The 138,926-nt window shown below is 41.1% G+C and overlaps 14 protein-coding genes across 25 annotated transcripts in view; 10 read left to right on the top strand and 4 right to left on the bottom strand.

Annotated features, from left to right (window-relative positions):
• Positions 1–1,579, top strand: part of fam107b (family with sequence similarity 107 member B) — a 24,370-nt gene extending 22,791 nt beyond the window's left edge. For all 3 annotated transcript variants that reach the window (XM_023403969.2, XM_023403971.2, XM_023403970.2), the window contains exon 4: positions 16–1,579. In XM_023403969.2, coding sequence (XP_023259737.1) covers positions 16–135 — 120 coding nt within the window. In that variant the 3' untranslated portion in view covers positions 136–1,579. The remainder of the gene's footprint in view (positions 1–15) is intronic.
• Positions 1,580–2,756: 1,177 nt separating this feature from the next.
• On the top strand, positions 2,757–5,327 carry LOC111653315 (glycine cleavage system H protein, mitochondrial-like). Its single transcript, XM_023403847.2, has 5 exons — positions 2,757–2,929; positions 3,166–3,248; positions 3,355–3,418; positions 3,999–4,130; positions 4,753–5,327. The coding sequence occupies exons 1-5, from the start codon at positions 2,779–2,781 to the stop codon at positions 4,848–4,850; spliced, it is 528 nt and encodes a 175-aa protein (XP_023259615.1). The 5' UTR covers positions 2,757–2,778; the 3' UTR covers positions 4,851–5,327.
• A 6-nt stretch (positions 5,328–5,333) lies between these two features.
• On the bottom strand, positions 5,334–11,294 carry LOC111653326 (uncharacterized). The gene is made up of 9 exons (XM_023403868.2): positions 10,918–11,294; positions 8,990–9,662; positions 8,553–8,864; positions 8,239–8,411; positions 8,048–8,132; positions 7,699–7,931; positions 7,335–7,529; positions 7,003–7,228; positions 5,334–6,875 (listed from the first exon to the last, which is right to left on the bottom strand). Exons 1-9 carry the CDS (start codon positions 11,167–11,169, stop codon positions 6,331–6,333), a joined length of 2,694 nt encoding a protein of 897 aa, XP_023259636.1. The 5' UTR covers positions 11,170–11,294; the 3' UTR covers positions 5,334–6,330.
• Positions 11,295–19,987: 8,693 nt separating this feature from the next.
• LOC111653338 (zinc finger homeobox protein 3-like) lies at positions 19,988–37,317 on the bottom strand. The gene is made up of 11 exons (XM_087173381.1): positions 37,059–37,317; positions 32,921–34,625; positions 32,294–32,832; positions 31,932–32,145; positions 31,186–31,293; positions 30,950–31,086; positions 30,643–30,753; positions 28,905–29,067; positions 23,971–28,766; positions 23,167–23,835; positions 19,988–23,036 (listed from the first exon to the last, which is right to left on the bottom strand). The coding sequence occupies exons 2-11, from the start codon at positions 34,587–34,589 to the stop codon at positions 22,920–22,922; spliced, it is 8,523 nt and encodes a 2,840-aa protein (XP_087029507.1). The 5' UTR covers positions 34,590–34,625; positions 37,059–37,317; the 3' UTR covers positions 19,988–22,919.
• On the top strand, positions 36,542–45,574 carry gtf3c6 (general transcription factor IIIC, polypeptide 6, alpha). Of its 3 annotated transcripts, none has more exons than XM_023403882.2 (7): positions 36,542–36,681; positions 43,080–43,113; positions 43,356–43,436; positions 43,537–43,600; positions 43,988–44,032; positions 44,129–44,236; positions 44,449–45,574. In XM_023403882.2, the coding sequence occupies exons 2-7, from the start codon at positions 43,090–43,092 to the stop codon at positions 44,574–44,576; spliced, it is 450 nt and encodes a 149-aa protein (XP_023259650.1). In that variant the 5' UTR covers positions 36,542–36,681; positions 43,080–43,089; the 3' UTR covers positions 44,577–45,574. The 3 variants fall into 3 exon arrangements, with proteins under 3 accessions (XP_023259650.1, XP_023259649.1, XP_023259648.1); XM_023403880.2 differs by lacking the exon at positions 36,542–36,681 and adding an exon at positions 42,957–42,995; XM_023403881.2 differs by lacking the exon at positions 36,542–36,681 and having other exon boundaries at positions 42,948–43,113.
• A 219-nt stretch (positions 45,575–45,793) lies between these two features.
• On the top strand, positions 45,794–51,121 carry calub (calumenin b). 2 transcript variants are annotated; one of them, XM_023403878.2, is made up of 7 exons: positions 45,794–45,877; positions 47,278–47,520; positions 47,772–47,965; positions 48,124–48,290; positions 48,382–48,442; positions 48,718–48,917; positions 49,697–51,121. In XM_023403878.2, the coding sequence occupies exons 2-7, from the start codon at positions 47,300–47,302 to the stop codon at positions 49,799–49,801; spliced, it is 948 nt and encodes a 315-aa protein (XP_023259646.1). In that variant the 5' UTR covers positions 45,794–45,877; positions 47,278–47,299; the 3' UTR covers positions 49,802–51,121. The 2 variants fall into 2 exon arrangements, with proteins under 2 accessions (XP_023259646.1, XP_023259647.1); XM_023403879.2 differs by having other exon boundaries at positions 45,821–45,877; positions 47,282–47,520.
• Positions 51,122–52,175: 1,054 nt separating this feature from the next.
• LOC111653331 (uncharacterized) lies at positions 52,176–63,323 on the bottom strand. Its single transcript, XM_023403876.2, has 16 exons — positions 61,622–63,323; positions 60,756–60,882; positions 60,440–60,654; positions 58,240–58,296; positions 58,054–58,146; positions 57,839–57,925; positions 57,631–57,741; positions 57,265–57,435; positions 56,700–56,790; positions 56,497–56,603; positions 56,203–56,403; positions 55,965–56,096; positions 55,281–55,359; positions 54,998–55,188; positions 54,884–54,904; positions 52,176–53,834 (listed from the first exon to the last, which is right to left on the bottom strand). The coding sequence occupies exons 2-16, from the start codon at positions 60,844–60,846 to the stop codon at positions 52,854–52,856; spliced, it is 2,628 nt and encodes an 875-aa protein (XP_023259644.1). The 5' UTR covers positions 60,847–60,882; positions 61,622–63,323; the 3' UTR covers positions 52,176–52,853.
• A 900-nt stretch (positions 63,324–64,223) lies between these two features.
• Positions 64,224–89,108, top strand: kcp (kielin cysteine rich BMP regulator). The gene is made up of 46 exons (XM_023403944.2): positions 64,224–64,841; positions 65,715–66,247; positions 66,534–66,606; positions 67,503–67,810; positions 67,917–68,085; positions 75,148–75,221; positions 75,310–75,403; positions 76,031–76,113; positions 76,199–76,292; positions 76,375–76,454; positions 76,548–76,633; positions 76,773–76,863; positions 77,135–77,234; positions 77,410–77,495; positions 77,754–77,847; positions 77,933–78,082; positions 78,163–78,269; positions 78,339–78,432; positions 78,555–78,728; positions 78,815–78,897; positions 78,993–79,086; positions 79,913–80,095; positions 80,213–80,383; positions 80,515–80,688; positions 80,803–80,885; positions 80,992–81,082; positions 81,161–81,243; positions 81,321–81,494; positions 81,989–82,168; positions 82,279–82,543; positions 83,213–83,295; positions 83,384–83,477; positions 83,549–83,722; positions 83,812–83,894; positions 84,146–84,266; positions 84,361–84,443; positions 84,664–84,763; positions 84,876–84,961; positions 85,376–85,478; positions 85,641–85,783; positions 86,107–86,279; positions 87,052–87,163; positions 87,251–87,352; positions 87,454–87,618; positions 87,712–88,012; positions 88,403–89,108. The coding sequence occupies exons 1-46, from the start codon at positions 64,739–64,741 to the stop codon at positions 88,621–88,623; spliced, it is 6,318 nt and encodes a 2,105-aa protein (XP_023259712.1). The 5' UTR covers positions 64,224–64,738; the 3' UTR covers positions 88,624–89,108.
• Positions 68,343–74,088, top strand: LOC147819242 (uncharacterized). Its single transcript, XM_087173387.1, has 5 exons — positions 68,343–69,033; positions 69,675–70,389; positions 70,506–70,825; positions 70,950–72,121; positions 72,630–74,088. Exons 1-5 carry the CDS (start codon positions 69,025–69,027, stop codon positions 72,820–72,822), a joined length of 2,409 nt encoding a protein of 802 aa, XP_087029513.1. The 5' UTR covers positions 68,343–69,024; the 3' UTR covers positions 72,823–74,088.
• Positions 89,109–89,762: 654 nt separating the features above from the next.
• On the top strand, positions 89,763–95,755 carry LOC147819241 (uncharacterized). The gene is made up of 19 exons (XM_087173359.1): positions 89,763–89,771; positions 89,861–89,949; positions 90,066–90,183; positions 90,269–90,460; positions 90,555–90,643; positions 91,140–91,315; positions 91,462–91,600; positions 91,885–91,992; positions 92,183–92,302; positions 92,419–92,524; positions 92,718–92,841; positions 92,942–93,207; positions 93,310–93,631; positions 93,707–94,131; positions 94,215–94,472; positions 94,572–94,742; positions 94,840–94,944; positions 95,023–95,114; positions 95,201–95,755. The coding sequence occupies exons 1-19, from the start codon at positions 89,763–89,765 to the stop codon at positions 95,274–95,276; spliced, it is 2,985 nt and encodes a 994-aa protein (XP_087029485.1). The 3' UTR covers positions 95,277–95,755.
• dnaja2b (DnaJ heat shock protein family (Hsp40) member A2b) lies at positions 95,572–101,423 on the bottom strand. Its single transcript, XM_023403939.2, has 9 exons — positions 101,264–101,423; positions 99,971–100,030; positions 99,309–99,535; positions 99,133–99,213; positions 98,850–98,983; positions 98,556–98,752; positions 98,221–98,365; positions 97,426–97,553; positions 95,572–97,296 (listed from the first exon to the last, which is right to left on the bottom strand). Exons 1-9 carry the CDS (start codon positions 101,339–101,341, stop codon positions 97,108–97,110), a joined length of 1,239 nt encoding a protein of 412 aa, XP_023259707.1. The 5' UTR covers positions 101,342–101,423; the 3' UTR covers positions 95,572–97,107.
• Positions 101,424–103,680: 2,257 nt separating this feature from the next.
• Positions 103,681–118,113, top strand: ppp6r2b (protein phosphatase 6, regulatory subunit 2b). Of its 7 annotated transcripts, none has more exons than XM_087173385.1 (26): positions 103,681–103,969; positions 105,435–105,611; positions 105,750–105,907; positions 106,025–106,123; positions 106,454–106,664; positions 107,702–107,839; positions 107,931–107,996; positions 108,090–108,202; positions 108,290–108,403; positions 108,622–108,742; positions 109,385–109,546; positions 109,685–109,909; positions 110,044–110,108; positions 110,200–110,315; positions 110,447–110,532; positions 110,631–110,708; positions 110,801–110,898; positions 110,982–111,039; positions 111,418–111,539; positions 111,647–111,822; positions 111,941–112,097; positions 112,628–112,707; positions 112,823–113,033; positions 113,251–113,274; positions 114,430–114,561; positions 114,798–118,113. In XM_087173385.1, the coding sequence occupies exons 3-26, from the start codon at positions 105,780–105,782 to the stop codon at positions 114,829–114,831; spliced, it is 2,814 nt and encodes a 937-aa protein (XP_087029511.1). In that variant the 5' UTR covers positions 103,681–103,969; positions 105,435–105,611; positions 105,750–105,779; the 3' UTR covers positions 114,832–118,113. The 7 variants fall into 7 exon arrangements, 6 of the variants coding, with proteins under 6 accessions (XP_087029511.1, XP_087029508.1, XP_087029509.1 ...); XM_087173382.1 differs by having other exon boundaries at positions 109,685–109,918; XM_087173383.1 differs by having other exon boundaries at positions 105,747–105,907; positions 109,685–109,918.
• A 756-nt stretch (positions 118,114–118,869) lies between these two features.
• Positions 118,870–122,986, top strand: LOC111653364 (MOB kinase activator 2). Its single transcript, XM_023403941.2, has 5 exons — positions 118,870–119,311; positions 120,978–121,117; positions 121,315–121,411; positions 121,966–122,090; positions 122,180–122,986. The coding sequence occupies exons 1-5, from the start codon at positions 119,229–119,231 to the stop codon at positions 122,422–122,424; spliced, it is 690 nt and encodes a 229-aa protein (XP_023259709.1). The 5' UTR covers positions 118,870–119,228; the 3' UTR covers positions 122,425–122,986.
• A 10,960-nt stretch (positions 122,987–133,946) lies between these two features.
• adm2b (adrenomedullin 2b) overlaps positions 133,947–138,926 on the top strand; it is an 8,005-nt gene continuing 3,025 nt past the window's right edge. Inside the window, exon 1 of the mRNA XM_023403943.1 lies at positions 133,947–134,301. Coding sequence (XP_023259711.1) covers positions 134,198–134,301 — 104 coding nt within the window. The 5' untranslated portion in view covers positions 133,947–134,197. The remainder of the gene's footprint in view (positions 134,302–138,926) is intronic.

Genomic DNA, 138,926 nt, shown 5'->3' with positions numbered 1-138,926 from the left:
TCTGTATTTCTGCAGCTGGAGCTAGAGCAACAGAAAATTGAGGAGGAACAGGAAAACACCCCTGAGTTTGTGAAGATGAAAGGCAACCTGCGCAGGACCAAGCAGGAGACTGATGGGGAGGAACGAACCACCTAAGAACCAGCAGGGGTGTCTGGGTCTGGCTGATTGTGTGTGTGAGCACAGAGACGTCGGGAGTGTGTGTACAAAAGAGAGTGTTGTCTGTGGTGCACGCTGGTGACTTGACAGTGGTCCGAGATGAACTTCCTGGCTTTCCCAACCTAGCTGTTCCTTCCTGCAGTGAGGAGAGAGACTTTACAGACTAAAGACCCCCCCTCTGTCTGCCTGCCACGGACCGCCAGTACTCACCTCTGCTCTTCACACCCACCCAGCAGCACACAGCACCCCCATCCTGCAGGAGGGACCTAATACAGACATGTTACATGTTACACGCCTTTTCAACGAGGCCGAGCAAGCTTCAGATGAGCTCTGATGGAGAAACAAAACCAACCAAAACAACCAAACACATACAGGAGTTTTCATCCCTTCTGTTTCACTCCTCTCTCCACAGCAAGCTGTTGTTTCTCTTTACTGTTATCGATGTTGTTATCGTTGTTGTTATTGTTCTTTTTTTCTTTCTTTTTTTTTCTTCCTCATCTTCAGAATCAAATAAGGAAAAGTGGACACTGGATGGACTCTTGAAGCTGTGTAATGTAAAAGCCAAACAAATGTGCTTTTGTTATTTATGTTTGTAGCTTTTAGCCCAGGTATAGGGGAGGACACTTTTAGTCGTTCTGTATTTTAGTTGTTTTACAGTATAGTTTATGAAGCCAGAACAGGACAAAGGGAGTGTATGGTTGTGTGAAACACTCAAGTTTGCTTTGTTATTTTTTATTTTATTTTATTTTATTTTATTTTATTTTAAACATGCCATTTCCTCAGCTAATGCAATTTTGAGCAATAGTAGAACTCCCAGGCATGAGAGTGACATTTTCTTTATATATTCTGTTGTTTTGTATGAATAAAAGTGTTACTTAATAAATAATTTAAGTTTTTGTTTTAGGTTGGTCAATGAGAATAAGCAATGAGCCCTGTCTGATCAGTCCTTGTGTGCTTCGGTAAAGAGTATAATTGAAAGTGTACACTTGGAGGCCACCTGTCATCTTGGGATGTCTGCACGGCTCCTGAAACAACTCTGATAAGCATCCTGGATCATCCTGGAATGTCTTGGAATTTCAGAATTTTGTTTTTATTTACAGTGGAGCCCTTAGATGAACAGACGGGTCGTTTAAATCAGTAAATCTGAACTAAAGTGGGTGTTAACTGCAAAACTATTTAACTAGCATGTGTAGCCAGCACCACATACAAATTCCAAAATGGTTACACAATGTGAGAAACTGAGATTGCTTTGGATGTTAAAGTGCACGTTAATCACACAAAATAATATTCTGGGTCTAAAATTTTGATTTATGGGTCTCTAAGAGGCGATAGCTATTATTATCATGGGAAGAAGCAGTTTAAAACAACATAACCCTGTGTTCCTCGCCAGAATCTTTTAAATAAACATAATTTTAACACGTTCCATTTCTTTTTCTTTATTTGGTGTGCTGCTAGACTCAGTGGACCTCTTATCCAGCCAATAGCAGGCTTTATTTTCCAAATGGAACATGATGCAAAAATAACAGCAAAGCAGTGGGCCGATCAAACAGTCATCACTTTGATAAGCCCAGTTGATTCAGTCTGGAGCTGATGTTGATTTTGTTCACAGACCGCAACAGTCAGATGTCTAGACATAGGGCAGTATTTGGAACAGAAACGGGATCTCAGCTGGTTTACAGAAATGGAAAGTGGCATAATACATTTGGCATGACCTAGAATACAGCAAGGTAATCAGGCAATAAATATATATATATATATATATATATATATATATATATGTGTGTGTGTGTGTGTGTGTGTGTGTATTATTAATAGTGTCTTGGCATTGTTGGCAGTGATTTGGGCTTTAATGTGGGTGGAGGAGCTTAAAGAGCAACAAAATTTCAGAATCAGTGACTATTACTTTGAAGAGTAGTACATCAAAAGTTTGCACAATATCTTTGATAAGATGATTTTTAATGAGAAAATAGGGCTATTTAGTTGCTCTAATAATATGGGTTTCCGGTCTCTCTGGAGTCACTGCCAAAAAAAAAAAAAACTCAAGGCCAAACTCTATTTTTAAAAAGAAAACCTAGAATTTGAGGTTTTGATGGGTAAAGCACAATATTATGGTGGCCTATCATTAAAAAATGAACTCAGGATGGCAAGATGGTTGAAACACCAGCAAGAAAAAATAGGAAGGCATTATTTCAAAATAAAGCATTGGTTCAAAACCGGAATTTTAATAATCCAGAGCTGTTAAGAGATTTAGGCACTGTGATAAACGTCTTCATTTTGGAAATGACTTGTGAACAACGAAGTACACAAGTAACAAAAGAAACGCCAAAGGTACACATATAGGCAAACATTTTAATTTTAATTTCAGGTGAACTTTATTGGAAATGTATTGATAATCATCCGTTTTTTTTGTGAATGTGGCTGTTCAGTGGATGATCCGATCTGTCCGATCCAAAACATTTGATCTAAAACATGATACCCACCTTGCTGCATGGCAACAGCCAACTCAGTTTATTTTTGTTGTATCGACAATGTTATCCTGATCAGTGGAGGGCAGTAAAGCGCCACCGGTGCCTCTGATATCCACGAAGAAGAGCCCCATGTTCTCATCATTAAGCGACAAACATGGCTGCCTGTGGGCTGTTCCGCTCCCTGTCTTCCAACTTTTCTACAGTTTTGCCTTTACTTACCCGCTCGGCGCCGCTTTCTCCTTTAAGGCTGGCATCGAAACCTTATTTTCGGAGAACACTAGCCTCCTCCAGCCGATTATTAGCAGGTATGCCCCCCTTTGTGAATGTGTTGTAGTGTCGCGCATATTAGCTTAACATTTTCGGTAGCTGTTGGTTAGCATTAGCTATAGAGTAAAGGACATGGGAGCAGAGGACGCTGCAGCATGTCAGGGGTTTCCTCCTGGTTTTCATACTGACCGGGGATTTTTTTTTAAAAAAACAAAAAACGTAAAAGTTTAGTGGGGAGATCTGTGTGTTCTGAGTCTGTTGTATTGTTTTGCAGCACTTAAATTCACAGACAAGCACGAATGGATTCGAGTAGAAGACGACGGGATTGGGACTGTCGGTATCAGCAACTTCGCGCAAGTAAGTCCCCTGGCCAGAAGCTTACACACAAACGTGACAGCACAAGCGCACATACTAAGTAAATGTTTGTGCTATAACCTTTGACCTTGCTTTCTGCCACTCACAGGAGGCTCTGGGAGATGTTGTTTACTGTGGTCTGCCAGAGGTGGGGACACAGCTGGCGCAGCAAGGTATGAAGCTGTGGACACTGCCGGGAAATACTGACAAGTTTTCAACTGTGAAAAGCCCTCCTCAACATACTAATGATCATTTTATTATTTTTATCTCATTTTATTTCTGTCAGTATAGTTGCTTTATATATGGCAGCAAGATAGCTACAGTCAGCTTGCTTATAATGTAGGACTGCAACTAACAATTGTTATTTTTTGATTAATCTGCTGATTATTTAATCGATTAGTTGTTTAGTAAATCAAATGTCAAAAAATTCCCATCACAACTCCACAGAGCCAGATGGGATGTCTTAAGATGTCTTGTTTTGTTCAACCAAAAGTCCAAATACCCAGAAATATTTAGTCTACAATGAAGTATGACAAAGAAGAGCAGGAAAATCTCTCATTTGAAAGGCTGTAATCAGAGAATGTTTGGCATTACGTCACTGTTTTTGCTTGAAAATGGACTAAGACAATTGATTTTCAACTGTTTTTTAAACAACTTGGCAATATTCACCCCTGCCTTCTGCCTAGTTGCCATTCTTCTGACATGGCTTAACTTTGACATAAATGCATTTGTTTCTAACCTTTAATGCCACAGATGAGTTTGGAGCTCTGGAAAGTGTAAAGGCAGCCAGTGAGCTCTATTCCCCTTTGACTGGAGAAGTTGTAGAGGTCAATACACGACTGGCAGACAACCCTGGTCTGGTCAACAAATCCTGCTACAAAGATGGTAAGCACACATGTAAAAATACATTGTCTAATCCCCTTAGATCCTTCACCGGTCTTTGTTTAGACAGTTCTAAACACTGTTAGTGCAGTTATCCTTTGACTGGTGTACATCTTGTACATGGTAAGGACATGAAGCTCATCTTGGCTAATTAAAATGAATCGTCTCTTTAATTAATTAACCTGTATGTCTGTACCAGTGGTTTTGCACTTTTTTTGTTTTTCCTACCTCCCAGACAGCAACTAGGTTTTATTACAATGACAAATATGGAAATCCACAAAGAGGCTTGAAACTTGATAACTTGATGATCAATGTATAGTTATTCACCACTCTGAACATTATCTCCTTTTGCTGTTGTCAGAATTACATTATCATTGCATTGTGCATGTAAATTTGACAACAGTAAAGGCAAACATAAAATTCACTGTGATGGATTACCTAACCCATGCCTAAAGTTTGTTTTCACACTGTAATTGATAAAAAAAAAAGAACACCAATGGCCGCCTGGAAAAGACTGCTTTGGTGATGTTAAACATATGTGACTTAAGATAAAAGGGATACATATGCAAAAACATTGGCATGGTCCTTGACTCTCAGCTTAACCTGATTCTACTATTACATTTAGGTTGGCTGATGAAGATGACCATTGGCAACCCTGCTGAGCTTGATGCTCTGATGGACGAAGCAGCCTATGAGAGATACATCCGCTCCATTGAGGACTAACCTTACACCTCCTAATAAGTGCTATGTACCCTCTCTCCTTTTCAAACACCACTGGCAGGGAGATGCACTAGATGTGCCTGTGTCAGGAACAACACTATGCTTAGCATCCACCAGCAGAGCTCAAGAGCTCTAGTTTGCTGACCTGCCAGTGTTGTAGAGCTGTGAACATTAGGAATCCTTTATCTACTGTTAAAGACTGACTTTAGGGGACCTGCCAGTCTGCACTCACTGAACTCAACTGAGTGTTGAGTTCTTATAGCCTCAAAGCCCCAAACAGAAGACACTGAGACTCACAGTCAATAAAACATTTTCCAATCATTTCTGTCAAACATAAACTTGAATTTCTAGGATGTTGTTAGATGTTAAAAAGCACTTTGGTCTTCATGGTATTATTAATTATGTTGGTCTACATTGCATGTATGACAGCTACTGTAGACATGGGACCTGTATGATAGAAAATAAACATTTCCTTACACATTTTTTTGCCTCTCATTTTTTATTTCCCTAAGTTAAAATAATTACAACTTGACCTATAATTTCTATCAATGTAACTGCACATCTTTGGCATTACACAGGTAATGAACAGGTGATATTCTTGACACTGTGTCAGGGCATCACATCATATAAAATATTTGTATTTGTTAATTTGCATTACTTAAGCTTTTCTTTGTATTTACTTGTTTAATGTTAGGCAACATTTCCTGCCTCAAGTTAGAACTCATACAAATGTATATAAAAAGGTAGCTAAAAAAAAATTCAGAACACAAGATTGGAAACCAACACCACCTCCAATTTAACTGGAGACTTTTGACACACACATGAGATCCCAGCTTTTCTGATGCTGTTTACATCAGCTTACAAACTGGAATAGGCATATTCTTTTAAGAATGATCTAGTAAGAAACATTGTTCCCCATGTTCCTTTCTCCCCTTGTTCTCACACTTAACAATGTACAGTATATGAATAGTTACGTGAAACACCTCAGATTTCCATGATAAAAAGTAGCCCTACAAGAAAGGAAGCTGCACCAAAATATTAACCAACTTGGACCAATGTTTTTGACAGAGGCAAGAATAATATCATTGCTCATTACCTGAGATTATACTGAAAACTCAATTTACAAAATTTTAAGAGCATTTTGCAACCCTCTCACAAACGTTCTCAGTGTCTTGCACTTAAAACCTATTTTCTATAATATTTTTACATTTGCATTTTAAGACCAGTAACTGGTTTCTTAAAGTTTTTTTTTTGGGGGGGGCTTTTTATGCATTTATTTTGATAGTATAGTGGAGAGAGACAGGAAACAGGGAGGCAGAGAGGGGGAATGACATGCAGCGAAAGGCCGTCCGATGCGGGATTCGAACCGGGGCCAACTGCAGCGAGGACTATAGCCTCTACACATGGGGCGCCTGCTTAGATACACGACGCCCCCAGTAACTGGTTTCTTTATACCTGTAAACTTAAAGTCTTAATGTCCTGGTCACCTGAGTGAAGTGACAGCCCCACCAGGCACTATAGAGAACCTGTCCTTGGCTGTTGGCGTTCGTCTGGCCCTGCCCCGAGGGGCTGCAGGCTGAGGGAGTCCCTCCATTCTGCGATAATCCTTTTCCAGCCTCTCCTTGCGCTGCGCTCCCTCATACATCACACTGGCAGTAAAGTCTCTCTCGTTAAGGAAGGCAATGGTCTCATCCCTTTTGCGGCTCACATACCCCTTTAGAACAGCATTGTAGGGATTTGAGGCAGCGTCTGCATCGGGATCTTCTAGCTGGTGTTTGAATTCCATGCGGGTGATAACAGGCAACAGGAACTGCTTCCCTTCTGCCACCACACCACCATTGCTGTGTGATAAGCCCAGGGCCTCTGAAACAAGGCGTGGGGGCAGAGGCACCAAGTCACAGCCTGTGCGCTTGTCCACATAATGTCCAAACTCTTTCCGCACCACAGCTACATCTTGCAGAGACTGGCTCCGTCGCTCCTCTAGATCTGTAATTATTCGATCAGGATATGTCTGGCCAAACACCACACCTAAACAGTGAGGATTGCAAGGAAAGGAGATTTCTGTGTCATGGTTTGAAAAAGTTGTAGTTTTTTTGAATGACAAACTAATTTCAGAGAAAAAGTCAATAGGTGACCACACAGCCACTTTCCTCACCTGCACGTCGAAGCATAGATGCAGGACATTTCCAAGGTTTATGAATAAGCTCATCAGGCAGATCCGCAAGTTCAGGACACCATTTCCTAACATAGCTGCCGTAGGGGTCACAGGTCATTGCTGCATCGACAGGGTGCATGACAAAGTTCCAGTGGTCCAGACCACACATGCCCCCATTCTGCCACATCATAGCATCTATGGCAACATCTGCATCCACTAGGGTGTCCTGTAAATGTCAGATACAGTCAGTAAGTAGTACTTATCGTACTGTATGTTGCTATACATGATATCTATATGAGTGCATTCTGTGCCTGTATATGTGAATGTCTCACCTGGAACCAGCGGTAGCCTTCCTGCCAGGGCAGATGGAGGTATGCTATGAGGAAAGATGCCACCACATGTCTCATGTAGTTGTTCATCCAGCCTGTCAGCCACAGCTGCCTCATAGCTGCATCCACCAGAGGGTACCCTGTTTGACCACGCTGCCAGGCTTTCAGGTGGCCACGATCACTGCTCCACCGCAGAGCCTGCAAAAACCAGTAGATGAATAACGCTTTAAACGAGTGTTAAATGGGCTTTTAATGACTTAGGAGGAAAGTTAAGCGTACATTGCATTTATGTGTAACGCTCAAATGTTTATTTGTTATCACATAAATGCAATGTACCTTTACTCTTTAGTCTGTAGCCAATTTCTACCTTGTATGGAGGTCTGAGAGATTCCCAGGGGAGGTCAGGAAACAGTGTTAGCTGCCAATAGGCCAAATCTCTCCAGGCCAGTTTGCGTTGGAACTTTGGGGGTCGACAGCGTGCCCCTTTGGCATCCCACAATAGCCAGCGTGGGCTGAGCTGACCAAAGTGAAGGTAGGGAGATAGACAGCTGGTGTTCGGAGCATCCGCCCTTCCTGACTCTTTTTCATACCTATAAACACCTAGGAAACATGGAAGTAATCATAGGTGACTGGTACTGTTAAATGAATGCTATGCTTCTTAACATTACTACAAGCACAATGTATGATCTTTAAAATGTGCATGCAAAGTGTCTCACCATCATGGAGAAAGGCCTCTAGCTGTGCTTGTGCTCCTTCTTCACTGAAATCCCAGGACTTGCGAATGTTTGCTGCCCAGTCAATCTGAATGCAAAAATGAACACACGAAAATATTAAGGACTGCAGGACTCGTAATTGTATTCTGGGGTTTAGCTCGGCTCTTGAGGACTGCTCTGCTGTAGTTACTGACTGTTGTGCCATCCTTCCTGCGGGGCATGCGTGCCAGCCCGAGAGTGTCCAGAGAGACACCCTGAGGCCAGTGAGCGGGAGTGGGGAGAGATGCTGGAGAGTCAAGAGGAACCCCTAAGGCAGATCCTGGGTTCTGTCTACAGCAACTCATGAAGTGAGACACTGAACCTATTCCTACATCACAGAAGAAACAAACAGAAGTTCAGCAAAAACGGCCATATTGCAATTCAGCTTGGATTGCTACACACGATCCAAGCTTTAAACACAAATATTTAAGAAAGCCCAATGCACCATGTTCACCTTATTGTGACTAACCTCTGAGTCCCACACCCTCCGTGCTGACAGAGTAAGGGTCTCTGAGACAGTAAGAATGGAACATCCTGCATTCAACACCATCTTTCTGCAGATCTGACACCACCACATCGTCCCTCTCCTTCAGCCAGGGCTCACACAGCGCATTGGCCAAGACTGTTCTCGCCCCAGTCTTCTTTATCAGCTCCTTAAGGGTACACAGAGAAGATCCCACACCATCCCCACCTCCATCTGCCTTGAGGAAGATGAGGTGGCTGCCAATGGACTCCAGAGACGAACAGAAATGAGACAAAGCTTGATGAAGCCAGTATTTACCTGTAAAAAGAATAGAAAGTATGATTGCCAACAGTTTACAAAACGGTAATTTGGTGACAAATATATGGAGACGGCAGTCACTACAATAAAGTGCCATACTTAGAAGGGCAGTGATGTGAACTTACAAGCTCCCCCCACAGCCACAGTAATCCCAGGTCCCTCCTCTTCTTCAGGGCTCCAGATGAAGACAGGTATGACAGGTGCCCCAACCTCCAATGAGCCAATGAGAGCAGGATTGTCGCACAGTCGCAAATCCCTCCTAAACCACAGCAGTACTGGTTGCGGTGCTGACGGAGAGCAGGGCAAACCTACAACCTGCTGGCCGCCCGCTTTACGCCGCTGTCGCCTGTTCTTAGAGCGTTTTGGTTTCCCCGACTGATTCAAATCTCCCTCTTTTGTCATTTGGCCACCTTCTATAACCAACTCTTGTTTGGAAAATGAGGCAGATGGTTTGGAGACAGACTCAGTTTGACTTGTCCCTGGTGTCCATTTATTATATTTGTCAACATGTGTGCTTTTCTGAGGCTCAGTCTCTCGGGTTGTCTGTGGTGGGCACACCATGCCCCAGGGTCCACTTTGTGCTGAGTGGGAGTTTTTTTTCCTGCCAGCTACATCTGCTAATTGGGTGTGGCTGCTTCCCTGAGGCTGAGATACTGAGGTCAGTTGAACAGAGCTGCTTTGATTCGGTCTGTCTTTAGGCTGCTGAAGTCGGGACTCTTGGCTGGGGGCTGACATCTGGTGATCTTTCATTTCCAGTACAGAGAGAGCCAATGCAACTTCCAGTTCATCATCTTCAGTCTGTGATTGAATTAGAAGAACCCATTATTAGTACTGTTAAAATAACCGCTTAGTTGTTGGGTCAGAGGTGACAAATTTCATGTGCAATATTTGCAATTACATGTGCAAATAGTAACAGTTCAAGTGTAAGACATCAAGTTTTTGTGTTTAAAAATATCTTCATTCTACCCTTTTCTACCCCTTAGATTAAAAACTGTACTACGTTTAGTGAGGCATCTTTTACAATACATAGGTTCTTGGGTATCTTCAGTTTGTTAATGCATTTTTGATGGTTAAGACCCTACATACCTTTGGTAAAACCCCACAGGTGTTTTCACTTATTTGAGCTGATTAGACCTCTTCTCAGGACTTTGTGGATGCGTACAGACATCTCTCTGACTCCCTCTTTGTTTTGGTTTTGTTGCCATCTTTATTAGTGCTAAATTTCTAATATAATAACAATTATACTGACACTTAATATTTTTGTTTGTTTATTTTACGAATACTTAGTATTAATGTCCTCAAGTAATTCTTTGCAGAGCTAAAACACCTTTTTGATTACACATATTGGTATTGGTTTTATATATATATATATATTGATATTGTTATAAGTTATTTCTTTGTGTTTCACTTTAATTAGAGATATAAATACAATACTTTACACTATAGTAACAATACATTATTATTGTGACATAGGTTACTAGTGTAAGAGTCAAATTAAAAAAATGTCAGCACATGCATTAACTTTTAGTTCATTTGGGTACCACACAATGTCACCAAGACTGTGGGGCAGCTGCTACCAGCACAGGAGCTAACAAGAGCTTACCTGACAGAGAGCCAGGTACAGCGACGGACTGACTGTCAAACACATTAGCATATTTAATAAGGCAGAGGTTTGCTATTTTCCTCTGGAAACAGGCAGAAAAACAAAAGTAGCTCAAATTCCAGTGTAAGTGTTAATTAAATTTAAGAGGTACGGGAAGATGGATCCAACGAGATGTCCACATTTCTCTATTTCTGTTAAGGCCAAGGTAAGTTAACTACATCGCTGTTTGGTAACACGTTAGCCATGACAACTGCGCTTCACAGTTTAGCTAATTTGGATTTTTATGTTTGTTTTTTCGCCTCTTGCAGTGGTCAAGACCCGCTAACCGCAGCTCAAAGGGGTAAGTTTTTTTTTTAATCATTTAAATCTGTTGGTGCTTCTTTTCTTTCAGATGCGTTTTCATTTGTAACTTTGAACCTCTTTGCAAATCAACGTTTTAAGTCTACTTACGTTCAACAAACACTCACTGACCACAGAGAAATATTCCTGGTAGATGCCAGTGAGGGTGGAGTACATGGAGCAGTTGGCCGTGGACAAGGGCCGGATGAGGGACGGGAACTGTGAACGGGTCTCCTGGTGCCCCAGGACGGACAGACACATCGCAAAGAAACCCTCAGGATCCTCTCGACCCACCAGCACTTCTCTCAGCAATTTTCTCACCAAGGTTTTACTGTCTTCAGCACCACCCGCTGAAGGAGGCATCTTCAAATGAAAGGTGACGATATATATTATAAGTAAAATGTTATAAAAGTTACCTACTAATAGTGTAGTACACCGTTTAAGGCTCTGTCATCCACACGTCCTGAACCTACCCTCTACCGGTTACCAAACAGCTGATTTTGAGTTACACAAGCCATGTGTCTGTGTTTTGTAACCTGCAAAGCTAAAGGCTTGTAATGGGTCAATCTCACCAGTAGAGGGCATACAAGTCTAATAAATAAGAGACATGTAGGGAGGCTAGTGAACTCCATGGGTGCTTTAACTGCTTTTCGTATCTGAGTAACAGTTGTTCAGATTTCTTCAATTTAGCATTAAGATTGAGAGATGTGGATATAATAAATGCTGTAGGAATTTCAGTTTTGTGTTATACACCTATCTCTCTCTCTCTGCTTCTACAATATATTCACTTCTCTATCAAATCATACCCATCAACTAAAATGTTTCATGACAGGGGTCCCCACAAGCTAAATCCAATCAAATAGAGATCCTTGGTTCAATTTGACCTGATGTAAAAATGGTGGGGGGGACATCGCTCCTAAGATAATCAGTTGTCTCATTTTTACATAGCCTTCATCTTGACAGGAATGTGGTCCTTTTCAAGTGCACCCTGTGATGTGAGACTGAAAAACAAAGCCAGGGAGACAGTGTACCCAGCAGTGAATTTTAATCATAGTCTATATTCACTTTGAAAGAGGTTGCTAAGTAATAGATTTTTTCTAATGACACCATGCTTTTCGATGTATACGGCATGGAACAATGATTTGTGACACCTGTGGCCCAAACTCTAAAATGGTTTATACAGTTGGTGTTATTGGTCTTATTTTGTTGCTAAAATATTCTCAAGCATTCATCTAAAATCTAACTCAGGGCTTCATGTACAGGAACACACAGTCTCAATTATTCAGACTTTACGTGAGAAGCGGTCAGAGAGTATGGAGGGAAGATGTGTTGAGAGCTGTGGTATGTGGAGAGAGCTAGACAGAAAGTGAGGGAGAGAGAGAAAGAGATTGAGAGAGAGAGAGAATCAATAGTGTTTAGACAGAGAAGTGGAGTCTAAGTGTGTGATCAATAGAGAGCAGAGAGGAGAGATTAGCTGCTTTTCTCTCTCAAACTAACACTGACAAATTGGTGAATTGGTGTATCGGCCCTTGGGCTAAACGGATTGACCTGCTGTTTCCATGTTCTACCGTGTACTGTCAATAAAGATCTGTGTTCACTGTGGCTCTCAATGAAGAGAGTGAATGAAGCATCGGAAGAGAGAAAGAGGGAACATAAGGAAGCGAAATGGAGAAGTAGAGAGGGGGAAAAGCAAAGTGCAGCTCAGGTGCCAATGTTGCCTCGATCCTCACAAAATGTCCACACCTCTGTCTCATTAACAAATACGTGCGCTCACATGTGCATCTTCGTGCACACTGTTATAAAACCATAATAACGTCTCCAGGAAAATTAATGGAAAGACAGATTAAAAACTAAGTGAGGAGAAACGGGCCACTGGTGTAGCTATTTGCAACTCATAAATCATTCTGACACACCCACGCGCATGTAGACACGTGCATAGACACACACACACACACACACACACACACACACACACACACACACACATACACATACTGTAATTAACCACAGGCTATTTACTCTCTCCTGCTGTAAATTAGACATGCAGACACAGTTATTACATTAGGGGGATCTGCCATGCAGAATACTAACAGGAGGAGGAGGGCACATACGTACACACAACAACCCACTCATACAAACATAAACACACACACGTACATGTACACAAGAAAGAGGGTATGGAAGAATCATAGACTGACGGGAGTGAAAATGAAGCTGCAGCACAGAGAATAGGGGCCCCCAGCTCTTTGTTCCCTGCTGCATTTCATTATCTGAAACGCCAGCCAACGCACACGACACACACACTCACACACACACAACGCACCTCCCCCTTCCCTAAAGCTGTCTGCCTCCACTCCATGCACACAGCACAAAAAGAGAGGAAAATAGAGATACTGCGTCAGTGCCATTCACTGGCATCTGGACTCGGTCATGACAAGCATGTCTGCATGGTCATCCTGAGCTGATTAGCCGGTCCAGAAGCCGCTCTGAGTTGAACAGTTCCCCTCAACCTGCCTCGACAGAAAGCAATAGCCCATAAATTCTATTTTAAGCAGAACAATAGGTGATGAGGACTTGATTAAAGCAGGTATTGATACTCTGTCTTGGGTGGCTTGTCTCCATTTAGTTCGTCTGAAGTTTTTTTCTTTTTTTCTGGCAGTCCACCTCTTTCTGTTTATGTGTGTGTGTATGTGTCCTCTGGTTCCCCCTACCTCCCTCACCCCTCTATGTCCCTCTTTTTTCCCACGGTGATCGATAGCTCATTACAATCATTGACTGCAGCTCATCAGCACCTGTTAAGGTCTGGAGAGAAAGGGAGAAGGTGCATGTGCGTCACAGAGTGTTTTGTGTGATGCGAGCCTATAGATAAATATAAAAGATTAGTCTAGGATGAGTCAGAGTTGAAGTTTGACATTTGAATGGTTATTTTCCGATTCACATTCATTGCTGCAGGTGTCTAGTTTGTCGCCGCTTTATGGTCCATGGTCTTGGGGAACATCTTATTATGCAACTCACGTGGGTACCACGGTTTGTTGCTATGGTGATTGCCAAGGGAGCCAGAGTATTATAGGTGTTTATCCTAGACAGGAGCAAGGCTACTCACCGTCTATCAGGACACGCTTCAATTTACCACACAGTTTGGACCACACATAAAGATCAACACAGCCACAGAGGGACAAAGGGAAAACACAGTACACAACACAGCCAGTTGTTGACGTGATTTCGTGGATAGACTATTCACTATTCATATTCCTGGAAGAAAGACCTTGTTCAAACACTCAGTAGTTTGTTTAATGCGTCACTGTGGGGTTTGTTATTTGAGAGGACAGACTGTGAGCAGAAAGAAGCAAACAGAGAAAAAGAGAGAGACTATTAGAAACTACAAACCATGGTTAAAGGCAATGAAAAGTGTGTAAAAAAAGACACAAAACAAAAGAGACAATGGTGAGACCTCAAGAAGTCCTCCATGGATTTGTTCACGGGATGTGGTCTAAGAAAAGAGGAAAATTGGCGTAAGAGTGTAAAGTTTGAAGGAAAAAGGGATATAAATAGAGTGATTACAATGGAGGACTGAAAAGAGAACAAGTCTCTCAACCATGCATAAATTACACACATCATTTACATATTCATTATGTTTTGTGTACTAATGAGAGTATTTGCTTAATAGCTCCACCACCACTGGCAGCTTTTGTTTGACGTGAGAGATTTAGAGAGGAGAAAAAACAGAAAAACAAGGGAGTAAGGGTCATCTTGGTGAAGTGGGCGAGGTCAATGACACACAATCGATTTTACTGATAATCAGATCAATCGTATTGCTGTATAGTAGTCGTGTGAACAAGCACAACCTGCACAGGGCTCTTAGAGATGTGAAACAAAGCACACATGATGGGGGGTTGGTAAAAGTTAATTAAAACAACACAGGCTTTCTCCAAACTCAGGGCTCTCTTCGTCTTTCTCTTCTTGTCTCGGTGGAATAAGTAACTGCTGCAGTAATTACCTACAGGGCAGTCACTCAGAGCATTCCTTCAGGTGCCAAAAAAGTCTCCCAAATGACAACAAAGACCAGCGGTTTGCGGTGTGCATTTAAGAAATGAAAACTTGTATATGCGTCGATTGAGTAATATTATGGATATACACAAACGCAGCATTTGATACAAACACAGTGTAAATGATTCAGAAAGTGGATGAATGAAATGAGGGGAAGAGAGAGGGATGTAAATGTAAAGACCGGGGGAAGGGCAACGGAGGGATGAGCTACAAATGAGAGCGATGGCGGTGGCAGGTTGGCACAGTGCCATCCAGTCAGGACTTGAGCGGGGGCGGGCATGGGCATGGGCGAAGGGGCGAGGAGAATAAGAATGGAAGAGGAAGAGAAACAGACCTCCATACTGCTGCCATAGTGCCACCTTGGCACAGGCACAATGGGGCGAAACAAACAGCAGAACGGGCGGAGAAAATGAAGATACAGAAAATATCAGAGGACTGCGAAGCATAGAAGTCAGCAAGATGCCAGCAGACAGAGGATGACTCAGATGTAGATGGATGAAGGGAAGCAGGGAAGGATGTTGAAGAGGAAAATGGAGAATACTACGAAACTCTAAGGTGTAATTTCTGGTGAACATTGATCATATGAAGAAAAACGGCGGCAAAAATCCTACATTCTATCCATTTTCAGACTTTTCTTTCTGTCTATGCCAGTCACTGCGTGCCAGCCGGCGGGCACTGTGCCAGCCTGCAGTCATGGCGTACCCGAAGCGATCAAGGCGGTCGGCATAGAACTGTCTTAGTCGAAGACAGGAGGACTCACCTCTAAGGATTTGCTGCTAATCACCGTTTGTTTGCTTGGACAAAGCCAAGAAGAGGTGCCCAGGCAACGGTTGCCAGCGATTCTGTGATGGCATCTTTTCAGTGGCAGCAAGGGCACGGGGAGAAAGATGGCACACTGCCAAGCCAACATAACACATACATTTGTAAACAGAAACCTCCATACGGTGAGCAGAACATTTCGGATGCCGTCAATGTTTTTGGCGATGGCATCCCCTCAAGGGAGAGACCAGAAACCAGAAAGATGGCACCATGCCAAACGCAAACTGGGAGGCATTCACAGGCGCCATCAGAAGCTGTACAAAAGCGTAGTAAATGCGGGCACAAAATAGTAGGAGTATGTTGGAACCACAGCCACAGATGCAACTGTGGTGGGAGTATGGGAAAAAAAACATTTCCTCGTTGCCAACTCATGCCTGCTCAGTGCCAGCTGCTGCGCTGGAAGGAAGCTCCTGCCCATTACAAAGAACTAAGACGAGGGATCGTACCATTCCATTATGGAGAGGAAGAGCATGTGGAAGAAGAGGAGTAATGAGCAAAATGAAGGATGTAGAAGAAGAAAAAAAGAGGGAATTTTGTGTTTAACAAAGAACAGTGGGAGTGGGTGGACAAGGATGATGAAGAGCCTCTTTCCTGCACATGCACACCTGGGATGTTCTTAAAGGGATATCCCCTCAGACTGCTGTGTGTGTTAAAGGGAGGGATGTGTTGGCACCATCTCCAGGGTGTCAAGCTGTGTTTCTCTATTGCCAGTCAGGTAGGGTGTTGCAGTCGTCAGGGGCGGGCAACTGTCTGGGCATCTCATCTGCAGCTAATTAACAGCCACACACTAATTCTAACAGCCGATCATAATTAGCGATTTAATCGCTCGTCAACGCTTTTCTCCCCCCTTAAATTGTGCCTCCTATTTGGACACGTGCGGATAAGCTAAGGAACGTCGGATCCCCCAGCCCCTCCTCCTCGTCCTTCTTTCCTTCATCCTTGGCTCCAGACTCCAGTGGGATCTTAATTAAGCCTGGGCCTCATTATGCAAATGGAGTACAATAAACGACAGCAGAGGTGGAGCTGGATCCAGACTGAAACGGAATGGTGGGAGGGAAGCAGTGGAAGTGGAAAATGAAGAGATGTGGAAGGTTACCAAAATCGTCTATATGATGTTGCTGCGTTACGATAATTGTATATTGTTGTAACATGCATGTCTTCAGTGTACCACTATCACATGTGGTGTGACAACCAACATTTCATGGTCTGATGCTCCATCCCTACTACCACTGGAAACTTCTCTGAAATAACACTGGATACGCAGAATGTCGTCTCTCACAAAGGAAATTCATGAGGGAATGGTGACAGTGAACCCCTTAATATCACTAGTTGGCCGTTGTCGTGGATACGAAGAAAGATGGTAGAGATAGGGAGAGAGAAAGGAGGCAGACAGAAACACTGACAGTGGCAGCAGCATGGCAGCTAATGTCATCTCAGTTTAATCATCGCATGGGATCATGGGGTTCATGAAAATTCATTTGCATATCATTAAATGGAGAGAGGTTATTTGGTGCGGGCGGCCAAAATGGGATTGGATGAAGGAAGGAGGAAAAAAGAGGCAAATGGAGGGACTCGTTATTAAACAGCAATGTTTTATAGTCCGCCAGCCGATTCATTTAATTTGGGCGTAATTAAAATGTGTCAGACTCAATCAATCATTCCAACGGGGATGCTATCAATGTTTCAGTCTGAAAAAAAGACTAATCAGTGGATATGCGGTCAGACATTTTCCAATAACAGTCTAAGTGCTTCAGTCTACTGTGAGCTTGACCCATCCACTCTTTTTTCTAATTTATCTGAAGGAGTGTATCAAAATGTCTGTTGTGACTCCTACATATGACATGTCTACCTCTGACAGGTGGTGATGCCACCCTATGTTAGTCAATAAGAGGATAGCTCACACTGTCTTTTTGACCTTAGTAGTAAGCTGTCAGTGTTGTGTATGTATGTGCGTGCATATGTGCATTTCTCATTTGCATAAGTGATGTAATTAGACCGCCCTTTCACATGCAGATCAGTTTGACAACATGGCAATCACGTTAACACACACATACAGCCATACACACATAAGCTGACATACACACACGACAACACACGCTTACTGCCGTGACCACCCCCATATCATGGGGAGTCTGTTGTCTGTGAGCAGAGAGTGTAAAGATTAACATAATCCAGCTAATAAGTGTGAGTAATATTCACACAGTGACGCGTGGCGTAGACACTGTCCTGCTGATGCGTATTTGTATCTCATTATAGATGTAAAGTACTGAAGGGGGCCAACAGGGGTGTGCCAGTATGGATGGGGGATGGTGAAGGGTCACAAAAAGTGTGGGCCTGATTGTGAAGATACCCAAGAATGACAATAAACAGTATTTTTATAAAGTTATACTATCCACCCTTTGAGAGAGGACTATAAAGTACCGATACGATATAAAGACAGATTACACAGGGTGCCTCATAAGCAGGATGCTGGAGATCAGTCTAGGAAGTCTTCTAATATCTCCACACAATCAGAAGGACAGTTTTGCTGATTTTTCTGTCCATTTTACAGTAATAAGAAGGCAGAGAGTCAGATTTTGCAGCAGAATGTAGGAATTATAAATAGAGTGTATTTGCGCTTGCAGGCTAGCTCTGCCACATGATTGATTAGGATGGTGTGACGACCATTAAAAAGTCATTTAAAAGATGGATAGGGACCACATTTCCAAATAAAAACCACTTTATACCTGATGAAGTGCTGAACAAACTCTCCTTCAAAGACATTTACTGATTACTCTTGGTGTATGAGTGAGTGTAATGTGGGAAGCATCAGTGCACTGCGTGTAGTTCTGCATCAGCTGTAGAAGATACTAAAGCAACTGTGAGGATACAGTCCGGCAGTGTGTGGTAATGCTCACATTTTAAAAACTAAAATAAGATTGTTTTTCAGATAAAAAAGAAGCAGCATTGATATATATTTGGACAAATGTTTAATCTTTCTGCATAAACACAAGTAGGCACAGACTGACAAATGAATGCCACAAACAGGCCTAAGCAACACACACACTGATTGAAATGTATCTGATAGTGCGGGCGTCGCTTCGACTGAAGCCTTATCCAAAGAAGCAGAGCTGTGTCTAAATGTACGAATGTATTTCAGCTCTGTCTCTTTAACACGGGGCTCCACCACAGCAGCATGCTTTGGGATTCATGCATAAACATGAGCTGGCCTTTCAGCTCTCTCCTCACATAACCAATCTAAATCTAAATGAGCCCCCACTACAGATACACCAGCAGGCAATGACATTACACCCCCCCCCCAAACCCCAACCCAACCCCCTACTCTACTCCACTACCCCCAGCGACACATATACACCAGCAGGCAATAATTTCACGCCATCCCTCAAAGCCCCCCCACCACCTCCTCTCCACACAGACACTCATACCCCTTTTTGCCGCAACCCCACCAGCTGCACAGTACTCATTTGATTAAGAGGGGGAGGACAGGGAGAAGGAAAAATGGTAGGGGATCACTTTATCAGGATGACTTTCTAAGGCGGCTATCATCAGCTACGAAGCTATCTCAAGCCCTCTTCTGTGTTTACTTTGCTATTGTTCTCTCCACATATGTGTTTGTCTCATCCCTGCACCCCCAATTTAAGGCTGTTTCATGGTTTCCCGTTGTCGTATTTCTCTGTAATGGTTGTGAATGGTTTGCTGCTAAACAAAACAGAAGGCAGATACCAGTTTGTGCTTGAGAATGTGCCCGAGTGAACACACATTCCCGTGTTCATTTAACTTTTTTTTTGTCCCTGGCAAAGTGTCTCATGAACCACTGGAAAGTTGAACACAAAAAAGAACAAAATAATAAAATCCACTCAACCAACCTACGCTGTGGTCTTTGAAATGTTGCATATGAAAATCTGCGCGTCCTAAATGTGCTGTAGTGTGCAATTTTCCTCCCCTCTCTCCCAGAGTCGTAAAACACATTATCATCATCAGCAGCAGCAGCAGGAGCAGCAGTGTAATTCATCCGAGGTCGTTAATATTCATCATATCATTTAGTCACAAAGGAAACTCATCTGGCTGAATGTCACAGATGTAATTAATGAAGTGACCCCAGAGGTCATGGCTCCATTCACCAAACACCTTCCACACACAGCCGTGTTACACACACACAGTTGCACATCAAAACCCTCCCAGCCACAGACACACACCACCACTGAACATACAACCCGGAATACGAGACACACATATAACAGGCAGACACCCTGACATACCACAACATTCACAAAATGGCTTCTCTCAGTTACACCAAAGGGATGACACCAGAACGTGCACCAAAGCAGACTTTATTTAGCTCAGTGGAGTATGGGGAAGGAAAGGAAGAGAAACACACACCAGTAAGGGAAAACTGGGGGAAGGAGAGAATAGAGACACACTAAACCACTGGAGCAGGACATAAGGACAGGTGCACATCACAGGTATCTTTTTGGTCATCACTATGGCAACAACATATCCAGAAAAAAATGAAAAGAATACTTTTACCTACAGTAAGGATAACAGAGTCCCTTCACCATAGAGGACCCCAATATGTACATCTTACAGTCACTAAGATCAAGAGAATATGAGAGAAATTAAATTTAAAATAATCAGTATACAAAAAAACTGCCTTTGTGGTATTTGGAATGCACATTTCTGTACAGAAGAAAGCTCATTGGTATTGTCGTAAACATTGGTTAGTTTAAGAACAAAACATGACAGAGTTATCAGTCAGTCCACATCCTTTGGAAGATTGGCTGTGATGTCAGTCTGAGTTCAGCAAAGCTGTTTTAGCTGGACAAATGGACTAGAGACATTGCAACACAGAAAGACTGACACCATACCAGTGGAAGGTTTGGGGCAGAACTCCTTCAAATAGCTATGCAGTATCTCCATAAGTATTGAGAAATGAATGCCCCAAGCAGGTTTATCTGAAAGTGTAAGGTTGAAAAAATATTTCTGGTATTACGAAAGCCATTTTTATCTTCTGTGTTGGGGTAATTAACAGGATACTGAAAACAAACTTGATGGAATTGAGCCCCACATATCCATTTGTTTTCAACAGAATAACAGAGGAGCAGTTTATCAACAGCATCACAGGTATCATTACAGTTTGTAGTCATTAAAGCCTAGTGGTAAAGCGATCAGAGCATGCATCTTTCTACAGTATCATTAGAAACTACAGTACATTAGCAGCAAACTGGACATCCTTAAGGGCTGAAGTTCAACACTATGGTAAAAAAAGAAAGAAAAATAAACTGCAATGTTTCTCAAGAGAAGTAAAACTCTTTAACCGCTATATTACAGACTGCCATGGCTCTAGTTTGGGGTTTTGGTTACAGTCTCCAGTGTGCTTATGAGAGGCAGAAAACAGTAGCTTAGATATAGGGACTCCTTCCTTCTTTAAAAACAGCAGTACATCGTCAAGTAAACAGTAGCGCTTATTTTTGTAGGTCATATGGTTAAAGTATTATCACGTCTTTGGATTTTTGTCTTAAAGCATTAATTATTGTTTAGCTATTATTGTTATCATTATTACAGTTAGAATAATGACTGGTTGCAAATGAACAGAGGAAGAAAGGTAGAGAGAAAAAGAGGAGAACAGGTAGGGAGGGAGAAAGAGGGAAAATAAATTAAGTGTACAAAAATAACATCAATAACATCCAAAGTTTTTTCTCAGCTTTGCGCAGTAGCTCCCCATCTGTAAGTGGAAAAGGGAGCTAATGTCTCAAACATCCAATGAAGTCTTGAGTCAACCATACAAAAGCTAAATACTGTACATTTACCCCTCACACTATTAAACACTTTAGTTTCAATAAGGTTTTTGTAACAATCTATTACTCAAAGGTGAAAAGCTCAGATCTTGAAATACAGAGATGTTTTCGTAGATATCTTCTAATACTTAGTCCAAGGTTAAACCATGCTTCTTCTGTTTTAAAAACAGAAAAATACAGTATTAAGATCACATTTGAAGCGGAGCCATGTTGAGCTGTTGACCTGAGCATAGAAAGCTTTACATTAATCACATAACATTGGTAAGCCATTGGTATATTCAAATAGAACGGAAAGGCAGTAAGTCACCTTGCCTGAACATATCAAAGCTGTCATAATCTTTTCATAATCATGACACTATTATATCGAAGCAAGACAGTTTATCTCAATCCATAAGATTTATATTAAGAAACTATTACTAAACACACACAATGTAAATTTGAGTTTGGTTAAAGTTTTCATGTACAGCATAATGGTTGAGTGCTATAAAAAATAGTTTGCCCCTCTCAGGACAAACTGGCCTTTACGTTCTGTGCTATTTGGGCTGTTATCCACTAAAGGAACATAGAAGGTGTACATGTACAACAGAAGACTCATCATTGGCTTGTGGAGGGTGAAGCTGCATCCTAGCACCTTATCAGTCTCTTGGTACTCGGCTTACCTATGCCAGCTGCAGATCTCACCCCTTCACCATACAGACGTCAGCTCTGCAGTTTGTTATTGAAAACAAACATGTTGAAACTAAATCCACAGACATGTAAAATTTTGGTTACGAGCTTTGGAATCTGAGTCAGTCTTTACAAAAGCTCTATGCGAATACCTCCATCTATTTCAAGGATATTATTCCATTTTCTTCTTCTTCTTCTTCTTCCACTGTTAACTGCTTTGTTTTTCTTCAAGTTTATCTTTTGGAGCTCTCTATTTACACTAAAATCTCTTTGACAATTTCTTTTCCAGTCTTGTGCAGACTGGCACTACATGCTACACAGCTAGTCATCTAGCACTGTCTGGTGGAGGGCCCACTGTGAGTCTGTCATGCAGACTGAGAGGTAGACTGCAGGTCTAGCTGGGCAGTGAGGTCACATACTTGGAGAATGCTCTTTGGCCTCTGTGGCATCTGGTTGGTTTTTATCAAGGTGGTGTTTGGTTGTAGTAAGGTGTCTGACGGAATAGGGAGAGGAGCTCTTTTCAACAAGAAAGGACAGACCAGGGAAGAGTTTTAAAGATATGAAAAGAGGAAAGCTGTGGTAGAGAGGACTTGGTTTGGGCTCTCTCCTACTTTCAGTTGAGAGAGTCTCTCTTTGGGCCACTGTGGCTCTGCATCTTTGGGGTGTTCAGGTTACAGGTTTGGCAGCAAAGTGGACAGGGTATCTGTTTAGAGGTCGACAGCAGGTGCAGGAGGGGTTATGGGGAAAACATTGTAGAGGGAAGCAAAGGGACCTTGGTCTGCTTCTTTAAGCTCTGTCTCTCTCCCCTGCCCCTGCGGACAGCTCTGCCTGTTCCCTCTCAGCAGAGTCAGAGCTCAGGCTCCTGGCCCTCTTCTCCTTGGCTCTGGCATTCTGGAACCACACCTGTAAAAATGTGAAAAAATATGAGCTATTACCCATAAAAATGTAATTGCTCTGATTTTATCATTTCTAATCTTTGAAAAATGCAGATCAAACCACATTTTATTGTGTCTTCAGTATTTGTAACATTTACCTGCACCACGCGGTGAGGCAGTCCCAACTCCTGGCCTAGTGCCTCACACTCATGTCGGTTGGGTGTACGATGGCTTCTGTAGAAGTCTCTGAGCTGGAGTACCTGGAAGTGGCTCATCTGTGTCCTTTGGCGCTGCTGCTGATGGTGGTGCTGCTGCTGCAGAGTTTGTGTCTCACCCCAATCTGAGCTTGGACCCCCAGATCCCTCAGGACTAGGAGACTCTTGGTCAGCCATACTGGAACCCTCCTCACATTGGTACTCATCATCATCTTCCTCATAGTCATCATCCTCCTCAGGGTTGTTCAGATCAGTGGTTGAGGACAAAGAGGTCACAGGTGGCTTCATAGTTAATTCTTTGTTGTTCATGACATAGACAGGGTTTGGGATAGGGTTGGAGGAGATAGATGGGCCTGGTCTGTCCATGACAGAAGATATAGAAAACCCAATCTGCCCACTGGATCCATTAATCTGTGATAAGTTGTAGCCTGCTCTTTCTGCCTCTGCCCAGTGGCGTGACTTTATATGGGCATCCAGAGCACTCTTTACCTTGAACAGAGCCCTGCAGAATGGGCAACGCAGGTGGTTCAAACCCAAACTGAGGCTGGATCCTGGCCCCATTGACCGGAACTGTCCTTTTCTCTCTCTGGCTCGTGTGTTCTGAAACCACACCTGTGAAGGAAAACCCAGTTTGTTTTAGAATTTGAGATACACAACAGAATTATGTAATTTTCTCCATCTTAATCTCTGTTCATCCCTCTCAAAAACATTCACATTTATTCAACAAACCAAACATCCATAAAGTACCTGAACCACACGTCTTGTTAGGCCCACATCTCGTGCAATGCTTTCCAGGACTCCTCTTGTGGGGTTTGAGTCCAAACTGTAGCGCTGATACAACACTTCAAGCTGTTCTGGGGTGATGGTGGTTCTCTGACGCTTATCCCTTCTGTGCTCCTCCTCAATCTCTCTACTACCCCTCTGACCTTCAAAACTGGTTTCTGATATAAGCTTTGCACTCTGCTTCATAGGTGTCAGGGAACTTTGAGAGAGGCTGGTAAGGGTGTTACTTGAGTGATCAGAGAGTGTGTTCTTAATTTGTATGCTGTTTAAGTGTGAAATCATGGGATGTGTGGGATTAGGGTGCATCTGGGACATAGCACCTGAAAGCATTTGGCTGGCCATCAGGGTGTGGTTTGGGTGGAGCATCATGTAAGGCATGGTCCGGTCTGTGAAGCCAGAGTGGAGGAGTTGGACCTGGGACTGAGCTGCCAGGAGGTGCATGGTCTGATGCTCCTGCCACAGCTGGAATGATGGCAAGGACATTGGGCAGAGGCTGCACTGGAACTGAGCCTGGGTTTGCAGTTGGAGCTGGTTTTGTGGCTGGGTTTCAGTGGATAGACCAGAGGTGGCATCAGGCAGCCGAATGTGGCTCATTTCAGACTCTGGAGCAGAAGGGAGGCTGGGTGATGGCTCAGCAGGCTTTTCAAGAGCTTGATCAAAGGGAGGACTGGGCATATGCCCCTGGCCGGAATGAGACGTAGACGGGATCGTGGGCACTGTTTTTTGTGAAGAGGAGGAAGAGCAAGGCTGGGATCTTTCTGGAGTACTTTCAGGCTGCACCTTGGGGTTAGGTTGTGAAGAGGACCCTGTTTTCATAGTGGGTACAATTTCTTTACGCTGGATGTCTGCATCTAAAATTCCATCTCGATTCTGAACAAGAGCTGGGCTCTTGTCAGCCTGAGGAGAGCTTGTTTTATCCTCCTGTTTCCTGGTTACAGGTGTTGGTTCACCCTTGGCTGTTAGATGCTCATTTTCTGTGAAGTGAGTGGAAGAATCAAGGAAGGGCGAATCAGGTTGGGTGTAATACTCGTAAGTCAGATCCATGGAGTTTTCATTTTGAGAGTCACCCTGTCCTTCATCCCCACAACTGTTATCCTCATTATCATCATCATTCTTGAAGCAGCCATTTATCTGTCTGTGAATGCTGTCAAGCTGGTTCTTCCCCTCTATTCCATCTTCTGTACCCCGGTCTTGATTTTTGCGGGCTCTCTGTCTAGCATTTTGGAACCATACCACAATGACTCTATTGGGGAGAGTCAACATAGCAGACAATCTGTCATATTCTTCCTCTCTGGGGTAGGGAGTGGCCTCAAACACCCCCTGCAGGGTCTCCAGCTGTTGCTCCGTGAAGCGGGTTCGGGAAGAGCGCCGACCCCTATGGGGCTCTCCTCTCTGAAGGTCTGCTGTCTGGGGCTGTGGGGAGATGTTGGCTGGGAGGCCTGGGGACAGTGAACATGGGGAAAGTGTCAGAGCTTGGTTTTGTGCTACTTCCTCCCTGCACTCCTCCAGGGCTGTGGTTGGGGGGTTATTAAAATTGTAAGGGGAATCCTTGTCTCGCTGGCGCTCTTTAAATAAGGTGTTGCGGAACCAGTGTTTGATGACTTTGTGAGGCAGACCAGACAGAACAGACATCTTGTTGATCTCTTCATCACTGGGGAGGCTGTTAATATCAAAGTGTCTCCTTAGAACAGTCAGTTGCTCCTCAGAGATTCGTGTTCGGGTTCTCTTACCCTGCTGCTGTTCAAGTATTGTCGGGCTGACTTGTGATTGCTGTCCGGTTTGGATGGGGCTGGGTTGGGATGGTTGCCCCAGCATCGCAGCATTGAGCTGTGGAGGCTGGCTTAACAAAGATGGGCTGAGCTGGGGTTGCTGGGCTAGCAAAGCTGGACTAAGCTGAGGCGGCTGCCCTAGCAGTGCTGGCTTAAGTTGAGATTGGTAGAGTTTTGCCAGCTCTGGGTTCACGCTTGAGTCTAACCAAGATTGGGGCTGGAGAGCCACAGACTGCATCACAACTGGAGGGAGGAGAGGTAGCTCCATGGGAAAAGGAATGGGGGGTAGGGGAAGCTTAGGTAGAGGCAGTGGGGGTATAGGAAGCTGGGGCAAGGGCAGAGAGAGCATAGGTATTTTAGGTAAGGAAAGAGATATGGACTTAGCTGAGGATGTGTTTTGAGAAGTAGCTGAAGCAGATGTGCCTGGGATGGGTGTCTCCTGTTGTGGAAACTCTTGAGGTTGCAAAGGGGATGGAGGAGAAGAAACTGCAGGGCCAGATGGTGTCAGGTCTGTAGCTGTAGCACATGGTTTGGCTACAGTATCTGTCACCAAGGGTACAGGTGAGGGTGCAAGGGTTTTAACTTGAGGTTTAACTGGCTCCAGTGGTGCTTCTGACTCGGAGGATGTGGCTGGGGCTGAGGCTGCAGCTTGGGGGCAGGTAGTTGAATTCTCCCCAGATTTAGGCTGTGTGAGGGGGTACATCTGGTCATACTGCAGCCTGTAATTTCTGGAAAACCTCTCCAGTGCAGCAGTGGGAAACAGCATCCGGTGAATGTACTCCTGGTGGCTTTTTAAAATCAAGGCATCTGAAAAAAACTTGCCACAGTCTTTACACTTTTCTCCTCCTTCACAGCATCTTTTTTCTCTGTTTGCTGATTCCTCATCTTTGTTCTGCTTTTTCTCTGGTGGCAAGCAATCTCTTTCTCGATTGCCTTCTACTCTTTTGTTATCCTTGTTACGGCCTTCCATCTTTCCATCCTGTGGTTCACTAAACTCATTTCTTTCCTCCTCTAAGCTCACCTCCATCTTGTTGAGATTACAACGTTCTTGTTTATCAGGCATTGCTCGAGTTGCTATCTGCTGCTGGTGTCTTTGTCTATTTTGTATATATTGCAGTGCCAACTCATAGCCATAACTCTGCAGTAGGGCTCTAAGAGGCTCCCCATTTGCAGCTGCATAGGGCACTCTGGGAGGCGGACACTGCAATCCAAGAAGATTAAATGAGGAGGAATCAGTTCCCTCCTTTTGACTCTCACTTTTAACCATATTGACATGTATTTCTTCTTTTTTGTCCTCAAGACAAAAATTTCTGTGTTCTCTTTCTGTCTGGTTCATGGAGGATCCACTGCAGGCTTCAACCTTGGCTTCACACTGCACATGATCCTTAGGTTGAGCAGCTGAGTTTGAACTTTGTCTCTGGGTTTGTTTCTCATCACTTTGAGGTGGGGACTCACTTTTAGCCTCTACCTTAACCTGTTCTTTTGAGATAAAGTTGGCAGAGAGTAACTGACCAAGTTCTGGGCTCATGTCAAGTTTCATGTCTCCTGACAAGTAAAAAGGCAGAAGAAGTTGTTGCTGCAGAGAGAGCAGGCTGTCTGGAGCCAGGGAGAAGTGTTGTTTAAGGAGATTCTCTGGCCCTAAGGGAAGGTGCTGCATCACTTGGGAGTGGAGCAGAGCTGTGTGTTGCTGTAACTGCGCTTGGGCCTGTGCCTGAGCCTGGGCTAACTGCTGCTGCTGTATTAGCATTAGTTGGTTTCTTGACGCTAGAAGCTCTGCCACTCTCTTTTTAGCCTGCTGGCTGTCAGTTTGGTTAGAGAGTTTCTGCTGGGTCTCAACTACTAAGCCAGAGCCTAATAGTGCAGACGCTGAAGAGCTTATTACATCTGGCCTCTTGGTGAAAGGCAAATTCTTGGATATCTCCTCTCTGGTGGCCGCAGGCTGAGTGGCACTAGTGGAGACTGACACTGGAACAGTTACACTAGACGATGGTGTCTGTGGAGCTGGGTTCTGGGCAGCACGAGCTCTAGTCTGATGAAGAACAGAGCGAAGATGTATGTCTAGTGTGGAGCTCTGGCTATAGCCCACTCCACAAAGTCTGCAGCGATAGGGTCTTGGATCTGGGCCACGGGGAGCCTCGGGGGGAGCAACACCTGTGCCAGAGTCCTGCAGGGCTCGTCTGGCCCGGTGAAGATGGGACACAGAGTTAAAATGGACCAGAAGAATGGTTTTCTGAGTAAAAGATTCTGAACATATGGTGCATTTATACGGCCTGGATGGGTCCAGATAGCGGTCCATTGTGGGGTTAGAACTCTTTTTGACGAGAGAGCTCAAACTAGGCTCTGACACCATGTCCTCAGGTGGCCCTTTCTCTGGGTCAGTTAAATCCTCCTCACTTCCATCAACTTCAGCAACCACATCCTTCTCTTTATTTTTAACTTCTTCTTGTTCCTCCTTTGCGTCCATGCCTAGTGCTTCTTCCTCTATCTCTTCATCCTCGCCCTCTCCTGCCTCTTGACCGGCTTGAGGTGATAAACTAAACTCTTGTTGAACTGAACTCTTATTATGCTCCATGTATTGAACAGTATGAGGCGGTAAGAGTGTATTCTGCCCCTGTGTGTTGTCCAGCTGTGAGTGCGTGTTCTGCATGTGTCTCTGCAGGGCCTCCTGACTGCGGCATTGTCTAGAACAGAGGGGACACTCTGTCGCCGCCCTCATGGCATGGTACTGCCAGTGCAGCTGGAGCTTCTCCTGAGTGGGGAACGCCAGGCTGCACCTGCTGCAACGGAACCGGTAACCATGGCGATCAGAAAGGGAAGGGGGATCGCTAGGTGGGGAGGTGGGTGGTGAGGAGGGGGGGATCTGAGTCGGGGACTGAGGAGCCAGTCTCCCATTGGAAGGGTGAGTGGTGTTGTCTTCTAGGGGTGGGGTAAGTAGAGCTGTGACATCTTTGGGTGCGGCTACATCTCCCTCAGTGTTTGCCACTGAATTGCCTGCAAAATGCACAGGAATAGTGATTATGAATTTAAAATTATTCTTTAATAACACAAGGCCATATGTATTAAACAAATGAACATGGCATCGTTTGGTACCTTAACTGTGGTCAGTTTTATCATGCATGTTACACTAACCTTTGCTTTTCTGAGAATCAACAGAGGAAATTGAATCAGCAGTATGGGAACAATTTGCATTGTTATTCTTGGCGGTTTTATTTTTCTGAGTATCATCTGTGCGCGAGTCTGTCTGTAGTTCTGTCTCCAGCTGAGGCTGCGGTTGTTCCATGGATGGTGTGACCTGGAAGAAAGAAAATGTAACGGTCTGTCAATTCTGGTCTTTTCTTGGTTTCTTTCCTCGTCTCTTATTTTCATTTTATTGTAGTTACATCCAGTGTTGTTTTACCAATTCAGAATAAAAGAAATATGGGGTATTACCATATTTTCTTAATCTAACATTATGAATAAAACATGTTTAATTGTACAGCATAATAGCAAGCAAATATCAAGATGTATAAACATGCAGTGCCTGCACTCCCTGTCCTAATATCATAAAACATTAAAGCGTGAATCTGTAAGTGTATCGTTACATCTTGCACTTGCCTGCACAGCAGTACAGGCAGCTAGGCACATCAATTTGGCAATAAGTGTATATGGTTGAGATATGTGGGTTTGCCCTTCAGCTCCTACGATACCCTCCAACATGCCCCAAGGGTTTAATAAAACTTTACTGAGGTGAATAATGAATTTATTTTAAATCATTCTTCATATAGAAAACCTCCATCTCCACAGCTTCAAGCACTGAGAGCAAATACTATATCTATGTGAACAGCGAGCTACCCTAAGGAAAGGACGGACACCCAAAGATGAGATTTACATGACAAGAGTTTTCTCTGCATAACAGCTTAATAAGAGAGAAAGAGAGGAACAACCACACACACACACACACACACACACACTACACACACCACACACATACACACTGCAGAGAAAACTGAAGGTCAGGCTTAATCTAGAGAGCGTAATTGGAAAGCAAGGTACATAATGGCCATCATCACCTCAGTCTGAATTAATGAACCTCAATTACTATCAGAGAGAGTGAGGGAGGGGTAGGAGGGGAGGGAGGGAGGATGGTGGTGGTGGTGGTGTGGGGGGCTAAGGGGTGTCGAATATGAAAAAGAGAGAGCAGGAAGAGGGAGGGAGGAAGTATGGGGCAATGAACAAAAAAACTGCTTTGGAGAGAGACTGTGAGTAAGGGAGGGGTAACGCATAAGAAATTGAGAGAGAGCTTGGCAGAGGCAGAAAGGGAGGGGCAGGGACAGAGATTGCAGAATAGGAATGATAGGAGTAGCTGGAGGGGGAGGGAGGGACAGCAGAGGGGAGAAAGGGTGAAAAGCAGTCAGTGAAGTGGAGGCGAAGAGAGCAAGAGACAAAGGCCACTTAGCATACGGGCCAGGGAGATGGAGGATGGTGATGTGGATAGATGACCAGTCTTTGTTAGTTGGAGAGACACAGTAAAAAGCATGGGGGCCCCTTTTTAGCTTGACTGCACTTCTGGTAATAGAGGGCTACTTAAACATGCATTATAGAAAGGCTGGCTTTTCCCTCACTCACTCAGTCAAACCCTCTCTCTTCCACTCTAAAAGACGCGCATACACATACACACAGAATGTACGGCTGCATCAAAGATGATAGCGAGGAGCTACTTAAACATGCATTAAAAAAAGCGCTGCCTTTCTCTCTGGTGCCTTCTTAATGGAATTGTCTCCCTACATTTCACTCTCCCCCATCCCCCCATCGCTTTGCCTCCTCAATTTTATTTTTTTTGCTTCCTGATTAACGCAAATACAACAAATACACACTTGCATACACTTACTGTGCTGATGAGCTTGTCCACACAGTCTTGCGCTACGCTATGCACATGTGTGAGATGCTGTCGAAGGTGTGGGTATGGGAGTTTAACCTGGCACAAAGGGCACTGGACAGTCTAAGAGAAAAGAGGAGAAGAGAGAAGACAGAGAAACAATCAGTGTTTCAATAAGAAAGCAGCAAGCAAGCATAGGTGTGCTTCAGTTGGTGGGATTACACAAGGAATTGCCTTGTCTTCTAACCCAGAACTGCATTTATTGTGTCCATTGTTACATTTTATATTCACAGTGTTAAAATTTGTGTCAGCTGCTCACCTGCTGGTTCTCATTTTGCTGGTGTATTCTGGGGCGTTTGGTTGAGATGGAGTTTTCCATTTCCTCGCATCCAGAGGATGGACGCTTGGCTGAGGGCAGTGATTCCCTCTTTTCTCTTTCCTCCCCCTTAGTTTCTTCTTCAAGTAAAAATTTACATGAACATGTAAATGTATATATATTTACTATGTACATTGTATTATCAATATCAATTATTTGACATGTAAAAGCAGAGGTACCTGTCTCCTCAGATATCTGCTTCACTCCCAAGTCGCATGTGTCTTTGGTTGTTTCCAAAGGACCAGTGGTGGTCTCACTGGAAGTTTCCATATCCTCACTGAGTTCTCCTGGGAGGGGGCAGCACAAACACTTACGTTATGCAAACACAGTGCTTCATACGGCTAATTGTAGTTTATATTATCCTCCAGATAGCATCCTTCAAAAAGACCAATGTCTTTGGACCACACCTCACTCTTCCTTGCCTGCATACACTATTGATCAAGTATTGATTCTCCATTAGATTCTCCTCAGAGGTGGAGTAGAGGTAATATGGACTTACAACACATCAGTTCCTCTCAATAAGTCTTAATCCACACAGAGACAAATCACAGGATAGACTTAATTTACAGCTGAAGTGTTGAACTACTCATTTTAGATGTTGGGAGTCGACTGTTTACACACTTGCATGTAAATTCTGTGTTTTATTTTGTACAGACTGGTGACTGGCCTCCCCCTCCCCCCATTCTTGTCCAGGGGATTTGTATTGGTTCATTGATTAGCAGGTGCTAGTTAGCTGTTGTCAGGGGTGATTGGAGATATAACAAGGATGTGTATTGACTGATCAATTTACTCAATCAATATCTCAGCAACAGTCATTACTTATTTTCTCACTCTTTTCATCTTAACCCCCTGTCTGCTGCTGCTCTGACTTCTGCAAGCACATTCAGCATGAAAACAGATCCGCCTACACAGTTCGTGTTCTCACCTGTGACACCATCAGGGCTTTTCCTGATGGTAAAAATGGCTGCCAGCTCCTCTCCGCCCATTGGCTGCAGCTGCAGTAGCCCTTCCCTCTGCTGATGGGTTGGGGTTTGACTGTGTTTCAGTACTTGGAGTTTAGAAGAGGAGGAGTGGTTGCATAGGAGACAATGGAACAGCCACGAACCTCCATCAACCTCACCATCATACTGCTGCAGGAACTAGAGACATGAGGTAGAAGGGAGAAAATGCATGAAAATGATGGTCGTTGGATAACGTGGCTCACATCTGCTAGGATTATCACAAATTGCTAAATGCATTTTTATTTCAAGAAAAGGTCCTAAAGGTTAATTTTGAAAATGTACTGACTCTGTAAACCCGAACGCTGGCCTCGTGATGTGAACTCAGGGAATGTCCTCGTAGCTTCTCCAAACTGCTGGTCACGTAGTCACACAGGTTGCACCTCAGCTGGACGGGGTTGCCCTTAGCAATAAGGGCAGCCCCCTCCTGACCCCTGTCTCCGCCCTCCTGGAGGTGAGCAGTAAGCTGGTACCGGGTGCGGTGTCGGTCAGTCTGGCAGTGCAAGGAGAAGTTAGCCCTCAGCGGGGTGGTGTAGCCGCACAGTCTGCAGTGGCAGCCACCAGCAACAAGGGAGCACCACTCAGACTGGGGTAAGGAGCGAGGGGCGTTCAGGTGCTGCTCAACAGACTCCAAGCTGTCGGACGAAAAACAGGAGCAGACAAGGCATTGGAACACGCCCTGAGAGAGCGGTCCAGTGGGGGACAGAGATGGGGCTGGAGGAGGGGAGGGGGATGGGGAGGGAGAGGGAGTAAGCGTAGACCCAAGGGTGACTGGCTGTTCTGCAACTTGCTGACTGGTTAGTCGCATGTTCAAAGTGAGCTCAGCACCTAAAACAAAAGAGAGAAACCCTGTAAGAATTTAAGCATTTTCAAATGTCACATTGGACGACAGCAGAAGGTGTGATGCATCACTCACCTGTGTTCTGTAGGTGTTTAAACTGTGGCGCAAGGCTCCTGCAGTGAGACAGATAATAACCTCTCTGGAGCCGCAGCATGTTATGTGTGTGTTTCTCGCTGGTGGTGTGTATGCGCAGGTTGCGGGCAATGCTGGTCTCATAGTCGCACACATCACACCGCCACCGCTTACCGTGAGAGTGAGAGTGTGCAGGTGGTGTGAGCTTGGCGGGCTGGGTAGTAGGCGTGGGAATAGAGAGCGGGAGTTTGTATACTGGCTCATCCACTGTGTGACCGTTGGAGGAGCTGCTGCTGTTGCTAATGTGAGAGGTGTGCATGTGACCATTCGAGTGTCCCCCATTTTGAACATTATTAAGGTGTTTATCCGACTGCATGTGTATGCTGAGGTTGCCTTTCGATGAGGTAGCATAGTCACACACCTCACAGCGGTACGGCTTGTAGCCACAGGCATAGGTTTCACCACGGGCCAAGCGAGGATGGGGTTTCCCCGAACTGCAGTATCCACACACACCTCGTGTTGCACCGCCACACACACACTTTCCCCCGGAGGAGCCACACACACACTGGCCTCCCGTCTCCGGATGTTTCTCTTTCATGTGGACTTGCAGTGTATGCTGAGACTTATAGTGCCAGTTACACTTGGGGCATTTCAGGGTCTTGCAGGAATTGCGTGAGTGCATTATGGTCATGTGACTAGTCAGTGAATTTGGAGAGAGGTCTTGGTTGAGGTTTTTAAGGACAGCTTCTTTCTGTTCCCCTTCTTTGTCTCTCTCGTCATCCACCTCTGCGTCTAGCTGGCTGTCATTTGGTTCTGGAGCTTTGGCACCATCTCCATTGGAAATGGAAGAGTGAGAAACCCCTGCCGGCCCATCATCCTCAGCAGGTGTTCTGGCAGGCTCCGTCCCTGCCAGTGGAAAAGCCAGAGTAGACTGCTGGGATTTAAAGCTCTGAGGAAACCCAGAAATCCAGCCCTGATCTCCCTTAATGTCTTTTACCTCTGTCTCGCTCAGCAGGGCAGAAGAGGAGGACGGGCTAGTGAAGTGCTTTGGAGAGGTGGAAAGAAAAGGGGAGGGCTTTGGAGAGGTGGAAGGAGTGGGGGAGGGCTTTGGAGAGGCGGCTATTTTGCTGTCATGTGTGCCACTGGCCTTTGCAGTGCTGGAAGAAGAGCTGTGCTGGCTCTGTTGAGGTAATAAAGAACATTTGGATTTGGTTTGGCTTTGGTTTGAGATGGCCTCCTCCTCTTCCTCCTCCTCTCCGCCTCTGCTGCTAAGGGCTGCTGGGAGGCCCCCTGTAACTGACGCCTCTCCCACACCTACATGCACCTCCCCTTCTTCCTTCCTTTGCCCTGACAAATATCCCTCCCCGAAGTCTTCCTTCTTCCCCTGCTTTTGACATGCTCCATTCTCCTGTGAACGTCGGCCTCCTTCTTTCCGCTCACCTCCCTGGGTCTCTTCTCTAGCCTGGGACCCCTCTGCGCCCTCCTCCTCCTGCTGCTGAGGCAGGGTCAGGGGCTCTTTGGCAGGGGCCATGGCTGAGGTATGAGAGGATGACCCCTGCTCAGGAATGACCGCCAGGGTCAGGAGAGGAAGAGATAAAGCCTGGGGACTGAGGTCAGCATCTCTCTCCTCTCCTCCCCCTCCATCCCCTCCTCCTCCCTCACCGCTGTCCATACCAGAGGCTACAGCTGCCAGGCATTACTACCCCACCTGTGTGTTTCAGATACAGAGAAGAAGAGAGCAGGACACACAGAGACAGAAGAAAAGGGAAGGAAAAATGAGGAGAAAATGAAATACATGAGTCATGTAAATAATATTGCATAACAGTGGAGGCCATTGATTAGAGTCCCTGGATAGCATCTGTTCAATACAGCCTTCACAGCGCGCAATACAGAGGCTGGTTACTCAGGGGTTAGCGTTAGCCCTTAATGGGAAAATCAATAGCATGAGCACTAAACTAGGTAGAGGAATGCGGGTAAAGGCTACGCAGGGGGTCTATAATATTCCTCAGGGGATAGGATTAAATAAAGAACTGAATGCTTGTGAGCTAAAAGGCTTCCACTAAATTGCCACACTTAGATAAAAGCGGATAAAAGAACAGTTTTTAAAGCCAGTGTATCAGCCTCTACATCTTTTGCTGCGCATTAGTACAGAGATATGTGAGGCACAAGCCATTTTACAACACACAGTGCAAACACAAGGGGTGGACCCAATATAATAAACACCTGTATAACCTCATTTAGTCCAAAATACAACAAATACTTGTGAAAGTTTTTGTTTGGATTTCAGACATGCATTGATAAAGATTTGTGGTAATTTTGAGGCGATGTTACAGAGCAGTGTATTGTATTTTAACCTGTCCTCATTGTAAGTGTATAATATTGTGCCACTGCCCCAAGGCCCATTGCTTGCACAGTATAAACACACTCATACACATAAACACTAATGCAATAATGTATATTAAATACGTTTAAAAAAAACAAACAGTTTTAAGCAAAGTTTAAAAATATGCATCATGTTAAGTCTGCACTTCCTTGGCTTTTGAAATCATTCAGTTTTAATGAAACTATCATACACAAATGATTATAAACACTACAGTGAATAATAAAATTTCCAAAAATATAGCAAAAAGGTGTCACCAAGATTCTTGATCAACACAATCATGCAACACTACAGAGGCTTTCTAAAAGAAAAAAAAAACTGGCCTCTCCTCCTCCTCTGTTTCTGACTGACAGATGGATGCCAGATGAGAAAGATACATCTCTCTTCCCCCGTGTGTGTCCCACAATCTCATTACTGACCTTTTTTAATCAAGGAGAGACCTTAATGTACCCTTTCACCTTCTCCTTCAACCAACCCCCTCCTCCTCCGCCTCCTTCAACACCCTCTCTCCTCTCCCTCTCTCCTGTAGCCACCCCCCTCTCTCCCCTCTCTGCAGCTTAAAGATATATGGCTCATATCGGCACTCTGATAGTGCTTTAATGTACTGTGTTTATGTCACAGGCCACAGACCCTTGCCCACTGCAGCTGTCCACTGTCCTGCCGGAGAGCGCTGAGGGGCTGGGCCTGCCTGCCAGCAGCTGAGAACAGTCTCTAATCTGATAAAGATTTTCATTTACACTGCAATCAATAACCTGGGTCTATCGGCAATGTAACTATTTATACAAGCATTCCTGGCTCTCTATTGATCACAAGTGCGGGAAACCATCATTTAACAACGCGTGTGTTTGTGTGTGTACATCCATGTGTATCATCATAATGTGTGTGTACATCCTGTTGTGTACCCACAAACTGATTCTCATCATGTCAATTAAAAACACACACACACACACACACACCTGAAATTGAACAGGCATATTAGAAAATAAAGTGTTTGAAAATATGAATGCACAAGACATTATTTGTCAGGTGTGAATACTATTGATTTTGCAACCTGAAATCATGTCCAAATGTCCAACAAAAAGTGTGTTCCCTGAATCCCTATCTGAAGCTGGGGTGTGTGTGTGTCTGTGTGTGCGTGTGTGTGTGTGTGTGTGTGTGTGTGTGTGTTAAGAAGAGAGAAATCAGAGACAGGGGTGTGAAGGGGAGAGAGAAAGAGACAGAGAGAAGAGTTGTGTGGCTATAGGCTACTTTAGGAAAATGCATTTTGTTTGTCATTGTAGGACTTGGACAAATACAGTTGGACATGGACAAATACTATTTTTTAACGTAACCTCTTTGCGTGAAGACCCAGTGGACCGCATACAGCAGCTACTCCAGTGTCAAGGTAATAGCACTAAGCTGTATTTTTGCACTATTCCGGGGCCACAGTAGCGGGGCTGTTTGACAATACAGCGACTTGAATAGTTCACTCCCCGTCTCTGTCTTGTGTTGTGTCAAGCCACTGACCAACATTCAGCCTCCAGACTACTTCGGCCTTTGTTTACAGTGGACCGCACCGTAGGCTACCACACTCCGATTCAGCGAAACCGAGAGTGATCGCGTTCACAATCCAGTAACAGGTGACTCAATGCCCTAAAACACATCAACAAAAGCTCGATTCGTACGAATTACAGGCTGCACTGACCAAACACCCCCTCCTCCCCACCGCCGGGCTGCTTCCTCCCAGCTCTTTTTAATATCGTAAACAAATGGCACACTTACATTTCTGCAGCGGCTCTGGTACAAAGCTCCGTACGCTGAATGTGAAGTAGTCCAGAAAACAATCGTATAGAGAGCCCACTCATTCCTTATGAATGATCCTCTGCGTTTTAACGGAGCCAGGAGGAAGAAAAAAAACGGGGAGAGGGAGAGAGAGCAGCGGGGTCCAAGTTGTTACCAAACAACAGTGTAATTAAAGCTACATATAGGCTGTAGTAAACAGGCGATGGGGGACGGAGGGGTTTGTGCGAGCTCCAGAGGTAGAATGAGTTCTGATCACTGTGGGGGGAAAAACACTTGGCTCTTTATTCCTGCTAATTAGTTTCCTTCAAAAAATGGCTGAGATTACGTCCAGTGCGCATGTGCGTAATTGCGCAGACACCGCTAATTAGCCCGTTTGGATCAATAGGATTCCGCGAGAGAAAGAGAGAGAGAGAGGGAGAGAGAGAGGTACAGGGGGAGGGAGGGAGGGGGAGAGCCTACCGGGGACGCATAGAGAAAACAAGGAGAATAGCAAAATATATAAAAAAACATTTTTTAAAAAGTACGATAAATTACAGCAGAAGCGTTGGATTTTATTTACAGAAATTAATCCTATGGCTGGAAAAAATACAATAATTTATTTTAGGTAGATATTAAGACAAATCTCCGCTAAATCTAAAAAATATAGAGAGGGAACAATATCGCAGAAAAATCTGTACTTACACAAAAAGACCACGAAGAATACGAAACACCCCAGCGTTTAAATAAAGTTAATCTTGACAAAACATTTAATCCCAACAGTCTTTTTTAGAAGAATATTGCAATGCTAGAAAAAATCTGACACAAAATGCGACACTACGGTGATTCACTACTGACGACTACAGACACACTGCAAGGCCCCGGAGAATTGTTTTAGAAATATCATATTGATATTATATTTGAGAGTAGGCACGGGTCGGACGCTTAAATGTAGGGTTATGCATTATGTCTTAGACTGGAATCGCAATATGTTTCATGGGAATTTGAAATTTCTGTGATAACTTGCTTTGGAAAAGTTGTAACCTGTATTCCCCAGATTTGGGCAGACAAATATTCACGTCAGACAAAGAGATATATATATATATTTTTAAAAATGAATGCTTAAATCAATAAGAAAGAAGTCTCGTCTAAATATGCCTGTATATGAAATGAGACATTCCACCTTTGTTTTGGAACTGAGCAGGTAAAGGCTGCATGTTCAGGGTTGGGGATGTTGTTTTGCATTTGATTGGAAAAATCTAAATAATATTTAAGCCGAGTCCACTCCTGGGTTTGTCACGACAAAGTCCCATCCTCGCCACTCGGCTCTAGGCCTATTGTTATGATAATACTATTGTGAATTTCACGCTGGATTTGCAATCTGTCGATCGTCCATGTTTTAGAAGGTGAAAACTGCTTTTATTTGTAAGATCAAATATAATATGTCCGTGACTCTCCAAGCTGACCTCCAACTCATTTCAAAATTGTATCAATACAATTTCATTGATGGAATAAAGGCTACAGGGTTGCATGAAAAGCTCCCTTTAAAAAATATAGGAATATTATAGTATAACCACAGGAGGCAAAAAAAGGCTATAGCATTAACTGCAATAAGATTCACTGTGGCGTGAAACAACCGCACAACAAGGCCATATCGGAATATGAATATTAATGATATTTCGTTATGTTGGTTCTGAGTGCACCAACGTTTTGATTTTGGTTCGTCCTGCTTTGGTTTGACCATTTTCTTGCATTTGTGCAACTATAAATATTTAAGAATGTATGCATTGATCAATTAATGAAGTGCAAATGATATGACCTACGTTTGTAGGACATCTAATAATTATTTTACGATTTGAAAACGTTTTAAGTGATCGTCTGTCTGGCACATGCCACCAAAGCAAAGACTGCAGGTTATCACAAACATAAATCAGGGACTGCTCAGTTGTCTTTATGTCTACATGGACATTTTCTGTTGTTGTTATGGCTGCAGTTAAGAACGGTGACAATTTTATGTCATTTTATGAGCAAAATACAATGACAGTGAAGGGTGATACAATTTTAACGTCAAGTCCACTGTATTGTGTGTGTGTGTGTGTGTGTGTGTGTGTGTGTGTGTGTGTGTGTGTGTGTGTGTGTGTGTGTGTGTGACAGAAATAACAATATAGCCTATTATAGGAACATCAGCTTTTAGGATTAAATAAAATTAAAAATTGGAGCTAAAGCAATATTGGTACCTGATGTTTACCTTTTTTATCTTACACGTGTTTTGAAACTCTTAATATATTTATAGCATTTCACATTTTTGCTTCTTTTATGTATGTAAAATAATCACCTGTAAACAGATGTGATGTTAGGGGGGAAAAAACGTAAAAAAAAGAAAAAGATTAGGCTCTGATCATTTTGCTTTGATTTAAACAAATGTATGTGGCCTATTTGAATTTCCTCATAACCAAATTACCTTAAAGTTTACACTACAGTGCTGTGACGCAGTAATAAAATGTTTTCCAATGACCATTCCTGTTATTTGCATCACTGGTTGTTGATGTAAATTACCATTTGCATTTTAATTTGCAACTACATTTTATTGGCCCCATTTAAAACAATAAAAAAAAGGCAAGTGAATACACATACATTTAATGTCTATGTTTGTGTGTGGGGAATGTGTCATATACTGTATGTTTTTGGCTCACAGTTAATACACATATAAATGCACTTTCTTGTGAAAGACAATCCTCACATAGGTCACATTTTTCCAGAGTAGAATAGAATAATTTTCCTGTTTAGTGTAAATGCTCGCCTCGAGAAAGTTCAGCACAGACATGAGAGGAGCTGCTCTCCTAGACTGGCGCGGTGAGTTCATTTCCGTAGTGATAAAATTTTAATATTTTACTAATATTAAAGATCTCATGTGAATGAAAATTTACATTTACAATTTAAACTCTCTCTCTCGCATACACACTTGAACGTGCACAGGCCATACTGTAATATACACCATGCCATCCATGCCCTCAGGTGTATGCCAGGGGTTGTTGTTTTCGTTGTAATATATAGTTAGCCCTTCCACCAATTTACCCTGTCAGTGCTAATGGGGCAATTAACCACTGTGATACCCCCCAGGCAGAAGGAGAGTCAAAAGCTCCCCAACTCCAAACTTGTCTTTATGACATTTATATGACAAAATGTGGGGGAAACTGGGGACCCATCTGACACCTTGGAGGGTCCTTAATGTCACTCCCTCCCTTGCCCCCGCCCCTTTCTGCCCCAGGGTATGGCACTGAGGAGGAAGTGTAATACATCATGAACTGGAGCGTCTCAGACCTCGCCCAGGAGAGAAAACTTTGTAGTGCATCCAAAGATTCAATGGGGCAACTCTGACTTTACACACTGGGTGCAATTCTGCATGGTTATGACTGTGAAATGGCCTCACACACACACACACACACACACACACACACACACACACACACACACAAACACACTTCAAGCTAACACACTCCAACTTGACCTCTCCCTTCATTTAAGCCTTTCTGGTGTCTGTAAGTCCCTCTATCTTTGTTTCCGCTCACATTCCCCCTGTCCTTCTTACGTCCCAAAGGAGGCAATAACCTCCCTAGCAAGTGCTTCCCCTTGAGCCGTTGTCATAGTAACTTGTGGGCTGGTCGACATGACAACCCCACCATGGTCCAGAGATAGATGATAGGCCAGAAATGGGGAGGGAGAAGGCACATGGGGGATTTGCACGCCCTTTAATTTGGTTTGCCTGATTCTGATTCAAAATACTATGTTTTCTCCCCCTCTCTGAGGGTGAGGTGCGGCCAGAATCAACCTGCTTTACATTTACACAGGTATTTACAGCCTGCAAACCCCGTCGCCGTCTGAGCAACTCCACTAAATTGTAACCCGCCTTGCTCTATGGCACCTGGACGGACATCTCAATATTCTCAACCTTGTTCCATAATTAGAATATTTTTTGTAATACTAGAAAATAAAATATTGTTATATTTTCCTATATCCATATATTTCTACAACAGACCATAAAAGTAGTGATTATTTTCTTCTAATGCAAATATAAATGGTTAGTCTAGAGAACCTGAGTGTTATCACACGTTGCCCTCTTTGGACACTAAATCCAGATTCTTCTATTTACTGTTGCCACAAAATCCATTAAGAGGAATGCCCAGGAGCAAAAAGATATTTACGTATTAAACCCCCGGCCTTCCCAAGACTCCATTTTCTAAATATGACAACAACACTGTAATGTCCCAGTACCAATTTATTAACTTTGTCAGTTGACCACGAGTTAAACAGCAATGCAGGCTGTTAAACTAGCTTTCTGTGGAGGAGGACTCATTGCAGCTTCACAAACAGAAAGCAAAAATGTAAATTTGCCATAACATTTACTAACTGACGTAAATGTGTTAAAGGCACTAGAGATAGTTGATAGTAGATGATAGTTCACCTAGTAGATTTGCATGAATTTCGCTTATTTATTACATCTTCTATATATTACAGCTGTCCTGTTTTTCAAAATGGGCCGGTAGGATGCGGCCCTTCAGAATGATGAATTCCAACCAGCTCCAGGGGTGCTGCCCCTCAGCTGACCCTGATCTCTGACCCCTGTGTGGAGGGGAGCACGAAAAAAGAGATATTTCTTATAAGGATCAATAAGCATGATTATTAAATTAATGTTAAATACATATTATATTTCATATATATATATATATATATATATATATATTATGTATGCAATACATTATGTAAATAGGTGTGTACATTAAGTTCAGTCAAGCATTTTAATGCCAAAAAATATAAAAACAAAATCATGACAACTGAGTGATAAATGAGTTTAAAACATTTCAATCGTCATTCCTGAGGCTTGATGGTTGTATTAGTGAAGATTTCCCCAGTTTTAAACCTTGCTCACCTGAAACTGCATTTGAATATGTTTGATTTAAAATAAATATAAGGTTTGCCAAAATCCAATGGCATAAACAATATTCCCCAGCCCTTAATAAAACTGATGAAACCTCTATGAATCACAAAACATCTTTAGCTCATAAATTATTTGCCCACTAGATTCAGTTTTTAATTATTTTACTTGTGCTCAGTGATAGAAATAATATTGTAATGACAGACGTTGAGGTGGATTTTTACGATTGATGTGTGTGTATCAGGAAAAGGTTTGTTGAGACACTGGCCTATACCTCAATGACATGTGACATACCACAGTGAGCATGGACCACAGATTCACCTCAGTATAACTGCAGTCCAAACAAAGCAAAACTGAAAACCTCATCTTTTAACTTGGATGGTACCATGAATGTTCATATGACTGAGCTACACAGTTTGGTTTTTGTTCTTAATATTTCTCCTTATTGTGATGATGATTTAGTGGCATATCTTTCTGCCCATGTGTTTTTGTTTTTTTGTTTTGTTTTTTTAGGGATATGCTTGATGTGCGTGTGCTTCTTTTCATTTTTGTTTCTTCTGCCTTTGACAGATGAATTTCCCCTTGGGGATCAATAAAGTGTATCGTCTCATTTCATCTCATCTCATCTCATCATTCCGGCTATGGCCTCCTGCAGGAGAACATTAATAACATTAATGTTAGATGTAGATGAGTGTGCCTACAGGTAGCCAATATCTAGATCCAGTCATACTCAACCATAAGTACAACGGATAGATAGATAGACAGACAGACAGACAGACAGACAGACAGACAGACAGACAGACAGACAGACAGACAGACAGACAGACAGACAAACAGATAGACAGACAGACAGACATGAAATGGCTCGGCAACTAAACACGTCTGTAAAACTGACCAACAGCGCCCCTCGATGGTCAGGACCTGTAACTGAAAGCAGCCGAGCAGCGAGAATTCTGCAGGCGTCCTCTCGGGCACCGTACATTCGCGGAAGTTGTCTAAAACATTATGTAGGAACACATTTTGGCAGTTTTCTCTCGATAATATTTGCTGAAATTGCCTTTTTATTTTCTATTATTCCCTTTTCATTCCAGGACTTTGAATATGGAAGATGAATGGGAAGAGGAGGTATGAAATGATAAAACTACTGGAAACGGTATCAACATTAGCTTCATAGAGCTAACACGTTAGCTTACAAAGACTAATTGACAGCTAGTATAATTTCGGGCATTTGATATTGTATTAACACTAATTTCTCTTCTATGCTATTTTGCCTGTTGAAAAATCAAAATTAAAAGTTTTTATTGTAGAGAGCGCAGGCGTTGTGTATAATTATGTAATAAAAGAAACAAATGCTGTACTGTGTTTAGGAGCAACTTGTTGTGGTGGAGCTCTCTGGTATAATCAACAACGACTTTCTGTCCAAATGTCGGGGCACTTGCAAGATACTGGTGAGTTGCAGGTTTTGTCGTGTTTGAGGGAAGAAAGAGAAAGCCTGGCCATTGCATGACTCTGCTGTGCATTAACCTAGTTTTTCCATTTGTGTTCAAGGATATTGACAGTGAAAAGCCAATGATGCAGGTTGGACAATACGTTTTTGCAGGAGAATATGAAGGTAAGAATGGAAAAACATTCAGTCTACCTGTGTGCTCGCCTTCTCCTCATCTTAAAGCAGGTTGTCAGTTGGAATCACGTCACTTTACACCACCTCAAAAGAGTTATTTTCTAACCTGAAATGCTGATCAGTGCTGCCAGTGATCAACTAATGTGGTTTCAGTAAAGATGAATGTGTACAAACTGCACCTTCAAAAATCTGATATTCATTTAACCAATAACATTACTAACATCTTGTTTTGCAGGAGATGGTACAGAAATAGTAGCATGTTGTTTTTTTAGAAGTATTATTTCCAAATAAAAAGTACAAACTATTTTTCACCAGCACTAAAAGAGCCTCCATGAACTCCTAAACAAAATTGTACTTCCTCTCCTTCCCTCTTGAAAGACGCTTTGGGAACTTGTGTACTGTTCGAGGAGGGACCACAGAAAGGTGAGGCTCTGCTCCACACGTTTTCAGTGTTTATTGTTGGGTTGCAGTGAGTTTGTTTGTCTTTTTAAAATGTTTCCTTTTGACATATGTCTTCAGGAAAAGCAGACAGCGACCAAGAGCTCAAGTACATGTGCCACACCATGAAGAAGCTGATGATGCAAAGAATCTTCCTCACTGAGAAAAAAGAGGGTGAAACTAGCACAGGTCAGCCAGAACAGCTGAAATCAACATGATGCAAAGTCTGTTGTGATCACTTTCTTCTAATATAGTTAATATTGCTTATGTTCTGTGACACACACTTTAATATATTGCTGCTTTTTAGAACTTGCCCTTTGTTATCTGCAGCTTGACAAAGAATTAACTTTTCTTAACACTGTTAAAAACCTTAATATGGGTTATTTGTGATGTCCCAACAGGAAGTGGTGATGGTGATGAACAGAAGGACACAACCTGTCAGTCCAGTCAAGAGGAAAATGACAACCAACAGGGAGAGACAGAAGAAGAGATGGACAACATGGATTTGGAAGACTCAGCAGTGGGTTGACAGGTGGAGGCTTTGCTACATCATGACCTTGCTGTGCACATGCCAAGACACCAGCATTTGTGAGGTTGTGGGGGACTCAGACTATTCAAAGACAGTTGGATTTACAGTTAATCAGTATAAAGGAGAGGTGTTACTATAACTATATGTCTTGCACATTGTCTCACATTCTTTTTCCAGGAACACATGTAATGCCTCATCTTCATTGAGCCTCAGAATCAAGATCATTTAATATTTAACATACAACTTAAAAATGTTGAAATGACGCTTAAATGGAAAACATGCTTTTACATTTCAAGATGTAAATCCATTCCCTTCAGAGCCACGTAGTAGGGGTCTTGGGACCAGCAGTTACAGAACTGTGGTGGGCGTCCTCAGCTTAGTGGCAGGAAGTCCTGTCATTGTGCCACTCTGACAACAAATAAACCAGCAGAGGGAGATAAACATAACTGCACCAATTAGTTGGTTAATTGATAATCTTCAAACTTCCGACATCTTTTTGAGCAGTGTGAAATTATATGGGGCAGTTTTTACTGTATTGGATGTTCAGTGCAGATTAATAGATAATCTTTAGTTGCAGCCCTAGACAGAAATATCCTTGAGCTGCAAGGTTATAATTGAGTATGCTCAATGGACAAAGAGCCTTTGAATGAGCCATACATTTAATGACATGAAGAGGGCTTCTTATTTTTCTGATTTGTAATAAATTGATTTAATCAGAACTATTATAGCAACAGATTTACAGTGTAAATGCCAAAAGACATAAAGGTGTTTTGTTTGTTATATTAAATGGGCTCACTGAATACTTGCCACCTTTATTTCTTGAATGTGGGTTTTATTGTCCTTTTGTTTGTTTTGTTTAGTTTTTTGTGGATTTGCATTTCTGCTACACTCTTGTGGATAAACAATTTGTTTACAAGTTAAAAGTTTTTCTCACTCAGGCACAAATTCCTTCTATGTTTTTCAGAAGTATAAATTGATTAAATAAAAACTGTAGTTCATGTTGTTTGTCCCTTTTCATTTTAATGAGTGGTAAAAGTACTGGTTAGAGAGCAGCTTGTTTGTCTCAGTCACTGTAGTGTCAGTTTTATGAATGAACGGGGTTTTGTTGACTTTGAGGACGTGGCGGTTCTCGGCCAATCCAATCACCGATGTTCCCTTGAAGTGGACCAATCAACGAGCGACATCGCACTCGCTTTCTCAAAGCTTGATTGGTCTGTTGATGTTTTAGCACAGGAAGTGTATGGGTGTGTTTCCGAGGGGAGGGTCTAAAGCTACAACGACGAACTTCCCTGAAGACGCCGGTGAGTTGTCCTGCAAAATTTTGGTTTAAAAATACAAAAATTGACTTAAATATGTCTGTCTGATAGCTAATCTTTAGAAGGACGCAACATGAGCAATTAGGTAGTTGTCTGTCTATCTTTACTGGACGAGTGAAACAGCAGTTAAAACTAAGGTTAGCCAGTCTGTTAGTCGCTAACCTTGGGCTTGGATGGAAATGCTGATATTTGGGAATAACTTTCTCAAAGTGTTGCTACTGACTTGTAATGTAAAGGCACTGGCAAGATTTAAGGTGTTGAGACGTGCAAAAGTGAGAGCACAGACAGGGTGATGTCACAACAAAGTAGACAAGATAGCGGTTAACGTGTTTTAACAAGAGAAAGATAGTAAAATGGTACAAAATGATCATTTTTTTCCTCTGAATACTGCATTGCTGTTGAGATTACAGAAGCATAGACACGTACATACAATGTCTTTTTTTAAAAAGAACATTGCTGGCAGGTGATTTCTAAGTATTTTGTCTTTGAGTAAATGTAAATAGTTTGTCATTGTTTCAGCCCTGATTTGTTTGAAATAATTAGTTGAATATTTTCGTTTTTTATTTTCCATTTGCTATTTCATTAGCTTGACCAAAGGCAAACTAATTCAGTCTGATACAACAGTTTTGCAATAAATCATGTCTTCATGAATGTTTCAATGTTGAGTTTGTGTAGAAAGGTGTTGTTTCCACTTTGGTCGTTTTGGAGGCTGTAGTTTGTGGTGCTTTGAATTGTATTGTGCTGGGAGTTTGTATTACCGAGGATAGATTACATATTAGTAACATGTTTGAGTAAAACACAATACAATAGTTCAACAGTACCAGTGTCCACAATGACCAAAAACCTGAATCACCTCTCTTAAATAGCCCAAACTTAACCTGAACATTGCAATCTTCATGAAGGAAGGATTTATTGCAGGGCTGTTGTATCCGTATGCATTTGTTTTAGCTGTGTCCCTAATAAACTAATAGCTGATAGTAATTTGAAATCTAGTATGATGAATTCAGAAAATTTCTAAATAGTTGTGTGTGAATGATTATATTACCGTTATTTGAATTGCTGAGCTGGTTGTAATAAAATATATGGCATGCCAACTGCTAGAAAGTAACACAAGTGAAACAAATGAAGGGATTGCATCAGCTGGAACAGATTAGCCTAACAATTCACCTCTCATAGCCGGAGTATTTGCTTGCACTGTGAGTCATACACTCCTAAACAGGCATGTGCAGAGTTGAGTAGGCCAAAGTCAAAAGCTGTGATTAGTGCTGACACAATCTGTCCGTATGCCAGTATTGAAGTGCAAGATAAACTTCGATATGCATGCAATACAAAGGTTTATATGAGAATGCAATGTATTTGTAATAACCACAGAATTTCTTGTCCAGACAGTGCTTGCACATACGAAGGATGGAGTTGAGGCCACTTGTTATGTGCTTTGCTCTCTGTGTGGTTTACGCCACCAGCAAACCCACAGAGAAGAAGGACCGTGTTCACCACGATGAAACCCTCAGTAACCGAGAGCACGATGATGCGGAGAACTTTGACTATGACCATGAAGCATTTCTGGGACAGGAGGAGGCCAAGACCTTCGACCAGCTCACACCAGAGGAGAGCAAGGAGAGGCTCGGGTAATTTTACATGCCAGGACAGACTGTGTGAATCTGTTGAATTATTAGGGATATCTGAAGTCTTGCAAATTCTTTTACAGACATAATGGTAATAACTTTTCTAGTGGAATACATGTATTATAGTTTTTGCATTACTGTGGTAATGACCTTGTGTCACTTCGGAGGAACTGTACCGCTCCCTGAGGTGAAACAACACTAGATAATGTGATGGAACATCCTGAATGTTTGAGATTTCCGTCATTTCTCTGCAGCATGTTGGTTGAACGTATAGATGAGGATAAGGATGGCTATGTGACAGTTGAGGAGATGAAGAAGTGGATCAAGCATGCCCAGAAGAGATGGATCTACGATGATGTTGATCGACAATGGAAGAGTCATGACCTCAACGGGGATGAAATGGTGTCCTGGGAGGAGTACAAGAACGCCACTTATGGATACATTCTTGGTATGAGTGCAGACAATTTTTATTTTATTCATTTCAATGTATCCCAATAGCATTGCCTGCATACTCGATGGACAAAGACACAAATGAGCTTTTCCACACTTGAGCACACACACACACACACACACACACTATACAAAGCTGTGGCCTCTGACTTGCAGATGACCCTGACCCAGATGATGGCTTCAGCTACAGACAGATGATGGCTCGTGATGAGAGAAGATTCAAAATGGCCGACCAAGACAATGACATGAAAGCCAACAAGGAGGAGTTCACAGCTTTCCTTCACCCCGAGGAGTATGACCACATGAAGGACATTGTAGTGCTGGTGAGTCACAAACACACACACTCACAGGTGTTGAAACTAGCACTATCTTTTATGTCCCTTCTCACTGCCCGGTGTTCTTTCTTTTCTATAGGAAACAATGGAAGACATTGACAAGAATGGAGATGGTTTAATTGATCTGGATGAGTACATAGGTGAGTTGTCATAGTCTAGTGTCTTATGAGCATCATTAGTTTGTGCCACAGGATTTTGGGTTGTTATTGGTGGCAACCCAAGACCGATGGAGAATACAAAGTTGAAAATACAAGAACAAATGAGCATATGTAAAAGTTTGAGGAACCCTGATGCAACATGCCTGTTGTGTAATGTGTTAGGCCACTACAAACATTAAAAATACTTGTACAAAGAATCATTGCAACATCAACACCCTCTCTTACTCAGTCCGCCCTATCTTTTTTTTGTACTCTAGGTGACATGTACAACCAGGAGGGAGACTCTACAGAACCAGAGTGGGTGAAGACAGAGAGGGAGCAGTTCACTGAATTTAGAGACAAAAACAAAGATGGGAAGATGGACAAGGAGGAGACCAGAGACTGGATCCTGCCCAATGACTACGATCATGCTGAGGCTGAGGCCAAACATCTGGTCTATGAGTCAGATGCAGACAAAGTATGTACAGTAAAAGTTTCAAAGGATTTCAAGTTTCAAAAGAAATGCACACTTATCATGAATTTTACTTCCTGTTTAATTCAAGAAATATTTAAAGGAAGCGGAACTGCACGTCTGAAAGCACACATGAATTTAGAAGCATGCTTATACATGCACACGAGTGAATGTGTGCACTGCAGGGCCACAAAATACTCACTAAATGGTAGATTTGTTAGATACTGCAATGGCAATGTAAAGCGCAATGAATTAGGGAAACACAGAAAATGATGTATATCTAGATCAAGACAACCATTTTGCTTTTATCACCTCACTCAATATGTTTGCGTATCATCTGCAGTTGCTTCTCAGTAAAGGCCAGCCAGTGGCACCTCTTGTCTTCCTGTGCTGGAAGAATTTGAGTATGCAGCAGGAAGTTAGCCAGCAAATACCAGAAGTCACTTTAGTTTTGGGCTCTTTTCTGATACTTTTGTTAGTCAGTTTAAGAAACTGCAAAACAGGGTCTGACTTAATTACAGCTCTAACCAAGCATAATAATTGCAAGACAGGCTTTCATCTCAGCTTTGCTGGTATTTCAGCCCTTTAGGACATGTTTATTATGAAATTAAGATGAGAAACGGCTGTTATTGTTCAGTGACACTAGTGCAAATCAAACAAGACATACCAAATACCTACAATAGCATAGCATTAAGTACATCTATATATGGGTAAGTTTAAAAAAAAAACCCGGTGTATTGATGCAAATACAAGGCTTAACATGTTTGTTACTCTCCTTCCAACAGGATGGCCGTCTGACTAAGGCAGAAATCGTGGAGAAGTATGACCTGTTCGTGGGCAGCCAGGCGACCGACTTCGGAGAGGCCCTGACTCGACACGACGAGTTCTAACATCCACCTGCTTCCAAAGACTTTGTGTTCATCTTGTGTACCCCAGCTTACTCCTCTGACAGTAGATGGGAGTATTTCAAACAAGATGAGCTCCTCGCCTAATCCAACGCCACGGACAATAATTTATTTGATTTCTTGAATGTTTCCAGTTGTACACACACTAACATTTCAAGGAACATGTACACGCTTGGCCAGTGTGTCCTTATGCTCAGCTGTGTGTAAGATTGGGATATATCACCAGCCTTTGCTCTGCTTCACCCCCACTATCCATCTCTTTGTCCACGTCAAGCGAAGGACAAATGGTGTTAGATGACACTTTTTTTTTTTGTTTGAAAGGATGTCTTTTATGAAATAGCCATGTTTTTGTTACGAAAACCTTGACAGAACAACAAGTTTAGACTTACAGTATACAGAGTGGTTGGCCATAGCATTTCTTTTTGCAATGCACTGGACTGTGAAGAGTAAAGCTGTTTTCTAGCCATTAGAATTTGTGCTACTCCTCCATGTAATCGGGCCCAAAACTGAAAATGCTAGTTGCTGATTCACTTGAACTTTGTTTTCATGTCATTATTGATCATTTACTGCGTAGTATAGGATGTTTGGAGCGAGGAGTACATATTAAATTTCAATGACAATGAAGACTATTTGAACTAGTGCAATACAGTATCATCAGAGGGACCATGCTGTGTTTGCTAAAATGGTCCCCAAAGCATCCATGTTGACACAAGCTGTGGGTCCTGTATAAGGACTCGTTGTGCTGTGTGTTAGTTGAAGGAATCAAGATGATGTTGGATGCTTTGTCCTCGAAGCTGCCTCCTTCTTTCTCATCACCTCACCTGTGTGTGTGTGCGTGCGTGCGTGCGTCCGTGTGTGTGTGCGTGCGTGTGTGTGTGTGTGCGCGTGTGGTGTGCGTGTGAGAGAGAATCTATGTGTGTACACAGTAGTTCTGATGACTGGCGCATCCTGTTGTTTGAGGTTACGTTTTGAGTTTTGTTTGATTCAGCTGAACTAACTCATTTTTGTGCCAAGCAAAAAATCTCTGTCCTTTTTTGTAAGCAGTTTGGAAAAAAATCCTTTCCCTTCATAAATATGTTTGTTATGCTTGTATTATCACTACCACCATTTATAACCACTGTTGATATTTTTTATGCTATACTGTATGTATATGACAATGTTTTTTTACAGGCTCACTGCAGCAACAAGCCTTTCACTAGTGACTTTACTGTAAATAAGTTGTTGGTCTGCAAACTGAGCACTCTAACAAGCAGGTCCAGTTTTTGTGATTGAGAGGAATGTCTCATTAAAAACAACAAAATAGGAGCCATTAGTCTGCTGTATTCTTTTGACTTGATGTGCTGGTTGTGAAGCATTCTTTACATGGCTGTTGCTATTACAAATATAATGGTGTTCTTCATGCCTTAGCCAAGCTATTATTCTCAGAAGTTGTTTCTGTGGAAAGCTAAACATGCCAACATATTGGGTTTTTTGTCACCTAAAAATGCTTTACATTTCTTACAAATATTTTTTTCCCAGGCTTCTGCCTCTTTAAGGAAATGCTCTGTTTCCTGGTTTCCTTCAGGCCGTTGACCCACTGATCTCTGCATTGTTGTGTCACTCTTTTCCCCTCACCATTGCTCTCAGGAGAGTATTTTGTTTCCCAAATCTGTCCTGAATAAATCAAGCATTAACAATCTAAATCTACAGACACTCAAAAGTGTAACAGTTGAATACACATATAATGCTTGTGGTCTATTGTTAAGGCATGTCACCTATACATACAGCATTAAGGAATTGAAGCTTGGGACTTTTTCTTTAACCAATTCACATCTCACTACATGTCGCACTTATGTTACCTTTTGTTTCAATATACCCAGATAAAGTTTAATGTACAAGCAGCTTTCTATTTGTAACTGCTCATGTAGTCAAGCAGTTTAGGGCCTAACTCACCCTTATTCATCACCAAAACACATCTGCAAATTGAAACTTTTGATCATCTCAACTTTCCTATCTTTCTTAAACAAAGATGGTGAACATGGTCACATACTAGCACTACATTTGAGTAACAGAGTTAAGCATCTGTTTCTCAAAAAGATAAAATAAGAGCTTTAAAAAAAAAATTGCCTACTGCTTGGCAAAAAAGATTTTTAAATTCTTGTCTAATAACTTTTGGGTTTTTTCAGACATCACCAGCTGTTTATCTTTGTGAAATTAAAGCTTAGTCTGTGTAGCTGAGGATCCTGCCATAGTTTTTGGGCAGAAATATCTTCACCCTATAACCATTTTGAATTTTATTCCTAATAATCATCATCTTAATCATCTGAATCAGCAGGTCAATCAGCACAGTTTCACTTGAATAACTTCTCATGGGTCAATGTTTCAGTCAAACAATAACTTTACTCATGTTCAAAGAAAAAACTGAGGCAGCTTGTAGAACAGGCATAATAAAACATTTAACGCTGCAGTACGCTATGTAAAGGTTTTGAACATACAGTACCCTGCAGCTATTGAAAGAGTAATTCTACACAGAACCACACAGCTGCTGGACGATTCTCAGTGAATTCAAATGGTCGAACATTCCATACTCTCGTGATGTCATAAAAGGTGTTTTACTATTGACAGCTGAAAAAGAAACACCCACTGTGACATCACAGATGTCAATTTGTGCAATTGTTACCGTGGTTGAATATGCTATATTGTTGAAAAATGTATCATACTTTATACATAGTAATTGATTTTTTTTAACCATGCCTTGTGCATTCGAGGTCACTCATCCCTGTTTTTCTATGAACGTAACAGCATAGTGTATTATAATTAATCAATATTAATGTGTGTTGTTAGGTGTTTTTTTAAGTGTTTTCATACAGTATACAGTGTGTGAACATATGCATGTTTTTCCTTATGTGGCCCCTGTGCTGTGTATCTTAGTATTCTGTCCTCTTCCAAGTCTCACCAGTACCTACAGCACAGCAGAACCAGACAGTAGCGTTTCTTTCTTGCTCCGCTGTCTGTCATCCACCTTCACCTTACCTCCTCCATGCTCTGTCATCCGTCCTTACTTACTAAATGTGATAAAAATGGGATTGCAACGAGCCATCACTCTGAGCAGCTCTTCTTCGTCCGGCTCTAACTCATCATCACTGTTCTTGTCTGCATCCTCATCCCCCACCTTGCGGCTGTCCTGGGTGTTTCCTGAGTTCATTGAGGGTCTTCTGTCCTGAGATGGACTACCTGCATCTGCACCTGGGAGTTCTGATTGGTCTGTTTGGTCCAGTGACGTGGAGGGTCGGTCTACCTCTGTGCTTAGAGTCATAGATGTTCGCTCTGGTGTGACTGGAGGTGTATCAAGGGGGGACGTATCTATATGTACCAGCTTGGCTTTTACAGGTGCATGCTCTGGGGTGGGTGGGGGGTTGCTCGTCTGCTCGGGGAGGGGGGAGGACAGTGAAGGTGAATGTGGGGGTGTCTTCACACGAGGTTTGCAGAAGGGTTTGTCTATTTCTGCTGAAGCAATTGGGGTGTCACTGCATGGAGCACTGGATTGAGAGGAGGGGCTGGTGGCAGGGTCAGCAGGGTCATCACTGGTGCCTGTTTGCGAAGTTTGTGAATCAGGACAGGTTAAAGGTGGAGTGCTAGTGCCATCATGGGTTTCAGGGTTAGGACTGGTGTTGCGTAGTGCCTCAGTAGGGTCCAGGGATGTAGCAGGTGCTGCGTCAAGGTTTTCTTTGGGAGATGCAGCATCTTGAGCCATGTGTGTCGGGCTTACATCCACAGTGGGTGAACTAGAGGAGCTTTTGGGTGGTGCAGAAACATTGTTACTGAAGTCCACAGGGATGCACACACTTTCAGTGGGGATGAAGCTTATGTCAGGTGCAGCAGTTGTTTTAGGTGGAACAGGTCCTTGGAAGGAAGGGGGGTCTTGGTGGGTGTAGAGGCCAGGTTTCTCAGGGAAGCTGAAGGACGGATTGTAGGTTCCATACTCTTCATTGTTAAAGGGTACTTCGTCCATGTGTGACATGGCACTGCGGTGACTCACCTGAGGAGAGAGCACAGTCATTGAGTCAATATTTGTAAAACATACTGTAAGGCCATGTTTTTTTTAACCATCAGTGGGGATGGTTGGGTAAGTGGAATGAGGGTTGTGGCTACAGCATGATGTAACACAGCTAAATGCTAATGTCAACATGTGCATATGCTTACTGTGACAATGCTAATATGGTGATGTTAAGCAGGTATAATGTTTACCATGTTCCCCATCTTACTTTATCATATTAGCATGCTGACATTTGTGAATTGTTAGTTAATGTCATCAGTCTTGCAGGCATTTCATCATAAACCATAGTATTGGACAGATTACAATTTTGACCCCTATAACGTTCTAAAGGAAAAGTTAGGGGATCACCAAAGTTATAATTCATCTTGAGGGAAACATGGATGTGTGTACAATGGCACTCTATCTATCCATTAGTTGTCTATACATTTTACTCAAAAGCCCCACATGTCAACGTCATGGCGGCACTAGCTGAAAAGTCATCAAAGGATCTTCAAAGTCATTATTATACATCATCATCTTTTTGTGCCAATCCATTCAGTGGAGGTCGAGAAGTGAAAGCTCTGACCTGCTAGAGGTGCTAGAGATAAAATCAGGGGATCATCAAACTCAGTAGGATTAATCGATTCTTGGCACCAAATTTCATGGCAATTCATCTGATAGGTGTTGAGATATTTTAGTCTGAACCAAAGTGGTGGACTGGCTGTAACAACATTATTGCAAAGAAGACTGTCTAACCTTGAGGGACAATGCATTATTGAATTACTAAATTAATCAGTATCTGAATGAATGAATTACTGGATGTTACTTTCCAGATTTATGAAGTACCTTGCATCTTCAAATATAAACTATTATTTATTTTTAATAAAAATTAGGGAAGCTCACATTTATTAGCTCACTGGATCAAATTTATAACTGTTCTACACCAAGTAATCATACAATGAATGGTTTATAAAATAGTAGTTTATAAAGGAATGGGACAGGAAATCAGGACAAAAGTGAAGAGGAGCTACAAGAGAATATAAATAACTCACCAGTTGGAACCACCGTAAACTCTGTGGGAACACATACAGTAGGGATTATTTCTGAACTTATTTATATTAACATCCTGCTAAATATGAACTGAAATTAGTCATAAATGATCTCACCACATTGGGGTGTTTGCCCTGGGCAACGCAGCCTCTCTGCAGTGGGTCCCTCTTTCCCTTGCGTTTCTTCTTCAGCCACATCACCACAGACAAGGTACATCCAAGCATAGTCATGAGTACCACGCTCAGGAACAACGCTTTGCCTACAGTACAGCTTATCAGGCGTTCATCTCCCAGTGGACTATGAGGGACTGCAGTGTGCACAGACAGACATACATAGTTTTATATACTGAGTCTGCAGGCTCTGCAACAATAGTGTATGCATCTAAGTGTGTGTCCTTACTTGATTGTCCTTCAGATAACACCTCAACCACTACAGTAGTAAAGGTGGCATCACCTGACTCCTGGTCTATAGCCGTTACCTGCAAAGTATTTTGACTGTTTATCACATCATCTTTTTTATGTCTTTATTTATTATGAGATTTTGATGAAAAAAACAATGAGGTAGTGCAATACAGTGAAGTGGCTTCACCCAAAGTGTAGCACTGTATAAATATTCAGTAAAATAATGTTTTTGTTGTTGCAACAGGACACTTGAAATGTTTTTTGCTAACTTAAATTGTGCATGCTTTGCATTTCTGCTGATCATTTTCCAAAACAGATACCAAGTTTTTATTTGGATTTACTTTTCAACCTTCCAGTTGCAGTTGCACAGAAACAGCTATTAATGGTTTTTCTTACTGCCTTTGTATAATTATACTATGGTTAATTATTTTGCTCTGCATGTCAAAATACTGAGTATTATTACTTATAGGATGTTCTATTGTTTGCTCTTAATCACCTTATCAACCTAATGATGGACTCACTATCTCAGTCAGCTTTAATGCAATGTAGGAAATAAATCTAAACACTTACAGTATTTAAATGAAAAGAGAATGCCACATGTACGCTAACATAATGTAAAGTTTACATGAAAACATGAAAAATCACCAATATGGCCCATTTTAATGCAAGGGATGAGGCTCACCTCTAGAGTGTGTTTCTGTTTTGGTTTGAGATGATCGGTCCTGGCGATCAGGAGTCCCTCATGTGTGAATTGGTAGATGTCTGTGTAATTGGATGTAGGACTGAAGGTGAAGTAGAGCTTGGGGTTGACACCCTGTCAGTTTGTGGAGAAAAGGAAGTGGTAACAGAAAATTAAACAGATATGAAACTGCATTGATCATTTTGCAGCATGATTGTACTGTATGTGTAGCAGCACATACATGGTTAAAATCCTGGTCTTGTACATGTAACATCAGTGCTCTGCTGCCATAGGTGTTGACCAGAGAGGCGGGGCTCTTTCCAGCAGTTACAAAGCCATGATATTGAGCCTTATCAAACTGTGGACGAAAGTGGTTCACTGCCAGGACTCGGACCAACACTGTAGCAACAGAGTACTTCCTGGGGTCATCATCCTGGTATGCCTGGGTGAGAGACGCAGAGAGAGCAGGGAGAATGGTATTGTGAGTATGAAAGAAAAGCTGATATCTTTTAAATCTGCTGTTAAAATGTCTTACCATGACCTGAAGATGCAGCGCTGGAGTAGTGAGTCTGTCTCTCACCCCCCGAGTCAGTTTCACCTCCGCTGTCTCTTTATCCATCAGGAAACGGCCGTCGTCGTCTCCTAGCATGAACACAAATGCATGAACACAGTTACAGATGTAAACATGGCAAAACACAGCACATTTTAAATATTAACTTGCATCATTATGTGTGGTACCTGAGAGAATGGAATAACTTAGTGGAGAGCTGAGTCCTCTGTCTCCATCCACTGCATGAATGGGACCAGGAGAGAAGTCCAGCACAATGTCCTGCAATGTGACACACATTTGGTGCTTTACCAGTCAGATGCTCAAAGCACCGCACCTTATTGTCACAGTAAATGTTAAGACCGTGGCCAGAACTATAGTTTTGACAGAAACTGAATTCCGGATGATCTCAGAGGGTTTTCAGAGTGTGAGTTAGAACTTATAATGCAATTACACAATGTCAAAGTCAGTATGAATGCTGTATTATGTCAAATCACAAATACGACCGATCTGCAATTTACAAGTCTAGATATAACATAGCCACATCACAGGTGTGCCTAAGAATGATTCCAGTTCAGTATTGTTGGCAAGTAACAGCTGTGTTGATGGGATATTTACATTTTCAGTTAAGTTAAATACCCATAAAACCTATTACAAACCAATTGTATTATCACAAAAATGCATATTTGATATGGAAAACACAACCCAGGGTAATATATGGACATCCTACAGTATATAACACTGGTTACCACTGACCTCTTCCCCCTCTGTGACGTTGACTGTGTACATGGGGCTGATGCAGATGCGACTGGTCTCATCTTGGAGAAGTAGCATGCAGGGCAGGAACTGTGGGTACTGGTCATCTCCATCCAGGATGGTGATGGTGATGTTGGTGCTAGTGTTGAAGCGCTCAGCAGTGCTCATTTCCTGAGATAATGACAAGTCAAGTTTCCTTTAGAGGATATTACACTGGTCAAGCATGTTTGATGGAGAAATGGATGGATACATGAACTGACGTATAGTTGAAATGATGATGAAATCATGACGTAAGGATGGATGATAGAAGAGGAATTTAATTGCTTAGATAAATGTATGTCAAAAAAGGAAATGTGTGCAGCGTACCGAGGCATAGATAGTGACAGTAAGCTGAGTTTTGGTCTCATAGTCTAGAGGCTTGCCCAGGATCACCTCTCCACTGTTTGGGAGCTCAACCTTGAAGTACTCTGCATCAGGCTGCAGAACACACACAACAACATAAACAGTAATGCAGTGACTGTGTGTACAGTACGTGCACTGTTAAGAGTGTAAAGAGTATAGGAAAAAAACTCACTGATGTTTGGTCAATAGAGTAAATGATCTTGTCGTTATCTGCATCTGTGGCCTGGACAGTGAAGACCACAGTATTCACTGGAGTCAGCTGGAAATCAACACAAACAGACAGGCAGACAGGAAGCACTTCAGACAGTAGTAGTAATATTTCAATCTTGTTATTTTTTCTGTATGCATGCGCAGGTTTGTGCACATGTGTTTGTGAAAGTGTCATACCTCACTGATAATAAGAGAGTGGACAGTGTTTTCTGCAAACACAGGTGAGTTATCATTCTCATTAATAATCTCCACCATGATCCTGTAGACACTCTACAACAACAGCAAGAAAGAAAAACATATAAAGATTTGGATATGGGATTACACATTGAGGAATCATGAGTAAAATGATGGGATGAAGTGTACCTGGAGTGTGTCCTCCTCATAACATGACAACTCAGCCATTAGGACAGGGCCCTGGGCCTGAGAGGCACAGAAAACATGAAAAGATATGATAAAATATTTTAACACAAGTACTGTAATCACATACTCACAAACTGATTTATTAAAATCCCTTTAACGAAACCAGGCTAGTGCCAAGACACTGACACAGAAAAACTCTTAATTTCTGTAGCACCTGTGACAAAATAAAGGTATAAATTATATTTTATTTTCTCTGAGGGTGGGACGGGAATCCTGAAAACCTAAGTAATGAAAGTGAAAGTAAAAAATTGTTTTAAATAAGAGACAAATCTGAGTGAGAAATTGAGTAATTTCAGTTATAAACTAAGAATTTAATGTAATATATGGGATATCATAGTGTAAAGGCCGTTATGGATGGTAAAAAGTGTCGCGAGAGTACAGATACCAAATTCCTGATTTCTGTTGATTGATTGGGTTAGACAGATGTCACCTGTGGTGATTGGCAGGGGGTGCGGAAGCAGAGGTCAGAGGGGGAAGGCATGACATGCAACCAAGAAAAGAAAAGGGTGCCAGTGTCGTTAGACCAACCTGGAGAAACCGTTGCTAAACTCGACTGCACGTTTCCTCATTAAAAAAGTTTATTGGGGCGAGTGTTTGTGCAGGTGTGTTTGGGGTAACGTTAGCCAAAAAATGAACTGCATATCAGAGGACCGCGGGCCGGACGAGAAGGACCAGGTGCACCTGAGATTCACCGCTGCTGTTGCCTGGTTTTCTTCATGGCCGTCCGCAGAGGAGAGGATTCTCCAGCTGAACTGTGAGTTTTACCTGATTCTATCTGCCGCACCGCAGGCCTGCAACGGTTTTTTATTTTTAGATATTTTGTACTATATATATATTTTTTAAGTCAATTAACAGTGGTATATTTGGCTAAGTAATTTCCTTGTTTATTATTGTAAATATAATTTTGGTTTAATTTTTAGAGCACTGTTTATTTAGGCTTCTGTTTATTTATTTTAAAGGGCTCTAATTTGTGTTATTTTTTGTATTTAAATGTTTAAAGGGCAAATATTTGTTATGTTGCCAAACTTTAAGTAAATATCCTTTTGCCTTTTTATGAAGTTGTCTGGGGTCAGGTAATCTAAATACCAGAAGTTTCTAAGCTCAAGAGGGGCTGCACAGTTTTTTTGGTTATCATTGAGTACTATTAGTGCACTCAATACAGGTAAACCTTTGGGGTAGCTACCTTAATACAAAACGGACCCAAAAACCACCCCATCAGTTAGCCTGCAGCATCCGAGTCATATTGAAGAGCAATGGGTTTCTAATGCTTAATTATATCTTAAAAGAACATGAAATTGAAATTGTTTCAAGCTATTTTCAAAAAATAAACTCAGGTTTCATGAATTTCATGAACTTGTTTCATATTTGTTGGGCACTCTCACATTGGCCTACTCTCAATGTGTTTTTTGTTTACCTGCATTTACCTAACTTAATGTCATATAAGTGTACTGTATAATTGTATGCAATATTAAATTTATATCACTGTTTCTAGTGTTCTCTACTATTATATGTAAACCAAACAATATAAAAGGCATTAGAGCACAAAACACACTTTATGTATTTATCACTCTTTGGTTACAACATAGAAAATGCACATCCCAATATTTTATCAAGTGTATTGAGAAGAAAGTCAGATTTTGAGAGGGAGGCAGCCACACACTAAACAGATGCTCTCATTGTGTTGAACAAAGCATGGACTTGATAAGTATACTTGATAAAGATGAAAGGTTGAAACTTTGTAGCAAGTCTGAATGTTGTTAGTCTAAACATTTTTCAAAGATGGAGTGACAGAATTAGATAGACTGGGAGACAGAGAGAGAGACTGCTAATCTGGTTGACCCTTTAACAGCTGCCATGATGTAAGACAGCTGGCTGGCAAGAGGATGACGGTAAGAGAGATTGTGTTCGGTCCAAGGACGAGGTTACGAGGTTCAATCTCTGATTGTTTGTTCTAAACTTAGGTAGGCCTCCAACTTCCTCATTGCTGCCCCACACTATAACAAAAGTTCCTACAGACTCAAAGAAATTTGATTTTGCACACATAAAATCCATAACCCTTGAATTATGTTCCTGGCTTCCTGATTATAAGAAATATCCAACACAAAGATCAGCATGTTTCAGGGGATATATCCTAAGAAATTACCTCTCGGTCAAGAACCTTGTCATCTGATGAGTTCAGACGGATGTGTCTTTCATCCAAGAAGAACCAATCAGCATCCTTTCCATCCAGGATCCATTGTACCTCCTCCATTGTGGTGTCAGCCATGAGCTCTGCAACAATTTCTCCCGAAAGGCTGTTTTCTCTTATTGTCGCAAATACATCCTGACCATCCAGACATCCACCCCACCCTGACATTCCTGTGTAAAGGTACACACAGATGCATATGCAAAGGGTTGGAAACCCATTCATTTTGGCCAAGAGCCAAACTTTAATAGGAACAAATGTAAAATAGTTCTACCTGTGGCTGTGTGCAGACATAGGAGGACCAGCAGTGAGCAGACTAGAGCCTTGGCCTGACACAGAGTCCATTTCAGTTCATTGAGGGCCATTCCTGGGCTCGGTCAGGCCTCAGGAACTAGTTCTGTCTGAGTGAAGAGAGAGAAAACGAGCAAATACTATTAACTAAACAGGGTTATCCTTTCATCTTCTACAGTAAAAATTAGTGGGTTAGAGTGGGCTTTACTCTGTGCCTTGATGGCAGCATGTCTTAAGAATCATCATTCAGTTAAGACCCTCTCCTAATGTACAAATACACCCATAATTCCTTTTAATCCCCTCTACATGGGTTTCTGCCTTGCTTTCCCCTGTCTGACAGAGCTCGACCAGTAGATTAGTAGCCTACTGTCATTCCTCTCTTCATGTTTCTCTGACTTGGTTACTCTTTTTACCTTTATCTGTCAAGTTCTGCAGACAGGTGCTATGCCAACTGTAGACTCGCTTGTTAATCTGTTAAGACTGACAATACTTAGTATAGACCCTCCGATTTATACACTTCCTGTTGCCGTGGCTTTCTAAAGGTTGGATCTGTTGAGAAACGTGACTCTATTTCTCGACCACAAAATTGAGTACGTGTCTATCATGCTTTTCCGAGTCTCTGGCTGCACTGGTGTGTGTGTGTGTTTGTGGGAATATGTATTTGAGTGTAGAGGGGGTGGCGTGGTCAGACATAGCAGGACCTGGGGTCACTTCTTACTAAAACGATAACAGTGATTCTAATGCAAGGTAAACGAACACATACATTCTTTCTGTTACTGACTCAACTGAATCTGTGTTATCATCAATGTGAACGCATAGACCATCTATCCGGTTGTTCAGCTGACTGACCTGTTGTTGTCAAATCCTCTGCAGCACGTCTGTCAGTCTCCATATCCTCCTGACTTGTGATGGAAGCAGCATCTCTGATTCTCAAACAAAAAACCACCGAAAAAAAAAAACACTCAAAAAGCCACGCTGAAGCTTTTAGGAATAAACAAAGTGACAACAACAACAGATAACACTGGCCTCACACACCCACACACAATAATGCACACATTGACCCCCCTCCCCATACACATTAAAAAGCAGACAGCAGCTTATGGTGTGTATCCTGGGATAAACGTCAGCTCAGAGGCTAAAGCCGGGGGGTGGGGCTTACCTGGTCAGGAACAAAGACTGAGCCAATCAGATTAGAGATAGCAAGAACCTGGCAGTGAGGTTAGAGACTGGGGTCACAAGTGAATTTAAGAGATTTGTCTGGTACAAAGACACTTGACCTTCATAAACATTTTGTCATGCAAGTGAAGCTCAACAGTCAGAGTGTCCAGTCAGCTGTTGTTCAAGCTGCAGTTTCTGTGTTACAGAGCATAAACAGAAATGTCATTTTGTTTAGTGAATTACGTCCTGACAGCTTGTATCATACTTTAAATGCACATGTACATTTCGGGGTATCATAAAGAGTCTGAGCATGTGCTTTAGCTACACAGCTTGCGCCTGTTGGATTTGCTCAATTAGCAATGTGTGACAACTAATGGGGCCTGACAAGGGATTAGCTATCAAACATCGGCTGTTCACCTTCTGAAGATTAACCCACATCCTTTTACACACTTGTCCCAGCATGCACAGGCACATACACACACACACATACACACAAACACACAAGGACACACTTAGAGGAGTGTGTCTCCACATATCTTTAGGGCTCCTGTGATGAAAGAAATCGTCTGGCTCCAGGAGAAATGTTTTGGTTAGTGCAGATGTGAGTGGGTTCCATTGTCAAAGAAAAGCCGGGGGGGGGGGCTCAGAAGAGTTTAAACACTAAAGTGTGCCTCAGGAAAAAAAAGGTAGAACACTGTTCAGTCTGTGTCCCTGAGAGAGAGAGAGAGAGAAAGAGAGGACAAACATTACTCAGAGTATAGAGATGTTTAAAGATGATATTTCAAGATGCACCAACAATATTGAGCTGAGACACAGATACTGTTCTTGTACTTTGGTTTATTTTTTTGTTGTTGTTATTACTTTGCCATAATACACTACAGTTAACAATGTTGGACAAGATTAATCTCACCACCAGGCTCACAGACATGGTTGTTTGTATGTGTCTGCTGTGATTGGACATGACCACTGGATGTCAGCAGAGAGGTTGTTAAAAAAAGATGAGTTTGATAGATAACAGCTGGCTTTGACAACTACATCATCTGAACATCTGTTACTTTTTCCAGAATGTGTGTATTTCTTTTTTTTCTTGTAATGATGTTACTTGACATGACTATCAATAAAAACTGAGGCGAACATTTCTTTAAGACTGTTGATTCAAATATATATGTAGAAGCTGTTTGGAGTATAACTCAAACTTTATACTCACACATGAAACATTTAGACGTACATATTTAAGCAGATGAAATGGAAATGTGTTTTGTTTCCTTAGTGCAATAATGTGTGTATATGTAAAAATTTCATGGGCAGAGCGCAGTTTGCATGGTGCAATAAATAATGAAATGTTATATGAAGTATTAAGATACTTTGTAAATGTAGTCTGCTGACTACTTTTGCACATCTACCAAAGACAGGCCAGGCCTACCATTAATCTGTTTCTACACAAGAGAAAAGGCTGCACACAATGTGGAAATGAAAGCAGCTGCTTGTTCCCATCAGTCTTCCTCCCGGAGGCATTTCTGATTTTGAAGATTTTTGAGTAAATGACTACTATCATTAAGTTCAATTCTACATCAAAAACTGAATTGCTTCACGTATCTAGTTTCTGCGACTTTATCAAAGTCATAAATCTGTCGTCTCAGCCTGGAAGTGCGATGCCGCCCAGAGGGACTGGGTGTATGTTGAAAAAACCACCAAGGCAAAGAGAGCAAGTCCTGTGGAGAAACGTTTCAAATGTAAACATAATAATCACAATTACAGCCGCACACCAAACAGGATGAGGTTTTTTTTTTGTTTGGACACTGTGGTGTGGTTGGACAGATGGTGGGAAGACTTTAAAATGAAATCTGGTATTTGAATGTGTCTCTCATTCTGCTTTAAGTGTGTTGCAGGAGCTTGCTTTAACAGTTAGAAAACCAAGACTCTCAAGTCTGCCTTATCCATCAGGAATACCTGGGTGTCATCACACCAAAAGCAATCCAACAAGACAGAGAGAAACATGTCTGTCTTTCTGTGTAGCAAATTTCAGAAGTATTGCTTATGAGGGTGGACTATGGAAACACAGCAGAGATGAGCAGGACAACAACATGAGGGAAAAATCTAGTTTTGTGGGGAGGCAGAACAGTGGGTTTTAACACTGGGACTGTGTCCAAAGCTGTGAAACATGACTACTTGTGTTTACCCCCGCCCGCTCTCTCTCTCTCTCTTTCTTCCTGTGCACATACATACACACAGAACACATACACTTTTGGCTGCTTCAGCATGGCTCCTCTCCAGTGTCCAGACCAGGTTTTAGCTTTGGAAATCAACACCGCTGAGCAGTGATGGGTGGTGAGTTTTTTTTCCCTACAAAAAGAGGGAAAATAGGGGGGAAAAAAACTCCACTTACAGCTATCCTTCTGGGATTGGAGATAAGAGCCGGTGACCGCAGGCGCGCTGCACACCTGAACAGCCTTTTTCTTCTTCTTTTTTTTCTCACTCATCAGAAACCGAAAATGTTTTCGAATGAATCATCAAACTTTCAAGACTATCCACCTTTTTAATCATGGAGTGAAAGTGTGGTGGAGATATGGCCCCAGGGGGGGAATGTAAGTGTGTGACTGCAGAAAAGTGACGCCCTGCCCGCATCCAGATGTTCCATGTTTCCCTTTGCGCGCTCTGTGGAGAGATCTGCTCAGAACAGGGAAATCTTTGAACGCACGCTCCATCGTCCATGGCACCAGGCTGCTTTAAAAGGACAATGAATATCATGCTTTTTGTGTAAGGTGTTTTTTTGTAATAGTTTTGTATATTTTTTTTTTTGTCTGGACAATGGACAGCGGCAAACTGAAGACGCTCATGCTGCTGGGGATACATTTGCTCTGGGTTTTTGCGCTGTCTGTGCGCGGGCACGCTGCTTCAAATCACGAGAACGGTGAGTTTCCAAAAGTGTCTAAATTTTTCTGCTTTTATTAACTTTTATTTATGTAGCTACTTATTTTTATGTAATGTGGAAAGCATGTTTATGTTGCTTGTTAAAAGCAGTAGCACAACAATGTTAAGCACTCAATTAGTCTTGTCAGTCATGCATTCAAAATTATACTTAAGTGAAATTGCAGAAGTATTATCAGCAAAATGTACATCAGGAGCATAAAAACTCATTGTGTAGGTTTATAGTGTAATTTATTCCATATCATTGGATTATTGTAACTGGATGATTCACGTGTAAGCAGTATTTTAATGTAGTTGGTCAAAGACAAGATCATTTTAACTGCCTTATACTGCCGTATTTTAATTAGTCACAATGCATCATTTTATATGGTGATCATATGTTTTAAGTAAAATTTGCAAAAAAAAAAAGTATACTTGCCAGATAAATGTAAAATATACTTAAGAAACCTCAAGTACTTCAGGGGTAAATGTGCTTAGTCACTATACTTTCTGTCACTGTGGGTTGCTATAAATGTATGGCCCAAACCAAATCAAACTTTAATCTTAAGTTTAGGTTCAACTGGGATGAACAATGTTTAGGTTTAAAGAGCTGTATCACATGCTGTATTGCATTCACTGAGAGGCAGACAGATCAGACTAACTATATCACAGTGGCCTGTTGGCGCTGTGTTCGAGGTCAGTGAAGCAGCCATGTGTGACCGCCTGATGAATGGCTTCATTCTGATTCCCTCTCACACAGATCCACACATCACAACCCAGAAACCGCAGTGTCATCCTCTATTAGACAGAGCATGACCTCATGCAGTATGGATGTGTCTGTCACAAGTCTGACTCTCTTGTTTTATCTCCTCCCCAGTGATTGACCTTCTGGCAGCTCTAAACATGTCCAACCACAGCAGTGGCGTGGCCAGAATGCAAAGTCCCGGCAGCGTGATATACAGAATACGCCCCAGAGCACCTTACCTAACCCTTCCTCCAGAATATTCCCAGTTCCTGTACTCCAACTTTCAGGGTAGCATGGGGGTGTATTTCGTGGGTCATCAGTCATCGGGCTCCAGTGCCACTCTTTTTTCTCTCTCCTCTCTGTCCTCACCCATTCTCCAAATCATCTCCTCCACCCTCAATAACACTCTGCATTTGGACTACCAGGCTGGAGGAGGAGCTCAGGGCCTTGCCAGCTTTCACTTCCCTTGGAGGAACCCCTTCTCCAGGGATGAATGGGTCCAATTGGCTGTTAGCCTGGAGCCTGACAGACTGGTATTTTTTGTAGACTGTCAAGAAGCTGTTGTTGTGCCCATGAAAAGTGAAGAGAGGATCTACCTGGAATTGCCTCAAAATGTTGTCATCACTCTTGCCAGCACTCCACGAAGGAAAGCCAGCAAATTTAATGTGAGTTTCTTATACATACTGCTTAACTATGCATACTGACATATGAACAACATGAGACCTCTCTTTACTGATTTATTTTTTATTTACAGTCACTGCTCTGTCCATGAAACACTCTTTTAGGAAATAAATATATATGACATATACTGTATACACTAATATATAGTATGTCAAATTTGCATTTAGTGAATCTGTACAGTATATTTTCTTCCTCTTTTTAATGTGCATTCTGCACAGCATGTACAGTACAATACAGCTTGTGAGCATGTCTGTTTCTTTATGAATGCAGGGACATTTGAAGACGGCTGAGATTTCAATGAAAGCATATCTAAGGCGCCCATGGCACTGTGACAATGTTACAGGTAAAGAAACATTTCTATCTATCATATCAAACCTGGGTTTAAATCAATTTCTATATTTGGGAATATTCCCCACCATCTCACTTTTAATGTTAATATTGCAAAGTTAACTGGAGAGTTGTAATTACAAGGAAGTTATTCTTTCATCCAAGTCTATTCGATTGTCAGCAGGATTCAAAAATTTGCGTCAAACGTGGGGGACAGGTGGGCTATGGGCCAGAGAAGAACCCATTAAATTCTGGGGCAGATCTGGATTATTTACTATGAATTTGAATACTTGTCTCTGAAGTCTGGTGTAGTTGTTTGTTGTTTGACATTGGCCTTGGTGGAGGTTTGCACTCTCTGAATGCCCCTCTCGGTTTTCTGTTTTTCTGGTGAGCATGTCCATACAAGTACATCTCTGTATCCGTTTCTGACAGCATGTTGTGTGGTTTTGCCATGTGGCGAGAATTTACAGTGCCCCAGAGGTTTTAGTGTCATCCCCTTCTCATTTCCTTTTGCTTCATTCGTTCTCTCTACTGACCCTGATAATTTATTATGTTCTGAATTTCCTTCTGCTGGGAGAGATGACAAGAATTTTTTCAGAGATGAGCTCTCTTGTCAGTTACATGAACTAGTAAAACACTGATTGAACTTTGTTTTGCAACTTATTTTGTCTGGAATCCTGAACAGTGAGATACTCCTCTCATTCTCGCAACTCAGCACTAGGACCACCGTGGTTGACGTTCATTAGATTACATCTTTCGGCAGAAAGTCTCCCAAACAGTTTGTTTATTATTCCTCCTTGTGGGTCTTAATTTTGACTTTGTTTTCCAGGATGTTTGTTTAGGCTTAGGATTTGTTCTTTCCTTCATTGAAGAATTCTTCAGGAATCTCTTGCTCCTTCATCTCCTTCACAGATGCTCTGCCTCCATCTCAGCACACAGACGCCCAGAGCTCAGATTCTTGGACTGACAGCAGTCGAACATCGCTGCAGGGTGCTTCCCATAGTAAACTTCAAACAAGCCACAGGCCAGTGGAGAAAAAAAACAGCCGTTATCCCCCAGACATCCAGAGTGACCAGCTGCAGAGAGGTGTTGTCCTGGGGCCTCCAGGATCTCCTCAAGGGGTAAAGTCTGTTTCTCAGGCCCAGAGAGATGACAGGCTGAAGAAGCTGGAGAAAAGGATGGAGGAGCTTGCTCGTATGCTGGACATGGTCAAAGCTCAGGTAGCCATGGTATTTCACATAGAATATGCGACTTTTCATGAAAAATTATATGATGTAACACGACATGACATATTTGGATTTTATAGATTTTATGGTTTTCTAACAGAATGTAGACCTACAATCACGTGTAAAGTACCTGGAGGGATGTGAGTGCGTGAGGCAACGATGTGAATGGGAGGGACGTGAAGTGGACAATGGCCAGCACTGGCAAATTGATCTCAGCACTGTTTGTACTTGCACATCTGGAAAGGTCTCATGCCAACCTAACATCAGAGGTAAAGATGACTCAGCTTCTGTCTGTTTGTCCTATCTCTCTCTCAGTGGTGCCATTTTCATCTATTTTCGCTCTATCCCTTTCTTTGTCACACACACATACAAAACACATAAAACCTGTCCATGATTTTGGCACTCTCTCAGCAACCTAACACTAACAGACATTCAACTGGTCTTAAGTAGCTAGTTTGCAGATGGCCGTCCCTCCCCCAGATCCCTGTTTGTCAAGTCCCTGTCAAAATGGAGGCGTATGTTTCGTCTTGACCTCTGACCCTGAGGGGTTTCACTGCTCCTGTCCCCCCGACACCAAGGGACCAGTGTGTCACAGACAGCTGAGACAGGTATTTTTGAGCCAGATTAGAGTAGAAATAAAATGTCCATGTTGGTGTCAAAACTTTATGGTCAGTGTTGTGAAAGGCTTTTTCAGTCAGGCTAGCAGCAGCTCAAGAGATGTCCAGACTGGTGGTGTTGGTCCAGACTGAAATATTTCAACAACTATTGGATGGATTGCCATGAAACCTTTTATCATTCATTTTACTTTTTATCTAGCACCATTATCAGATCAAAATTTCAATTCATCCAGTATTTTGGTTTATGACTAAATACTTGCTAAACCAATGACACTCCCATCAGCCTTAGATGTATTTTGTGTTTAGTGCTAATCAACAAATGTTAGTATGCTAGAATGCTTAACAGTATGTATCAGTATGTTAACATTGTTATTGTGAGCATGCTAGCATGCTGACATTAGCATGTTGGCACAAGCACCACTGTGCCCAAGTACAGCCTCACAGAGCTGCTAGCGTGACTGTAGTGTCTTGTTGAATGTGTGTATTTATGTACTTTCCCAGTTGCATCGACTCTAGGTGTTTCGTTTGTTTTGGTTTAAAGATCTACTTATTGTATGTTTGGTTACCCGGCAGGTCTCCAGAACTTTTCAAATGCTTGAGGTGGGTCACAATCACAAATGAAAACTGAGGTTTGACACCCCCTTCTGTTAAGTGTTGTGTTACTGTAGTTTTCTTGTAGTTTCTTATAGTTTTAGTGTTTTCTTTATAGTCATTTGTTTGCATTTTGCTTCTGTACATTACTGTTCTATATTTACAAGCCTCTGTCGGGCGACCAAGGTACAAAGGAACAGTCAGACATTTTGGGAAATGCACTTATTTGCAAGTTAGATAAAAAAGATCGATATGATGGTAAGCTGATTTTTTTTTAGATTTGGGGACTGAGCAAGGCTAGCTGTTTCCAATTGATTCTGATCTTTGTGCTAAACTAATTTCATGTCTCCTGGCTGTAGCTCCATATTTAACGTACAGATTATTATCACTCTTCTCATGTACCTCTCAGCAAAAAAAGTGAATGCATGTATTTCTCAAAATGTCAAACTACACCTTCAATATAACTGATATAGTTCGTAGATCACTCTTTTGATTGTCTGTTTTGTTGGTTTAGCTTTGGCCTGCTGCATTGGGTGAGCCCAATAGCAGTGCTTTGTTTTACTTTTGTCCTTTGTCAGTTCTGGCTATGGGCATTGCAGTGGGGTTTAAGGCTGGGTAAGAGGCCTTGTGTCCCCCCTCCCCACTTCTAGGCATGTTTGGTCCCAAAGCCAGAGAACAACTGTGAAGGAGCACGGCCATTTCAACACCGCTGGGCCTTTAACCCTACCTCTGGCCTCTGTGAGGACTTCCTCTACTGCACTGGAAGCAGCAGCAACAACTTCCCTTCCTTTAATGCCTGTAGGGACCAGTGCATGTTGGGAGCTTGCTGCCTCCGCAAATCAAGGCAGGGTCTTCCCGCAAGCCAGCAGCATTATACTCAACGTGGATACAACATCTCTGCGAATAGGACACTCTGGGGATACAAGCTGTATAATCTGGAGGATGAAATGTTGTATAGCAATAAAGACTTCAACCATACTGAACTGGAAGATCTGAAAGGAAACCGTAGAGGCATTGACTGCTGCAAAGATCTGGATTTCACTTATACGTGTGATTACCTCACTTTAACACAGTGCCAAGCTCTGGTGAAGGACCAAGCTGGAGAGACACAAGCAGTGAGCTTTTCTCCCGGCATGAACTGCTCTGACATGAGATGTAGTGGAGGTTGTGGGTGCTTCACTGAACACGCGCTCTGGAAATACGAGGAAAGGTTCAGGCAAGGCTGTGAAGAATGCATATGCACAGGGAGTGACAGGGCTGACTGTGTTTGCAGACACCTGACCCAGCGAAAAGAGATTAGAGACCTCACACTGAGAGAGAGGAGGTTGTACCAGCGAGCTATCAGGAAACTCTACACCAGGTCAGGTAAGACTGTGAATCTAAATGTTATTCTTCCTTACCTTTTTAAAATTCAATGTCTACCTTTGCATCATTACTATGGGTTTACTTGTGTGTTTATATTTGTTTTCTTGTGGATTTAGATGCATGGAAGGGTTTTGCGCTACTGAGAGCCGAGTTCTCCCCTCAGGCTGGTAATCAAGCCTTCTTCCTCCCCTGGCACCGCTATTTCCTGCGATTAGTGGAGCACGAGTTGCAGTCAATGTCATCATGCAAATTGGCAATTCCATATTTCGAATGGACTGTGGACTCTGGGTCAATGAAGTCTTCAGCTGCCTGGCAGGCTGGTTTCTTTGGAGGAGATGGTGAGCCTGGCTCAGGCTGCGTTCCACATCACCCTTTCCAGGGTGTAACATCACATTTCCACTGGTCTCCTTGTCTTAGACGAAGATTCAACTCCTCGGTTTGTCATACAGTTTTGATTAATTTAACAGCCTACCTCATTGTATTTTCTGTACTTTGCAGTGTTTTGAGATTTATTACTGGTAGAAGGTTTGTATGTAATTGATTTTTGCTGCTCCCTTTAGGTGTTGCTGCCAAATGCAGTGAACCTGCAGAAGACTGTAAACCAGGGAGATTTCCAGTTGTTCTCCCAATCTCTGCAAACCTTTTCTGGCCTCTTTAGACTTTGGGTAGGGGGTGACATGGCTTCACCTCTGGCTGCTTATGACCCTTTATACCTGTCACACATGGCATTCATGGACAAGCTGTGGGCACAGTGGCAAGAGAAACATCAGCATGCATCAAAAAGACAAACTAATGGAGATGAACATGGTCAGAGCTTCATCCTCTACCCTGCCAGACAGAGGCATGTGAAGATGGAGCCTTTAGATGTCACCCCCAATGATGTGATTTCTTCTCAGCAGCAGATGTGTGTTGTATATGTGCCCATAACCATCGGCGCACCTTGTAATATGACGATATTGCAAAAACACCCACAAGGAAGTCGAAAATCTCAGAAGATTAACTTTGCCAAGCGCAAGTCACGCTATAGTGGTTTTGTTAGTGGAGCTTTCGACAACAGTGGTTACAACCAGCACGGATATGACCGTGACGGCTATGACCGAACTGGTTGGGACAGGTGCGGCTATGGCAAAGATGGCTTTAACCGAGACTTCATTGATAGGGATGGATATGACATATCTGGTTTCAACCGCTATGGGTTCAACCGTTACAATGTGACCTGGTTTGGCATGCACAGGGATGGGGTGTTTGAGAAAAAAAAGAAGCGTTATGGAGAGGAGGACAATGATGAAAAGACACAAGATAAAGAAAAGATAATGTCTGAGCTCTTCAGTGACAAAGGCTACAGTATCTATGGGTTTGATCCATTCGGCTTGGATCGTGGCGGGTTTGATGCATTTGGCTTTCGAACAGATGGTTATGACAAGGACAGTTGTAACTGGTTCTTCAATGGACCGCACTACCTGCGCTTCTACTTCCACACACAGCAACAATTGATGTCATCCAGTGACCAAGCTCTAAACCGCATCACTCGCACCTGCCCTCCCATCACCTCCCTTCCCACACACTGGGCCGCACAGGACTGGATGATTTTTGAGCCAAACAACAGCAGTGCTGTGAACGATCATCCTGAGCAGGACTGGGTGGGACAAGATAAGCCAGAAACAGATGACACTGCTATGGCAGCTAAACAAATTGAGAACAACATATGGCTTCCAATCACACCTGATCACAGGTATCAGCATCACAAAAACAAAAAGCGACAGTAGCCATGCAAAGCCAGACCAAAATTTGTTGATTGATGCTCATTATGGTTTGCCATGACCCAGTAGGTATTGATTAATGGCAGGTCCTCAACATGACCCCTCCTTACACCCGATTGGACAAACACAGCATTTGCTGGTCTGTTATCGTCAATTTTAAATTTCTATGCACTTATATCAGTTTCAGTTTGAGATGAAAACAAGGTCATGTAGTTGCAGATCAATACCTGACTTTACACCTGAGTTAAACAGTTGTTCTCAGGATGCAAAGTTTCCAGATTCAGTGAGTCACAACTACTGTGCTCAAGCAAATCATATTTGAAGTTTTTGAAACTGCTAAATTATGGTGAGATATTCCAGCTGGCTTTACAAGGCTAATATTAAAATAACCATATTTGAAATAGCAAATCTTTTCAAAATCTTTTTTTTGGTATTTCAACCAATGTTGTGATCCCCTTTCCCTCGAAACACTGTCTGTAGGTTTTGTTTCAAGCTCCACTGGTTCAGCGGCTGTCCCCTTGGCTCTGCTCCTATCACCTGCCCTGACCTCTGCCATCAGGCCCGCTGCCATGGTTACCCCGAGGCTGTCTGCCATATGCGCAGTTGTGGTTCTTGTTTCACAGAGTGGTGGGATCCAGAAACTGGAAACCATGTAATATGCCATGGCTGGTGAATACTAGACTGTCAGCCAGAAAAACAAATGAAGGATTAAAGTACTTTTCACAGCATTTAAGAGGAGGATGGACCAACATTGTCTCTGTGAGCTCGGAGAAACAGAAGGCTCTTCATGAGAAGGAAAACCGTTGAAAGGGACTGATACTGGAATAAAATATGACAAAGACTTCATTGGCAATATGAAAATACTGTAGTATGATATGCTTAACCTCATTCCAGGAATATGCATTTATACCACCACAATGTGACATTAACTCTGTATGGGCTACTTTATCTCCTATATGTATGGTGTTAAAGTGTTCACCCAACATAAAAAAACATCTTCTCTCTCTCATACCTCTAGTGGTATCTAGCAACATGCATTTTCAGTTACAAATGTCTACCTTAGCCTGGTTTCACACACTACAGTGTCACAAGATTTTCTTCAGCTGATAGTAGAGCGATGAAAACTGTTCTAGATTAATGAGTATTGTTTTTTTGAAAGAGATATTGCTGTTGACATTTTAAATGCAATTTTTCGACACTGAGCAGCACTCACCAAGTTCCAATAACAGCGAATGTGTTATAGAGAGGAGGCATAAATCTCAAAACCAAACTTTTCTGCTGAACTAGATACTAATAGAGGTAAGTAATACAACTATAAAGCTGCACTAATCAATGTTTTGTATTAATGAATAGCCTAATGAATAGCCTACATGTAATGTAGAGGGTGTAGGCTAGGAGCTCTGTGGAGGGATTTTAGTGGCTTTCAGCTCACTGTTTTGGTTTTACTGTTTTAGGTTTCCTAGCACCCTCCATTTTTATCTGCAGCAGGTAGATGTGTTCAGAGAAAACCTTCTAAAGAAACTGTGTGTACGCTACCTGCCTGGGACCAAACTACAAACAAAGTTAGCAGCTATTTGTGGACATACTAGTGGAGCATTTAGCTGCAGGAGAAGCTCAAAACAGTGTTAAAAATAATGAATATTGGATTTAATGTTGTTTGGTGGTCAGACACAAGACTCCAAATGATTGCTCATGCTGCTCAAAAATGCTGAATGTGTAAATAGGAGTATGAGATGACAGTTCGTCAATGTTGTCTTCACAGTTTGTTGTCCTTCCCCCAAGTGTCTAAAAGCCAGTTAATGCTTGTTTAATGGACCCTACTGGTAGTTTTATTATATGTACTGTATTACCACCATTTGCCAAAGTTTTCTAGTTGTTGCATTTGAGGAAACTTTCTACATCTTTCGGTCATAGTAAATTGAAACAAACGTGGGAATAATGTTGATGTTGAACTGGCCTCATTAAGGATCTATTTGTCTTTCTTTAACTTGCTCAGTCCACTCCCCACTCCCACAAAGTCATGGCAACTTTGTTCTCTCCTTTTTATTGTGCAAATTTTCGCCATCAGTGTAATACACATGTGCCCCAGGAGTGCACTGTCTCCTCTCTCCACCCCCCAAGACTACTCTCTCTGTCACTGTCTCTGTCTTTTCATCCATCTCTCTCGTAATTGTTTCTGCATGTAGGCCAGAAAACTCCAGTGGCACCAAGTTGATATACAGTCGCAGACTCACACACTTTGATCTCATGCATGCTTGGCGTGCTAGAGGAAATGCCTGTTGGCTGCTGGCACAGTAGGCAGCCTCACTGGCCTCCCTCTCACTCTGTGATTATTGCCCTCTCTCACACACAAACACATTGTCTCTGTCCTTTGGAGAGTCATCATTAAAATAATTATCTGCCGAAATGTCCAAGCTAAGCAAAAATACTATTTGATGAGCTCCCTGAAAGTCTTTGATGTGACATTGCTCTTCAGTGTTCCTTATATGCTATAATGTAAACAACTTTTTTCCCAGTAAAATAACATGAACAGCCACATAATAGGGGGAAGTTGTTAGGGCCATCCCCCAAGAGGGAAGCCTCAAGAAAACTGCTACCCCTTCCAGTTTTTTTCTCCCTGTTTCTCCTACAGTATATCTTTTTTCAGCGTTAATAGACTAACTGTAAGGCTACATGCACTTCTGGTTATGGTTACAGACCATAAAACATAGTGTGTAAGAGCGAGCATGTGTATGTTGCATCAGAACAATTCTGTTCTGTCATGACTGGAGAGACAGCAGAGCCAGATGTTCCGCAGTGACCTAGAGAAAAAGGTGAAGAAAATCTGCAATGGCAGACAGAGAAGGTGGAGAGCAACTGTAATGATCCAAACTTATTTCCACACTCTTTTATTGATTAAACTATAAGTATATACTCCTGTGTTATTACTTGGGATATCCAGATGCACACACAGAAGCTTTAAAATGTGTATGTACTAAATATTTTGTCTCATCTTCAGGGTGTGATCTGGATGGCACAGTTCATAATGTGTCCTACAGCCCTCTAGATGGCTGTCAGACATGTACGTGTAAGGTAAGTATTTGACACCAACACACACACTGTTTTTTTTCTGTTTGTCCTTTTCTCTCACCTCTGTTTCTCTCCTTCGGTTCGGCCTCAGGGTGGTAACAGGGAGTGCTCTCCCCTGCCCTGCCCATCACTGGACTGCACACAGAAGGAGGCTTTACCTGGAGACTGCTGCCAGCAATGCAAAAGTATGGACACAGAAAAAATATGCTCACACCAATAATTATGAGAGAAATAACTCTAAAGCAAACATTAAATGTCTCTTACTACATCACTTAGATATAATTAGGTTCAATTAATTGATGCAGTGACATGAAAAATAGTACAACATGCTTGCACAGGCTGCGTATTCTTAGATATTCAAAATGTTACTATTTTGCATGTATACTCTCTTCTTCATCATGTAGTCTCATCTTTGATAGTCTCTCCCCAGTAGGTCTTTTATCAATTACACAAAAGTTTTTTTTTTCAAACAAATTTATTTGCTTCAATTGAAACCCCTTTCACTAAATATGGTACCTACCAAAACTGAAAATTCTTCTTTGGAATACATCCAAACACTGCACTGAGGTCAAGGTTTATCAGGGTTGTTCCAAAGTTATATTTGCCTCACTGTCTCACAAAGGTTTTAAGAAAATGTTGTCAAAAATGATAAGATCTTATCATACAGCATTAGATTGGTTGAGCATTTCAAAATACCTGTATCACAAAATGGCACCTTTGTCTAAGCTGATTGATTGATCCCTTTGATCCTTACAAAGACAGGCGTTTTTTTCCATAACAGTAAAGTTATCTGATGTAACGTGTGCTTGCAGGTTGCATCCATTCTGGTGTCCCGTATGATCACGGAGCCAAGTGGAGACCAGAGGAGAGTCCCTGTGATGTCTGCCACTGTTTGGTGGGGTTGATACGAATTATCTACTTAGGTTTTCATCTTTTCTATCACCTTCATCTCTACTGATACTTATCTGTCTTCTCTCCAGGAGGGTCATGTTCACTGTGAGAGGGAGCAGTGCCACACCCCTTGTAAAAACCCAGCTTCTCCACCACCCGATTCCTGCTGTCCAGTTTGTCAAGGTGGGTGTCTTTCATTTACTGAAGCAGTGTTGGTGTTCAATGGACTGCAGATAAACAGTGTGTGCTCATGTGTGTCTTGTAGACTGTGGTATGAGTGGTCATGACTTCCCTAATGGAGCTGTGATTCCTACTGGAGACCGTTGTGAAGATTGCACATGCGTGGTATGTCTGACGAAAGTGATTAAATTACATTTTATCATACTTCAGTTATGAATCATTTTATTTTGAAGTATATCTGTGCTCTTGTTCTACCAGAATGGAAATGTGGTGTGTTCACCCCTTCCCTGTCCTGCTCTGTTTTGTCGAAACCCTGTGCATCGTGCTGGAGACTGTTGCCCACGGTAACAAACCTGCCCAACCTCATCCATATAACTTTCAAGCCTGCATCAATCCTTTTCTCAACTTTGACTTTGAATGAGGTGGTGCAGATGAAGTTATTTTTATCACTGAAAATGTTTACGTTGTGTGTGTCACCTGTAGGTGTGAGCAGTGTGAATATGAGTCCAAGGTGTATGTGGATGGACAGAAGTTCCCCTCCAGGTCAGACCCCTGCCTCCGCTGCCGCTGCTCTGTGAGTACAATCTGGCAAAGCTGTGTTCTGTGGTTATGTGAACTTCATTTGACTGGACTTGGTGAGGTTTCAGGACACAGGGGTACAAAGAAAACCTGTCAAAAAGTTTTTATACTTTCAGAAACAAATGTGATTGAAATTGAAAATGGGATTAAGTGGGAAAATTAGTCTGTTTTTAAAGTCCTGACAAAGCTTTGGGCTTAGTATCTGACAATAGGTGTTTGCTCTATCAGTGTGACACATTTAACCCCTACTTGTCTCTCTCTGTTAGGCAGGTGAAGTGTCTTGTGAGCGTATGGATGCATCATGTCCCACACTACGCTGTAGTCATCCAGCTAAACGCAAGGGGGAGTGTTGTTCCACATGTGATGGTCAGTGTATCTGTAAATTTGTTAAATAAATAAATAAATAACTAAAACTAAATAATAATAATAATGATAATATGTCCTATTTGTCAAAACTGTTTCGCCTACTGCATGCTCGCTTCCAATTTGACTTTTACTGCTCAAGCTCTAGCAAACATATTCAGGTTGTGTGTTCCTGCAGCATGTGAGTATGACAGGAGGGTGTATACTGATGGAAAAGTGTTCAGCCCTGCTGGCAGTGGACCCTGTCTACAGTGCAGATGCAAGGTAAGTCCATACAGTACACTCAAAAGAAAGCATTGAAACTTAAAAAAAATTAGCAAAGTAATACTTTGTTTCATGTCTTTTATTTGTGTCTTGTTTTTTTTTTTTGTTTTTTTTATTTACTTTCTCTTTTGCATGAAAGCATAGTATGTTTCTTTTCACAGCAGCAAATGGGCATGGCCATAATTTCTTTCATGTCATGTCTGTCTTCTTTTAAACATACCCTATTTATATTACATGCATATTGTGTTTTCATTTCAGGGTGGGAATGTGATTTGCCGTGAAGAGAAGTGCCGTCCTGCTCAGTGCTCTAACCCTATTATTGACCCACATCTCTGCTGTCCAATCTGCAAAGGTAATAATTCACACGCACGCACACATACACACACAGGTTCATCTCATCCATGAATATATGACAACTCCCCTTTTCCTCATTGTAGCATGTGTGTTGGAGGGGGTGGAATATGAAGAAGGCTCCAGCTGGCACCTTGAGAACCCGTGCTCCAGCTGCACATGTGTGAATGGAGACACCGTGTGTACACACACATACTGCCCCCCCATTGAGTGCCTGCATCCCACCAAGACCACTGGTAAGACTGTGTGTGTCTGAGCTTTGTTTATATGCAGATGACTGTGCAATCTTAGTACACCGTCTCTTTCCTTTCCTCAGGCTCCTGTTGTGCAGCGTGTGAAAGCTGCACTTATAATCATCGTATCTATGGCAACAACCAGAGGTTTACAACCCCTGACCAGCCCTGCCACATCTGCACCTGTCAGGTGAGCATGTCTCTATTCACAAACACTGTTCAACTTCGTACCTGCTGACAAGTCTTTCCTTCTCCTCAGCACGGCACCGTGGAGTGTGAGAGAAGACCCTGTCCTCCACTCAACTGCACCAACTCATACACACCACATGGAGAGTGCTGCCCTAGATGTCCAGGTACACAAACTCATGACATGATTTTAGTTCATGTTGTACATTTATCTGCTAATTATCCTATTTATGTTAATTATTCTCAGACAACTCAGTAAAAACCTTTGTGTATTTGTATCTTTTTCCAGACTGCTCCTTTGAAAACCGTGTGTTTGTGGATGGAGAGGCTTTTCCCAATCCTGTGAGTGCGTGTGAGGAGTGTAAGTGTGTGAGCGGCAGGATTGAGTGCCACCAAGCACAATGCCCTCATCCTCGCTGTAATGCACCTCGACCTGGAACATGCTGTCAGAACAACTGCAATGGTGAGGCGATATGACTTTATTATCAGGAACATAAATACCTTTCACAAATTAAAATCTCACAGTTTCACTATATTCCCCTACATCAGGCTGCAGCTATGCTGGGAAAGAGTATCCCAATGGACTGGAGTTTCCCCATCCCACTGACACATGCAGGACATGCAGCTGCATAGTGAGAGGAATAATGAGCATCACATCATGACTGTTGATCACACGTGGTCGTCTTGAAGCAGGTTTTCATTTCAGTCTGTGATATGTTTGTTACAGAATGGGAATGTCCAGTGTCTGATGAAGAGGTGCCCACCACTGCCATGCTCCAACCCAAATGTGCTGCCAGGAGACTGCTGTCCCCAGTGTCCTGGTAAGGCCCAAGTAAAGGGGCAAAGATACTTGGAGGAGTGAATGACACAGTTGCAGGTTTCTGGGCAGGTATTGCTGCTCTGAAAGCCACAGGAGGTTAGTGAATAGTGTGGCCTGTTGACTTGGCCTGCTTATCAGTATGGTCAGCAGATGGAGGTGTAGCGGTTGCTGTTGAACACAGTTCACGGAGGCAGTTAAACACACGGACTAGACAAACATATTTATAGATCGGGTGTGACTTACATCCATAATCCACTTTAGGTCTTTAGAAACCACAGCAAAAATAGCTAAAACACTAGCTAAAAAATCCTTGTAACTCCAGAATCAATCCACCAAATTATGTTTTTTACACTTTGTTTCACGTTTTTAGTGAACTATTTCAAAAGTAACAAAATGATTTGGATGATTGTTTTATGGACTGATTGGTCCATAATAAATCAGTGAATCCTTGAATTAGATTTTGATAACAAGTATGGGGAATTTTAGAGAAGTGGAAAATTGGAAAGGGTTTATCATTACTATCATTCTTGAGATGCTTTTTGTTATTTCAGGTTATATTTTTATTGGTATTTTATCATTATGGATGGCTTCACATGACCTTCATCTTATTCTTATTTTTAAAACAGAAATCTTAACAGAACATAATGAAAATCCCTTCCATGAAAGATACTATACTATACTTCCTAATTTCATTGGCTGGGTGCCCCTCTCTGGTTAACATGATCTGCTGTTTTCTTCGTTTCTTGGCTCATGATCAGACACAAAATGGATTATGAAGTTGTAGAGTGAAGGCATACTGTTGATTCTTTTCACTGATGTTCCTTCAGCTCCTCCATCGGACTGTGTGTATGAACAACGACCCTACAGACACACTGAGCGCTTTTACCACCCGACTGACAACTGTCGATTGTGTGGCTGCTCCAACGGGACAGTTCACTGTCACCGCAAGCCCTGCACCTTCGCTGCGTGTTCTCACCCCATCACACAAGAGTGCTGCCGGACCTGCGAAGGTAGTTCACAAGTTCACAAGTCCTGCCAGGACAACTTAAAGACAAAGCAGTTTTGATCCACGTAAGAGAATGCACATTTAGTCTCAACATGTGTCTATATTTTATTCCCTCTTGCAGGCTGTTTATATGACGGTCGAGAGCGAGCTAATGGGGAGACGTGGGGTGACGTGTCAGACCCATGTGCTGTGTGTGTGTGTCGTGAGGGCTCTGTCCAGTGTGAGAGGAAGCGCTGTCCACCCACCAACTGTAACCACCCCGTCCAGAGACAGTGCTGCATGTCCTGTGATGGTGTGCGATTGAAACACTTGACAGCAACATGTCATTCAAGAATTTTTTTTTTTAAATAGTTACTGACACCCTCACTGTTTTCCCTTCATTTATCTCAAAAATATGTCAGTCTCTAATTTTCTACTTGTCAGGTTGCATGTTTCAAGGTAAAGAATATCTTGATGGCACTGAGTTTGCTGATGACAAAGACCCCTGTGGTGTGTGTTACTGCTACGGAGGCGAGGTTGTCTGCACCAAGCAACCCTGTTATGGAGATTGCAGCCATCCATATAAACCACCCCGACAATGCTGTGGAGAATGTGAACGTATGTAAAGTCAGAACGAGACTCTGCTCGCATTCCTACTTTAGGATCAACCTTTATTTGTTCATTATTTTCATGATTACAAAACGACTCAATCAACCTTTCTTAATTGGATAGGCTGTTCCTATAACAGTGAAGTCCTCACCGATGGACAGTCGATCCCTGACCCAGGGAACCCCTGCTCTGAATGTACCTGCCAGGTAGTAACAACACACACACATTCACACACACACACACACACACACACACACACACACACACACACACATATTCCTGCTGGTTAATGTCATGCCTTTTCTCTTGCAGGGCGGATCAGTGCGTTGTGCGAAGACGCCGTGTGCAGCTGCTCTCTGTCCTCACCCAGTCCCCAACGCATGTGGCTGCCCTGTCTGTGATGGTGCGTAATCACTGCAAATGTAACAGAGCAAGTATATGTGGACTAAAGTAAATGATGAATGCTTTACTGTGTGTGTAGGTTGTCAGTTCCAAGGTGTGACATATGTTGACGGACAAGTCCTTCCAGGAGGAGAGAGAGGGTGCCAGGACTGCACCTGCTCAGTGAGTGAGACGGTCATTTAACTTTTTGGTCACTGAACCATCAAAGCTACTGTACATCCTACCTTTATTCTCCACAGAGAGGTGCGGTGGTGTGTGCGCAGAGAAGATGCCCTGCTGTGTCATGCCCACACCCAGCTCTGGACGGCTGTGCATGTGGAGTGTGTGATGGATGCAGCTTTAATGGACGAGACTGTTTTAACGGAGAGCGATTCCCACACCCAACAGACCACTGTCAGCTCTGCTCCTGTCTGGTACAACACAAAATATATATATATATATATATATATATATATATATGTGTATTTTTAAATTCACAATACTCTGTCCTACTCTGAAAGGCAATCAGAATTACAAGTTATTTGGAAACCCAAACAAACAAAGTGGTCTAATTACCTACAAGTGTCAGGTGTCAAGGTGGCTATAAAAAGTTTGGAGCTTGCCTCTTTAGATGGCAGCAGTGACTGTTTACTGTTTAAAGACATTAAAAGAAAAGTCTTAACTAGCTTCAGACACACAATTACACGACATAGTGAGTTGTAGAGATACTCAAATGGGATATTTTTGGTGTTGTATTCTTTTAATCCCACAGCCCTGACCCTGTGAAGACACTACAACAATTGTGATTTCCTTTTTGTACTTTGTGCATGAATAAACCTGGCTACCACTCCGTCATCCGTTCGTCCTCAGTTGTACCAGGATTACTCAGTGACATTCACAGGGTCTAAATGTGTGTCTTTGTGTATAGAACGGCGGTGTGGTGTGTGCACGTGCATCTTGTCCAGGTGTTGCCTGTGTGCGCCCAGTGACCCCTCCAGGGGAGTGCTGCCCTTTGTGCACGGGCATCTGTCTGCATCAGGGAAAAGAGTATCAGTCCGGCTCCACTTTCTCTTCACCCTCGGATCCCTGCTCCTCATGCTCCTGTCTGGTTAGTCTGTCTTACTGAGTGAAAAATAAACCATCTGATTGTTTAAATGATGAAAACAAATTGATTATTCTCTCTATCCACCTTGTCCCTTCATCCCCTCCTCTGATCAGAATGAGGTGGTTAACTGTCAGAAGAGACCTTGTCCAGTCCAGTGCTCCCATCCGGTCCCTTCAGGAACCTGCTGCCCAGTCTGTGACTCCTGTCTGTACGAGGGCGTCGTGCACTCCCACAGTCACACCTTCACGCCTTCCTCTAACCCCTGCCAACGCTGCACATGTGTCAGAGGCACTGTCACCTGCGTGCCACTTGCCTGCCCACCAACACCCTGTGCTCGACCTGTTACCAAGCCGGGACAGTGCTGTCCTGAGTGCACAGGTACTTGAACTGTTTGTGTAAATGCTATGTGAAGGCTTACATGTTTATACTGATTCCTCTAATATATTTTACGCAGAAATTCCTGGTTTCAATATTTCATGTAAATTAACATAATCTGCATTAGAATATTAGTCATGTACTTTCAGTCTTTGATTTGTACGCTGTCAAATAGAAAAATGCCAAATGTACTTACAACAAAAGATTATACTTAAAATGAAACTATACAATTATATAATTATGAAAGAAATTTGCTGAATTTAATTATTGTGCTGACCTCAAGAGAAATTAAATTCAAGAAGAGAAATATTTTTGTTTTAACTTTTAGTCCATGTCTCTTCTGTTCAGAGAAAAAATGAAAGTACTATAATTCAAGATATCAAAAGAATACAGGAAGTGATTATCTGCAAGATTTTCTTGATACATGTGTTTCTTTGTCTTGTACCTTTTTCTTTTTTTCTAATTCTGCCATTCAACTTTAAAAACCCCTTCAAATCATTTATGGGAAATGAGAAAAGCAATTTTAATTTCAAGCACCTGGTCACAAAAATTACAAAGACAAAACTGATCTGGAAACTGATTTGGAGCATGCCATTTTTCTCCCACTATAAAATAATGTAGGAAATCACTTCACTTTTTTCCTCATCTCTGTCTCTCTGTCTCTGGTCTCAGTGTGCATGCTGGATGGACAGGAGTTCACTGATGCGCAGACATGGACCCTGAGTTCAAATCACTGCTCGTCCTGCACCTGCCAGGTCAGCCTTCTACTGTATATCTCTTTGTTTTCCCTCCATATTTGCAGCCTTCCTTGTGTTTAAGTGCTGATCTGTCCGAGTCTTGCAGGCAGGTGAGGTGCGGTGTACGTCCCCCGAGTGTCCCAAGCTGCCATGTATGCATGTGGTGACTGATCCAGGAGCCTGCTGTCCTCGCTGTAGAGGTAAATATATCACTAAAAGTTTTACCCGCAGGAGGAAATAGTTGTGCCAGTGTCTGCGTTTTCCTTCTCAGGTTGTGTGTATGGAGGAGAGGAGCATACAGAGGGCAGCAGCTGGTTCGCAGACTCCACTCCCTGTATGACTTGTATGTGTGTGGACGGGGTGACCACCTGCTCTGAGGTACACTGTCTATCTCCCTGTATCAGCTTCATCAGCGTGCCTGGGGAGTGCTGCCCTGTGTGTGCTGGTAAGAAAATAAAGATCTAAGGCACATTAGCTGCATGTTTCATCATTAGGATTTTTTAAAATATAATCTTACATGATGTTTTTAAATAGACTGTGTATTTGAGGGCAGAGTTTACGGCCCAGGGGACAGTTTCCATCCAGCCGATGACCCCTGTCAGATCTGCACTTGTGAGGTATGAAGCATATACACCTGAAACCTGATAGCAATAGTTCTATGTTTAACTTGTTGATTTAGTGGAAGTTTGAAGCATTCGGTTTCCAATGATATGATCGCATCATCGCATTTGTGAACCAGACAATTTTTTGTTTAATAAATGCTTAAGAAAATAAATAGATTATCGAAATTGTTTTCTGGTAATTTTTTTTGGAGTTATAGAAATAGAAGTAATAGTAGTAGTTATAATCAAACCTGTTTGTATCTCAGGTGATGCCAGATGGAGAACAACACCTGAGGTGTTACCGAAAGCAGTGCCCCAGCCTGGTGGACTGTCCTAAAAGCAACATCTTGTTCTCTGGACCAGACTCCTGCTGTCCCGTCTGTGCACGTCGGTATTAAAGTGCATTTCATGATATGCTGTATATTATTTTGCTGTTCACTGTTACTGAGCTCTGCAATATTTTGTGTGCGTGTGTGTTTAGAGCCTCTCAGTAACTGCACCTCTGCACTGATTGGCAACGAGGTGTTGGCCACAGATGACCCCTGTTTTACCTGCCACTGCCAGGTAACATAGCGACGAGCCTTCTCTTGAGACGGTCTTTCTTTTGCATAGAAGCGAAGGAAAGTCTCTTAAACAGAGTGAATTGAGTGAGAGAGTTTTAGTTTGACATCTCATCATTTTGACATCTAATTGTCGAGTTGTTGGTACCAGTCAAACTACTATCAATATACTATTATGGGATTCTGTGCAGTATATTGATACTGTGTCTGTGTCTGTGAATTAGGACTTGACGTGGACCTGCCTACACCGTGTGTGCCTCCCACTTTCTTGTCCTCTTGATGAACAGTTCATGCCTCCAGACTCATGCTGCCCTGTGTGTAAAGGTGAGATAAAACTATATTTCTTCCTATTTGTCTGTTCCCTGGGCCTTTAAATTGTAAGTCATTGTCATTAAAACATCCACTACTGTGCGGTGTTTTCCTGTGTTTTATGCAGTGTGTGTGATTGAGGGTCAGACCCGAGTTGCCAATGGCAGCAACTGGACAGACAGCGATGACGACTGCGTAACATGTGCCTGTAATGTGAGTCGGACAGATATACTTACATTCTTCATTCATTCCTCATTCGAAATAGCATTTGCTTTACCAGATAATATGGTATAATGAACATTAACACTGGGGAATCAAAGAATACATCAATCTAAGAAAGACAACAAGCAAAAGCCCTTACAAAGAGACTTGCACAGTGATTACCAAGAACAAATTTATCCAAGTCTGTCATTACTGTATCTGTTTGAGTTTAACATGTGCTGTGATCCCCCCCCCCCCCCAAAAAAAAAAAAAAACAGAGTAAAAAGTACAATAGTTGCACAACTGACCTTTTCAAGGCCGACATAAAGGAAGGATTTGATTCTGGGATTGTTGAAAGGTCTGAAATATCTGATATTTACACGATCTACCTCTAAAACCCTCTCTTCTTTCTGTATGCATCTGTAGTCGGGCCACATTGAATGCAGCATTGAAGAGTGTTTACCTGCGGTTTGTCCAGCTGGCCAGAAACCAGTGAAGACTCCAGGAAAATGTTGCTCTGAATGCCAAGGTATCATTGGCAGTCAATACAGTGACCATCACTAACTATTCTGTGTGCTTAAACTTCTGCCTAACACGTTGCATGTATGTGTGTGTCTTTCTTATGTGTGTGCGCGCTTGTACGTGTGTGCGTGTGTGTCTATGCGTGTGTGTGCGTAAATGTGTGCTGTAGACTCAGGAGTGTCATGTTTGCACCAGGGGACAGTGTATCACTGTAATGAACAGTGGGAGGTGGATGAGTGCACCAGCTGTACGTGTGTGTCTGGAGATGTACACTGCCGTAGTGAACGCTGCCCTCCCCTCACCTGTGCAACAGTCAGTGTAACAAAGACACACACACACACTATTTCTCAGTGTTTCATCATAATTTAAAATGTTCCCATGATGCCTTGCTGTTCTAACCCCTCAGTCTGTAGAGAGACATTAAATATCATCAATGTTTACACTGGCTGTTTCCTCAGAGCTCATTCTGACACTGCAGACATTTATTTGATTTCCACTGAGTCTCCTGGGTCCATCATAGTTACTCAGACAGTGTAGCTGAGCCTGTGTGTGTGTGTGTGTGTGTGTGTGTGTGTGTGTGTGTGTGCGTGCGTGCGTGCGTGCGTGCGTGCGTGCGTGCGTGCGTGCGCTATCAGGATGAGATGCCAGCCGTTGTCCCAGGCTTGTGTTGTCCTCATTGCCTTCCTCGTCCAGCCACCTGCATTGCCTTCGGCGATCCTCATTATCGCACCTTCGATGGCCGCATGTTGCACTTCCAGGGAGCGTGCACATATGTCCTGGCACAGGACTGTGAACAGGGAGACTTCAGGTGAGAGAGTCACCATGGTTACCCAAGCAATTGGAAGTACACGTTGCTTCATAAAGGTGATGACAGGGTTTTACATGAAAATGAAGTTCGTTATTTTACATGTGAAATTGCTTTATTTGTGATTTTTGTTTGAGCTCTTCTCACTGGTTTGAAGTGGGCAGGAAAAAGGTGATCTCACATATTTACATGCACCAATCAAGATTTAGAAATATTTAAGTCAAAATGTTACCCAGCCAATGTTGATCAAATCAGATCATCATTGGAAGTTTCCGAGCCTTAAACCTGAATAAATAATAATTAAGGGTTGTGTTTTTGAACTTTAACTTTGATTATTGAATACATAGTTATACACATTTAAAGTAAGAGAGAAATACTTTGGATTTTAAAGTTTTCAGGGGCTCTAAAAGGTCACCAAAAAGACTGACAACTACTGTCCTAGACAATCTATGCCCTCAAACTAATGAGCTTTAGCAGCAGAAAAATGGAATAAAACCGCACGTTAGTCTCAGTTTGCAGGAACATCCACTTTTCATGCTGCTTCTGTAACCTGCTGTAAAAAAAAAAATTTAAATATAAAAAGATAAATTTCAAAAAGGGAGTAACATTTTTTTAAGTCAAGTCCCTCCTCACATTAAGTCCTGCCCACAACATCCAATTTCATACAGAAAAACTGAAACATGTCAATCCAGCGAAGAAAATGACAAGCCTTTCAATAAAGTTCTTTCATTGAATGTTAAACATGAAGCTCAAGGTCTCCTCTTTGTTTGTATAGTATTCATGCAACTAACGATGATCGTGGACGTAAAGGAGTGTCCTGGACTAAAGAGGTGACTGTGTTCATAGAAGACGTCACAGTGCAGCTACTCCAGGATTGGGTGGTGAAGGTTTGTGTGTACAAGTACCGCACATGATTTTGTGCAGTCATGTTTGTGTTTGGCATCCACTCAGCCAATTTTTTTTTCTACCTTCAGGTCAATGATGAAGTTGTGACTTTGCCGTTCCTCAGAGAACCGTACATCTATATTGAACGACAAAGCAACACCATCTTACTCAATACTAACATCGGCGTGAAGGTAAAGTCTTGTCTCTTTCATCTCTCCCTCTCTCTATGGATGATATGTGATTGGATATACTGTCATTTGTCACATTTACAGACCCTTTCATCTTCCTTTAGGTGCTGTGGAGTGGTCGTTCACACCTGGAAGTGAGCGTGCCAGGCTCCTATAAGGGCCACACCTGTGGTCTCTGTGGAAACTTCAACAACTACTACCAGGATGACCTCCGAATGCCCAGTGGACGACTCAGCCAGTCAGAGTCTGACTTTGGCAACAGCTGGAGGGTAAAACAAACACACTGAAGAAACAGAGAGACTCAAATAAAGGCTGTTCAATTCTTAATTGCACATGCATCAAACAACTGTTTGTCATTTTAGGTCACAAACAGTAGCCACTCCCTCTCATCCTGTCAACCTGGTAAGGATGTCGACCCATGTAAGGACGCAGGCTACCAGGCAAAGAAGGGGGCTAATGCTCGCTGTAAGGTCTTGAAGTCTGCCGTCTTTAAGCCCTGCCATCGTGTGGTACCTCCTGACCCATGGTATGCAGCATGCGTATATGATCTTTGTGCCTGTGGGGCCAACAGTGATGAGTGTCTGTGTGACGCACTGGAGGCCTACGCCAGTCAGTGCAGAGAGGCTGGAGTCGTCCTGCAGTGGAGGAGCCCATCTCTGTGTGGTGAGTGAAACACGCTCGTAGGTCATAAATAATCAGACAAAGTTAGAACAGTTTTGTCAAACACAAACTGAACTACACTGCAAAATTATCATATTATACCTGTAAGTACTTGCAAAAAAATAACAGTCATAATAGTAATTGCGATCTTTTTCTTAAAGGTCTACCTGCTCCTATTGTAAACTGCTCAGTGATGTTTTACTGTGCTACACACAGGCAATCTGCAACAATTTATTCTCAAATGAAAATAAAAAACACAGTTCTGTCTTTTGAAAAAGTCATCTTATGGTTGTCAAACACCTGCTGACTCCTGACTCACCAGTAAAGGTCATCAGAAGTGAAACCCTTTCAGTCTCTCTCATTGTGTTTTTTTTCTGTGGCTGTCTTTCACAGCTGTGGGCTGTCCAGTGGAGAGGGGCTTTGTGTTTGACGAGTGTGGTCCCCCATGTCCCGTAACCTGCTTTAACGTTGACGTACCACTGGGGGTGATAGAAAGCCACTGCTTCAAACCCTGTGTCCCAGGCTGCCAGTGTCCTGCTGGTCTGGTTCTACACAACAACTACTGCATACAGCCCGAAAAGTGCCCCAAGATCATTCATGGCAACCACACATGATCCTTGAGCTGCTCGCTTTCAGAAGTGCACTTAATTTGTATGCACACACATGCACTGCCACCTCTGATGATCTGCAATCCACACAAGGACTGCATCAGCCTTTTGTTACTGTATACTGAAGTCTGAAATGGAAAAATATACCTGTTGGTGAACCTGTGGATTCTGCACATTGACTAAAGTGAAATACTGCATTTCTTTATGTTTATATAAACATTTTCACATATGAATATGTAGCACTGAATATTTATACTACAGAAGGGTTTGTCATGTTATTTTCACATGTCACATGTTAATTGGTGTTTTTCCTAATAGTTTTACACATTTACCAAATATTAAATTGTTTTAGTTTTATAGTATTATTATTTAGAGTCAAAAGAGCTTTTGTTCACTGTACAGGTTTATTTCAGCACTGTGCAATATTGACTGTATAGCTCAGGTATTCTTTTTTTTTTCTTCGTTTTACAAATAAACAGTTTTCACTAATATTTCTTGTGCTTCATTTTCTGTTTAATGACAGAGATCAAAGTCATCATTCATCAATACATGAAGACGACCGCATGACAATTTCCTTATAACAATTCAGTTTCCTTATGATAAATATGTGCTTTGGTGCAAATTAAATATAGGTTAAATAATGTAGACACAGCCTTCAGTTAGTATGTTTATAATTAATTATATGTAATTAACTGCTTGTGTCGCCAAGAGGGCGCAGTGCACAGCAGGTCAGGTGAACGTGCAATAAGTGAAATAAGCCTGTAATTGAGCCTATATGGAGAGTAAAGTTTTCATGAATAAATAAACAATGGATATTGGAATGGAATATTTACTTTAGATTTAATGTAGTTAAGTTCTTCCAGGGAAATTCATCTCAGTAAACAACTGCTTATGAACTCATTACAGACTATTACAGAAAGCAATTTGATGGGCTGGGATCCACCAGCTTTCACTGGTAGTTCAATGTTACAGAGAATATTTCACACAGGTGTAACGTGTCACATGGTCGTATCGCATTTCACTCTCCCTCTGACAGATACACTGTCACTTTTTGTTGCTTGGTAACCTGATCCAGCTGTTGTCCAGAAGACTGCTGTAACCATAGTAATCACCTGTATAATTTATCAGCCCACAGTGGTGAAAACATGGAGCAGGTAAGATGCTTTGATATCATGTGAAAACTATATTTGTTTTCCGTGTGTACGTGTAAAATATAGCTAATGTCCTGTTGTTTTCCTTTCAGGGTTGTGTCGCTGGTCTGTACCAGTCTCTGGGTATGTCTGTCGGAGCAGAGTTTTCCTCTGAAGATGTGAGTCTCCTCTTCCGCAAAGTGTTTCACAGTCCCTCCAGCACTGATGAAGCACACGGTGCTATGAAGAAGGTAACAACTCAGACAACAAACATCACTATCCCAGCAGCTATCATCATTATTTGTCATAATGGAACAGTCTTATGTACCTGTGTCTGTTTCAGATTGCAGGAGGTGACAAAAGCTGGTCCTGTGTTGGTGAAAACGTTTTTGACGTTCTCTTAGAAATGGAAAGGGAGAGGGAAAAGAAGGAACAGGTGCAATTAAATGTTCTTTTTCTGAATCACAGTAACCAGAATATTATGTTTTCACAACTGGGAGTTAATATATTGTTACCTTCAGATGTACTGGGACCTCCAGCTGCTAAATGCTGGAAATCTCAATTCTCCCTATGCGATGGACAAGCCAGTTATCATCAATCCTCAGGTGCTGAATTGCGTGCACCAAAGCACAGACCCAAATTCCTTCAAAAAGGCTTACAACTCAGATACAGGATCCTTACACCCGTGCACAATTGACGCAGACAGTTTACAGGTATGCGTTTTGCAGTGTAGCAAATTTTCTCCTGTATGGTGGTAGAAGCTCTGTTCATCATCATTTCCACTTTTTTTTCACTTTTCACACACAGACGGGAAGACTAGCGGGGAAAAATGAGCTGCATGGGAGTGTGAGGGGTGTGAAGAGGCTTAAGAAAGCAGCCAGGCAGTGCTGGATCAGGTGAGCATGTTTTGTTTAAGCTGAAAAGTTGCTAAATTCTTAGCTGCACAGACTAAACTTCAATATTTCCCTTTGGTAATGATTTAACTGTAGCACAGTCCATAGGGAATTTTATTTTTTACTCCACTACATTACGTTTATTATGAAGGATATGTGAGTAAAACATAGAGTAAGATAAGCTCAAAATATGACACATCACTCGAGTTAAACAGTATATACACAATTGTTAGACTCACAGATACTTAGCTACAGGTCATACCAGACCATGTAAGGCTGTAGCACCAAAACCCCTGAGTGTACTGCCGTGAGCAATGATGCAGTAAACTTTAAATTTATCTGAGGAAAAATGTGTTCTTTTGTTTGTTATTTCTACCACTAGAAACCAGTAGAAACATTTGACAACTTTATATAATGTTACAAGCCAACCCTCATACACTGAAGTGCTTGTTTACTACAGCTATGATGTTGATGCAAGTTTGTGTTTTGATCTGTTTAGATTGGCGTCAGAGGGTGTGCAAAGCATACTGCACTCTCCCTGGCAGGGCCAAAGCTTAAGGGTCAAAGGTCAGGCTTGGGGCTGTGTCTCCCTGTCAGACGTCCTACTCTTGGTGGAAGTGAAATATGATGTTATGACCCACTTGCTTTATACAGAAATGCTTCAGGAGCACCATAGTAAGGAAAAATTACTCTGAACTGGCAACACAATATAACACAGAACAAATGTCACAACTTAGATAGCATTATAGAGCTCAAATTGTTTTTCTCTTTTTCTTCTCCTTCTTCTTCTTCTTCGACCTCTTCTTTTGTTGATTCCTCAGCTCCGCGTGTCTGGGAAACCTTGCTGCCATGGCAACGACACAAGGAGGAAGAGGAGCTGGAGGATCTTGCAGAGGAGGCTTTGGAGTCAGGTGACATGCTGTTTTTGGCTGATCTGCCAGGAGCATTCAGGATATACAGGTAACGCAAAATCTTTTTCACAAGCTGAAATATACTGAATCTTCTCAAACTGAAGAAAAAAGTACTTTTTTGTACTGATTTTTGATCACCAAACTATTGATTTTCAGTGTTCACTTCAATCCAATAGGTGTTGTTCCAAATAGAAAACTTAGGTTCAGTTATGTATAAAAACACACATGGCCACTCAAAATCAAAATTCAAGTAAACATGACAACCCCCTCTGCATATCAAACAACAGTACAAGATTTATTTTCCTGCAGGTTCTGTCTGGGTGCATCTTTTAGAAGCTGCCCTGACTCCAGGGAGCAGTCCTGGTCTGCCGCTTCGCTCCTGTATGAGATACACACATGTCGTCAACAAGAAAGGGACACATTGACAGTCCTGGGAGAGAGGTAAATACTTTACACACACACATCAGATGAGATGTCAATCACATAAATATCCGCCATATTTTCCTGTGATTCTAGCTGATATTAGTCTTATTTACCTATTGTGTAATGTTTCTCATCTCTAATGCAACATATTTTTTGTACTAGCCCTGGAATAGTTCATTAATCAGTTCATGAATCTTTTACCTTTCAGGCTAGATGGGGAGAGCCTGAGACTGCTGTGTCTGTTCATCAGGATGGCAACTCTCAGAGCTCAGAGAGAAAAACTGTCCTACAGTGCTCTTCTGGCAGCAAGGCAGTCCTGGGATACATGGTGCGCAGTTCAGCACTGAAAATGAACATGTATTCACTGTCATCAGGTCTAGCCTTATTCCCTTTGCACACTCAGTTTCTGCTTTATCCTGTGTGGCACCTCATGTTTCTGTTCAGGCCACATGTCAGCAGTCCATGCCGAGCAGAGCAAGCTGCTCTGTGGCTGCGTGGCGAGGAGGAAGAGCAACGAAACAAAGACTTTATTTCACTATCACCGCAGCAGGTACTGTAAATTTGATAATGAACCACCAATTCTGAAATGTGCAGTGCACCATGTCATTCTGTTACTCTTAAACTGTATATATTATAGTCTTCAGTGAGGTAAGATGTATTTTTTTCTGGTAATGCTAAAGGCTAAGTAGACAGTAGACAGTAGGATTATCAGCAGCAGAACAAAAAGTTTGGCTCACCCCCAGCAGGCCGTGCTGCAGTTGCTGGTGCTGACTCAGGAACAGGAGAGAAAGATCCTAGTCAATTTGGTACATGGGGTCTCCCTAGAGGATTTTCAAGGGCCAGGTTGCACAGTGCCTCCAAAAGAGGGTAAATCAATATTTTCTTCTTTTTCTGCTGCATGTTTGTCAGAACTGTTTTTCATTTGTATTCCCATATCTGTATTTCTTCTTTCCTGTTTCTTATGCAGATAGTCATAAGATAACTGTTTTAAGGAATGGCTGTATAAAAAGGCTGAGACAAATCCATGCCAGCTTGCAGACACACAATGAGACTCAAACCCCCTTAGAAGAAATGAACTCTCAGCCCCAGCCCCACATGCAGGCCCACATATGCAGTAAACTGGCAGTGTGGTTCCAACACCAGCTGGAAGATTGTGCCTTGCTCCTCTTGACTCATTTCCTGGAGCTCCAGGAGGTCCAAGCTTCTACGGTACTTCCAGTATTGATGGACAAGGTGAGTCAAGACAACCAAAGCACCCAATCCAAAAAAAATCCAAAATTATGCATGCTGTTTTAATAAAGCACAAGTGTGAAAACATTGAAGTGTGTCTGTTAGAGTGCACAGCATGTCCAAGTTCTGCGAGATGAGTATGAATCTGAACTTCAAGCGCAGCGCTACACCAACCTACTCCAACTCCTGATCTCAGATGACCCTCTTACTTCAAGTTCTATGCTCATCCCTAATCCAAACTTGATAACACTGAATACTGAAAACAGCAGTAAGGAGCAAATGAAAGATCAGTCCTGCAGCTCTGGAGCAGTGGAGGCCCAGGACATCGGTGCTGGGCCGGGTGGAATTGTTTCAGTCAGAGGGATGGACAAAGAAGGAAATGGAGTCCAAGCTGCTGATGTGACTGACAAACAGGATGTCTGTACAGGTATTGCAAACACAGCCAAACATAGATCACGACACTCTCACAAGTACAACTACAATTTACTTAACATTCCCCCAGGTTGTGAAACAGTCATGGAGGAGATACCCTACTTGGAGATCTTGTGTGCCTCAGCTGCAACGAGTACAAATCATCAGAGTCTCACTGTAGAAGGAGGACACCAAGAGGAAGAAGAGGGTAGTGCAACAAGGAGCCCCCAGAATTATGAGAAACAAGGCTCTTTGATAACTCTTGCTTGGAGCAAACCACCAGTGGATGACACTGACTATGACACAGAGGCTGCAGATGGAGGCACAGGACAGAGCCAGGACAGTGAGAGCAGTTTGAGGATCCAAGTCCAGCCCAGTGACATAAGCAGCACAGCTGAATACACACAGTGTGAGGAACCTTCTGGAGAAAGCCATGATGAGGAGTTGAAACCCACTTTGACTGAGTCTGGTTCCATGTGTCAGCATAATGCACAGTCTGCAGAGAAAGGAGGACAGGTACACTGTGCATTTATAACAGACCATGGAAACACTGTATAACTATATTACGCACCTGATTTTATTCCGTTTGTTCTCATCAGCTGTCCTGGGAGGAGAGGTCAGCAGTTGATCTACCACAGAGGGGAGATGTGTCTGAACGTGACCTGAAAACCCATGCTTTGGTAATGGAGACCCTGCAAGCTGACCTCTGCTCTGGACTGACCAATAAGACGGCTGAGGCTGGGAGAGATGCGGTTGAGGTGGAAATTGGTCCCAACACAACAGAGTCAGACCTGTGGGACCTAAGAGGGCCTGAACCCACTCACACTGAAGATCAGAAATATAATTCACAAGCCACAGTAAGTCCGCTGTTACATTTTTGTGTACCAGAGCTTATTATGCATATGAACATCACCACGAAATTCACTTACTTGCTTTTTCTTGTTTTAAAGTTTGAGTGTGACCTCGCAGAGAGGGGGGCAATGCGGGAGGCCACACTGATGGAGAGAGAGCGAGTAAGAGAACCAGTCTCAGCAATGGAGAGAGAGAGAACAATGCGCAACCTGGTGGACATGCAGAAGAAGGTCGAACAGAGGCAGCAGAGAGACAGAGAGAGACAACTGCTGAGGGTGAGAGACATGTTGACAGAGAGGCACTGAAAGAGGATTCAGATAACTTTGAATGACAAGCAGAGGTGATATGTCACTGACAGTATTTGTCTCTCAGGTTCAGGAACGTCTGTCCATCATCCAAAACAGAAAGGCAGAGGAAGACCTGCTTGGCCTGAAGCATACCGACAGGTTAAAGCACCTCACACAAGATCTACCACAGGTAAACATATTGAGTTAATCTATGTGCATAATTTTATTGGATAGTTCTTGTATTATCAACAATATTATCGTGTTTAAGGAGGACAAGACCCAGCAGAAAACGGTTGTCAGAGAGCGACTGGAGCAGCTGAGAAGAGAGCGTTCTTATGTCATGCAGTCCAAACGAGACAGGTAAACAACAGTCCCTTTAAATTGGACAGAAAATGCCAAATTAACATTAACCATCACCCATTCTGTTACCTTTTCTTATCCTTTAGAAATACCACAGGATTTAAGGAACTCCTGGGTCCAGTTGCCCTCCACAACAGAGAAACAGAGGATGGAGCAGACTGAGATACAGTACTACATCTGCTTTAATTCATGTGTCCAGTTAAAAAGGATTTTTTTTGTTTGTTGCAAACAAAATATTCAGAGGGGTTAACACTGTCCAAAAATACAACAGATTTATGCTTCACTAATTATTTAAAATCTTTGAAGCCACTGTTTTTAAGACAATATTCTTATGTGCTCAAGTGTAAGGCTGTATATATAGTGTCAGTGGTGGCCTTCCTGTTTGTGGTCATATAAAGCAAAAAAAAAAATCTGTGAATGCAGATTATGTATATGAAATAAGACAGATCTCAACAAATTTGTAGTGACTGTTTATTATACAGTTTAATTATCATCTTGACAAACATAAGCATCAACAGTAATGTCTTTTTATCAATGAACCCCTTCAGTTGTGCTCACATTATTCCCCAGTGGCCTAAATTACATACACAATGAGTCACAGAGGTGCATGTTAACAGTCTACAGAGGTTCCTTCACCTCTTCTTCATGTGAACATAACATTTATATATTGGCCATTACTCACTTGTGTAAGAAATAATGTGACTACAGGAAGGACACTGCTGTAGACTTTGAATGCACCTATGGACTGGGGCTGTATTTATTTACAGGTATATGGGGATGGAAATATTGTAACATGTCAAAGGGCATAGGTTTGAATAACAACTCTACGATGGGGAGAAATGTATAATACAGAGGATTCGGTGCGGGACCAGTGGTTTTCCTGCATGAGAGGAGGATCTCTCGGTCCTGGTGAGTAGAGGGAAAAAGACTGTCTACACAGGAGAGATTCTCAGCAAATAAACATTCAGTTTTTTCCTCTTTAATTGACCCTATATACTGTCCACTCACACTGCAGTCCAACACAAAGCAGGAATATCTATCACCCTAATAATCCAGAACATTCCACAGCAGCTCCCACACACTGAGCCACTGTATTACACACACATACAAATTACACAAGTCTGTCCTCAACTCAACTGAAGAGTACAGTTAGGTTCAAGTTCTGTGGTCTCGAACACACTAACATTCAAACCAACAAAGACAAAAAAAAGCTAAATTTCCAACCTAAGAAAACATGGCGCCTGGCTGACAGGAGCTATACTCAAGGCTTTAATATTCTAGCAATGTGACAGCTGGGGACTGAACAGAACCAGCAAGCCCCATGTTCAAAATATGACAGTTCAAGTTAGGGGATGAGGTGGGTTAAACGTGCGGTTCTCAGCAGGCTGTGCAGAGGACACACTTTTAGGGCTGTAATCAGGTTGGCTCTTAGGACAGCTGGGCACTTTGATAGCAGTGACACACTGAGTTTTAAACATGTGTGGTGTCAGATTTCTCTGTGGTGTCCAAACCCTGGATCTACATGTGCAAGATCTTCAGCAAGAAGCAGCATGCGCTTGTGTGTGAGAGACTAAACTACACCTTATACAAGATAGTCAACAATATTTGCATTTTATACACTAGACTGGTGTTTCCCACAGTGAAAGGTAAAAGCCTAGGATGAAAACAGGGAGGTCCAAGTCAAGTTCAGTCAATGAACCTATGAGAATGAGACCACCATCTTGCTGGAGGCTTTGATGAGCACTACTGTCCATAAACACAAAAATGGTCATCACATGTCCAGCATCTCTCTGACTTATGGGCACCATGGAACTGAGGAGGGTGGGTATACGTGTTTATGTTTGTGTGTACATCTCTTTTTCATGGGAATCATGAAAGGAGAGAAATTTGCATGTATGTGCGTCAGGTCTTGAATGGTGTTAGCAATGAGACTCAAGGGATGTTCATGTATTTATGCTTTTATGTATGTGCATGTCTTTATGTATGAGTCTTTCTATTGGTGTGCACACTGCACCCCTGGGCCATGATGACCCCCTTCCTCATCAGAACTATCATTGTAGGCCTCTCTCCTGGCTCCACCTCCTGACCCTTGACTCCTGTCAAAATCTGTCAGGTCAACTTCCTCCGCATCAGCTGCGATGACTGGATTCTCAGCACGAGCAGGCAGCAAGCACTCAAGTTCCTAAAAGAAATCAATTGAATTTCTTAAAAAAAAACTGGAAAAGAAAAAAAACATTACCACAACATACTGGAGTGAAACTTACTGGAGTCAAAATTTTGCAAATCAAGATATTTAACAATTGCAACTTACATTCAGTTTTTCAGGGCTAATCCAGTTGTTTTCAGGGAACTGGACATCAAACTTAATGTAAAGGTCTCCCTTTTCGAATGGATTTCTGTATTGAGGCATTCCCTCTCCCTTCACCATTCGAATACAGCCTGCCACACACACACACACACACACACACACACACACACACACACACACCCCAGCAAAAGGGTGTAAAACCATGAAAACAATCAAAATCTTATGATTAAGTATAAAATCTTGGCTCTGTATGCACTTCAATGTGGCAAATTATAACCTGTGTATTATGTATTGTAACATAAGCTTTCAAATGCTTCAAATATGGACACCACTTTGCTTTTGGCATATTATGGTACAATAATTATTCAAACTCCTATTTTTTGAGATTGTTTTATATTTACCCATAGATAATAAATCTAGTACTACATTCCACAGTTTTAACTGTAATGAAGGTCATATATATGCCTAAGACCTAGTATTAAAAACAAACATTTCTGTGCACAACCCATGGTTAATGGCGTATTACAGACACATTGAGAGCTTAGCAGGAAATTATAGATTTTTATAAAGAATAAAAGTAAACCAGGCTGCTACATATAAAATTAGCAATTTGACTAATGGCTAATGGTAATTTCTCACTGCACTTAGTTCCGCAACTAAGAGTTCTACTGTTATTCCATGTTTGAATGACTTGCAACCTATTAGTGTCGTTGTTCACTAACATGTTCACCAAAACAAAAAAGTGTGACTGTCATGAAAGAGATCACATTAATTCATGTTGTTTAAAGACATGCTTACCTGGCTCGATGACCTTGCCAGGTGGGTATTTGACAAGCAACTGACGTCCGTCCAGGTGTGTGACAGTCATCTGGAAGCCACACAGAGCCTCAACCAGGCCGATACGTTGGACCATGTGAAGGTCACTGCCCTCACGGCGGAATTCCTGATTTAGGTTGAAATTGAAAAAGGTCTTTTCTTAGGTTCATTAAAACATATGCTTAAAAAAAAAAAAAAGTTAAATCGTTACGTGTAAATTATTCTACTATTAGGCATAACAACAACAATACATCTTTATAATAATAATAATCATTATCAAAAGCTTATTTGTTTTTTAAAAGAGGGCACACAGGTACCTCATGCTCTTTCTCTTGCAGCACCAGGACTATATCTCCTGGCTCGACACCAGGTGCTTGGTCAGCTTCCCCAGAGAATGTGATCTTCTGTCCGTGCCTCATGCCTTTGTCCACATGCACCTCCAGAAGCTTGGTCTCCTTACACACCTTATGGCCCTCACACTTTCTGCAGCGGTCCTTCTCATTTATGACTTCACCTACGTAAGTGCAAATACAGATATTGGACAATTCCAGAGTGCTGTTTTGCTCATGCTTGTACATTTTTTCAGTATGTGGGTGTTATGAACATATTACCCTCTCCATTGCAGTCTGTGCAGACTGACTGCATCTGTTGGACCATCCCAGGGGCCAGCTGTCTAATCATGATTCTCATACCTCGTCCTCTACATGCCACACACTTCTGCACTGCTCCTGCTTTACCCCCCTGACTAGAAGGCAAACAGTAAAGTGTGGGATTGATAACGATAATGGACATCAAAATGACTGCAATTACAAACCCACATCAGACTGGTGGTTTAAAAGTACATATCAATATGGAAATTTAATCATAACACTGAAACATTAAAAGCTGACTCACCCATTACAGGCACCACAAAGCACGTTCTTACTAAGCTGCAGTTTGGTGGTTTTGCCATTGTAGAGATCTTCAAGAGAAACTCTGTGTGACAAAAGAGTTATGGGATGTGTGAAGCAAGACATTATATTTGAATCAGCCACTGAATCACCCAAACGGCGTCAAAGTAAAAAACTTACTTCAGAGGGTGCACCATATCATCTCCTCTCCTCCTGCCTCCATTGCGTCCTCTACCCTGTCCCCCCATGAATCCAAACAGTCCTCCTCCAAAAATGTGAGAGAAGATATCATCCATGCCAGGCCCTCCGCCTCCTCCCTCTCGTAGCCCTTGTTCTCCATAGCGATCATAAAGCTCCTTCTTCTCTGGGTTTGTCAGTACCTCATATGCAAAACTGATCTCTTTAAACTGTATAATGATGAAAAAAAAAATCAGACAGCTTGACAAGATACAGAAAAAAAATCAGTACATCACAACAATAAGGGCCAGCTGGTTTTGTTTTTGATGAGCCCATCTTACAAACTGAAATGAAATATAAAAGACGATGTACTCTCCTGTGTCACATTTGCAACATCTGAGGGAATAAGTCATAGAGCAGTACAAATCAAGCACTGACACACTGATACTTTTATCTAGGGAAAATCCATTTCATTAGATGTACTCTGATCTGTACGAGGTACAGATCAGATGTTAATCCTCAAAGAGTTGGGCTGTGTGATTATGACAAACTAAGTTGACACCATTTCTTGGTCCCAACTGTTGAGGAATTGAGCTGCTGCTGTTGCTCTTGTTGCTAACTATGGTGTTACTGCTGTTACCGTGACATGCTTTGGTGCATCATACCTTGTCTCCAGCGTCGGGGTTCTTGTCAGGATGGTACTCTTTGGCCAATTTGCGGTAAGCCTGTAATAAACCAAATATAAATGTGAACAATGCTGGGTGAGCTTGCCGTGATCAGTTGCCAAATGTGTTAAATAGCTCTGCGAACAAATCACTAACCCTATTAAGTGTCCTTACTAGACAAGGGCTTGACTTGTGGGCCTGCTGTCAAAAACATCAGGACACCAGTAAGAGCATCGCTGCTTTTGACATCTCAGTCACTCTAGTGTATCGAAAAACGTCAACAAAACTCCGTACGAAAAACTGCATCTTTCCCTGCTTTATCTGCAGAAATGTCAAGACGTATAACTACTAATTGTGATTATCTTCTGGTAAATTCAGAGTCATCTGACATTCATTTCGACATTAAAAAATGTTTTGAAAATGAATCACACTGTCGCTAGGCGTCACCACCCAGGATGTTGAATTTTGTTAGGGAAAATAACTGGGATGACATGTGTTTATCCTAATATGTTTGAAGTTCAGACTAAATTAACCGAGTAATTTGATTGTTTCAAGTTATGGAATATAGCCCGATTACACAAGCGGTTACAGACATATGATAATATGTCTCAAGTCATCTTTAAAAAGGAACGCATTGTTGTGGATTATAAACAATTCGTGACTGTCTGATGTTTGAATGGAGTTTGGAGTACACAGCGACGTGCATATTGCTAACTACGGTAGCTTCACGACGACTGATATTAACGTTGGCTACTAAGTTTATCCATAAACGTTGACTCGAGATACATTTCACACCATGTATAGTGTTGCCAAATGTTACACCAATGCCGTGGGTACACAGGCGGGTTTTCTTTCCTGGCATATTTATCTAGGTGAGCTGTTAATCTAACATTTCTTGCTTAATTTCTGCCCGACTTGGTACTGGCTATTTCCTGGAATATATCATCTAGTAGCCGGCAAGCTATCGCACTCGTGGTCAGCGAGTATATCTTGATTTTAGGGCTGACAAACTCCATCATTCCGAATTAAATTATGTAGAAACGACGAAAAAGCCAAACGCTGCCAGTAATTCACCATCAACAATGTGTAGCTTTAATCTTTTAAAGAAAAAAAAACACCGAGGCACGATGTACTTAACAGTTATCTAGCTTAGCTTCCTGGCTAAGCTAGATAACTCGCAAGATGCTGCTGAGCAACGTTGATTAGCTTGTTTCTAGGCCACATTTCTCTGGTGACCTTTTTTATTCTGCTCTTACACTGACAAATTTCCTTTTCGTTTCAGAGGGTACGTACCTTTTTTAGTTCATTTTCAGAGGCAGATGGTGAAACTCCGAGGATGTCGTATAGCTTGGTATCCACAACGTTCGCCATGATGCTAACCGGCTACCACAGAGAGACCTTCTGCGGAGGTTCAGCTGAGCGAGGAACCGACGCAAGATTCACCGACTGGGGCTGTCCAGGGTTGCCAGATACTACACACACACAAACACCCACTCGAAGACAGATGCCAAAAACAGCAGCCACATTATTCCAGAAACAGTTGCAGTGCTTACGTATTTACGCTAAATGTATCGTTTAATTTAGTGAGTGTTGAACAAAATAGTGTGTTTTTACACAATGTTTTCAAATTAATCAGTATATTTGTTGTAACATATATTGTGTTGTTTATGAATAATGCCTTCAAACACCTCTGAGTCCCAGAGTAACGTTAAAAAATGGTTAGAAATATATTTTTAAACTTCCCCAGTAAATGCATAACACCGTTGCTACAAACATTTAATAATTTTGACCATTGGAAATGTTATTTATTTAGCTAAATAGAATGGTTTGTGATAGGGAGCTAGGGGTCATCCTAAAAGAGAGGTGCTCTGCAATATGTGAAATAAAAATTTTCCCTATGAGTTAATTTTTAAGTTTTTTTTATATATCCCCAGTTTTCACGAGTTTCCATATTGAGAAGCACTTATCTATCCATAGAGAGCACTGAAATAAGGTCTACAAGGTGTGTAGGAACCATATTTTCAGCATGGCAGGATTTTCCTTCAGAAAATTGTGGCCCAAAAATTTGTATCTGATCAGACTCTTTGGGTGTATACACAACCATACAGACCATGTTTCCTGCTCCCCAAAGGTTTAAGCTTTGCCATTTTCATTTACTGGTTAAAAAACTCAAATATGTTTTAACCAGTTTTTTTTTTTTAAATCAGCAGCTAAAGCAACTTAACCCTGAGGCGTCAATACCATTTATTTAAAAGACTTGCAGCAGTTTCAGCAAAGTCAGAGGGAATAGTTTCTCCTGTTGGTTGTGCTGCAGCTTTTAGATTTTGTAAATAGCGACTTTAACGGCTATTTGAAGGGCTAATATACAAATAGATATACATAGAAATACATAAGCCCACAGCAGTGGTGGAAAGTAACTAAGTACATCAACTCAAGAATTTTTCTGCACTGTATAGTTTTGAGGTACTTGTACTCCACTTGAGTTTATACTTTTGCTCCACTAGATTTCCGAGGCAAATATTCTACTTTTTACTCAACATTTACATCATTACATTACTATTCTTACTATTATAAAACAAAACATTAAAGAATGTTTAAGATGTTTAATGTTTAAGAATGTTAAAGAATGTTTAGAAAATGTGACAACTGTAGATTAATCTACCTCAGCATATATCAAGCAGTTAAAATTAGAATTAAAATGCAATAATGATCCAATATAATAATAATAATAATAATGATATAATATTCACAGAGGGGCACTCTGCATAATGTGAACTTTTACTTTTAATACTTATAATGTATTTTGCTGCCAATACTTTTGTACTTTTAGTGAAGCAACCGTAAAGAGTAGGAGACAGCCAAGCAAACTATTTTCCTGCATACATTGTCTGAAGGGTGAAGGGAATGTTTGCTGGATTCCCATTGCAAATATTCCCCAACCGTAGTTCAGGAAAATTTCAGGAAACATTTCTGGAACATTCTTCGAATGCAGCATAAATGTACATGTACATACAATGTACATGTTACATTTATGCTGCAGGGAATGCTGTCACCTGTTTGCTCGGACAGTACTGGGATGACAGTTTGGCTAATACATTTTGTGTTTTTCAACAATTGTGTTTGCAAGCTCATGCATCTCCACAGTGCAACTGTAGATGCACATATGGTAAAATAATGAATGTGTAGAGCTGTAACATGACACAGTGGCAAAGTCCAGTTCAGTGGCAGCAAGGGGAGAACAGAGTAACTGCACAGTGTTCTCAGTTCACCTGGTGATGGACAAGTACAGCATTTATTGAGTTAGCCTTTTTCTGGGGTTCCTTTAAAAATGTCTTATCTATTTTCTTATGTTACGAATAAATATATCAATATTCAACATGGCTTCCTGGGCTTTTCAGCAAAAATCTGAAGTCAGGAAGAGGACAACAACCCCTAAACACCTGTCACACAGTTAAGTGTCCTTAACAGGAGACCAAGGCTCTTGTAATAGTGAAATAATTTAAATCAATTACCTTATTGCATTCTTTAGCATAATTTGAAACTCAAATCTCCTATGGAAGGGTGCTTTGCTTTACAATTATGAATTTCTTCTGTAGTAGATGATGCTTAATCACCCAGCTCTTGACAGCAATTTCAGGGTGACAGCAGATAAATATGTTGTTTACACAGTGCTTACTCAGTTGATGGACAGCTGAACTTTTGATTACGTTTTAAGTATCCGCCATTTTGATTTCCAAATCTGACAGATTAATTTTTTTTAGCTGCCTGCCGTCTGCTGAAGTACAATTTGGACAGTGTCAATACAGCTCCTCCGCAGGCCAACCACCGTGTAACGGCAGTGTAGCGTTAAATGACACTGCAACCGGGAACGGGTAGTATCTCAAAGCTAGCAACGCAGTTATGAATAGCCAGCTATGGGCCTACGAATGATCTGACAGCCAAAGTCGCCGAGTTGCCGTTCAGCTTGCAGATGACGACCGATAAAATGATGGAGAACAGGTAACGGTCGCGTGTCTTTTGGAGGGGAAATAAACAAAACATGTAACCTAACGTAAAGCCTGTGCGAGCTGACTCGCTGTCAAGTGGTCGGAAGACGGTGACGCTAATCGGGAGGAAATCCACCTAGCCCCGCAGTGATAAATAACTGACCCATGTTAGCTTTTGATCTAAACATCGTTTGCCACCGGTACCGTACTGAAATACTTTAGTAACGTTAGCAACATGAGTGAGACATTGCTAGCGGGCCGGTTTGCTATCTGCATGCAGGGTAAGTGAAAGACACCGTCGTTAAGCGGTGGAAACGAACCGACAGAGGATGTTAACAATAGATAAGCTAACTTAACGTGAAGTTACAATAACTGTATGGATAAGCTAATTAACCCTAATCCACACCGATATGACGGTTACCCTGTTATAACCAGTGTCCATCAATAGCCAACAGTAACCGCCACCAGCTGATCTCAGGACGACAGAGAGGCCTGTCTTAAAGCTGACCATGGTTGTACTATTGTAGGAAATTTAAAATCCATTTCTAGCCGGGGGGAGAGATTGAATTCCTGAAGTTGATAGTCTGAGCTCTAAAACACCTGTTTGTTCAGCTTTGGCATGTTTACTGAAGGGATGGGTACACTAGGGCAGCATACTCAGAGATCGTTAATGTTATGCAATCAATGTTAATGGTGTATAGAAATGAGTAAGTTATGTCCAAGCTTCCTTTTACACTATAAAACGATACATTACTCACTTGTTATAGTGTGTGACTGCTGACTTAGCGGTATCCGATAGCATACCCATTTTTATGCTGTGCCTTATCCGCAATTTAGACAAACATGTTGGCTAGGTGGCAGGTTCACATTGGGAATCAACTATTTCATCAAATGGACAAACGACTAATGGATGATGATCATAAGCCAGTTTTATTAAGATGAATTATTTACTGTATCTGGGATCTCACGTTGTTCAGGGGGATGTAAGGTGTGAAGGTCTCTCCCTTAAAGCCATTGTCCAGTGACAGCTCCTGCTTGCCTCATACAGTGTTCAGTTGTCATCATCACCACACCTAATCTCAAGTTTGCACTTTATAGTAACAGATGTCAACTAATGCCAGACTCAGCAGCCCTACTCCCTGGCTGACACAGCTGTCTTCTTTACAAGTATTACACACATATCGCACACTTATGCTAAATGTCTTTCTGTATGAGATTTGTTTTGGTTGTCATTCTTACTCCAGTCAGTAGTTGCTGATACAACTGTATGTGAGAGGCCATTCTCAAAGCTAGTCGGGTAATGTCAACACACAGATGTGCAGCACTAATTCAATTACAGACGCACTGCTTCCTGCTCTTTACAGAGAGAGAGAGTGCTGACTTCTATTCTTCTTCTGCCTCTAAGGAAGACAGAGAAAATCCTCCTTGAAATGATTCTGTCAACATTTGTTTCTTTTTGTTTTATTTCTCATTTCCAGGTTGAAGACATTCTCTCCTGGTTTTGTGTGTCTGGTGTTGGTATGAGTGAAGCAGGTGTGTTTGCGTCTTCATTGTGTGAATTTGCTAATGCTGATTGATGTCCAGACCATACAATGTCAATAAGGCAAAAGGCTGTTTAGCAAGATCTGACTGAGAGTACCACTCCTTGTCCAAAAGTAAGAACATACGGTGTATTGTATCACAAAATGAATTGTTCTGCACACAGTTAAAAATAGTATCATTCATTAATTTGTAGATGTATGAAACAAAGTCATGATACTGATCCCCATGCCACATCCTCTTTTGGTCAGCAGCTAAGTGTATGTGACGCCGCAACGTCAGCCATGTTTTGGAAGTTTGACTTGCACACGTCTTCTCATCTGGAGGCTTTACTGGACAAGGAGGATGTCACGCTCACTGAGCTCATGGATGAGGAAGATGTGCTGCAGGAGTGCAAGGCTCAGAACAGGAGGTCTGTTTATTGTCAGCTTTAGCATATCAGCAGCACATTAATATAATTACATTTCAGTTCCAGTCATTTCTGATGGTGCTAACTGGTTTGTGTTTTCTCGTCGTTATGGATTTGTAGACTTCTCCTGTTCTTGTGCCAGGACCAGTGCATGCAGGAGCTGGTATTTATGATTACTACAGAGCCCCCTGCTGGTGTAGAGGAGACCAAGCGCTTCAAGTAGGTGCTGTTGTGCAGAATATGCTGATGTAGTATTCTGTACTGTGGTGCACTACATTATATCACTTACCTGCCATTTTGTAGTAGAGCTGAGCGCTTAAATGGTCTCAGATTTGTAAAAAATGTTACTGATCCAACTATATAACCATATCACTGTTAAATCATTGAAAAAAAAAGCAAAACTACTTAATAGCCTTATTGATAATCAACCTATGAAAATCAGGGCAGTCATGTTCCAGAAAATGTTGTTTTTATTCCAGTTTATCGCTCTCAGTGTACTAACGTAGGAAATTAGATATTGATTTTGTTTCTGCTTCGTTTTACTGCCAGGTGTGTTCTCTTCAATTATTACAGGTATCCAAATATAGCATGTGAGCTGTTGACGTGTGATGTGGGAGTGATCAATGATAAGCTGGGTAATGAGGAGCCTCTGTTGGAAACTCTGTATGCCTTCCTGGAGCAGCCGTCCCCACTTAACCCCCTCCTGGCATCTTTCTTCAGCAAGACAATTGGGAACCTCATCACACGGAAGACTGAGCAGGTAACACACACACACACTCACACGGGTAAATCAAAGGGCATACTCAGAGAAGACAGCTATGTTTTTGTGTTGTCATGATTTACCTCAGGAAATGTCTGAGGGGTGCTTACTGCAAGATAATGGAAACTGCTCACTCTGTGAATTACTCGCAGCCAAGATGGTGGTGAAGTTTTAATCCTCTTGAAATGGCAGAATGCAGATGTTCCAACACACAGCAGTGTACGTAGCTCAGCTTTTACTCAGTCAGTGGCGGGGCCTGAGGAAGTCAAGGTCAGCTGGCCTGTCCATCTGAACAGTTTGTTCAATCTTGAGAAACATACCTTGAAAACTGTCCCAAAAGCTGTGACATACATTATTGATTTTCTCGTTCAATTCTGAACACTCCCTGTCCTTGACCATCACTTTGGTCTGTAGCACTTTACTCACTGTACTCAGTTCACTGAAATCACACATACTAAAAAACATATTTTTACACTTACCTCTGCTGGTATCAGGCTATGAGGATATTTCCATTTGATAACTTTAACAACTTAAATGGTTTGCATTAGCTTCAGTTTGTGAATATGTGTGCATACTTGGGTTTAGCTAATGCATTTTTCAGATACAGTATATTGTTGCTAAGTGGTCCTATGAGACTTTCAGTGAGGCAACTCTGAAGACACCAATCTTACCAGAGACAGCCACTTGATACACCTGCTGGTAATGAATTGATTGACACTTATTGTTGGTGACAGGTTTAAAAAGCTCAACCCTGCAGCTAAATGACTACTACACACTGAATAAAGTATAACTGAGATGTGCTGTATATAGAAACTGACAGAGAAGAATTAAAAGAGCATTCTGACTGATTGGTACTTGCATGTGCACAGGATTTGAAATATCAGCCTTTGTATCAGCATGTCTTTCCAGAAACAATATCCCACCTTTTCAGGATAACATTAACAGCTGTTGACAGCGAATTTGCATGTTCTTAATTGTGTGGACAGCAATTTTCGGTTTTATATTTTGTTTCATGGTGTTTCCTCTGTTTTGTTTAGGTGATTAGTTTCCTACGACGGAAGGAGGGATTCCTTTCCTTGGTCCTGAAGCATATTGATACGTCAGCCATGATGGATGTGCTCCTACGACTTATCAGCTGTGTGGAGCCCCCTCTTCTTCGACTTGAGACTCTGACTGTATGAGAGAAATTGACCCACATTCATGCTTTTACAGTTTACACACTGATATTGTGTCCAGTCGTAATGTAGGATTTTGTTTTTTCAACAGTGGCTAAATGAAGAGAAGCTTGCCCAGAGACTCATAGAGCTCATTCACCCTGAGAGAGATGAAGAGGTAGGAGGGCATTTGAATATTTGTATATATGATAAAATTATAAAACGGTTTACAAGAATGAATGTCCATGTGTGTTTGTTTTTTCTGTCACAGAGGCAGTCCAATGCATCTCAGACTTTGTGCGACATCATTCGTCTGAGCAGAGACCAGGCCAATCAGCTCCAAGAGATTTCACAGCCTGACCCCTTGCTGACTGTGCTGGAGTCGTAAGTCAGACAGATCCACACCCACACACAGGTTCACACTCTTTTAAAGGATGTGGAGACCACAATATACTCCATGTGTTTCTACAGGCAGGAGTCTGTGGAGCAGTTGTTGCAGAATATGTTCTCAGGAGAGAGGACTGAGAGCTGTATCGTCAATGGGATACAAGTACTTCTCACATTGCTGGAAATCAGGAGGCCTGTGTGAGTGTGAGACTTGAAAGTAATTTTAAACCGTGTATAAATAACACGGTCTAATTTTGTTTTATAACTATCACTAATGTCATTTTTCATTCTACCACTGGCCTCAATTATATTTCTAAAATTTTACCTAGGTGAAGTTAGTCACATCTCTTTTGTTTGACCATTCTAGCCATCCATTTTCTGTTTTGATATATATGTTTGGTCTGTGTTTATGATAGGGTGGATGGTGTAATGGATGCTCAGGGATTTGAGAGAAGTTACACTATTAACAGCAGCATTTTGTTGGCCATCGAACCACACCTGACACACTTCCATCAGCTACTTCTGGAGCCACCCAAGGTAGATAAACAAAGATTTCCTGCATAAACATAGATGTTGCAGCATTTTTGTTTTTTCATTTTGTTTAAACATTAAAGTGACAAAGTTCAGTGCTTTTAATGGATTATCTTACATTATCCTTTATCAATTACTATACCTGGTTTGTACTAAAGGGACTTTTGATTGGCTTCTTAGTTAATTACTTGCCACATGCAGGATGACATAACAATAACATATAATGCAACTTCATTTCTAGCTTTGTTTGGAGGGGGTATACAGTATTGACATTGCAAAACATAATAAGAAACATTATGTAACAATGCAACCTTTAGACACCAATCTGAGATTCCCTGCACAGCAGTACAATTCATCCAGGTGCCATTCAAACGCATGGGATATGAAAGGTTAGAAAACAAAGTAAGGGCTTTCCCCAAACCAAAACACCCAAGTGCAAGTTCTTTCACTTGCAGAAAATGAGAACATGCTATACTATAAATAATGAGACATTTTAAGTCAGTCCAGAGTTGAGTTTGCTGTGCAGCAGGCCCCTTTGTTCAGTAATTATGTTTGATTGTCTGCTAGACTGTCGTTTCCAAAATTCCTCTCATTCCCTCTATTTGTACATTTATTGGAAGCGTGTCTGTATGATTTGTGCATGTTTAGCGAAATCCTATGCTGACTACTCTGGGTGTGCTGGAGGAGCCACTGGGGAACACACGTCTGCATGTAGCCAGACTAGTCGCCTCTCTGCTGTATACCAGCTCTGCTAGCCATGCAGTCGTAGCACAGGAACTCTGCAGACTCAATACAATGGACCTGCTTCTGGTGAGATGAACAAAAACATCTTTCGCAATTTCAATGTACAATGTTGAGAATGTGACATTTTTTTAAATGACCCTTTAAAATGTAAATATATTTAATGTATTTGTATTTATTTAAACTGTATATGCTTTTTTTTTTCAGGACTTGTTCTTCAAGTACACATGGAACAACTTCCTGCACCTTCAAGTGGAGCTTTGTGTTGCTGCAATCCTCCGGCCCTGTGCCCATGAAATGAGACTTCAGCCTGGCTTTGGATCCCAGGAGAAATTCAAGCTTCATCAGGATGCATCACAAGAGCAGGCTTTGATTGAGACCCCTACATCGGAGACTTCACTCACCCCTGACAACTCTGCACATAACTTAATGGTGACTCATGTAGGTGTTTCTGTATGTGTTTGACGCAAGAGGCTTATGTGGCATTTGATCTACTGGATGGGCCACTGTGGTTGCTCTTTTCTGAATTAAAACAATTGATTGACTCCATGTTTTTCTTTCACAAGTTGTTCCAGCACTGCCACCTTGTCCAGAGGATTCTAGAGGCTTGGGAAGAAAATGATAAAATACAGTAAGGACCTGTGAGATGATGACTCTGTTTTGTTTTTGGTTATGGGCAGAAATGAACAGAAAAAACTGAAGTGTGTTACTTCTGTTTTCAGATCAGAAGGTGGTATGAGAAGAGGGTACATGGGACATCTGACCAGGATTGCCAACACAGTCGTCCACAACCTGGAAAAGGGCCCAGTTCACACACAGATCAGTGGCCTCATTACAGGTGTGTGTGGACTTTAACTCTGCAAAACATTCATACAGGCAGGAAAGTCTTAATAAAAGAAGAAATTGGTGCAAGTGTCACTCAGCTGTAGTATTACTCTTAATGCTGTTGTTCTTTTGTTTTGGATGTAGAGCTGCCAGAAGAATATAGAGGGCGGTGGGAAACCTTTGTGGACCAGACCCTGTCCGAGACCAACAAGAAGAACACCATAGACCTGGTAGACACACACACATGCACATTTACAGTAGCTGTTTATAGTAATACACACATTTAAAACTTAAATTGTTGCATTTGTGGTGATCCTTCCCTGTTTAGGTTGGCACAGGAAACCCGCGTCCTTCCTCAGAGGATGATATGGAGAGCCCCTTTCCGAAAGAACTGACAATACAGCAGGTACACATAAATAAGCGCACACATACAAAAACACTGAGGGTTTCTATTACCAGCTATAGTAAGGTGATCCAACTTTGTGATGTTTGTTTTAGGCCTTTTCAGACTACCAGATTCAGCAGATGACGGCTAACTTTGTGGATCAGTTTGGCTTCAATGATGAGGAGTTTACTGATCACGACGACAGCATTGGGTAAATGAACTGATATTCCTCTCCATTTGTCCGTGTAAAATCGCCAATGTGTGTTGACGGAGCGATTTCTCTGGTTATTGTAGGGCAACGTTTGACCGGATTGCAGAGATAAATATCAACATTGATGGAGGCCAGGACAGTGTGAGTTTATTAACAGTCTTCATACGTCACATAAGTTAATTCACAAATTTGTTCTGCAAAGTTTTCGTATTTCTGTAACTCTTTGGGGCTGTAAATGTCTTAAGGATGCATTAATGATTTTTATGGCCACCAGCGAGCAGAAAAATATCAAAAACAACCTGAAAAAACGGATAGACACAGACACCACATATCTCCATCTTACAGTTGCCTACTTACATATTCCACAGACAGTTTTACCTTTTTGTTCACATAACATTGATTTGATTCAATGCTAACAAAATTAATTCATGTTTAAGTTTTAGCATTCCTCTTAATGTTTTGATGGCATTATTAATATTGATGTACATTGCTAAAACTTTGCCCACCTGTTCTATGCAGGCCAACACAGCTGTGTTTGAGGCCTGTTCCAAGGAGAGGATTCAGCCCTTTGATGATGATGAAGAGGACATCTGGGAGGAGAAAGCGATCAACTATGCAACACAAACCAAGTCCCGGAACAGGTAGACACACAAGCACAAACACAGATGCTCTCAACATTTGGAATGCTTTATTTCAATCAATTTCCCTTGTTAAACCAAACACACTAAAATGGTTTGTTTGTTTCAAGGTTTGGTGGGTCACAGTCCTCCCAGAGCCAAGCAGACAGTAAGGCCTGTGATAGGACGGCAACTTCTGGCACTGAGGTCTCTGACAGAGCAGCCGACTCGGACTCAGACGAAGGAGAGGAGTCCAAAGATGGCCTGGATCCTTTCTCAAGCCAGGGCCAGACTGAGGCAACAAAGAGTGAGACATGTTATATAGTATAGTTATGCTTAATTGTTTTGCTCTATATCTCGGGTCCAAAACAGGTTTTGTGTAAGTGCCTCTTGCAGAGTGTGTATGATGCTGTGTTCATATTCAGGCACTGGCTGGATAGCAGACTTTGGGGAGGTGAACTCGAAGGCACCTGCAGCAGGAGGGGGCTTTGCAGCGTGGGACACTCCAGCCTCCCAACCAGCTGCCACAGATGCAGAGGAGAAAGGGTGGGCCAAGTTCACAGACTTCCAGCCTTTCTGTTGGTGAGTCGGGGAGAGGTCTAAAGATGTGGAGCTTATTTGAGAAATTGCCATAAGTCAAGCATCTTAAAGGTTTGTTTTGATTAAACTATTGTGAAATTATATAGTACTCATCACTTTGCAATACTTTTTTTTTTAGTAATTACAGAAATGCATACTGAGGACTAATAAAGAAATTATGATGACAATTAATTGAGGATAGATTGTATTTGAACAAAAGCCCCAGCATAATAATTTTGTTACATTGAAAGAATTGAAGTGAAAAAGCCAAACACTCATAGATACATTACACCTTGGTAATTTAGAAAATATATCATAAACTTTGCTTGCATCACAAAGCCAGAATCTCAGATGAAGAAGTTGAAGAAGATATTTGTGCAGAACTGGTGACTTTCCCAGTTAATTGTTTTTCCATGAGAATGCATTGAAAGAATATTCCTAGGTACAGGCAACCATAGACACACAATATAATGAGAAAAATGTACCTATGAATTTAAATAACTATGTACTGATAGTGCGTTATATATTCCCAGCTCTGAAACTGGCCCCAGATGCAGTTCTCCAGTGGACTCGGAGCTTAGCGGATCAGATAACACCAAACCAAACCAGAACCGTAAGTTGCTGCAGCATGACTATTAACTAGGAATGGTAAAAATGAAAGCATGTCATTTGTGTACAGTGCCTGTTCAACCTAATACGATCAGACAATGTCTTTTCACTCTCTTCAGCATGTGTGTGGAGTGTGTGTGTGGCAAGAAAAGCTCCACTGGTGGCATCAGACAGCTCTTCCTCCAGCAGCTCTGACAGCGACGAGGAAGAAGGCAAGACGGAGTCTACATCCAGTGAGACGGTCACCACAGAGACCATCACCACTGGTGCTGGCAAAGAGACCATCCGGCTCACCGTGGACGCTAAAAATGAGAGGGCAGTCTTCACCAGGTACACATGATCACAAACAAATGAAGGACAGGCTCTATCTCAGTGGTGCGATGTGCCCCCGTTCCCTCTCCTATTGTACTTCCATGCTTTTATAGAGCCTTCCTTTCCCTTTCCCCTCCAAGCTTTTTCCCCGCACAATTTTACTTCCACCTTCGCTGTTTTTCTTCTGATATCGTCCTCCTCCTGTCTGTTCCCTCCTATCTCCCCTTGACTCCAGAGTATTCAGACCAGCAGTCAGACGGTATGTTGTGCTTGAGGTCTTTCACTCTGGAGTGTGGAATGCTTTCCTGAAGTTGTATGAAGGATTTAAAAGGCCATCAGAAGCACAAATGTGCCACATGTTTTTTTTTGCTTGTTGCGTTTAACACAACTTATAGTAACAATCCTTTGTGCCATAGTTAAGGCCAAGCCTAATTCATAAAAAAATTTACTAACCCACAGTTGGTGACTTGAGAACCTGCAGGTCCCTATGCCCAGCTCATCCCATATTCTCAACTTGACTCTGTGATACCCAAACTCCATTGGTCTCAATGACGACACCCAGCATGAAACGTTCCTGTCAGCATTTTAGAAATCAAGTGGTTGGGGTGTCGTGTGGCGTAGTGGTCTAAGCAGGCGCCCCATGTGCAGAGGCTACAGTCCTCGCTGCAGTCGGCCCCGGTTCGAATCCTGCATCGGATGGCCCTTTACTGCATGTCATTCCCCCTCTCTCTGCCTCCCTTTTTCCTGTCTCTCTATACTATACTATCCAATAAAGGCATTAAAAAAAAAAAAAAAGGCCCCAAAAAATATACTTAAAAAAAAAAAAAAAAATGTTTCCCTTACATAGGCAATTACACCAAAAACTGGGAGAAGTGTATGATTACTCATCGTGGTTATATGATACAGACAATTCTTGTCTCAGTCCTAAAATTGACAAGACTCGAGTTGATATGATTCATTTTCTTTCAGAGCAACCACACTACTAACAGTTTATCAGATAGCATGCTATGAACAAAAAGTTGCTACCAATCCAACATATCAACTTTCTAACAAATCAATACATTAGCAAGTTACTAACAAACAGTGCATTTGTGAGCATGATACATTTAAATAGATCCTACTTGGAATTTGAGAGTAACTACATTTGAACAAACCCTGCAAACTTTGTGCCTAACTGAGTTTGATTTTGGTCAGTCACAGCCTGCTATGTCTTAGCAGTACAAGAACAATGGATACACGGGTTGCTGTGCACACTGGACATGGTAATGACCAGTGTGGACTGAGTTGAAAACTTACAACTGTGGTGCAGTTCAGCCAGTAGCAGCCTCCTGAATCTGTACTTAGGCTCCATGATTTCAGTTCAGGTGAGAATCCCCTGGCATCATTCTACTTGGTTTATTTGTGTTTTTTGTAGTGAAGCGGTTAAGGTGCCAATAGAGGGGCTCTCTGTGAAAGACAAAGGGAAAGGCGATGAGAAACAACAACATGGAGACTGTCCCAACCCAACTACTGCCAGTCCATCTAACCAGTCGACTGCTGTCACACAGTAAGTGTGTGTCTGTGTGATTATATGTTCATGTACCTGAATTAAGTAGGGGAAACATCACCACACAAGACAAATACTTCAAATCCCTGGTAAAGCACCTCTCATTAACGAGTCCTATTACAAGACTCTACAAGGCATTTCTGACCTCTCAAACACAGGTGTAATGTACAGCTCAGATCCTTGGCAGATAAAACTAGACTTATCTGAATTTTGTCCTTTATTTTTTTACCTTACAGAGAGACGGAGCCCTCTACTAATGGACCGGCCTAACAATGCGGTACAGGGACACACACACACGCTTATCACCAGTCCATTCAACAAACAGCCATGCCACCTTTGCTTCCTATTAGCAGCTCTTCAAAGCCGTTTTTTGTGTCCGAAGATCCTTAATGTCAAACAGCCCTTAACAGTATGTATGTTGTATGCCACAAATCTACACATGGGCTATTGATGTCTCTTCTGTACCTCATGACATAATTAAATCAGATCCGCTTAAAGGAGAATGTATGTTTTAAAGAACATTTCATTGTGCAAGACCCCCAAAGCTAAATTGTGTCACACACAAACTATTTCTACATGTAACGTTTCGATTGAACCTAGGATAGTAAAACACAATTGCTTGTTGTGATGAGCAGAGGTGACACTGAGTGTCTGCGTGCCAGCTGGTGCACTTTAATCTAAAGAAAAACAAACACATCAGTCTGAAATTTGAATCGTTTATTAAATTCAGCATCAGAATTTCAGATTGTTTGAGCATGTCTGCTCTCTGGGCATTAAGTCACAGCCCAGTGAATTTTTCTAGCACAGCATTTCATGTTTACACTTTAGTAAAGAATACTGTATTCAAATAATCAGCCAAGATTACAAAAGCCAAGATGCTTGCAAAGCTAGCTGCCATTTAGTCTTCAGCATTTCAATGTACATGCCAGGCAGACAGTTTATTAGTGCAAATGCGTGAGTGACAATAGTTTGGCTTTTTTTTCAAACATCCAGTCCAAGTCTCAGTCCAAGTAAGATTTCTTTGCTTTTATCATGTGGAACATTAATGCTCTCTTTTTGTTGATTTGGAGCATGAAGTCTCACTTTCTCCTCAAACCTCTGACAGATTCATGTAGTTTAGAGGTGTGTGTGTGCGTGTGTTTGTGTGTGTGTGTGCGTGCGTTTGTGTGTGCGTATGTATGTGTGTATGTGTGTGTGTGTGTGTGCGTGTGTGCGTGTGTGTGTGTGTGTGTGAGTGTGTGAGCTCTGCCTAAGGTACAGAGTGCATTCTCAGGTCAAAGGAGAGGTATGCAGATACAAAGAAAGCACACCTGTGTAACACACACACAACACACACACACACACACACATACACACTGTGATATGCACAAGTGTACACACAACCATATCTGTACATGCGCCAAAAAAAAAAAATCCCTGCGAGACACAGTGATGTGCACATACCAATTCATATCACCCTCAGAGCTGTTTAAATGTAATATTGTGAAATTTGAACCTGTATTAGGTTGTGACTATTCTTGGTAATATGTAAGCGTAATATAAATGTAAACAGTATATATAAACATTATATCTATTTTTGGAATAAATCCAATGTATGGAAAGGCGATTTTTTTGCAGGTTGCAACGTGTGTATTGTATGTGTGTTGTACTGTTGAAATGAGGCAATAATGATGTCTGTGTTTCGATTAATAGCCCAGCATCAGTTCCTGTTCCTCTGCTACATGCTTCCTACATGGAGGTTTGGAGGTGTGTGTGTGTGTGTGTGTGTGTGTGTGTGTGTGTGTCTGTGTCTGTGTGTGTGAGAATGTGAATCTGCAGTTCGTCTTCCGTATTAGTTACTTAAAGGATCATTCCGGTTTATTATAACTTGGGTCTTTTGTTAGTCACAAACTACCAGGTTAACCAATCTTATTGGGATAAGAAAATGAAGGTGAACATTAAAATAATACAAAACTGTCCTTTGTAAACATTCATCACAGTTGAGACCAATATACTGCTTCAACTTTTATCTTTTATCATATAATTTGTGAGCACATATAGTACTTTTCCTATGTAATGAGGGATTATTATCAACTAGAGATATCTTTGGGTTTTGGACTGTTGGTCAGACAAAACGATATATTTCATTTCAATTATGGTGGACGTTTTTCCATTATTTCCTGCAGTTTATAGACCAAACAATGAATCAATTAATCCAAAAAAATATTTGTCAGATTAAAGCTGCCCTGTGGAGTTTTTTCTTGTAAACAAACAAAAGTTAAGTTTACATTCAGTGTTGCTCAGTAAAATGCACTGTGTTTATGTTGTAGTTAAGTTGTAATAAACCAAAATGATCCTTTAAGTCTGCGTGTGCCCATCATGCTTTACTTTATCTTTCTCCTCGTCTCTCTCTTTCTCAGGGCAGGAGTTGACTTTAATTGCATATATGCCTACGGAACGATTTACATAGATTGTTGTATTTATTTTAAAAGCACTTTTTCAAGAAGCACTTTTTGTTTGTATTTGGTGGTGCCGAGGGCCACCATATTATTCCCTACTCAGAGAGGTGGGAAAGTTTGACAAGTGGATCATGTAGATACTTTAGATATATCTTTTCTTCAATGCTTTCAGCCAAAGTGTGTCTTCCCACCAGTGTACAACTGGGTTTCATTATGTGTGAAGTAGCATCCTTTCTCACAATGGTCTTACAGGTCTAGATTTATCTAAAGCAATCTTTCCATGTGTTTTTCTTCTGTAGTCATGTGATGGAGTTATCAGCAGTAGGAGAGGATGCCACATGTTTTAAAAAAAGAAAAAAAAAGACTGAAGATTCATCTTAGATCACACAATTTTTGCTTTTATCTGTTAGACGCTTTGAGCTGTTTAAAGTGGAGCTGTACAGAGAGTTAGGATTGGTTTCAGTCAGGGTTGGAGAAGAAAAACAGGGCTGTTTTTTTTTTTGTCAGGGTTATGTACAGGGTCAGAATGTGTCATCCCGTCTATTGTCAGACCTAAGCACTGCATCTGACCCTTACCTGTGTGTGTGTGTGTGTGTGTGTGTGTGTGTGTGTGTGTGTGTGTGTGTGTGTGTGTGTGTGTGGATTTCCTTCACCTTGAGAGTGTGGTGCGTGTGCAGTGTAGCTACGGGTATGGTGTGATGTTATGCATAATGGCATGAGGTACAATACAGTCATCTTTAAGTGCCATTAAGTTTGCACATTAGCCTCATTCACCTCATTTTGCTGTATTGAACAGTGTGTTTCCACAACTTTAATTGAGAGACAATGGATGATAAGTTTTTACTTCATCCCATTGTTACTTACACTGAGGCCATTTCAAAATCTTTCTCACATTATAGCTTATTACATTAGTTTGTGTGTGTGTGTGCGTGCATAGGGGAAGTGGTGTGAAAGACAGCTGTGTTATAAAATGCCTTTTTTGTAAAGTGGACTGATGCTGGTGTTTTTTTTTTTGTTTGTTTTGTTTTCTTCATTTAGAGAGTAATGTGTCTGTTACCTGTTGTCAATTTAGCTTGTACATTCAGATATGAACCTAATAAATGTCAGACAAAGATGACTGCCTGTGATTGTCTCACACATACACAACACACACACACACACACACACACACACACACATACAGAACAAACACAGAGACAGGACTTGGTCTTTGGAGTATGTTTACCTTAGGGGCAGGTGAGCTTGTGGATTATGTTGCTTCCTGATCCTCACGGTGTGTCTCCTACAAATGTGAGCCACACTCACAGTGAATGCTACACCCTCACACCATCTCGCCCAGTTCAAACATAGACCTGCCTGTCACATAGAGCTTACTGTGCTGCAGGGGGATATAAAATGAGTTTGGGTGACAATGGGGGAGGAGCTGAATACCCCTCTTTTGTGTTCACACACTTCTCATATTCTCAACACTTTTCAGCTTGGGGTCCTATCTATATATCTTTCCATTATTTCTGGGAGTGTGATTTCATTCCTGGGCTCAGATACAACATGTATGTCATCACATTCCTCTGTAGTGTACAAAGATTACTAATACCGAGCACACCTGCTGCTGCTCAACCTTCTTTTTCTACTTCTCTTGCTTTCCTCCCTCCCTTTCGTCTTTTTCCTCTTCCACAGAGGAAACACTTTTAGGTTGTCATCTGCACCTGTCTGCTGTCTCTGTAGAGAGTGCATACATGTGGAGAAGTGGGTGCATGTGTGCATATTTATGCAGTGGGTGGAAAGGGGAAGAAGGCGGAGTTGTGTTTTGTACTTTAAAGGGTTGTGGAGAAACCTGCCTGTCCGCTTGGAGCTGAGAGAGGAGGAGCCTGTGGGGTGTGGAACTCCAGACAAAGGAGACATATACACACTGACACTGGATCAGTGGAGCGAAAGGAGAGGCAGACAGCTGGAGAGCTTCACTTCCAGCACAGGAGACAATCCTCAACTCCTAGACTACCTTTTTTTTTTTTGAGTGTGTGTGTGTGTTTTGCAAAACTTTGTGAAAAAGGAGGATCTTCTTGTTGTGTTTGTTGGCTGTATGGGTCCGTTTGTGAGCTGAGAGATGTTTGTGTTGGCACAGTAGTTTGCCATATGCTGCTTGTAGTGTGTAGAATTGTGTGGTCGATTATGTTTGGGATGGAAAAGTGGGACTGGCACGACCAACAGCTCTGGTCTTAGCTTTACGCCATGGGGGGTTGCCATAGTTACCCCTCGGCTACAGAGGCAGACGGCAAGACTCTTCAGCCTTCTGACATCAGCAATGAAAAACTGTAAGTTGTGTTTCTTTTCTCTTAACTCTCCTCATCATGTTTCAGTTTCCTGTCTGAAAATAAGTTTAGTGTTTTGCATGTACCTATTTTATACTCCTGTATTCTGAAAGAGCGGAAATGAATGTTAAAAAAGTAAGCTGTGGTTATAGCTATGGATGTGGTGTGGAAGAAACAGGACTAGGAAAGCTGGCTACACATGGTTTACTGAAGAATGTTCTCCAGAAAAAGAGTGTGTGTGTGTGTGTGTGTGTGTGTGTGTGTGTGTGTGTGTGTGTGTGTGTGTGTGTGTGTGTGTGTTACATATTTGTCTGATGGCATCAGTGAAGGTGGATTCCTCCAGCAGCAGGAACACATGTTGAGAAGTAGTGTGAAGACAAGTGAGGACTGAATGTGAAAATGTGTTTTTATCACAGTCACTATGCAAATGTTTGCTCTTGGATGAATCTTTTCGAGCCAGCCGGGGTGAACTGAATAGGATTGTTTATCTCACCCTCACGGCAGAGGTATAAAGGTAAACAGATGGCCAACAGCAGCAGAGCAGAGTCACACAGGAGTGTGTTTGCACACAAACACAACATTACAAGTAGCTTCAGTCTCATGGTGTTTGTGTGCTGACAACTTGGTAGCCAAGAGGCAGTAACTGAGTTAATAGCATGGAGCTGGAACAGAACAGGATGTTAGCAAAAGAAGTTCCTGTGGACATTAGAGGAGTTTGTCATGGTTCGGATTTGCACTACTGTACCTTTTGTAGAGTGAATGTTTACGTTCTTCTCTAATATTCCTCCCTCTTTACTTCTTCTGACCTTTACCGTGAACAAAGACCTGCTGTTTAGACCATTAAACTATTTCTTCCTGCCCTGTCCTCACACACAGATTCACACCAGAGGGAGGGAAATGCCATAGAGAGCACACTGTTTCCCTTATCATAGTAGACAAGGTCACACTGAGTAAACTCTCAACTGCAGTGTGTGAAAACATAAAAACCTGGCAACTGAAAACCTGGCAGCTGCCTGATTCCACCACACTTTGAACTATTCACTAATGCTATCACTGTACCTGTGTCAATGTGGCGCCGCTGTTTTGCATAAAGTCAAATCATGTCGCCGAGTTTGACTTTCCAGCACACACTGGCATTTGCAAACATCATTCATTTCTTGCACCCACTCTTTAGTTATCACACGTTCCCGAACTGCCAGTCCTGTGTTACTGATTATAAAGCACTACCTGTGGCTTATCAGTAGGTATGAGAGCTGATGTAAGAAAGAGAGGTTTGGTAAAGCCATCAGGCCTCAGCTCTCAGCTCTGATGTTGCCCAACATTTGGCCTTTCAGTTATTTGCCTTGTAGCAATGACCACTGCAGCAGTGAGCTTCATTAACAGTAATTACTCTGGCTCTGAATTGACTGCCTTCATTACATAAACTGCTTGGTTTACTGGACGTTCAGGTCTGCACTTACAGCAGTGTTTCTATGTGTTTGCGTGTGTGTGCGCCACAGAGGGCAAGACGGATGAGAGAGCATCACAGATTGTAAAACGTGTTATCTAATGACTGCAGCAGGAGTAATTAATCCACTGACCTATCGATTGTTTTACACAGCAATATTTTCTGTCTCTCTGTCTTTCTCTTTCCGCCTCTGCCTCATTAACTTTGCACTGTCCTCCCAAGGGGAATTAATAACAATAATCTGGAGGAGCGTCCATATCTGCAGCAGCAGTATGTGTGCCAGCAGATCACGCACACAGACATGTTTGCCCTAACTGCTCTGCCACCAGGCGTCGACAGGGCTGAGTGGCTTGCCAGCAACAGTGAGTAGACCCCATTAAACTACTGTTTCCTCTGTCCTCTGCTCCTTATCCTCTCTCTCTCTCTCTCTCTCTGTCTCTCTCTCTCTCTCTCTCTCTCTCTCTCTCTCTCTCACACACACTCACACACACACACACACACACACTGCAAAAAAAACAGAAATAGGAATAGATGTAACTTTTTTTTCTTGATTTTTCAGCGGTGGCATTTTTCAAGCATATAAACCTGTTCTCCAGTGCGCTGTCCGAGTTCTGCACCCCCAGCACCTGCCCAACTGCTTGCGGACCTGGCAACACGTATGTTATTGAGAATTATACTGCACATACATAGGAAAAAACACATTTTCTAACTTTTTCCCAGTGGTATTTTGTCATGCAGTTGTATGCACAGACCTTGCAGTAAGCAAGGTCTGTGCGTGGAACTTGCAGTATAATGATTCCAAAGTGGATGTAATGGGATAAAATGTCAGTATTAAGAAATAGTGTCAATGAAAAGTGCGGTAAGATTGGACTGTGGATTATCCTGCATAAACCAGAATGTTGTTTCTGCTGCTGAATGCTTCTAATACAAGTGTTCATCATGGAATTTGGTCAGCTGACATCACATGATCCAAGAACATTATCCTTATATTTATCATTGTCCTTTCTAATGCCCAACATACAGGGTGACAGGGTGTTGTGTCTTTTGCACTGAGCATATGATTTAATTTTTTTGATATATGTTGTACTAGTCTGTGGTGGATTCAGTCAAATTTTGTTGTGAAACCTTCCACTGTTTGTGACAAGTAATGAATAGAAGTTTACTATTAAAGTTAGCTAGCTAGTCTTAATGAGTGTGTGTGTTTGTGCAGGATTTATGTCTGGACTGACGACCACGGCAGGAAGCTGAAGTGCTCTGCTCCGCTTTACTTTGACTATGCAATGTCATACATTCAGGACCTACTCACTGATGAAGATGTGTTCCCCACTAAAACAGGTAAAATGAATTTATATCATCTGTGTTGCACTGATTCACATCATACTCCAGTTTCAGTCTTAAGCCATTATCTGTTCCCTCTTTCCCAGGTTCAGTGTTTCCAACAGGTTTTGTCTTTCTGGTCCAGAAAGTGTTTTTGCTGTTGTTCAGGACCCTGGCTCACATTTACTGGTCTCACTACAGAGAGACACTCGCTCTAGGCCTGCACGCACACCTCAACACACTCTTCACACACCTCACATTATTCTGCCAGCAGCACGCGCTGCTGGAGCCTGAAGACACCGAGCCACTGCAGGACCTCATCACTGCTCTGGGACAGCAAGGCTGGACCTAAAGAATAAATGCACACACATTTTAATTTACTTGTTATAACTGGTTATAAAGCTACAGTTCCGTTCACCACTCTGGGCCAAACTTCAGCCTACTTCACAGTATGGATTTTTTTTAAGAAAAAACAAAATCTAAATACTGTTTATGAACAGTATGTGGGAGAATGGATGAGTCCAATTTGCTTTAAAAAGCAGTGATTCAGACCACACAAGAATGTCTGGCTCCTGTTGTATATAGTTGTCATCTGTTATTGTGATACTATGTGAAACTGTTATATTGCATGTAAGTGTATTTTAACATAATGGTGCATTATTGTATTTTGATAAGGTCAAGATCTTAAAGGTCATTCATGTTTTCCTCATAGACTTAACACAGTAACAGAAAACACTGATCAATTGTCTTTTCCTATAAGATATCAACTGACCCATAGATAATTTACAGTTAATGTAATGGTGGTGTGTCGACGCAAATGTGATTATATTGTTGTGACTGCAGCTGTATCGAACGGCATCGCTGACCTCTGTGTCTTTATGTATGATTCTGCAATAAACTCTCTGTAATAAACATTTCTGATAGACAATTTTCTTAATATGTTAGTTTTAAAACAAATAAGATGTCTTGCTCTGTCAATGATCTAGAAATGGATCAAGAAATAAAGAGATTGCCAGATTTAAGAGAATTGAGTTGGCAATAATTTGAATCATTTATTGTATAACCCTTGTTTTTGACATGATTATTTAGTTTATTTTGATCAATCTCATTTCTGTTCAACTGGGCAATCTGTTACCTCCAATTACCTCCTGTTTTTGTCTTAGTCCTAGAGTAACTGCTGGTACAGTAACATCAACATGTCTCCAGATGTTTGGTTTGACAGCAGCACCACCTGCTGCCAGCACAAGCACAGCTGCAGTACACTACACTGTCTATAGATGTTTGTTTTTGTTGGCAGAAGCATATTGGATTTGAAATAAAAAAGTGTCTCTCATCTATCTTTGCTAAACAAAGATGAGTCCTTCCAAGATAGGAAACACTTAAACCACTTCATTCAATGTCTGGGAGTGAAGCCAAAAGAATAGAAAGTATGCCACTGAACACAATACGGACTGCATTGTACATCTTCACAGAATTCAGGTTATGTCCAAGGGTGAATTGCTAAAAAGAATTGCAAATAGCTAATTCGACATAATTTTAACGGTGTCAGTTTGCTGAAATGTGAGCAATTGTCACCTAAAAACAGAACTCAAGATGTATCCCACAGCTAACAAATTAACTGATTCCATGACAAGTTGGCAACATAGTACTTCCTGTTTACATCCCCTTAAAGCCCCCAAATTATGAGAACTGTATAAATCACCATAGTCTTTGTGAACACAATACAGTACGTATATGAATGCATTTGGAAATTTGAGAGCCAAGAGTTTTACTGACGTAATCAAGAGACAAATCCTAGTGTTGCAGTGCTGCCAGAGGACACCTTGCACAGACAGCATTGTGTCTGACAGGAGATACAGGCTGCTTTTGTCTGCTTTCTGCTGTCAGTCACAAAAACAAAAAAAATATCCGAGGGTGAAAGCAAATGTATAATGAGACCATGAAGACACTCTCAGGTCACTCTCAGTTTCATAAATACATTCATGGTGCACGTTCTGTGGATACACCGTAGGTAATAGTTTCCCCTTTTTCTATAGTGAGTGGGTGCATTTGTGCAAATGAGAACTTTTCAAACACTACAGGAACAAAAATGAATGATTTAAAAACAAACAAACAAAAAAATACAGTATTGTTTGGTAGTTTTTCTTTCACTGTGGGCATGTAATTCCATATTTCACCACATAGAGGCATCAATATGCCACCACACTGTAATACCACCTATGTTTGTTAACACAAGGTTAATGGTGGAATGAATCATGTTGGAGGAAAAAACAGGTTAGCTCAGCAATAAGAGTACTAGTCTAATAGTCATTGAAACAGACGCTGGTGGCTATAGATGTTTGTTTCAAGCCTTTCTTTGTGTTTGATCACTTACACCAAGCAGTGCGTGCCCACCTGGGAGTCTCTAGCATTCAGTGTATGGTATATTATGTACATTTGTATTCATGCATGATAACTCATTTTGGCAGAAAAATTGTAAAATGTCATTAAATGCACATATACAGTGGCCTCTTCTTTGTATAGTTTGTGTTTGCATGATTATGGGAAATTATTATGAGTACACAACAATAATAATTGTTATATAATATACCATTGTTGTTGTTGCTGTTGCTGTTGTTGTTCTTGTTGTTGTTGTTATTAAATATAAAGTATCATGGCAATGAGACAGGATATAACCAGGGTATGGGTAATATGCAACCGAGAAATTGTTTTAATTTCACTCACTAGGTTTAGGAAAATGAACAACCCAGCATTTACAGAAACTGTAAGGATTGTTCTGGTTTAGAGCTGAAATTACTGATCTTGTGAAAATAAATAAAAAATACAAAAACCAGTTTGTGTGGCAAAACATTTTTCAGTGTAATGCAAAAAATGAAATGAAAGCATGTCTCTTCACTTTTCTGTCTCCCCACATCACTGCCACCTCTCTCAACCCTTCTGCTGCACTCATTGCACCTGACAGTGAAGAAATATCCTGCTTTTAACACACTTTCACTTGTGCAACATCAGTTCAACATCCAAAAACCTGGACGCATTGGATTCTTTCTGTATCAACCTGCGCTGTGATTCCTGAACTTACTGTGATGTTAAACTGACTGATGTGTTAAATCATAATCATAATCATAATCATAATCATAATCATAATCATAATCACAATCATAATCATGATCATGATAATAAATCATACATAATTGTGTTAACAAGCTGGAGGCTGTTATGACACTTACGAAGGTGAATGTAACCACACGTCTGCTTTTCTCTCTGATTTCAACCAAGGTGTCCAGCAGACAAAGTTAAGACTGAAACTGAAACTCAGCCTTTCCAAAGAGAGCCAAAGCATCTTTGCCTGCTAGGAGATCAGAGGGAGAGGGGATAAGTCTGGACAGACAGACAGATACACACACACACACACACACACACACACACACACACACACACACACAGACACACAGGTTGCTTCTTAGGATAGATAAGTGATGTGTTAATGCACATGTTGGACTGGGTTGAGGCTCACTGTGTTGGAAACTGAGCTTAGATAGTAATACTGCAAACTGCTGAGTCACACACACGCTTGGCTCTTTAATTAAGACCTGAAGCCACCTCCACATACAGAGCATTCTTTAATCAGGTTCAGACTCTGAGCCTCTCATCTGTGTCCTACCTTCACAAAAAGAAAGGAAAAATTCTTATACCAGAAAAATGAGGAGGATAAGATCACTGTGACCAATACCTCTCTATCCTTTTCTTTAAAGTCAATCCAAACCTACTTATGTGGACTATTATAAATCAAGTAACACCATGACAATAGAAACTAGGCTCTCTGACCTGTACCTGGTTATAAAACTAGATTAACTTATCTGCACACACATGCACATACACACATACATTTTGATATCTGATACAAGATTTTATAGCTTTGGCTTCAATCATTTCTGACTTGAGACCAAGGGTGTAGGTTTGTAAATGGATGGTGGGGACATGTCCCTACCAATATTTGGAAGGACAAAATTGTCCTTACCAATATTTGAGTGAACTCATTCGCTCCATGTTTGGAGTGAAGTCCTATTGGATCATTCTAATTTGCCCTCCAACAGGCTACGTCTCCAACACAACCGATTAAGGCATGTTAGCATTTCATTGACTGAAAGGGCAGGGGCTATCTGAAGGCTCAGGTCATGTGCAAATATCACAGTTATTTAACCATGTTAGCTAGCGTTAACTAGCACACTAACCCTGGCCTCTGTCTTCTGTAGGCTAGCACTCACTATACTATGACATTTCTTTGACGTTTTTAAGCCTTACTATTCTATGACATTTTTCACATTTTTATGCCTTGTATATACATTGATGTTTTAACTACATTTTATGCCTTACAATACAATGACATTTTTGAAGTTTTTAAGTCTTACTATAGTATGACATTTTTATGACATTTTATAGCTTACCATGGTATGACATGCTATGACATTTGTAATGTTTTTTTACCTTTTTATGCCTTACAATACATTGATGTTTTATTACATTTCATGCCTTACTATACTATGACATTTTTTGACCTTTTTAAGTCTTACTATACTATGACGTTTTTATGACATTTTATGCCTGACTATACTATGACATTTTTTGACCTTTTTATGACTCACTATAGTATGGCGTTTTTTTCACATTTTTATGCCTTACAATACATTGATGTTTTTACTACATTTTATGCCTCACTGAACTATGACATTTTTGGATGTTTTTAAACCTTACTATACTATGATGTTTTTAATACATTTTATGCCTCACTAAACTATGACATTTTTTGACCTTTTTATGACTCACTATAGTATGGCGTTTTTATGACATTTTATGCCTTACTATACTATGGCGTTTTTTTCACATTTTTATGCCTTACAATACATTGATGTTTTTACTACATTTTATGCCTCACTAAATTATGACACTTTTGGATGTTTTTAAGCCTTACTATACTGTGATTTTTTTTTCACATTTTGTGCCTTACTATACTATGACATTTTTTTACCTTTTTAAGCCTTACTATACTATGGCGTTTTTTTTCACATTTTTATGCCTTACTATACTATGACTTTTTTTTTTTACCTTTTTATGCCTTACTATACTATGACTTTTTTTTTTTACCTTTTTATGCTTTACTATACTATGACATTTTTTTTAAGTTTTTATGCCTTACTATACTATGACGTTTGAATGACATTTTATGCCTCACTATACTATGACATTTTTTGACCTTTTTATGCCTCACTATACGATGACATTTTTTTTTGTTTTTAAGTCTTACTATACTGTGACGTTTTTATGACATTTTATGCCTCACTATACTATGACGTTTCTTTGACATTTTTTGACTCTTTATATTTTTTTCACATTTTTATGCCTTACAATACATTGATGTTTTTACGCCTCACTAAACTATGACATTTTTGGATGTTTTTAAGCCTTACTATACTATGACATTTTTTGACCATTTTATGCCTTACTATACTATGACATTTTTTTTCACATTTTTATGCCTTATTATATTATAATGTTTTTTAACATTGTTATCCCCCCTTATACCAAGACGTTCTTTTAAGATTTATACCTTACTATTCTATGACATTTTTCACATTTCTATGCCTTACTATACTATGACGTTTTTTTCACATTTTATGCCTCACTATACTATGACATTCTTTGACATTTTATGCCTCATTATATTTTTTTCACATTTTTATGCCTTACAATACATTGATGTTTTTCCTACATTTTATGCCTCACTAAACTATGACATTTTTGGATGTTTTAAAGCCTTACTGTACTATGATGTTTTTTTTCACATTTTTATGCCTTACTATATTATGGCGTTTTTTGACCTTTTTATGCCTTACTATACTATGGCGTTTTTTTCACATTTTTATGCCTTACCATACTATGCCATTTTTTGACCTTTTTAAGTCTTACTATACATTGATGTTTTTACTACATTTTATGCCTCACTAAACTATGACATTTTTGGATGTTTTTAAGCCTTACTATACTATGACGTTTTTTTTCACATTTTTATGCCTTACTATACTATGACATTTTTTGACCTTTTTATGCCTTACAATACATTGATGTTTTTACTACATTTTATGCCTCACTAAACTATGACGTTTTTATGACATTTTATGTCTTACTATACTATGATGTTTTTATGACATTTTATGCCTTACCATACTATGACATTTTTTTACCTTTTTAAGTCTTACTATACTATGACGTTTTTATGACATTTTATGCCTTACCAGACTATGACATTTTTTTCACATTTTTATGCCTTACCATACTATGACATTTTTTGACCTTTTTATGACTCACTATAGTATGGCGTTTTTTTCACATTTTTATGCCTTGCTATACTATGACATTTTTTGACCTTTTTATGCCTTACAATACATTGATGTTTTTACTACATTTTATGCCTCACTAAACTATGAAATTTTTGGATGTTTTTAAGCCTTACTATACTATGACGTTTTTTTTCACATTTTTATGCCTTATTATACTATGGCGTTTTTTTCACATTTTATGCCTTACCATACTATGACATTTTTTGACCTTTTTATGCCTTACTTTACTATGGCGTTTTTTTCACATTTTTATGCCTTACTATACTATGACATTTTCTGACCTTTTTAAGTCTTACTATACTATGACTTTTTTACTAGATTTTATGCCTCACTAAACTATGACATTTTTGGATGTTTTTAAGCCTTACTATACTATGACATTTTTTGACATTTTTATGCCTTACTTTACTATGACATTTTTTTCACATTTTTATGCCTCACTAAACTATGACATTTTTGGATGTTTGTAAGCCTTACTTAGTATGACTTTTTTTTTTGTTTTTAAGTCTTACTATACTATGAAATTTTTTGACATTTTTATGCCTTACTATACTATGACATTTTGTGACCTTTTTATGCCTTACTATTCTATGACATTTTTCACATTTTTATGCCTTACTATACTATGACGTTTGAATGACATTTTATGCCTGACTATACTTTGACATTTTTGGATGTTTTTAAGTCTTACTATACTATGACGTTTTTATGACATTTTATGCCTTACCATACTATGACATTTTTTGACCTTTTTATGCCTTACTATACTATGATGTTTTTTTTCACATTTTTATGCCTTACGATACTATGATGTTTGAATGACATTTTGTGCCTCACTATACTATGACATTTTTTGACCTTTTTATGCCTCACTATACTATGACATTTTTTTTTGTTTTTAAGTCTTACTATGCTGTGACGTTTTTATGACATTTTATGCCTTATTATATTTTTTTCACATTTTTATGCCTTACAATACATTGATCATTTTATGCTTTACTATACTATGACATTTTTTTCACATTTTTATGCCTTATCATATTATAATGTTTTTTAACATTGTTATCCCACCTTATACCAAGACGTTCTTTTAAGTTTTATACCTTACCATAATATGACATTTTTTTTACGTTTTTAAGCCTTACTATTCTATGACATTTTTCACATTTTTATGCCTTCCTATACTATGACGTTTTTTTCACATTTTTATGCCTTACTATAGCATGACATTTTTTCACATTTTTATGCCTTATAATACATTGATGTTTTTACTACATTTTATGCCTTACTATACTATGACATTCTTTGACATTTTATGCCTTATTATATTTTTTTCACATTTTTATGCCTTACTATACTATGACCTTTTTTTTCACATTTTTATGCCTTACTATACAATGACGTTTTTATGACATTTTATGCCTCACTATAATATTACATTTTTTGACCTTTTTATGCCTCACTATACTATGACATTTTTTTTTGTTTTTAAATCTTACTACACTATGACGTTTTTATGACATTTTATGTCTCACTATACTATGACGTTTCTCTGACATTTTTTGCCTCATTATATTTTTTTCACATTTTCATGCCTTACAATACATTGATGTTTTTACTACATTTTATGCCTCACTATACTATGACATTTTTTGCACATTTTTATGCCTTACTATACTATGACATTTTTTGACCTTTTTATGTCTTACTATACTATGACATGTTTTGATGTTTTTAAGCCTTACTATACTATGGCGTTTTTTTCACATTTTTATGCCTTACAATACATTGACTTTTTTACTAGATTTTATGCCTCACTAAACTATGACATTTTTGGATGTTTTTAAGCCTTACTATACTATGACATTTTTTGACATTTTATGCCTCACTAAACTATGACACTTTTGGATGCTTTTAAGTCTTATTATACTATGAGGTTTTTATGACATTTTATGCCTCACTATACTATGAAGTTTCTTTGACATTTTTTGGCTCTTTATATTTTTTTCACATTTTTATGCCTTACATTACATTGATGTTTTTACTACATTTTATGCCTCACTAAACTATAACATTTTTTGACATTTTTATGCCTTACTATACTATGGCGTTTTTTTCACATTTTTATGCCTTACAATACATTGACTTTTTTACTAGATTTTATGCCTCACTAAACTATGACATTTTTGGATGTTTTTAAGCCTTACTATACTATGACATTTTTTGACATTTTATGCCTCAATAAACTATGACACTTTTGGATGCTTTTAAGTCTTATTATACTATGACGTTTTTATGACATTTTATGCCTCACTATATTATGAAGTTTCTTTGACATTTTTTGACTCTTTATATTTTTTTCACATTTTTATGCCTTACATTACATTGATGTTTTTACTACATTTTATGCCTCACTAAACTATAACATTTTTTGACATTTTTATGCCTTACTATACTATGACATTTGTTTTCACATTTTTATGCCTTACTAAACTATGACATTTTTTGACCTTTTTATGTCTTACTATACTATGACGATTTTTCATGTTTCTTTGACATTTTATGCCTCACTAAACTATGACACTTTTGGATGCTTTTAAGTCTTATTATACTATGACGTTTTTATGACATTTTATGCCTCACTATACTATGAAGTTTCTTTGACATTTTTTGACTCTTTATATTTTTTTCACATTTTTATGCCTTACATTACATTGATGTTTTTACTACATTTTATGCCTCACTAAACTATAACATTTTTTGACGTTTTTAAGCCTTACTATACTATGACGTTTTTTCCACATTATAATGCCTTATTATATTATAATGTTTTTTAACATTGTTATCCCTCCTTATACCAAGACGTTCTTTTAAGTTTTATGCCTTACCATACTATGACATTTTTTGACGTTTTTAAGCCTTACTATTTTATGACATTTTTCACATTTTTATGCCTTACTATACTATGGCGTTTTTTTTCACATTTTTATGCCTTACTATACTATGACGTTTTTATGACATTTTATGCCTCACTATACTATGACATTTTTTTTACCTTTTTATGCCTCACTATACTATGACATTTCTTTGACCTTTTTATGCCTCACTATACTATGACATTTTTTTTGTTTTGAAGTCTTACTACACTATGACGTTTTTATGACATTTTATGCCTTATTATATTTTTTTCACATTTTTATGCCTTACAATACATTGATGTTTTTACTACATTTTATGCCTTACCGTACTATGACATTTTTGGATGTTTTTAAGCCTTACTTAGTATGACGTTTTTTTTTGTTTTTAAGTCTTACTATACTATGACGTTTTTATGACATTTTATGCCTCACTATACTATGACATTTTTTGACATTTTTTGCCTCATTATATTATTATTTTTTGTAATATTGTTATCCCTCCTTATACCAAGACATTCTTTTAAGTTTTATGCCTTACCGTACTATGACATTTTTTGACGTTTTTAAGCTTTACTCTACTGTGACATTTTTAATGTTTTCAAGCCTTACAATAAACTGATGTTTTTATGACATTTTATGCCTTACTATACTATGACATTTTTATGTGTTTTCTATTCTAATTCTCTTTGTTTGTATAGGGTTTTCTAAATAATTTCTTATTGAATTTAGACATACATGTCTATCTTTTATATTTACATATATAATATAGATACAGACTGAGAGGCTTTGAGATTGATATATATTCATAAACTTAGGTCTATATTACAAACAGACATACTAAAATACGTGTTTCTGTTCGGTAGACATATATATCAATATATGATATTCTTGCAATTTCTAAAAGGTTTCATATGTAATTTTTACATATACAGGCTATCCTTTAAATACATATATGATTTTACTTCATATGTACACATATATAATATATGGAGATTCAAGACACGTACATACATTACATTTGCATATGCGCATTCCTGAATGTAAATTCAGATCTTATATGTTAATAAACCGTTGATGCCACCCCTCCATTTGTTTTGGATAAACAACAAAGCTAGTCAACTCACAACCCTTTGATATAGGTTTCTATGAGCTGTAAATCAGCAAATATTTATTTTTATCTTCTCAGAGTGTTCATTTTGACTATTTAGAGGCCGAAGGGGTGAAAGTATTTCAACACAAAAAGCAAATGGAAGAGAAAAATCCCCAAAAAGTGAAATTTCTTTTTCCTTTACTCATTAATCATGTCATAACTCCTCAGATGGTAACTTCATGGGGGAACTGGACCCTCAGGTTGAGCACCAGTTGATGACATATAATCCCATTCTCAAAAAATGCAAGCAGCTGTAACACACCCTACCACATCTATTACTGCTGTCGGGGTCTCTCTTAATCTACCTGATTAATCAGAGCAAGATGGTTAAATGCCATAAAATACTGCACTGTACAAGAAAACTCAGTTGTGTATGAATCCACGAGTGTCCAGAGTGCCCACTAGTGATCCCTTATGTTTTTGGTTTTGATTGACTCTCACACTCAGTTGTAAAGATAAATGTCAGTTTTTGCAGTTAATTCTACAAATGTCACAGTATGTGTTCTGCGCCAGAGTCAGAATTTTTTAAAAGGGCATGTGAGCATACGTCTGGTCTGACAAGGCTTTTAATGAAAGTACAACTCAACATGTGAGTTCTGTTGGGAAATAGTCTTTAATGCCAGAACCAGGAGATTTATGGGAAGGCCCTTCTTTCATCTGTTATCAATAAAGTTTTCTGAGCTAATTATTGATGGATAATTGTATTTATCACTTTCTAATCAATCATACACAATCACTCTCACACTTCAAGGTCTTAATAACACTCTCAGGCTTTCATTTTGAACCTCTATACTGCAATTGCACTATTGCTTCTGTTGTAATGGCAAACCCATCTAAACGTCTGACTTCTCATTTTGTCAATTCAACAAACTATATATAGAGTTGCAAGAACCCAGAATACACTACATAAATAAGTGTACCTACCAATCTTTAATCATAATCATGTAAAATATTATTATAGAGCTGGTGTAAAAAATACTGTTTAACTATGTACTTAATTAACTAACTATATTTACATGTAAAATGATTTTATTCCAACACATTTTTGTCTTTTAATATGACCTTCCTGTTATAATGATTCAACATTTCGTTTAAGTGGGTCAAGATCACTGTGTAAAAAGAAACTAAATGCAATAATAAAATCTATAAGGGCACCTCTGACCACACATAGGCCTATGTATAGGTATAAAAAAGACTCCCAAAACAATACATTTGACACACGTAGCCTATTCACCTCTATGAGAACACTGGAGATTATCAGAGTTAATTAGGTTGTGCGGTTCATTAGGTCGTTGAGTAGGACAGACAATAAGCCTCCCTCCCTCCTCCTCCTCCTCCTCTTCCTCCTCCCTCAATCGTGCTATATAAATGAGAAAGCTCCAGTTCCTCCCGATGTGAGCCCCAATGAGTTTCTGAGTTTTCACGTCTTATTTATCGTGGATTTCGTTGTTAAAAGCGAGAAGGCCAGTGTGAGGAGGATGCTGTCAGTGTCACTCATCTATACCGGACAATTTACTTGTTAGAAAGAACGTGGAAATTGACAACTCTGAAACAGTTGCTACTGGATTTTTACGCATTTTTCGTATCGCTTTTATTCAACTTTCAAAATCATATTTTGGTCTTCTGAGATCCACCCGGACACTCCGTTTCCACTGAGCCGCAATGTGTGCGCGCCTGCCGGCGTGGTTGTGCCTGCTGCTCGGCCTCCTGCCTCTGGAAATCCAGTCCCGGGCTTTGACTCTGCAGAGCCTCTCTCACAGACACAGGTAGCACTGCCTCACTGAGCATTTACAATCTGAAGCCTATGTATACTGTTTCAGCTGAAGCTGGAAACTGAGACATCTGACTTTTGGAATAAAACTGTAATATTTTTTTAGAATTAAAGTTTAATATAAGTTATTATGTGGCTTCCTTTGGCAAAATGTGATTCAGGGTGTCCTTTTTATTATAAAAGAAGGAAAACCATAACAAACACCAAAACACAAAGCCTTTATTTCACGATATTTCTGTGATGATGTAATTTTTGGTGCTAAAATAGTAGTTTTTGGTTATGGTCAAACTAAACAAGATATTTGAAATGTCACCTTGGGCTCTGGGAACCTCTGATGGGCATTTCATTCTACGTTTACACTAAATAATTGATCGATTAATCAAAGGTTAAACATTAAAGGTTTGCATCTTGCCGTCTGGCAGTCATTAATGTGAGAAAAGAGTCCAGTAGCAGAGTGAGGTAATTCCTCTCAGCAGCAGGAGGTGAGACAGAGGTGAGGCTGATTTAGTGGGATTTGGGACAAGGATACATGTCATGCGCATACCGAGGGGCCAAGCAGCAAACAAGCCACAGACTAAGTATGGTACTCTACAACAACAAACACACACACACACAGACACACACACACACACACACTCCACAGACAGCAGCTTGTACAGTAGCTTGTGATAATGTGGGACGCAGACCTGCCTACATCTTGTGACTGAGCGCTGCAGGCACAGCAGACCACTTTTTAAATGTCACATGCAGACCCATACTTTATCAGTGTATTTTCCATTAGCCTCTCTGCTCCGGTGAAACAAGACTTTTTGCTGCATTATTTTGTGTTTTATGTGTGTGAGAAAGAGTAGGGAGGAGGTGTGAGTCTTACATAATAGGGATTTCTCTATTAGTACACTGTAATCCCTTATTACTATGAATACAGTTGGCTCACGGTTTAAGTGCCAAAGAGAGTATTAAGTAAAGTTGGATATTTAAATAGTGGAAGGTAAAGAAGCATCAAGACCTTCTTTACTATAGCAATAAAAAATTATTCAATGTAATATGTATTTATCTCTGCATACATGTTATACAGTAGGCCTATTATTTTCTCAAATTGTTATTTCTGCATTATGGGTTTCTTTTATTGGACTCCCTTATGGTATTTCATTTTGAATACGAAAAAGGGGCTTTATAAAGGATTTATTGGCTGTGGCACTGGCTAATGTAGGAAAGGAGAGGATCTCAGTGTGATTCAACACTGATGGATGTAACATAATACTGCCACTGGCACTTAATAAAATGCCTGGAAAGAAATACAAGAAGAAAGAAAGAAAAATTAAAGGATCCTGTAGTAATTTGGAGAAGACAGAGAAAAAGGGGGCAAAATACAATGAATAGACCCAGCAACAATGGCTAGTAGTGAAACAGTGGGGATCTGACAGGGACAAAAAGTTTTTTTTCCTTGCGCAAAGGAGTTTTGAGGAGTTACGACAGGAAGATGTGTGTTTGTGTGTGTGTGTGTGTGTGTGTGTGTGTGTGTGTGTGTGTGTGTGTGTGTGTGCGTGCGTGCGTGTGCATGTGTGTTTTGAGTTCCTCTGTGAAGAACCTCATGCTGTGCTCTAACTTGGGAGGAATGTTGAAGAAGCTCCTTTTGCTCTCAGGCTCTCCACAGGTTCACAACCTGGACTGCCATGCAATGGTACACACACACACACACACACACACACAGAGAGAGAGCGAGAGAGGTCATACTGGAGAGCACAAAATGGTGTTCACCTCAACTCATTCTGCGATCAATCATGCAGTGTTGCTTACAAACTGTTTTCATGTTCGGCCATTTCAGACAAGGAGGATCCTGCATGTGAAGAAACACCTGTAAACATCAGTGTATGAACGTCATTGAAATAGAGAATTTTACTCTGGTGGAGAGTAACAAATAAGGCTGACATCAGTTTATCAGTATTGTCAAAAAAAACAGTTAATACCTAAGATCTTCATGGCAGTGACAGTGAATATTAATGTAGCTGATAAAACAATCACACCACTAGGTCTATTTACTAGCTGCTCTTGAATTTGTACCACACCATCTTCCTCAGCAGATTCAGCTTGTTCATGGATTTGTGGATGTTCAAATTTTTATGCCTCTTTGCACTTTAAGGAAAAACTGTATGTCAGATGTCAAGATTTATGTGATGTGATGAAAAACTCCACATCAGCTAAATTTTTCTCAACTGCAATTTTCAAGATCAAGGATGAACTTTGTGTATGAAAGGGGTTTTGGTGTCTTTCAGTTCATTGTCTTGGTTTTACAACACAATACCTGTTTAGTTCTATATCACCACTCTCAGTCTCACTGTCAGTTCAAGCAGAAGGCAGCTGATTTCAGCAGAAACACTTGGATAAACCCACTACACCTGCCCACCCCCACATGGCACACAGACAAAGTTAGCAATGAGTTGGTGAACGTAGCAGAGCGTTTAGCAGTTCAAATATTTCTTTCAGAAGTTGGTGGAGAGCAAAATAGAACAAAAAAGGAGAGTGAACTTCAACTTACATTCATCAGGTGTCCAAAAACAAATGAATGCTAATGTATCTCTGTATCTGCTGTATGTGAATTAGGTAAAGTGTTCACTAAGAATCATCATCTCAATATCAACTTGAAAGGTGATAATTGCTTACTGGTGCTTGTGTCAGATGCTCCTGAATGGCCACAAAAATCAATTTATGGAAAATGGCCCCAAAATGATTAAAAAATATTAATGCACATGAGAATCTGATTACAGTTTATTAACAGCTTTTCTCTCTTTTATTTTGAGTAAATAATATTGAAATATAATTTGTATAATTCCATTGATATGATAGGCTTAGATATCCTTGCACTGGGAGGCACCTCAGTGCCAACTGCCTTTCCCTTCAGAGACAACTGTGTTTTAAACCTCACCACAGGTAGCCATTTAACCATGTGTGTGTGTGTGTGTGTGTGTGTGTGTGTGTGTGTGTGTGTGTGTGTGTGTGTGTGTGTGTGTGTAGGAGAGAGATAGAGACAGTGGATGAGTGCACCTACTCTAGGTGTGAGCATGCACACATCGTACATTGTAAGTAAGTGTTTGCACATATGAATGAGCATCTTTTTGTGTTGGTAAATCTTGTTTGTGGCCAGGCAGTCACATGTCACTTGCACGTTTGTGTTCAGTAATGCCATGCCAACCAACATTTTGCCAGTGTGTGTGTGCATGTGTGTTTGTGTGTGTGGGACTTCGGTCCAGTGCTGCTAGAATTCAGCATCCATTTAAACAATACAAAGCTAATAGAGTTGGGCGATCTCAAAAGCTTTCAGTCACCGGTATAACTCACAATAGTGAGTTGGTCATGGAGTGGGATGAGTGAATGAGTGTGTGTGTGTGTGTGTGTGTGTGTGTGTGTGTGTGTGTGTGTGTGTGTGTGTGTGTGTGTGTGTGTGTGTGTGTGTGTGTGTATGTTGGCAGTAAGAGCCCAAGGTGTCCAGCCAGAAGAGTGATCAGAATACCAGTCAGGATCAGTTACAGGATAAAGATCATATGGTGTTCTGGCCCACTTCTCACACCAAACAAACACAAACATTATCCCGCTCCATCCCTTTATTTTTTGTTTCTCATGAATAGCCAACAGAGGGATATGGGAGTTGCGTGCGCAGACACACAAACACACAAACACACACACACACACACACACACACAAAGTGATTTTCTGTTTTGCAGGACATCATGTAGACGCTGTTGGCAGTTATGTCAGGAGATGAATATACTTGTGCTAAGTGAAGGCTTTTTTCAGATAGATTCACTTGATTCTGTGAGCATTGTAAAAAAAAAAAAAAAAACAGATTATCATTTAACATGCTACACTGAGTGTAACGTGTAGTGCGCCGAGTGCCCTTTGTCCCGTGCTACTTTACATTATCTATACCAAGTATTGTGTAATGTCTGACTGACTCTGTCCAGCAGTTGAACTCTTGAATGTAGAGCGAGAGAGAGAGAGCGAGAGAGAGAGAGAAAAAGAGAGAGAGAGAGGGAGAGAGAGAAAGAGAGAGAGAGACAAGGGATGAATGAAAACGAAAAAAGGTATTTTGACACCGTGAGAAAAAAAAGAGGCTAGACAGCGGGGAGATACTTAAAGAAAGTACTTAAAACAAACTCAAGAGGAGTGGAAGTGGAGCCTCTTACCACCAACCACATTGTGCTCCGTGGTTGTCGCTCTCCCCTTCTGCTTCTCCCTCCCCTGTTGTAAGATTCGTCAGCTCAGACACTGTTAGTGATTAATGGGAAATATTATTTTTTAGCTAGGTTGGTGATGGGATGGATGGCATGCTTATGTCAGTTGGTTGTTGACACAGTCAGTTTAAGCCACTTTGGTCTGGGTAGGTGCAACAACAACCTCTAGGGGTCACTAATGGGCATTTTAGACTGTTTAAAGTGTTTAAAATTTCAATTATTGATTAAGAGACATGTACAAGAAACAGCTTGTCAATCTTTAACTGCATTTTGTAGGTCCACGTTAAGATGAGTAAGCAGTACTCAGTTGTCTCAATTTTTCAAGAAAACACTTTTTTAGGGGATATACTTTTTCAGATGAGAGGATCAATGTCAGTTTTATTTCAGTGCA

This window comes from Seriola lalandi, unplaced genomic scaffold, assembly GCF_002814215.2.
Source record: "Seriola lalandi dorsalis isolate HSWRI2012SDOR001 ecotype SW California unplaced genomic scaffold, Sedor1 jcf7180002054188, whole genome shotgun sequence".
Classification (NCBI taxonomy): Eukaryota; Metazoa; Chordata; class Actinopteri; order Carangiformes; family Carangidae; genus Seriola; species Seriola lalandi.
The sequence above is the reverse complement of the archived record's forward strand: the minus strand, read 5'-3'. Positions and strand labels throughout refer to the sequence as shown.

Excerpts from the sequence above, each read along its gene's own strand:
- calub (XM_023403878.2), top strand. The coding sequence starts at position 47,300 with ATGGAGTTGAGGCCACTTGTTATGTGCTTTGCTCTCTGTGTGGTTTAC. Across the intron at positions 47,521-47,771 it reads GAGAGCAAGGAGAGGCTCGG|CATGTTGGTTGAACGTATAG; the intron begins GTAATTTTACAT and ends ATTTCTCTGCAG. Across the intron at positions 48,443-48,717 it reads TGATCTGGATGAGTACATAG|GTGACATGTACAACCAGGAG; the intron begins GTGAGTTGTCAT and ends TTTGTACTCTAG.
- LOC111653338 (XM_087173381.1), bottom strand. The coding sequence starts at position 34,589 with ATGGACAGCGGTGAGGGAGGAGGAGGGGATGGAGGGGGAGGAGAGGAG. Across the intron at positions 32,833-32,920 it reads TAAACACCTACAGAACACAG|GTGCTGAGCTCACTTTGAAC; the intron begins GTGAGTGATGCA and ends CTTTTGTTTTAG. Across the intron at positions 28,767-28,904 it reads TGATTCTCAGAAAAGCAAAG|GCAATTCAGTGGCAAACACT; the intron begins GTTAGTGTAACA and ends TGCATTTTGCAG.
- LOC111653364 (XM_023403941.2), top strand. The coding sequence starts at position 119,229 with ATGGGGGGTTGCCATAGTTACCCCTCGGCTACAGAGGCAGACGGCAAG. Across the intron at positions 121,118-121,314 it reads TGAGTGGCTTGCCAGCAACA|CGGTGGCATTTTTCAAGCAT; the intron begins GTGAGTAGACCC and ends TTGATTTTTCAG. Across the intron at positions 121,412-121,965 it reads GCTTGCGGACCTGGCAACAC|GATTTATGTCTGGACTGACG; the intron begins GTATGTTATTGA and ends GTGTTTGTGCAG.
- LOC147819242 (XM_087173387.1), top strand. Across the intron at positions 70,390-70,505 it reads GAAACTCTACACCAGGTCAG|ATGCATGGAAGGGTTTTGCG; the intron begins GTAAGACTGTGA and ends TTGTGGATTTAG. Across the intron at positions 72,122-72,629 it reads CCAATCACACCTGATCACAG|GTTTTGTTTCAAGCTCCACT; the intron begins GTATCAGCATCA and ends CACTGTCTGTAG.
- gtf3c6 (XM_023403880.2), top strand. Across the intron at positions 43,114-43,355 it reads AAGATGAATGGGAAGAGGAG|GAGCAACTTGTTGTGGTGGA; the intron begins GTATGAAATGAT and ends TACTGTGTTTAG. Across the intron at positions 44,033-44,128 it reads CGAGGAGGGACCACAGAAAG|GAAAAGCAGACAGCGACCAA; the intron begins GTGAGGCTCTGC and ends ATATGTCTTCAG.
- dnaja2b (XM_023403939.2), bottom strand. The coding sequence starts at position 101,341 with ATGGCGAACGTTGTGGATACCAAGCTATACGACATCCTCGGAGTTTCA. Across the intron at positions 99,536-99,970 it reads ACCCCGACGCTGGAGACAAG|TTTAAAGAGATCAGTTTTGC; the intron begins GTATGATGCACC and ends ATCATTATACAG. Across the intron at positions 98,984-99,132 it reads CTTTGTGGTGCCTGTAATGG|TCAGGGGGGTAAAGCAGGAG; the intron begins GTGAGTCAGCTT and ends TTTGCCTTCTAG.
- ppp6r2b (XM_087173382.1), top strand. The coding sequence starts at position 105,780 with ATGTTTTGGAAGTTTGACTTGCACACGTCTTCTCATCTGGAGGCTTTA. Across the intron at positions 110,316-110,446 it reads GATCAGTGGCCTCATTACAG|AGCTGCCAGAAGAATATAGA; the intron begins GTGTGTGTGGAC and ends TTTTGGATGTAG. Across the intron at positions 110,709-110,800 it reads AAGAACTGACAATACAGCAG|GCCTTTTCAGACTACCAGAT; the intron begins GTACACATAAAT and ends TGTTTGTTTTAG.
- LOC111653315 (XM_023403847.2), top strand. The coding sequence starts at position 2,779 with ATGGCTGCCTGTGGGCTGTTCCGCTCCCTGTCTTCCAACTTTTCTACA. Across the intron at positions 3,419-3,998 it reads GACACAGCTGGCGCAGCAAG|ATGAGTTTGGAGCTCTGGAA; the intron begins GTATGAAGCTGT and ends TTAATGCCACAG. Across the intron at positions 4,131-4,752 it reads CAAATCCTGCTACAAAGATG|GTTGGCTGATGAAGATGACC; the intron begins GTAAGCACACAT and ends TATTACATTTAG.
- LOC111653326 (XM_023403868.2), bottom strand. The coding sequence starts at position 11,169 with ATGCCTCCTTCAGCGGGTGGTGCTGAAGACAGTAAAACCTTGGTGAGA. Across the intron at positions 7,932-8,047 it reads AGAGGCCTTTCTCCATGATG|GTGTTTATAGGTATGAAAAA; the intron begins GTGAGACACTTT and ends CATGTTTCCTAG. Across the intron at positions 6,876-7,002 it reads ATCTATGCTTCGACGTGCAG|GTGTGGTGTTTGGCCAGACA; the intron begins GTGAGGAAAGTG and ends CTCACTGTTTAG.
- LOC111653331 (XM_023403876.2), bottom strand. The coding sequence starts at position 60,846 with ATGGCCCTCAATGAACTGAAATGGACTCTGTGTCAGGCCAAGGCTCTA. Across the intron at positions 56,097-56,202 it reads AAGACCAGGATTTTAACCAT|GGTGTCAACCCCAAGCTCTA; the intron begins GTATGTGCTGCT and ends ACAAACTGACAG. Across the intron at positions 53,835-54,883 it reads GTTTACGGTGGTTCCAACTG|GTGAGTCACCGCAGTGCCAT; the intron begins GTGAGTTATTTA and ends CTCTCTCCTCAG.
- LOC147819241 (XM_087173359.1), top strand. Across the intron at positions 90,184-90,268 it reads AGAGGGAAAAGAAGGAACAG|ATGTACTGGGACCTCCAGCT; the intron begins GTGCAATTAAAT and ends TGTTACCTTCAG. Across the intron at positions 94,945-95,022 it reads TCACACAAGATCTACCACAG|GAGGACAAGACCCAGCAGAA; the intron begins GTAAACATATTG and ends ATCGTGTTTAAG.
- kcp (XM_023403944.2), top strand. The coding sequence starts at position 64,739 with ATGGACAGCGGCAAACTGAAGACGCTCATGCTGCTGGGGATACATTTG. Across the intron at positions 64,842-65,714 it reads TGCTTCAAATCACGAGAACG|TGATTGACCTTCTGGCAGCT; the intron begins GTGAGTTTCCAA and ends TCTCCTCCCCAG. Across the intron at positions 80,689-80,802 it reads ATGCTGTGGAGAATGTGAAC|GCTGTTCCTATAACAGTGAA; the intron begins GTATGTAAAGTC and ends TTAATTGGATAG.